Here is a 140940-nt window from a genome sequence, read left to right as displayed (position 1 = left end):
CCTGGTCTCCCTGTGCCTCGCACCCGGTCCCCGCAGCGCCGGCAGGACCCGCAGACTCTTCCATCGCTAAAGAAACGATGCCCCCAGCACGCCGAGGAAGCCCCTGGGCGAAGAGGCAGGAACCTCGGGCCGCAGCGTCCTGTTGCTCCACGTGTCCTGCGACACATGCCAGCGCCTCAGAAAACTAAGGGAGAGGCCACAGAAAACAGGGACAGGTGGCCGACACACAGGCCGCCCTCTCTGAGCGCCTCCCTCTAAGTCCGAGTCCAGTCAAACGTGAGATTTTGTAAGAGTAACAAGTAAGTAAGAACAGACATCAAACAAAAGTGAGAGTGCTTCGGGGAGACCAATGGGGCTGCGAGGCCCGGCGCTCAGGACGGTGGTCACCAGCCTGCAGGAGCCTGCGGGCGAAGGGGAGCTTGCTGGACTGAGCGCCCGTCAGGGCTTGAACAGCAGCCTCAAGACCCAGGCGATTCGGGCGGAACCCCTTCTCTGCCTCTCACTCTGTGACCTCCCATTTTTCCATCCACGATGAGTTGGGAGGGATGGGAAGGTGCCCGGCCCCCCGGAAAAAGTGATGGTTGTGCTCTGGACCGGCCCCAGGGTCCCGACCTGGGTAGCCAGCGGTGTTGCCCACCAGGCCCTGGAGAAGGGTAGCTTTGGACGGGAGGGTGGAGGTTTGGATTGTTGAGGCTGAGGGAGCGACATGGGCAACTGGACATGAGCCTCCGGAGCGCAGCAGGAGGCGTAACTGAGCCGCCGCAGACAGAAAGTGGTGGTTGTCTGGGGTCAGCCGAGTGGAAGAGCCCAGGCTCCTCTGCAGCGAGCGCGCTCCTCAGCGTTCTCTACTTAGCGGTAGGAACCAGGGCCCGGGCGCCCCTGGGGGCTGGCGGGGAAAGTGACAGTTCCCTGCACCCACTGCCCTCAGTCCCCTGGGCCCACTAACAGGCTGGCGGGCACCTGCAGCCTTCTGGGCGCCGCGCTCCGTCAGGCACTTTGTACAGAGTGAGGGATAAGCGTAGATACTTTCTGCAATTTGCTTTTTTCACTTAAAAATGTATCATCCTCTCTGTCGTTATATAAAGCCGCCTCATCTCTTTTCATTCCTCACCTGAGGGCGTGTTTATTGATTTTTAGAGAGCAAGGGAGAGAGAGCGAGGGGGAGGGAGAGGGAGGGAGGGAGGGAGAGAGAGGGAGAGAGAGGGAGGGAGAGGGAGGGAGGGAGGGAGGGGGAGGGAGGGAGGGGGAGGGAGGGAGGGAGAGAGGGAGGGGGAGGGAGGGAGGGGGAGGGAGGGAGGGAGAGGGAGGGAGGGAGGGGGAGGGAGGGAGGGGGAGGGAGGGAGGGAGAGGGAGGGAGAGGGAGGGAGGGAGAGGGAGGGAGGGAGAGGGAGGGAGGGAGGGAGAGAGGGAGAGGGAGGGAGAGAGAGGGAGGGAGAGGGAGGGAGAGGGAGGGAGAGGGAGGGAGGGAGAGGGAGGGAGGGAGAGAGAGCGAGGGAGAGAGGGGGAGAGAGGGAGGGAGAGGGAGGGAGAGGGAGGGAGAGAGGGAGGGAGAGAGGGAGGGAGAGAGAGGGAGGGAGGGAGAGAGCGAGACAGTGACGTGGGAGCATCCATCTGTTGCCTCCTGTATGCACCCGGACCGGGGATCAAACCACAGCCTAGGTAAGGACCCCGACTGGGAATCGAACCCGCAACCTTCTGGTGTACGGACGACGCTCCCGCCAGCTGAGCCACCGCCAGGGCATCCTTTTAATGATCATAGTGTTCCGTGGATGTATCAGGATTCACTCTACCATCCTCTCTAGGTGGATGTTTAGGCAATTTCCAATTTCCTGCTCCCTTGCACTTCCTCACACACGCTGCTGTGGACACATGTGTTTCCAGAGGGACAGACAGACAAGTGATGTTTAATAGGGATAAGTGACAAGTCCTGCCTGTGTTTATTGCAAAAGCAGGAGCCACAGGTAGCCAGCCCGCTGGCGGGTTTAATCCACAGGCTGGTGCAGAAAAACTGTAGGCAAATACCCCGCGTGTTTCAGTTCTTTCTAGCCCACCCACCTGGCTCAGCTGCGGCTAGGCTCCTGCACAGTTCTGAGGCACTAAGAAGGAAAATACACCCATAGATGTCTCCTCTCCCCACCCCCCAAAAGAGAAAGATGCTTCCAGTCTTCCTGCTTTGGCTCCAGCCAACCCCTCTCCTATCCAGCCCCCACTCCTTGTCCGAGAGATGTTCCTCATGAGTCTGTAACATAATAAAAAATAAATACGACTGTGCCACTTAATGACAGGGATGCCTCTGAGATATGCATTGATCGGGGATACAAAGAAGCTGTCTTTCTCTCTGTGTAACATGTCTGTTCATGTGCATGTTTTCTCTCCATAGCAACCATGTGGCCCTGGCAGCCACGCTGGCCTAGGTGGGCTCCAGGTGCAGACATGGACACTGGTCTTTGTTCTGGGCCTGATGAAGACAAGATTGAACTTTTTCCATGGTGGATGGATGGAGGTGAGACATTGGGAATCTTCACCCCAATAAACCTGAACACCAGACCTTATTCTCCTTGTGGGTCCCCAAAAATGCTTTTCTCGGGACACCGCAAGGACCCCACTTCCACTGGCAAACTATGGCACCCAACGTGGGGTCCGGGGAGGAAGCTTGGCTCGCGGTGAGGAAGCTAAGGCCTTGCCTCTTGTGTTGGAAGGGCTTTTCTTCACTCCTTTCCCTCTTCCCTTTACCGTTGCCTGTGTGGGCTCCCGGTTCCTGTTCTCTCTCCTCCGTCGCTGACGCTTCAGATCCAGATGCGGAATTCCCCTGGGCCCCAACTCCGTGGGGGTGGGCCCAGAGCCTCACCTCACCATCTAGCCACTGCCTCAGCTGCAGCCACCCCGGGCGGGCGTGCAGTGAGGGCCGGGCCACTTTCCGTTTGCCTGCCCGGGGTCCCTTCCTCCTCAGTGGCCCCCACAAGCACAGCACTCTCATGGCCACCCTCTGTCCTGGGTGCCACTGCTGCAGATGGCATGGGCTGGGCATTTCCCCTCGCTCCGTTCTGCCCACAAGTCAGCACTTGGGTCCCTGTGGGACTCTGGGTGATGGGCCCGGGGAGAAGAATGCAGGAGGTGCATGCACCCTTTGCTGCTTTGTGCTCCTAGCACGGGAAACCGGGAGCATGCCCAGCCGCCCCCATTCCCGTCTGCAGCTGCTATGCCCCCAACCTGGCAGCAGGAGGGGGAACCTCCTGCAGCTGCCGCAAACCTCAGCCAAGCTGCGCACAGTGTAGATGCACAGCTCAGCTTCCCTTTCTCTCCTCCCCACCTCCACCCTGGCAGCTTGCTCATGTCCCAGGTCCCAGGTCCCAGGAGTGGCCTGTATTGCTAACCGTGGTAGCCGCTATGCAGCCTGGAGCTGGGTCTCCTGCTACAAACGCAGCTGCTTGTCTGAGGCCCAATGGCTGCGTGGACCCCGGGCCTCAAATCACAGTCCTCTTTTATGCTCCTACAGGTATACAATAAGTGGAAAGGCTCAGATGCAAGTACTCACAAAAGTGGGAAGGTTTATATAAAACTTCTGGAGACTGACTGGTTGTTTGTTAATCTCCTTCATAACATTTGCACCCTCCCATGCCCAGGGGAACCCAGGGTATGATCTCCCTAAAGAAGGCCAACAGGATTTGCCCCAGTGCCTGCTAATATCTGTCTGGCCAGCTAATTCTCCAAATGGCTTACTAGGGATGCTCCTTCCTCTCCTAGCGGGGCTGCCCTAACCTTACTAGACCTCCTGAAGGACCAGGGCTGCTGGGAATACGAAAGACAGGAAAACAGGTTACTAGCTCCACTACTAAAGGCCAGAATAATAGACACGTTTTTCCACCGAAGGCAGCAGAGGTACTAGACACCCCTCGTACAGACAGACATAAGGGTGTAAATCTCTGGTAAGGCTAGCTAAGGCCAGAGGTCATCAAAATTGCTCATGTGGAGTTAAATAAACCCAGCTAGCAGTGCCTGATCACCACTGACTGTGGCTAAGGCTCCACAACTGGGCATATTGTATGTTGTAAATCTTCGGGAAGATCTCTGCCCACACAAGGGGAGAGGCGAGTCACGGACCCCGGGACTGACCTTACGGCCTGCAGGGGCAGAAATGGGCCTTGGGATGCCAATGGTCAGCAAAGAAAGAGTCCCACACCATCCCGGGTTTGGGTCTGTGACCGGGGCTAGAGAGCACTAAGGATGCTTATCTTCCCTCAGCTACCTAATTTCTCCCTCTTTTCTGAGGACAAAAGTTTTCTCTCCCTGAAGGAAATAGGCAGTATGTCCGTCATCCACAGTGCCTTGAGAGATCCTTTCAGGGCACATACTCACCATTGGCAGAATTTTTACTCTGGGTCCCACAGGAAAAGGGCTTATTGACTTTATGAAGCCAAAGTCTGTACCTTTGATATGCAAATACCTGGTCTACAAGAACTCTTATCAGGTCGTCTTTTGAAATGCACATTTCTGGGAGATAAATCTTATCAAAAAAGGAAAACCGTAGCCCTCTGAGCAAATTAACTTATTTCAGCTGTTCCTTCCTATAAATGTTTTTTAAAACCCTCACCTGAGGGTATGTTTATTGATTTTAGAGAAAGGAAGGGGGAGAGAGAGAGAAACATTGATGTGAGAAGGAAACACTGATCGGTTGCCTCCCGCACGTGGCCCCACCAGGTATCCAACATGCCACCTGGGTATGTGCCCTGACCTGAAAGTGAACCTGCAACCTTTCTGGTGTATGGGATCATGCTCCAGCCAACTGAGCCACCCAGCCGGGGCCCAGCTAATCCTTTCTAAATCAGCGAGTTTTATAGTATAATACCTGTCTCATGAAAGTATATCTCTTAAAAGTGTGTGTTTGTTGATTCCAAGGTGGTGGCTGACTGAGTGGGAGCTACACCGACCCTCTCCCGGGACCAAACTGGAATGACAACTAAAATAGAGAAAAGCCACCCTGAATAGTCAACTGCAATTGAAGACGAGCTGGAGGGCACCCTCACAACCAAGGAGGAGACGGGTAGGAAGTGCGGAGGCGCGAGAGGGCTGGCTGGGCCCCCACAGGCAGCAGCTGAAGGTCCGGAGGGAGAGCTCAGCTGTGGGGGTTCCCGCTGAGGACTCCAGGGCCTAAACCCCAGGCTGGGCTCCCCAGCCCAGAGCATCAGACCTGAAACAGGGGCCCACTTAATATCTGGCTGTGAAAAGCAGCCAGGTTTCTGTCTGCCAGGGAGAGACGGCTGGAAATGCAGGCACCCTCTTAAAGGGCCAATGCACAAAATTTTGTTTGTAGCCACTCACCTTGGGCTCCAGCAAAGGGAGGGCAGAGTGGATTAGAGCTGTGTGAGGACAGTCTGCGGTTCTGGATCTGGGCAGAGAGCTGAGGGGACAGCTGCCAGGATCCCTGTGCTGTCATTCTCCCAGACTGCAGAAGCCATCTTTCTCAGGCAGAGCTTTCTCAACCATGCAGCTTTAGACTGGGGGGAGAAGCAGTAGCTCCACCCATTGGAATCCCTCTCACTCCACCTTGTGGAACTTATGCCCTGCTGAGGACTACAGTCTGAGGTTCATTAAGTGACTGAGACTAACAGACAGCCTGCAGGCAGAGGCAGAACTCTGGGTGCTTTGAGTCTTTGCTTCACCAGCTCCTGGGCCAGGGGCTAGTAAAAGCAGACGTTGATGCACAGTTTGGTCATTTCCACATGCACCCAGGCCCAGCAGAGGGAGCCACAAGCTGTGGATCTCTGATAGCTCCAAAGAGGTTGCTCAGGGCCAGTCACAGACAGTGTCTGACATTGACCTGCACCAGAATCTCTCCGAAGAGGCCCAGAACCAATACACCCAGTGGCTAGCTTCAGACAGCAACAGAGCATGATCCAGTAATCTTTATAAACAGCACATCCACAGGGAGATATTGGCAGGCAAGTTCCGTTTCATGTTATCAGCACCTGCACAGTAGCCTCACTGTAAACTAGCCTGAGGGTCAAGCCCTCACATGAATGGGCCAATAGCAATCAATACTCAATTACAACAAGAAGACCCAAAAAATGTGCACAAGGGACATTCTTAGAGCACACAGTTCTGGTGATTAGGCAGATTGCACTACTGGATACCACAGGTCACCTACTACATAAGGCCACACTACCAAGACTAGGAGTCATAGCAGATCTACCTAATACATAGAAACAAACACAAACAGGCAGCCAAGACAGGGAGACAAATAAACAGGCCCCAAATGAAGGAATGAGAGAATTCTACAGAAGAAGAGCTAAATGAAGTGGAGGTAAGCAATTTGTCAGATATAGAGTTTAGAGTAATGATTATAAGGATGCTCAACAGCATGAAAAGGGATATACAAACCATAAAAAAGGACCAGTCAGAAGTGAAGAATGCCATATACGAAATAAAAAACACACAGGAAGGAATAAACAGAAGGCTCGATGAAGCAGAGGATAAAATCAGTGATTTGGAAGACAAAGTAGAAAAAATCTAATCAGAGCAGCAAAAAGAAAAATGACTTAAACAAATGAGGACAGTTTAAGGGACTTTTGGGACAACATGAAGCATAACATCTGCATCATAGGGATGCCAGAAGGAGAAGAGTGAGAGCAAGGGATCAAGAACCTATTTGAAGAAAATATCTGAAAATTTGGTGAAGGAAAAAGACATACAAGAGCAGGAAGCGCAGAGATTCCCAAAGAAGATGGACCCAAAGAGGCCCAGACCAAGACATTTCATTGCCCCGCCACCTCCAGCAGCCAGTGGAGCACAGGACATGCCCCGCTCTCTCCAGCAGCCAGTTCCTGGCCAATCGCACCCCCTCTGTGAGCAGAGTGCACAACCTGCCCCACATCCTCCACCAGGACAGGCCCTCCACCAGTGGAGCAGGTCCAAGCCCAGCCACTCAGTTAGGTGGCCCAGGGCCAGGAAGGGACAATGACTCAACTTGGCCTGTGCCAGAGAAGCCCCTGGGAGGCACAGATTAGGCACACCAAGGGACAAGATTCAACAACATCAGAACAAAATCCAGCAAGCTCCACAAATAGCAGACTCAAAGATTTTTTGTGTGTGGTTTTGTTTTTTGTGTGCATGTGTGTGTTTTGTTTTTGTTTGTTTGGTTTTTCCCGTTTTCTTTCCTTCCTTCTCTTTTTTCTTGAATATCTCTAATTTCTCTCTTCCCTTTGATTCTATTCTCTTTTTGTCTCTTCTTATGGTTACTATTAATTTTTCTTATTATACTTAATTTTTCTCTTTTCTCTTTTCTTTTTCTTTTTTTACTATCTTAATATATCCATTATTTTTACATGCTAAACTCATTATAAGTATTTCATTTATCTTATGTTTCCTTTTCTTTTTTATTCTTATTCTAGTTCTTCTAGCTTCTAGCTTCCTCCTTGCTTCCATATTGCCTATTGCCTTCTTTTTCTTTCTCCTTTTTTCTTTAAATCCCCTCTAAATCTTTGGTCTCATGTCTTTTAGTATTCTTTTTATTTTTTCTTTGCTTTGCTTTGCTTTCTCTTCTTTTTCCTTCTTAGTCTTTCCTGTTGTTGTTTTGCATAGCTTGACTTGAGTGGCGTTTTTGGTTCAGTCCTGTTGTGTCTTGCTCTGTTCCGCCAGCATCTGTATAACAGCTGACATGACAAGGTTGAGGTTGAGCCTCAGTGTCAGCAAGTTGGAGTGAGATCCCTCCGATGAATGAGACATCAACAATCAAGTCTCAGTTACAGCAGGATAGCCCAAATAACACACACAAAGGGCATTCCTAGGGCATTCAGCTTAGGAGATAACAGATACTGCACCACTGGACCCCTCAAGACACTTTCTACATAAGGCAATCCCACAAAGACTGGGAGCCCTAATAGTTCTATCTAATACATAGAAATAAATATAGAGAGGCAGCTAAAATGTGGAGACAAAGAAACAAACACCAAATGAAAGAAAAGGAGGAGTCTCCAGAAAAAGAACTAAATGAAATGGAGGCAATAAATCTATCAGACATAGAGTTCAAAGTAATGGTTATAAAATACTCAAGAAACTTAATGCACATTACAAGAAACTCAGTGGAAACTACAAAAACATGAAAAAGGAAACAGATACAATGAACAAGAACCAGACAGAAATGAAAAATAACATATCTGACATCAAGAACACTCTAGAAGGAATTAAAAGTAGATTGGATGAAGCAAAGGTTCAAATCAGTAATTTGGAAGACAAGGTATAAATAAATACCCAATTACAGCAGAAAATAGGAAAAAGAATTTAAAAGCAAGAGGATAGCTTAAGGGAGCTCTGGGACAACATGAAATGTAACCACATCTGCATCACTGAGATACCAGAAGGAGGAGAATGTGAGCAAGGAACAGAGAACCTGTTTGAAGAAATAATGACAGAAAAACTTCCTAACCTAGTGAAGAAAAAAGTCACACAAGTTCAGGAGGCACAGAGTCTCAATAAAGATGAACCCAAAGAGGCCCACACCCAGACACATCAAAATTACAATGGCAAATGTTAAAGACAAAAAAAGAATCTCAAAGGCAGCAAGAAAAAGATAGAAATTTACCTGCAAGAGAGTCTTCATTAGAATGCCAGCTGATTTCTCAATAGAAACACTTCAGGCAGAAGGGAGTGGCATGAAGTATTCAAAGTAATGAAAAGCAAGGGCCTGAGTCCAATACTGCTCTATCCAGCAAGGCTATCATTTAAAATTGAAGGTGAAATAAAGAGCTTTCCAGACAAAAAAAACTAAAGGAGTACATTATCCCAAACAAGCATTACAGAAAATGTTAAACGGACTGCTTTAAGAAGAAATTGAAAAGGAGAGAGAGAGAGACTCATAGGCATAAAGAAAATAATAATGGCAATAAATAAGTACATATCAATAATAACCTTAAATGTAAATAGATTAAATGCTCCAGTCAAAAGACCTTTTCTTATCTATTTTCCATGCAAACAGAAAAGGACAAAATGCTAGAGCAGCAATACTCATATCTGACAAATAGACTTCAAAACAAGGGCCATAACAAGAGACAAAGAAGGCCACTACATAATACTAAAGGGATCAATTCAACAAGAAAATACAACCCTTGTAAACATATATGCACCCTATATAGGAGCACCCAAATATATATATATATATATATAAACTCTTGTTGGGCTTTAAGGGAGAGATTGACAGCAACACAATCATAGTGGAGGACTTTAACACCCCACTGACATCACTGGATAGATCTTCCAGAAAAAAAAAAAAATCAACAATAAAACAGTGGCCTTAAATGACACACTAAGTTAGATCTAACTGATATTTACAGAACATTTCACTCCAAAGCAGCAGAATATACATTCTTCTCAAGCACACATGGAACATTTTCAAAGATAGACCATGTGTTAGGTCACAAAACAAGTCTACACAAATTCAAGAAGATTGAAATTATACCAAGCATCTTCTCAGATCATAATGGCATGATTAGAAATAAACTACAATAAAAAACTAAAAAACACTCAAATACATGGAGACTAAATAGCATGTTATTAAACAATGAATGGGTTACCAATGAGATCAAGCAGGAAATAAAAATAAACTTCCTGGAAACAAATGAAAATGACCACACAACAACCTAAAACCTATGGGACACAGTGAAACCAGTCCTGGGAGGGTAATTCATAGCACTCCTGGCTTACCTTAAGAAACAAGAAAAGTTTCTAATCAACTATCTAACCCTAAAACTAAAGGAATTAGAAAGAGAACAGTAAGAAAAGTACAGAGGAAGTAGAAGGAAGGCAATGATAAAGATCAGAGCAGAAATAAATGACATAGAGACTAAAAAAGCAATATAAAAGGTCAATGAATCCAAGAGCCAGTTTTTTGGAAAGATAAACAAGATCAATGAACCCTTCACCAGACTCATCAAGGAATAAAGAGAGAGGACCCAAATAAATAAAATCAGAAATGAAAGTGGCAAAGTAACAACTGACATCACAGAAATACAAGGAATGAAAAAAATACTATGAACAACTAGATGCCAACAAACTGGACAACCTGGGTGAAATGGACAAATTCCTAGAAACATACAATCTTCCAAAACTCAATCAAGAAGAATCAGAAAACCTGAATAGGCCAATAATAACTGATGAAATTGAAGCAGTAATCAATAAACTCCCAGCAAACAAATGTCCTGAACTGGATGGCTTCACAGGTGAGTTTTACCAAACATTTAAAGAAGAACTAACACCTATCCTCCTCAAACTATTCCAAAAAATTCAAAAGGAGGGAACACTTTTAAGCTCTTTTCCCAAGGCCACCATCATCCTAGTTCTAAAACCAGATAAAGAACTACACAGAAAGAAAATTATAGGCCAATATCCCTGATGAACACAGATGCTAAAATGCTCAACAATATGTTAGCAAACCAGATCCAGCAATACATTAAAAAGATCATGCACCATGACCAAGTGGAATTTATTCTGGGGATGCAAGGCTGGTACAATATTCAGAAATTAATAAATGTGATATATCACATAAAATGAAAGTTAAAAATCACATGGTCATATCAACAGATGCAGAAAAAGCATTCAACAAAATCCAACACCCTTTTTTGATAAAAGCTCAGCAAAGTGGGAATAGAGAGATCATACTCAACATAATAGAGGCCATATATGACAAACCTACAGCCAAGATCATACTCAATGGGTAAAAACTAAAAGTCTTTCCCTTAAGAACAGGAACAAAACAAGGACTTCTGCTCTCACCACTCTTATTCAACATAGTATTGGAAGTCTTACCCACAGTGATCAAACAAGAAGAAAAAATAAAAGGCATCCAAATGGAAAAGGAGGAAGTAAAACTGTCATTATTTACAGATGACATGATATTGTACATAGAAAACCCTAAAGATTCTACCAGGAAACTACTAAACTTATTAAATGAATTCTGCAAGGTAGCAGGATACAAAATCAGCATCAAGAAATCAATGGGGAAGAAGAGATGGCGGCCCTGTGAGAAGCAGCAGAGCGCCCCTGCTCCCAGCCACGGACTCAATTTACTCCTAAAATCCTACGTAACCAGCTTGAAAAAACCAGAGAAACACACCTGAGTGGACGGAGTGAGAGTGGGGAGCACTGAAGAAACATCATGGAGTCCGGTAAGGGGGGGGCGTAGAAAGGGGGAGTCCCCCTGAAGCCTGTGCTGGGTTCCAAGCCCTGAGGCTTGGAGGCTGCACAGTTCCCTCCCCTTGGGAGTGCGGATGGCATCCAAAAGCGGGGATCCCACACCCGGAGCAGAGAGGGGAAGGAGCGCTCCGCGCACAGGGCAGAGGAACCCAGGGGAGCGGTGAGTCCCGGAGGGGACGGCGCCTTCCTAGGAAACAAAGCCTCTAATGGTGGACGGCGCCTTCCTAGGAAACAAAGCCTTTTGTGGCGGCTGTGACTGGCGTCTGGCGCTCGGGGTGCTGACCATAGGAAAGGCTGTCCCAAGGTCTGTGGCACCTGAGTGGTAAGGGCCCAGAGGACTGCGCTGAGCAGCTGCACACGAGGACCCTCTGCCTCCCTGTGGGGCACTGTGCTGAGCCCCAGAAAGCTCTGAGTCTGCATGGCATGGGGGAGGGGAGGAGCCCTCCCGCCCTGAGCTCCCGGTGCCCAGAGGCTGGGATCTGTGACCAGCACTGAGGGGTGCCATGATGGTGCATGAAGCCGCCCCAGCTTTGCTGAGACCAGCGCTGCGGGGAGCTGACTTTGGGTCCCCTCCTGCTGGCTGCCTTGGTGCACAGGCAGTGGGACCTTGCAGGGCGGACCCTCTGCCTGTGTGTTGCTTTGTGCATTTGTGAGTCTGATTGTGGAACTGGCTCCCACCTTCCCGGCCTGCACTGCCGGGACAGACCAGCGGAGGCTGGGGTTGGGGGCTGCACAGTGGACTGTCTGAGGGGCCGGCCTGGTGCGACAGCCAACCAGAGCTGGGCAGGGAGGGGCGGAGCCCGCCGGCCTCCCCTGCAGCCGGGAGCACTGCCCCCAACGGGAAAGGGGTGGGTCCCGCTCACTGAGCCCCAGACACCCCGCAGGGCACAGTCCTGAGGGGGAAGGGAGAGCAGCTCACAGGACAACTGAACAAGAATAACACTCTCAGGGATTGTTGTTTGGGAGCTGGAAGAAAAGTTGAAAATCCCTGCTGGGGGCAGGGCAGGCAAAGGGCTCACCAGAATGTTCTTAATCGAGCCCACTGGGCCCAGGCTGCTGAAACGGCCCAGACAAAAGGCAACAGGCTGAAATCAATCTGAAGCTGCAGCAGGACAGAGCCTGGGGAACTAGAATCAGAGGACAGGGTAGGGACTGAGGAGCTGGCAGTGGAGCAGAGACTAACTCCCTCAGAGTGAGTGCCTGACAGCGACACCTCTAAGGGGAGTGACACCCTGGGCTACACTTGCCACCCTGCACCCTAAAGACTCTACAGGAGACTCTGGAGCAAGACCAGGCAACTACAAGGTTGCAAAATATCTGACAAATGGAGGTGGCCCACAGAGAGCCTCAGATCAACCATCTACCGAAGGACACCAGAGCCAAGCCTAGATGCTCCTCACATTGGCTGATACACAAGAACCTCCCAGGAGAATGGAAATCAGCACAAAAGACAGTGACCCTCAGACAACATAAGTTGCCCAGAAAAGACTCACCTGATTGACTGTCTTTTTTTCTTCTGTTTTTTTGTTTTGTTTTGTTTGGTTCTGGTTTTTTTGGTCTTTGGGTTTTTTTGTTTGTTTTTTGTTTGTGGGTTTGTTTTTTCTCTTTTTTCCTTAGGAAGAAGAGAAAGGGGAGAAAACTTGTTTTTTCTTCTGTTTTAAATTTTATAATAATTAAAAAAATTTTTTTTAAGTTTTATTATTGTTTAAAATATTACAGATGTCCCTTTTTCTCCCCAATGACCCATTCCACCCCGTTCCTTCCCCCTCCCCAGTACCTCTCCCCACCATTGTCCATGTAAAATTTTTTTTTTTTTTAACAATTTTTAACTAAATTTCCCCCTTTTTTTATAAAAGAATTTTGTCTTGCTTAGCTTGTTTTTAGTTCTGTTTTGGTTATTTGCTTTGTTTTGTTTTATCCTTGCTTCTAATATCAAGACTTTCTTGATATCCCTGCTTAACGATTGGGACTTTATCATTATAACCAAGTTTACTGCTTTCCTCTATAGTTTCCCCCAAATCTCTTACAGGACTCCCTCCCTGCCTGGGCTTTATCTCTCTCTCCTCTCAATCCATTGGCATAACTTTTTTTTCTTTTTCTTTTTTCTTTTTCTACTTTTCTTTCATTCTTTCATTATCCTCCCTTCTGTCTTCCTGTCCGATTGTTAGTTTCTCTTATTCTCTTTATTGTATTTTTGTTTTCTCATTTTCAACTATTATCCTATTCCTATTCTCTCCCTTAATTTTTTGCTGGCCCTTTATTCAGAATCTTTTCTCTGCTTCTGTTATCTCCCAGTAGCTTCTCTATTTTTTACATTTTAGTTTTTTATTATTTTCTAAATTTTCACGAGTATTAACAACAATATACATCTCTCTCTCTAAGCATTACTTTTCTTTCTCTCTCTCTTTTTAAGCTTTGTGTGTGTGTGCGTGTGTTCTCCCTTCATTCTCCCAGTTCTATTTTCATGCGGGTTGTTTTCATTGTGACTATCAAGATATTTTGTAAGATACCTCTTGTTTCCTGGAAGTTTAGTTGTGTAGTGTCCTGCCTTGCCAACATCCATAAAAGAGCTTACACGATGAGGTTGGGGCTATGACACAGTTAGCCAACCTGAGAGAACAGTCCTCCGAAGGACTGATTAACGACAATCTAGAGCCAACCACAACAGGAGAACATAAAGAAACCACAAAACGGACACCCACAAGAGGGACACACCTAGAGCAAAGAGCTCAGAAGTATAAGGAAAACACAACTATGAGCTCCACTGGACCCCAAAGACAAAATTCCATCCCACATGACTGGGAGAAAGCAAATATATCTAATATATAGATACAAACACTAAGACCTACCAAAATGGGAAGACAAAGAAACAACCCCCAAATTAAAGAAAAGGAAAAATCGCCAGAAAAAAGACTTTGATGAGATGGAATTAAGCAAGTTATTAGAAACAGAGTTCAGAATATTGATTGTGAAGATGTTCAAGGAACTTAAGGCGACACTAGGTGATAAGATCGAGGACCTTAGTGAAAACATGAAAAAAGAGATACATACCATGAACAAAACTCAGACACAGATGAAGAATGCTGTATCTGATATCAAGAATGCACTGGAAGGAATTAAAAGCAGGCTCAATGAAGCAGATGATAGAATAAGTGACTTAGAAGACAAGGTAGAAAAAATCACACAATCAGAGCTGCAAAAAGAAAAAACACTTAAAAAGCATGAGAACAGTCTAAGGGAGCTTTGGGACAACATGAAGCGAAACAGCATTTGCATTATAGAACTGCCAGAGGGAGTGGAAAGAGAGCAAGGGATAGAGAACTTGGTGGAGGAAATAATGATAGAAAACTTCCCTAGACTGGTGAAGGAGAAAGCCACACAAGTTCAGGAAGCACAGAGGGTTCCAAACAAGAGACACCCAAAGAGACCGTCTCCAAGACACATCATAATTAAAATGGGAAATGGCAAGGACAAAGAGAAAATATTAAGGGCTGCAAGAGAGAGACCAGCAGTGACCTACAAGGGAACCCCCATAAGGTTGACAGCTGATTTCTCAACAGAGACTCTTCAGGCCAGAAGGGAGTGGCATGAAGTTCTCCAAGTAATGAAAAGCAAGAACAAGCAACCAAGATTGCTTTATCCAGTAAGGCTTCATTTAAAATTGAAGGTGAAATAAAAAGCTTCCCAGATAAAAAAAGCCTAAGGAGTTCAGTACCACTAAACCAGCATTGCAAGAAATGCTAAAAGGACTGCTTTAAGAAAAAGAAGGAATAGTGAGAGAAAGGTACATCAGCATAAGGGGAAAAATGGAATTAAACAAGTTGATATCACTAGTAACCTTAAATGTAAACAGAATAAATGGTCCAATCAAAAGACAAAGGGTAGCTGAATGGATAAGAAAACAGGACCCAAATATATGCTGTCTACAAGAGACACACATGAGAGCAAAAGACTCACACAGGCTAAAAGTGAAGGGATGGAGTAAAATAATCCATGCAAATGGAAAGGGAATAAAAGCTGGAGTAGCAATTCTTATTTCTGACAAAACAGACTTCAAAATAAAGACCATAACAAGAGACAAAGATGGTCACTACATATCACTAAAGGGATCAATCCAACAGGAGGAAATAACCCTTATAAACATTTATGCACCCAATAAAGGAGCACCTTAAATATATAAAAAATTTCTTGTGGGACTTTAAAGGGGAGATTGACAGCAACACAATCATAGTGGGGGACTTTAACACCCCACTGTCAGCATTGGATAGATCATCAAGACAAAAAATCAACAGGGAAACACAGACCTAATGGATTTAACTGACATTTACAGGACATTTCACCCCAAAGCAGTAGAATACACATTCTTCTCAAGTGCACATGGAACATTCTCAAAAACAGAACACATGTTAGGGCACAAGGCAAGTCTCTACAAATATAAGAAGATTGAAATCATATCAAGCATCTTCTCGGATCACAATGCCATGAAACTGGAAATCAACCACTATAAAAAAACCTCAAAAATATTCAAACACATGGAGGCTAAATAGCTTGTTATTAAACAATGAATGGGTTACCAATGAGATCAAGGAAGAAATAAAAAACTTCATGGAAAGTAACAAAAATGAACAGACAACAACCCAAAACCTATGGGACATGGCAAAAGCAGTCCTGAGAGGAAAATTCATAGCATTACAGGCCTATCTCAAGAAACAAGAAAAGGATCTAATGAACCATCTAGTACAACAACTAAAAGAACTAGAACGAGAACAGCAAGAAAAAACCCAAGGAAGTAGAAGGAAAGAAATAATAAAGATCAGAGCAGAAATTAATGACACAGAGACTGAAAAACAATACAAAAAATCAATGAAACCAAGAGCTGGTTCTTTGAAAAGGTAAATAAGATTGATGCACCTTTAGCCAGACTCACTAAGAAACAAAGAGAGAGGACCCAAATAAATAAAATCAGAAATGAAAGAGGCTATATAACAATGGACCCAACAGAAATACAAAGGATTGTAAGAAAATATTATGAGCAACTATATGCCAACAAACTGGACAACATGGGTGAAATGGACAAATTCCTAGAAGCATACAACCTTCCAAAGGTGAATCAAGAATAGGCAGAAAACCTGAATAGGCTGATAACAACTAATGAAATTGAAGCAGTAATCAAAAAACTCCCAGCAAACAAAAGTCCTCCATCAGATGGATTTACAGGCGAGGTTTACCAAACATTCAAAGAAGAATTAACACCTATTCTATTCAAACTATTCCAGAAAATTCAAGAAGAGGAAAAACTCTTTTTCCCTCATAAACTCTTTTTATGAGGCCAGCATCATCCTAATCCCAAAACCAGATAAAGACACTACAAAGAAAGAAAATTACAGGCCAATATCCCTGATGAACATAGATGTTAAAATACTCACTAAAATACTAGCAAACCAGATCCAGCAAAACATTAAAAAGATCATACATCATGACCAAGTGGGATTTATTCCAGGGATGCAAGGCTAGTACAACATCCGCAAATCAATAAACGTGATACATCACATAAACAAAATGAAGGACAAAAATCATATGATCATATCAATAGACGCAGAAAAAGCATTCGACAAAATCCAGCACCCATTTCTGATAAAAACTCTCAGCAAAGTGGGAATAGAGGGATCATACCTCAACATAATAAAGGCCATATATGACAGACCTACAGCCAACATCATACTCAATGGGCAGAAACTAAAACCATTTCCATTAAAAACAGGAACAAGACAGGGATGTCCACTTTCACCCTCTTATTCAACATAGTACTGGAAGTCCTAGCCACAGCCATCAGACAAGAAGAAAACATAAAAGGTATCCAAACTGGAAAGGAGGAAGTAAAACTGTCATTATTTGCAGATGACATGATACTGTACATAGAAAACCCTAAAGACTCCATTAAAGTACTAGTAGATTTGATAAATGAATTTGGCAAGGTAGCCGGATAAAAAATTAACATCCGAAAATCAATGGCATTCTTATACACCAACAATGAACTTTCAGAGAGCGAAACTAAAAAAGCAATACCATTTACCATTGCAACTAAAAAAATAAGATACCTAGGAATAAATGTAACCAAGGATGTAAAAGACCTGTACTCGGAAAACTACATGACACTGAAAAAAGAAATAGAAGATTTAAACAAGTGGAAAAATATACCATGCTCATGGATTGGAAGAATTAATATCATTAAAATGCCCATACTACCCAAAGCAATTTATAAATTCAATGCAATTCCTATTAAAATACCAACAGCATATTTCACAGACCTAGAACAAACATTTCAAAAATTTATATGGAACCAAAAAAGACCCTGAATAGCTGTAACCATCTTGAGAAAAAAGAACAGAGTGGGAGGGATCACTTTACCAGACTTCAAACTGTATTACAAAGCCACTGTAATCAAAATGCCCTGGTATTGGTACAACAACAGGCTCATAGATCAATGAAACAGAACAGAGACCCCAGAAATAGAACCACGCCATTATGGTCAGTTAATATTTGACAAAGGAGGCAAGAACATACAATGGAGTAAAGACAGTCTCTTCAATAAGTGGTGCTGGGAAAATTGGACAGATACATGCAAAAGAATGAAACTAGACCACCAAATTTCACCGTACACAAAAATAAACTCAAAATGGATAAAAGACTTAAATGTAAGTCACAAAACCCATAAAAATCCTGGAAGAAAACATAGGCAGTAAAGTCACAGACATCCCACGTAGTGGACTTTTCACTGATACATCTCCTAGGGCAAGAGAAACAAAAGAAAAAATAAACATATGGGACTACATCAAACTAAAAAGCTTCTGTACAGCAAAAGAAAACCGCCTCAAAATACAAAGGAACCCCACGGTCTGGGAAAACATATTTGCCAAGGATGCATCTGATAAGGGGCTAATTTCCAAAGTGTACAAAGAACTCATAGCACTCAGCAAGAGGAAGACAAACAACCCAATTAAGAATTGGGCAGAGGACCTGAATAGACACTTCTCCAGAGAGGACATACGGATGGCCAAGAGACACGTGAGAAAATGCTCAATGTCGCTAATCATCAGAGAGATGCAGATTAAAACCACAATGAGGTGTCACCTCACACCTGTCAGAATGGCTCCATCAACAAATCAACAAACGACAGGTGCTGGCAAGGATGTGGAGAAAAGGGAACCCTAGTGCACTGCTGGTGGGAACGCAGACTGGTGCAACCACTATGGAAAACAGTATGGAGGTTCCTCAAAACATTAGAAATGGAGCTGCCTTTTGACCCAGTGATTCCATTCCTAGGAATGTATCCTAAGAATCCTGAAACATTCATCAGAAAGAGTATATGCACCCCTATGTTCATAGCAGCGCAGTTTACAATAGCTAAGATCTGGAAACAGCCCAAGTGCCCATCAGGAGATGAGTGGATAAAAAAGCTGAGGGACATTCACACCATGGAATACTACGCTGCTGTAAAGAAGAAGGATCTCATACCCTTTGCAACAGTGTGGATGGACCTGGAGAATATTATGCTGAGTGAAATAAGCCAGGCAGAGAAAGACAAACATCACATGATCTTGCTTATACATGGAATCTAAAGAACTTAATAAACTGATGAACAGAATAGATTCAATGACATGGAAGCATAGATGAGACTGACGAATGTCAGAGGGATGGAGGGGGGCAGGTGGGTGGAGGGGGAGAGAGTAACTAAAGAATTTATATGCATATATACACAACCCAAGGACACAGACAATGGTGGGGAGAGGGACTGGGGAGGGGGATGGGATGGGGTGGAACAGGTCATTGGGGAGAAAAAGGGACATCTGTAATATTTTAAAGAAAAATAAAATTTAAAAAAAGAAATCAATGGCATTTTTATACAACAATAGTGAACACTCAGAAAGAGAAATTAAAAAACAATCCCATTTACCATTGCAACAAAAAACATAAGATACCTGGGAATAAACTTAACCAAGGAGGTAAAAGACCTGTACATGGAAAACTACAGGATATTGAAAAATAAATAGAGGAAGATATAAACAAGTGGAAGCATATATCGTGTTCATGGATTGAAAGAATTAACATCATTAAAATGTCCATACTACCCAAAGCAATCTATAGATTCGATGCAATCCCTATTAAAATACCAATGGCATACTTCACAGATCTGGAACAAATACTCCAAAAATTTATATGGAACAAAAAAAGACCCCAAATAGCTGCAGGAATCTTGAGAAGAACAAAGTTAGAGGGATCACAATACTAGCATGAATGGTCTTATTATGTGAAGTGAAATAAGCCAATCAGAGAAAGACAAATATCACATGATCTCACTTATTCCATTTGTGGAATTTAATGAAAAAAATGAATTGACCGACAAAATAAGACCCGAGGCACGGAGGCATGCAACAGACTGACATATCTCAGTATGTGTGTGTGTGTGCGTGTGTGGCGTGGAGGGACAAGAAGAGATAAAACAAAGAACTTATATCAAACTATACTACAAAGCCATTGTCATCAAAACAGCCTGGTACTGGCACAAGAACAGGCATAGAGATCAATGGAACAGAACAGAGATTCCAGAAATTAACCCACACCATTATGGTCAATTAATATTTGACAGAAGAAGCAAGAACATACAATGGAGTAAAGACAGTCTTTTCTCCCCGCTGGGCGTGGCCCAGCATTTGAGCATGGGCCTAGGATACTGGAGATTGTGGTTCAGTTCCCGGTGAGGGCACATGCCCGGGGTTGTGGGCTCAATCCACAGTCGGGGGTGTGCAGGAGGCAGCCGATCAGTAACAACTCTCTCATCATTGATGTTTCTATCTCTCTCTCTCTCTCTCCCTTCCTCTCTCTGAAATCAGTAAAGATATATAAAAAAAAAAAAAAAAAAAGTCTTTTCAACAAATGGTGTTGGGAAAACTGGACAGGTACATGCAAAAAGATGAAACTGGACCAACAACTTACAGCATACACAAGAATAAACTCAGAATGGATAAAAGAATTAAATGTAAGCCATGAAAACATAAAAATTCTAGACGAAAACAGGCAATAAAATAGCAGACACCTCATGTAGCAGAATTTTCACTGATACATCTCCTAGGGCAACAGAAACAAAGGGAAAAATAAACCAATGGGACTATATCAAACTTAAAAGCTTCTGCACAGCAAAAGAAACTATCATCAAAATGAAAAGGAGCCCACTGTGTGGGAGAACATATTTGCCAATGATACATCTGATAAGGGGTTAATCTTCAAAAAATATAAAGAACTCTTACAACTCAACAAAAGGAAGAAAAATAATCCAATTGAAAAATGGGCAAAGGAACTAAATAGACACTTCTCCAAAGAGGACATACAGATGGCCAAGAGACATGAAAAAATGCTCAATGTCGCTAATCATCAGAGATGCAGATTAAAACCACAATGAGGTGTCACCTCACACCTGTCAGAATCGCTCCGTCAACAAGTCAACGAACTACAAGTGCTGGCGAGGGTGTGGAGAAAGGGGAACCCTACTGCACTGCTGGTGGGAATGCAGACGGGTGCAGACGGGTGCAGCCACTATGGAACTCACTGTATGGAATTTACTGAAAAAATTAAAAATGGAGCTGCCGTTTGACCCAGTGATCCCACTTCTGGGAATATATCCTAAAGAACCTGAAACACATAGCCTGGCCACACGTGGCTCAGCGATTGTCTACCTAGGATCCAGGTGTCAGGGTTCGATTCCCGGTCAGGGCACATGCCCGAGTTGGGGGCTCAATCCCCAGTCGGGGGCATGCAGGAGGCAGCCGATCAATGACTCTCTCATCATTGATGTTTCTATCTTTCTCTCTTTTTCTTTCCTCTCTCTGGAATCAATAAAGATATTTAAAAAATGAAAAGAACCTGAAACATCAATCAGAAAGAATATATGCACCCCTATGTACATAGCAGCGCAGTTTACAATAGCTAAGATCTGGAAACTGCCCAAGGGCCCGTCAGTAGATGAGTGGACAAAAAGCTGTGGGACATTCACACCATGGAATACTATGCAGCTGTGAAGAAGAAGGATCTCGACCCCTTTGCAACAGCATGGAGGGACCCTGAGATTATTGTGCTGAGTGAAATAAGCCAGTCAGAGAAAGACAAATATCACATGATCTCACTTATTCATGGAAACTAATGAACAAAATGAGTTGACTAAGAAAATAGGACCCAAGGCCCAGAGGCATGGAACAGACTGACATATCTCAGTGTGTGTGTGATGAGAAAAGAAAACCAAAGAACTTATATACTATATGCACAGTCCATGGACACAGACAATAGGGTGCTGAAGGCCTCGGGCAGGTAGGGGCTAGGCAGAGGGGGTAAAGGGGAGGAAAATGGGGGACATCTGTAATACTATCAACAATAAAAATGTATTTTAAAAATATCTTACAGCGTCAGAAAAATTTCTTTCCTGGGGGGAGGAGGCTGCGCATTTTGACAAGCTAGTAGAAAGAGTGTCAGAAATATGAGAAAGACAATTATATTAATGCCCGGTCATTACATTACTTATCTGTAACAGGTTTTTGTTTATTGAAGAGGAGCTTGAGGTCCTCAATGGGTTCACAGGAGTAGGTCTCAGGTTGTGGTACCTGTGGGGACTCACAAGAAACAGGTTTAATTCGAGATAAGTGAACCCAACTGGGTTTCCCTGTGAGCTTATTTGCAGCTGGGGTGCTTAGTAGGACCTGATGTGGGCCTTTCCAGCTGGGTTGCAGTTGGGACTCAGGACAGTTTTCCCTCCAGGTTTTTAAATAGGCCATGTCTCCTGGTTTAACTTGCTCGTGTTGGTAGTCTTTACTGGGGCAGGTAGAATTTTGTTTTCATGTTCCTGCAATGCCTTTTGTACCTGTCCTGGATTAAGGGCGTAAGACAACAGCTGGAGGGCTTCCTCATCTATTAGCAGGTCCGATCTGAGGGAGGACCGGCCATAGGTGAGTTCAAAGGGGCCCACCTGTAACTTTTCTTCAGGTGCAGCTGTAATTCTCATGAGGCCTACGCGTAACACAGACACCCAGGACTCTGAGGCCCTTGGCATAGCTTGGCTAGAGTCCTTTTTAGGGTTTGATTAGTTCCTAAGGCTTGAGCCAGCTGTGTGTGATCTTGGCTACAAAAGAGGGTCTATTGTCAAGTAAGCTTCTTGGTCGACCAAACCAAGTAAGTACTTGGCTGCCTCAGTAGCTTTTTTTCTGTTATAGTAGGAAAGGCTTCAATCCATCCCTTGAAACTATCTATAAATACCAGCAAATATTCAAATCCAGGAGAGTCTAGGAGGAGAACCTGGCCTTTACTTAGCCTTCTCCCTGTGAGCCATGGATGCTCCTTTATTTCTAACACGGCTTGTACTTAATGGAGGGCTTGCACTTCTAGTGGCTGCCCTAGGGAAAATTCATTGTCCTCTCCTACTAGGGGAGCAGTGACATCTACAGCTGGCAAACAATGTGGCCAGCCAGCTGCTACAGGATCTAATTGTTTTGAAAAGTGAGCTACTGGCCTTGGAGTCAGGTCTAATTTCTGGGTGAGGACTCCAAGGGCTATGCCTTCTCTGCTATATATAGGGTAAGTGGTTTTTCTACATTTGGCAGCCCTAAGGCGGGTGCACTGCCTAGTTTGATTTTTAACTTCTCAAAGGCATGGTGGCATTCAGGGGTCCAGTCCATAGGCCCTCTGTCGTCTCCCTTTAAAGCCTCATGTAGAAGTTTAGCATTAGCCTGGTATCCATCCACAGGTGGCAGAAACCAGCTATTCCTAAAAAGCCTCAAAGGTGTTGATTACTCTGTGGGACCCCGAGAGCCAGTATGGCCTGTTTTCTTTGGGGTGACAGGGGCCGGGTTCCTGGTGTGAGTAAGTACCCTAGGTATTGGACCTGCTGGGAGGTTATTTGGGCCTTTTGGGGGGAGACTTTATATCTTCTATCTGTGAGGAAGTTTATTATCAGAATGAATTTTTCTGAGTCTTCTGTTAGTGTTACTAATGAATAAGTCATTAACACATTGTAGGAGGGCCCCTTGGCTCATTGGAGTTTTCTTAATTCCTTGGCTAAAGCATTTTCAAACAAATGGGGACTGTCCCTAAAGCCCCGAGGGAGCACAGTCCGCATACATTGGTAGGTTTTCCCAGTTTGGGTTGCCCATTCGAAGGCAAACAAGTACCGCCAGTCAGGATGGAGGGGGGTGCAGAAAAGGCACACCTTACATCTCACACAGGAAAACACCGGCTTCTCCTGAGATGTAAGATCGCGTCGGGGTCTGGAACTATAGGAGGTGCCAGAAGTACACCTCATTCGCTGCCCTCAGGCCCTGCACAGCCGGTCCTCTCCGTCGGGCTTCTGGGCTGGGAGAACAGGGCATTGCCTGGGGACGGCCGGGCCTGAGGAGCCCGTGCTTTAAATACTTCCCAATGAGAGGTTTGACCCTTTTTATGGCCTCAGGTTTTAGAGGGTCTGTCTCTTGTTAGGGTAGGGCACCCCAGGTTTTAGAGGTGTCTTGCCCAATATTCTAGGTTCCCACACCTCGGGGCTGACTTGGACGAGGGCAGATTCTGGAATATTTTTAGTCTCTGGTCCAGGGCAAGAAGTCAGACTGGCCATCAGGCACAGCAACGAGGGTTCCTTATCTCCTCTGGCTAGTGCTCCTCGAGTTATGGTAGTTCCTAGACCTGACAAGGTGTCCCTCCCTAATGAGGGAATGGGGCACCAGAAATACAAGAAAGGCATCACTACAGTGAGGTTCCCTAGGCTGTAGCCAAGGGGGTGAGTGACATGAGGACGCCCGTTCACCCCAGTGATCCAACAGGTTTGGAAGAAAGAGGCCCTGGCGAGTGAGCCAGAGCAGAGTAAGCAGCCCCGTGTCTAATAAACATGTGATGGGCTTACTTGCCAGGTCCAGGGTTAACTGAGGCTGCTTTGGGATGATGGTCAGATGGTTGGTGGGGGCGGTGGGAGGCCTCAGGCACCGTCAATTCTTGGGGAGTTTGGCCGTCATTGGTTTGGAGGCACTAGGTTTCTTTTGGAACCTGGGACACTGGCTTTTCCCATGCCTCCCTCTCGCAGAGAGGGCCTGGTCCTGGAGGCAGCTGAGCCTGAGCTGGTTGTGGACGCTTCTTTATGTACCTCTCTTGTCTGCAGGAACAGCACTGCCCCTTTGATGTCTGTTGTAGTCCAGGGGCTGGCCGACCCTGAGGTGGGTGTAGGACTTAAAGCTGCTCTAACAAGTGAGCCTTTTGTTTCTATCTGGTGGTTTTTTGCTTTACTTCTGCCCTGTCTCGGTTGTTACAAACACTGACAGCTATTTCTACCAGTTGCTCAGTGGGGTTCTGGTGTCCCAAGGCTTCTCAAGTGAGACCTATACAGTGTAAACAAGCAATTAGGTAAGTAAGGTCATAAGAATATATCCTATGAAAACAGACGGGGAAAAAACATAAAAGTTAATGAGCACAGCAAATCATAAACCATTTTCTGAGTCTGCAAGACTGTCAGTTGAGAAGACTTTCAGATGCAAGGCTTTTGCTGGAATGAAACCAAGCAGGACAATCTGCTAGATCCTCTTTGTCTGCAGTTTGAACATCTCTGGTGATGTCATCAGGTGCTGAGTAAATTCTGTATGGTGTATACAGTTGCAGCCTTAGAAAAAAGTTTTAGTTCTCAATAATTCCTAGTCCAAAGATGGGAGGAAAATGAAACATTAATTTGGAGGGTTAAAGAAAACTAGAAGAATTCAGGAATCAATTCAGTTCGTAGGTAAAAAATAAAACTTTAAAGACAGTTAACTGCACTAGAGCTCAATGTCCACAACTGGGGATTGTGATTTCTTTTTTTGAAAAAATATATTTTTTTATTGATTTCAGAGAGGAAGGGAGAGGGAGAGAGAGATAGAAGCATCAATGATGAGAGAAAGTCATTGATCGGCTGCCTCCTGCATAGCCCCTGCTGGGGATCGAGCCAGCAACCCAGGCATGTGACCTGACTGAGAATTGAACTGTGATCTCCTGGTTCATGGGTCAATGCTCAACCACTGAGCCACGCTGGCAGGGCGGGCATTGTGATTTCTATTGAAACACAATTTCTCTCCCTAAAATTACCCTTATTTTCATTAAAGAGACTGTATTGAGTTCAGGTTCAATTTGGCCTGATTATTTTCATATACACAAGAACAGCAATTGATTACATGGACTCTTTTAAATCTGCTTTGCTGAACTCTCATAAGGAATCTCCAGCTTGAGGTTTAATCAGGCCCTCGGGTCAAATAAGCCAAGCCACACAGTTGATATCAGGCTTTGGCTGCAATACCAATAGGTTTGGGAAAATTCCTCAAGTTCTTGAGGTCCCCCAAAGTGTCTAGAGGTTCCTTCCTTGCCATCTCTCAGAAAAGCAACCTTCATTCCTTACCTGAAAAGACTGCCATGAACCATGTTGAGAAATGATAGTAAGAAGCTAGAGGAATTCCTTGACAGGTGGAATAAGGGAAACTGAGACAAAATAATTATACAAGGCCAAACAATTTGAGCAATTTACAGCCAGCTAATGAATCACAGTGTTTTATCTTCCCTAACCAAGGACACTTAGGAGCAAATGGTTTACACATTCCATATCATCCAGGACAGAATGGCGTAGGTCCTGGTTCCTCTTCAATGATGTTCTTTGAATATAAAACTAGCTAGAAAATAACCCCTGACTCCTCTATATGCAAATTTTGATGAATTAACATATTGAAGGACACACCTGAAAAGCTAATGAATATCCTGTTAAGATCTGCCCTGAGACCTCCCCTAGGATTCCCATGGCCAAGGAAAAATAAAAAGCCTTAAGACAAAGGACCCATGGCACGATCTTGGTAGAGAACACCCATGCCTTGTATATTTTCTCCTAACCTCTAAGGATCCCCATGATACTTGCAACCAGGGGAGCAGCGGGCAGTGGCAGCTCATCCCAGGCTTATCCCCTGAAGCTGTCTCCAAAGCGCCCTTTTTCTCTGACTTTCGCTTTTCTGTTGCTTCTTCTACCTTAAGCCTTTCCTTTGTTTCACTGTCCCCAGCTTTAATAAACATACTCTCAAAATTACCTGGACTTGTGTTGTGAAATCTTTCTCACAGAAAGTCAGGGACCTACACACTACCACCTGGCCTGAGGCAGATCCACTCTGGGCCTAGACCCCATTTGGTAACAGTTCGGCACCCCAGATGGGAATTAGACGTGTTTTCTCTTCTCTACTGTCCTAATTCATCTTTCCTGTTACTTCTCATTGTTGGTGTGTGGGAAACCTACCTGTCAGCTGTGGAGTAAATCCTTAGTCAAAATGTACCTCGTCAATGCTGAGATGGAAGGTAAGCCTGCCCTCTGGACACAAAGTCACCAAACACACAACCATCCCCAAGTGACACCTGGGTGGCTGGGTGAATCCATCCTCAGGGCATCTGTTGCCCTGATTGTTGGTAAGGCCACCCTCAGGAGATGGGGTAAAAACATCCACAGCACATTTCTCTACTCACACTGTAACTCCTGGTCCTCTATCTACAGCATTTATTACACCATTTTTAAAAACTTTATTCTTGTCATGCCACACCTTATCTTCTGTCACTGGGTTTCTCTTTCTCCTGTTTAAATAATTATTTGGGACACTACATATATAATTCCTTGAATTGGGGCTGTGAATTTTTTTGTTTCCACAGCTCATTCACAGCCTTTTAAGCTTTCATTGAGAGCCTTAATGAGTCTTCCTACTGGGTAATTAGAGATGGAGAATTGGTGGGTATAGAAAACCCCACACATTAGGTGTTGGAGTGGTGTTTAAAAACACAACATAGGTGCTTTCTCTTGGGATGGAGGCAGCTCACAGGGTGTGACATGGTTGGCTTCTTGGCTGGGCAGATCCCTGGCATTACTGTTCTGGGTGAGTTGGGCCAGAAGAGTTGGATCTGTGAGTGTGGTCATGTTGGGTCGGGTGGGGTGGGAATGTAGAATATGACTGGGCTTGAATGTGGAATTTCTCCCTCGTGTCTTCCGCTGCCACTCTGGACCTGGCTCCATGCATCAGTTCCTCCTGACCCTCTGTCTAGGACTTTTGATCAGAAGGGGGTGGGCATGTTGTCTCTAAATGGTTTACTTCCTTCTGAGAGACAGGCTGAGGAAAGGGGATCGAATACTGTTTAATTATTTATGTATTATTTTAGAGAGGGAGGGGGGTGCAGGGGGAGAGAGAGAGAGAAACATTGATGCCAGAGTGATACATTGGGCAGTTGCCTCCTGTATGCATCTGACCGAGGATCAAACCTGCAACCTAGGTATGTGCCCCAGGAATCAAACCTGTGATTTTCTGGCTCATAGGACAGTGCTACAACCAACTGAGCCACACTGGTCAGGGCACTATTTTTTTCAATTGCTTTATTTTCAAGAGACAGGTTTAATAAATCTGAATCATCCTGATAGGTACTAAGTGGCCTCTTGATTTATGATACACTTCTAGCAATGGCTCAGGCAGCAAATGCCACCTGAGGGAGAGGTTAGTGCGTTGAAGGCAAAGGGAGTTGGGGAGGGAGCAGTCTGAGCCTTCCTGAGTTTACTATAAGCAGTGACTTAATTTTTTCTCCTCTGTCTAGTCCTACACGCGAGGGGATTAATTTTAAACCCTCTACCCCGTTACTAAATAACAGGCACAGTGGGTTTGCCTGCCAGCGTGTTCCCAGCAGCAGCTGCTCACCCATGAACACTTCTGGAAGGGCTAAGTGTCCTGGTTAAACTCCAAATGCATTGCAAATCCACAGGCCATGTCACTGAGATACCTGCTCGGCTGCACACTGATTTAATCAGTGACCGAATATCAAGGCGGAAGGACCCGATGGCATCTGATGGAACCCAAGCCATCGCTGCCACCGACAAGGGGGACCTGGGGTCAGATCTGGAACTAAATCCCAGCCTTGTCTCTTACGTGGCAGTGAATGACAGGTGGCTCAGCCCCCTGGCCTCTGTTCCTGACTGTGATGTGACATCACCTGCGTGGGCTGCCGAGCACAAAAAGGAACAGTGTACAGAAATCTAAGCACTGTCCGCAGCCTCAGGCGGGTGCTTGTTAGACATCAGATGGTCCCTCCACAGTCCTAAGAAGACCACGGGGACCCAAAAGATGGTCAAAAGTCTCACTGGTCTAGAAAGAGAATATTTGGTGACGGATCTTTATTGCCCAACATGGGGCCAGGACTGTGTGGCTGGAAGTCCCAGGTCCTTCTTGCTGCACTCACAGCCCATTGGCTGCAAAAGGATGCAGCTGCTTGTCCAGGTGGTGTGCTCAGAGGTGAGGCATCTGTCCCCAACTCTCCATGCTCCTTTTTTTTAAAAAAATCCTCACCTGAAGACTTTTTTCCCATTGCTTTTTAGAGAGAGTGGGGGAGGGGGAGAGAAGGAAACATCAATGTGAGAAACACATCAAATGGTTGCCGCCACATGAGCCCTGACTGGGGCCAGGGATCAAACCTGCAACTGACGTACGTGCCCTTGACTGGGAATCGAACCTGCAACCCTTCAGTGCGCTCGCCGGTGCTCTAACCACTGAGCCACACCGGCCAGGGCCCTTCATGCTTCTTACAGGAACTGAATATAAGTTGAGCTACCCATTAGGTAACTAAATCCTTTCTGGGGCTATTCTGGTTGCCTTTGGATCCATTAAACCTTCTTTATTTTTCCAAAACCTCCCTCTGAATTTAAGGAGGCTCCTTCCTCCTCCCTCCCTCTCAGTTCTCCCCAAGGGGGAGGGGTGGGGGCGGGGGAGCCGGGCCGCACTTTGAAGCAGTTTCCCTGCACAGCCACACCCCACCCATGGGCTAGAGATGCCATGGGCTTGCTCGGTTTAATGATCAATTTATCCCTGCCTGGAAGTCCTATTTGATCCAGTTTGGCCCCCATTCCCTTCGGCCCGGAGAAGGCAGCTGCTGCGGGATGGCAGTGGACAACTCCACCAGCGACCCCCACACCCCGAGCTCGCAGCTGAGCTTGGCTGACATCGTCGTCATCGCCGTGTACTTCACCTTGAATGTGGCCGTGGGCATATGGGTGAGAGGACTGCGCCGGGCTGTGGGAACTGGGAGGCAAGTCCCTGGGGCACTGGCCCCCCGGGGTCCTGCTCCCAGTCCTGGGGTAGATTCTTCAGAGACCTTGACCAACTTCCTTTCTCTCTTTGGGCAATGGATCCTCAAACCACAAAGTGAGGAAGAGGAAGGTCCCTAAGGGACAGGGTTATGGGAAGCTCATCGGGCTTTTATAGGGCCAGGGGCCAGCATGTCATCTTCGGGCCTCCGTCTCCTCCACGTTGGTTGGGCTCGTGGGGCGAACATCTACCTGAACAACAGAATCACAGGGGTTCCCGTCTATATGCCAGACCTGCTGTGTCAGAATCCAGAGGTGGGGAGGGGCACTTGGGGCCTGGGTATCTTTGATTTTTAACAAGCTCCCCAGGGCATCTGTGTTTGCTTCTTGGCCCAATTTGTGAGCCAGTTTCTCTTGCCCTTGATAAAAAAGAGACCTGATCAGAGCCCATCACAGAATCCAGTGGAGTGGAGGCCCCTGGAGTGGAGGGCCGTGCAAGTCACCCATGTTTCCACAGCTTCAGGCAAAGGCCAGCCTCACTGCAGGTGAACTGGGGGCTTGGGGATCCGGATTTCACAGTAAGCCCCAGGACCCTGCGAACAAGGGTGGGCTCCTGTTTACTTGTGATGCTGATCTCTGAGGCTTGCCTGACAAGGAGGTGCATACAGCAGGCCAGCCAGCTTTGGGTCTCCAGAGGCTGAGCTGCCCTCCGTGTAGCAAGAGTCCCAGGCCAGTGTCTTTGAGCCCTGACATGTGTGGTCTTCATCTCCTGGGGAGAAAGAACACCCCTTCTTATCTTCTCGGGTCCTGGCGTGACTCTGGGGAGGGGAGAATGGTGTGTCCCCTGCTCTGGCATCCTAGGAAGTTGCTTGGCTTTCTGGGCCTCGGGGTCTTGATCTATAAGATGGACACACCACCTACCTTGTCCTTAGTCCCCAGTCCCTGACGTGGGGGGAGGTCTACCTAAGAGATTCACATGGGACTGGCCCCTGCTGCTGATGCTTCCATAGTAGTAGTGGGGGGTGGAGTGGTGGCAGCTATGGTGGTGGTCATAGTAGCCATTTGGTAGCAGTAGTGGTGGTGGTAGTGATAGCTGTGGTGGTAATTGTGGTGTTAGTTATGGTGGTAGTAGTGTTGGTGTTGGTAGTGGTTGTGGTGGTAGCTGTGGTGGTGGTTGTCGTGGTGGTGGTTGTGGTTGTGGTGGTGGTTGTCGTGGTAGTTGTCGTGGTGGTAGTTGTGGTTGTCGTGGTGGTTGTCGTGGTGGTTGTCGTGGTGGTAGTTGTGGTTGTCGTGGTGGTTGTCGTGGTGGTAGTTGTGGTTGTCGTGGTGGTTGTCGTGGTGGTTGTCGTGGTGGTAGTTGTGGTTGTCGTGGTGGTTGTCGTGGTGGTAGTTGTGGTTGTCGTGGTGGTTGTCGTGGTGGTAGTTGTGGTTGTCGTGGCAGCCGTGGTGGTGGTGGTGGTGGTGGCAGTGGTGGGGTGGTTGTGGCGGTGGTGGTGAGTGGTGGTTAGAATAACGGTGGTGATAGTTGTGGCAGTAGTAATAGCAACAACAACAGGAGCAGCAGTTAAAGTTGATTCTTTTGTTATTAAATTTTAAATCACAGTGGTGGCCGTCTTGAAAGCTGGTCGCTAATCCTGACTGTCTCTAGGTACTTGGTGCTTGTTATTTAACCTCCTTAGCCTCAGTTTCCTCAAACACACCAAGGGGAAGTCTGTGCAGACCACCTCCCTGGGCTGTCGCAAGGAGAACAGGGGCCAGCGGGTGTGAGTACCTGGTGCCAGCCGCAGCGGGCAGCGCTCCTGGGAGAGCTGGGGACTCGGGAGGAGGCGTGCGCCTGGCGCAGAATGGCCCACAGAGGCTTTCTGGGCGAGAGGAGGTGAGAGCGAGGCTGAGAGATCATCAAGGTCTCATGAAGGAAAAGGAGAGGGGAGACTGCTGTCCCGGCCAGCACCGGGGAGATTTAGTTGGAAGTGCACGCCTAAGGAAGGTGTTTTTGCCCTGGCCTGTTTGGCTCAATGGTTGGAGCATTGGCCCGTGAACTGAAGGGTCTCATGTTCGATTCCAGTCAAGGGCACGTAGTTCAGTTGCAGGCTTGATCCCTGGCCCTGGTCAGGGTTCGTGCAGGAAGCAACCAATTGATGTGTCTCTCTCACATCGATGTTTTTCCTCTCTCTCCCTTCCACTCTCTCTGGAAAGCAATGGAAAAAATATCCTCTGGTGAGGATTAAAAAAAAGAAAAAGAAAGTTATTTTGGGCATCTGAGGCCAGACCCTATGCTGCCCAGGGACGTGGGCCCATCAGCCCTTGCTGCGCAGGATCCACCTCTCCCAGCTCAGCCTGGCTATTGCCCAGGCAGTGTGGGCTTGTGAGAGTTCCCAGAGGCCATGCCAGCCCAGCTGGGTGCAACTGGCAGAGGGGTGTGAGCATATGCAGAAAAGAACAGGGCAGGGTGAGGAGGGTGCAGGAGCCAGATCCTACAGTGTTGTAGGTGCTCATGGCCCAGAGGCAGACGGAGCAAGCTGAGCAGGCACAGCTCTGCAAAGATGCTCTGATGGTGAGGTTAGAAGGGCCAGGGAGGGCCTTCAAGAATGTATTCCTGGAGGAGAGGACCCTGAGCTAAACCTTTGCATCCATTAGGGTATCTGTTGCCAATGACAAAAAATCTATTTCAAATGAGCTAAAACGCTGAAGAATATGTAATGGCATCCATACTGGAAAGTCCAGCAATAGTAAAGGCTTCAAGTACAGTGTGATCCAGGGGTTCACAGTATCATCAAGCTATGGCTGCATTTCAACGTGGTTTTCTTAAGCCTCCGCCTGTGTGTGCCTTTGTCCTGAGCCCAGTTTCCCTGAAGGAGGCTAAATGTCCAGCCTAGTGTTTGAGCCTGGGTTTAAATTCTGACTCTGCCACTTACTAACCAGGTGTCCTTTCACCTTGGTTTCCTTGTTGGTAATATGGGGATGATCATGGTACCTACCTCATATAGGTCAAGCACTTGGAACCAACTCTGCCACCGAGGGGCTCTCAGTGGACATAAACTAGGTGTACATGGCTGCTGGCAGCCCCAGAGCCGCAGCTTCCTCACCCACCTCCCAGGAGGCCAGGAGCAATCCCCGCTACACTCTGACTACAGCCTCTTAAGTCAGCGACTGCCCCTGAACCAGGGGTGACAGCCAAGGAGTGTGAGAGGCTTAGGGCCCCAGAAGCTGGAGATTAGGTTGGGACTACTCAAGCCAATTGCTGGGAAACGCTACACCCCTTTAGGAATGGAAAGGGGAGTAAGGAGGCAATTGGCAATGCCCACTATATCCTTGAAAGGTGAGAAGACATGTCAGGGAAAAGCATGGGTTAAGGCCAGAGCTGCGCTGGAGTTGTGCAGGGCACAGCCATCCTTGCTGAGACTGAGTCTCCCGGCTGCACTGCATTCAGTACAGCTGGATCACAGGACAGAGGGGAAATAGCAAAAGTCGAGGCTGGAAAAAAGCATGAAGGAGCCACATCAAAAGCTTTGAATAGCAGGTCCAGAAATTTTGGCTTAATCATCTTGAACATGGGATGTGGGACAATTTAAGTCAGGAAGAAAGCAGCCGATAGAGTGATTGATATTTTCTGATCTAGTCTTATGTTATGATATGTATGCTGTGAAGAAGGAATGCAGGATATGTATCTAAATACCCCTCCTGTGTCCCTCTTTTCAAATTTCTCCTGTTTTCAATTTTATATCTTTTCAATGTCTCTCATCCAGATAGTACTGAATGTGGGCTTGAAAAAGCTGCCTAATCACTGACCCTTATGAACACTATCAGATCCCAGGTGCCACTGTTAGAGTGTTACACGTATCAACTCACTAACCTCAGAAAAACCCTATGAGGAAAGAACTTTTATTAGGCCCATTGTTCAGAAGAGGAAACTGAGGCACATGGTTAAGTCACTTGCCCAGGCATTCTGATTTCAAATTTTTAAAATTCCATACCCATAGAGCACAAAATCTATACTCCCCTGAACAAAAGGCACGCAGGAACACTCGAGTGATAATTTGTTGAAATATATTGGAAATATAAACATTAGAAGCAAGAATCAAGGCCAAAGGGCTTTCAGATTCCTTGGCTCAAAGTCCTCATCAAGAGGCAAAAAAAGAAAGTCCAGCGTAGCTGCTCACTGAGGAATGATTTCAGGGAAGTCAGAACTTGAACTTGACCCTCATGGCCACAGTAACTTTCCTGAGGCTGTTTGGCCAGGAATAAGAAGCATGGAGGAGCCTGGCTCAGCCAGACACGTGACGCTGTAGTCAATGGTGGTCAGTGGGACACATGACACCCTAGTCAATGGTGGTCAATGGTGCTCATGGTCACCAGCTCCCTGTTGTGTCGGTGTCTATCTCTCACCCAGGGGGACTGGGCAATGGCCTGATTAATAGTTGTATTCATTTCATGGATGGGGCAAATATGCAAGATTTGGGGTGAGAGCAGGGTTAGAAATGATGAGTGAAAACATCTTGTGTTACTTGCTCACCAGCACCTCACACTCAGTTGACTACATTCATCATCCTACCTAAAATCCTTGGAGGAAACTTGCAGGGCATAATTTAAAAACCAATGCAATTCTTTAGTGTCTTTCCAAACCAAACCCCAGCAACTTCTCTTTTTTTTTCTTCTTTTTTAAAAAAGTTATATGTTATTGTTGACAGTCTTACAATGTCCCCCATTTTCTCCCCCTTTGCCCCGCTCCACCCCGCCCCCGCCCCACCCAGGCCTTCACCTCACTGTTGTCTGTGTCCCTGGGCTATGCATATGTGCATATGAGTTCTTTGGTTAATCTCTTCCTACCCCCTTCCCTCTGAGATCTGTTAGTCTGTTCCACGCTTCTATGTCTCTGGATCTATTTTGTTCATCAGTTTATTTTCTTTATTAGATTCCACATATAAGTGAGATCATGTGGTACTTGTCTTTTTCTCAATGGCTTATCCTCACTTAGCATAATACTCTCCAGGTCCATCCATGCTGTCCCAAAGGGTACGTGATCCTTCTTCTTTACAGCTGCGTGTATCCCATGGTGTGAATGTCCCACAGCTTTTTTTTTTTAACCCTCACCCGAGGGGTGGGGGGGGAGAGAAATCAATGTGAGAGACATTGATTGGTTACCTCCTGCTGGCTCCCTGACCAGGGCCGGGGATGGAGCCTACAACTGAGGTATGTGCATCTATGTTCATCAGGAATATTGGCCTGTAGTTTTCTTTCTTTGTAGTGTCATCTGGTTTAGGATAAGGGGGGCAACAGAAAAAGAGCTTGAAAGTCTTCCCTCCTCTTGAATTTTCTGGAATAGTTTGAGGAGGATAGGTGTTAGTTCTTCTTTGAATGTTTGGTAAAGCTCATCTATGAAGCCATCCAGTCCAGAACATTTGTTTGCTGGGAGTTTGTTGATTACTGCTTCAGTTTCATCAATTATTGGCCTATTCAGGTTTTCTGATTCTTCCTGATTGAGTTTTGGAAGATTGTATGCTTCTAGGAATTTGTCCATTTCACCCAGGTTGTCCAGTTTGTTGGCATCTAGTTGTTCATAGAATTTTTTTTTACAATCCTTTGTATTTCTGTGATGTCAGTTGTTACTTTGCCTCTTTCATTTCTGGTTTTATTTATTTGGGTCCTTTCTCTTTGTTTCTTGATGAGTCTGCCTAAAGGTCCATCAATCTTGTTTATATTTTCAAAGAACCAACTCTTGGTTTCATTGATCTTTATATTGTTTTTTTATTCTTTAAGTCATTTATTTCTGCTCTGATCTTTATTATTTCCTTCCTTCTCCTTTCTCTGTGGGCTTTTCTTGTTGTCCTTTTTCTAATATTTTTGTTGTGGGTTTAGATCTTTTATTTGAGCTTTTTCTTGTTTCTTGAGATAGCCCTGCAAGGCTATGAATTTCCCTCTTGAGACTGCTTTCACTGTGTCCCATAGGTTTTAGGTTGTTGCATGTTCATTTTCATTTGTTTCCAGGAAGTTTTTTATTTCTTCCTTAATATCATTGTTAACTCATTCATTGTTTAATAACATGCTATTAAGCCTCCATGTGTTTGAATGTTTTGAGATTTTTTATTGTATTTGATTTCTAGTTTCATGCTATTGTGATATGAAAAGATACTTGATCTGATTTCAATTTTCTTTTACTTATAAAGACTTATTTTGTGTCCTAACATGTGGTCTATCTTTGAGAATGTTCCGCATGCACCTGAGAAGAGTGTATATTCTGCAGCTTTGGGATGATATGTTCTGTAAACATCAATTAAATCCATCTGATACAGTGTGTCATTTAAGGTCGCTATTTCCTTGTTGATTTTTTGTCTGGAAGATCTATCCAGTGATGTCAGTGGGGTGTTAAGATCCCTTACTATTACTGTATTGCTGTCTACCTCTCCCTTAAAGTCCTCCAGTGGTATTTAAGTGCTCCTGTATTGGGTGCATATATTTTTTATCAGGGTTATACCCTCTTGTTGGATTGATCCCTTTAGTATTATGCAGTGACTTTCTTTGTCTCTTTTATGGCCTTTGTTTTGAAGTCTAATTTGTGAGATATAAGTATTGCTACCCCTACTTTTTTCATTTCCATTGGCATGAAAAATTTTTTCCCCATCCCTTAACTTTCATGCTGTGTGAGTCTTTTGTTCTGAGGTGGGTCTCTTGAAGACAGCACATATATGGGCCATGTTTTCTTATCCATTCAGCTACCCTATGTCTTTTGATTGGAGCATTTAATTAATTTACATTTAAGACTATTATTTTTTAAAAATATATATATTCATGTAGAATGAACATGGGAGAGAAACAAGATGGTGGTGTAGGTAACAGCTGCACCCGCCGCCTCCCGCAACCACATCAAAATTACAACTAAAATACAGAACCACCAGCACTCAGAGCCTCCTGAAATCTGGCTGAACAGAAGCCCCACAACCAGGGAGCTGAAGAAGCACCGAGAGCGGTAGGAGGGGCGCAGACGTGGGCGGGGCCCACACCCGGTGCCACGGGTAAACCCGGAAAGGCATCTCGGTGGAGGAGGTTTCCTGGAGGAGGGGGGGTCCCAGCCCCACAGCAGGCCCTCAGCCCAGGGCTCCAGGCCAGGAAGAGACGTCCATACAACTTCGAGCTGTGAAACCAGCGGGGACTGTCGCTGAGGGTCGTGGAGGCTGCAGGAGCCCCAGCAGCTCCTCTCAAAGGGCCCGGCACGGACTCACTCGGACGCTCCCTCTGAGCCCAGCGCTGGGCAGCAGTCTGAAAGGACCTGGGACACCCGGGGAGGAACTAACCTGACTGAAATCCGGGCGAGAGGTGGAGGGGCGGCTTCCTCCAGGCAGAAGGGCTGGCAGAGGCCATTGCTCCTGTGGCGAGTCCTCCCCACACAGCCCGCAGGCGCCATGTTTGAATCGCAGCACCTGACTCACACCTTTGGCCCCGCCCCGTGTTTCCCGGAGGCCCCTCCCCTCCCCACCTGCAGCTCATCCAGGCCATTTCCAGGGGCTTTTCTGTGCAAGTGGCCTCTCGAGCTTCATGCTTAGGACTTTCCTAAAATCTCTCAAACAAGCAGCAGCTGTCCCATACGGCTTGATAAGTGGCCCCAGGCCTGGCACTAGCGGCAGCTGCATTGGCTCATAACTTGGCCTCTCCTGGACAACGCCAAGCCCAGCACAAGTAGCAGCCAACTACAGTTTGCTGAGTAGCTCATGCTGGGTGGCCCTGGGCAAGGCACTGGCACAGGCTGACTCTGCACCTCCCGGGAGGCCCCAGAGACAGTGCACCTGGTGGTCAGACCCGACCACGCTGGATTACAACCCTACCACATCCACAAGTGACACTCAAGGGGCGCACTTGGTGAACACCAAAGCTCCACTGAAGTAAATCCTGCTCCATAGGGGTCTCTCCAGCACAGCAGCTCTCTGGCTGTAGTTGCAGCTGGTCCTCACAGCTGATTGGCCTGGGGGTCAGTTCCTCCCAGGAACGCCAATAGCAACCAAGGCTCAACTACAACAGGACAATGCACACAGCCCACACAGGGGAGCACCTAGAAGGCCCAGCTCAGGTGACTGGGGAGGCTGAGCCACTGGACCCTACAGGACATCTACTACACAAAGCCACTCTACATATTCCAGGAGACATAGCAGCTCTACCTAATACATAGAAACAAACACCTGGAAGCAGCCAAAATGTGGAGGCAAAGAAACATGTCACAAAGGAAAGAACAGAAGAAATCTCCAGAAAAGGAACTAAATTAAATAGATCCAAGCAAGCTAACAGATACAGAGTTCAGAATAATGGTTATAAGGATGTTTAAGCAGATGGTTAGGGAAATAACTGAGAAAATCGATAACATAATAAAGTACCAATTTGAAAGGAAGGCTACAGGAACTGAAATGAAGAATAATTTACATGGAATCAACAGTAGAGTAGAGGACGCTGAGAATCAAGTGAGCAATTTGGAACATGAGGAAACAAAAAACACCCAACCAGAAGAGCAAAAAGAAAAAAGAATCCAGAAATATGAAGATAGTATAAGGAGCCTCTGGGACAACTTCAAGAGGCCCAACATTCATATTATTGGGGTGCCAGAAGGGGAAGAAAGAGACCAAGGAATTGAAAACCTATTTGAAAAAATAATTACAGAAAACTTCCCCCACCTGGGGAAAGAAATCAACTTACAAGTCCAGGAAGCACAGAGGGTCCCAAAGAAGAGGAACCCAAAGAGGCCCACAGCAAGACACATCATAATTAAAATGCCAAAGGTTAAAGACAAAGAGAGAACCTTAAAAGCAGCAAGAGAAAAGCAGTTAGTTCCCTACAAGGGAGCACCCATATGACTGTCAGCTGATTTCTCAACAGAAACTTTGCAGGCCAGAGGGAGTGGCAAGAAATATTCAAAGTGATGAAAAACATGGAACTACAATGAAGATTGCTCTACCCAGCAAAGCTATCATTTAGAATTGAAGGTCAGATAAAGAGCTTCTCAGACAAGGAAAAGCTGAAGGAGTTCATCACCACCAGACCAGCACTACAGGAAAAGTTGAAGGGTCTTCTTTAAGAAGAAGCTAATGAAAAAAAGAATCTGATGAACTAAATATATCCAGAGACATTGATGCAGGGAACAGAACGATCATATTTCAGAGGAAAGGGGGAAGAGGGGTGGAGTGAGAAAAGAGATTAACCAAAGAAGTTATATGCATAACCCATAGACACAGTTAATAACGGGGTGAAGGCCTGGGAAGGGGTTGGGAGGGAAGTGGAGGGGATCAATTGGGGGGGAAAATAAGATACCTGTAATACTCTCAACAATAAAGATAAATTTAAAAAGTAAAAAATAAAATAAAATAAAATAAAATATATTCATGTATATTTCTCTGTATGTTGTTCTTTTCAAATAACTTTTTTTAAAAAAAATATTTTTATTGATTTCAGAGAGAGGAAAGCAGAGGGAGAGAGAGAGATAGAAACATCAATGATGAGAGAGTTATTGATCGAACCCACAACCCGGGCATGTGCCCTGACTGGGAATCGAACCCCGATCACCTGGATCCTAGGTCGACGCTCAACCGCTGAGCCATGCCTGGCAGGGCAAGACTATTATTGAGAGGTACTTATTTATTCCCATTTTTATTCTTTATGCCTGTATTCCACTCTCTCTATTTCTTCTTCTTATAACAGTCCCTTTAACGTTTCCTGCCATGGTGGTTTGGTGATAATAAACTCCTTTAGCCTTTTTTTGTTGTTGTTCTGGAAGGCTCTTTATTTTACCTTCAATTTTGAATGAGAGCCTTACTGGATAGTAGTCTTGGTTTCAGATCCTTGTTTTGCATTATCTTGAATACTTCATGCCATCCCCTTCTGGCCTGTAGAGTTTCTGTTGAGAAATCAGTTGACAGCTTTATGGGAGCTCCCATGTAGGTAACTGACTGCTTCTATTTTGCTACCCTCAAGAGTCTTTTGCTGTCTTTAACTTTTGCTATTTTAATTACGATGTGTCTTTGTGTGGGTCTCTTTGTGTTCATCTTGATTGGAACTCTCTGTTTCCTGAACTTGTGTGACTTTTTCCTTCACCAGCTTAGGGGATTTTTCTGTCACTATTTCTTCAAATAGGTTCTCTTTCCCTTGCTTACTTTCTTTCCCCTCTTGTACTCCTACAATGCAGATGTTGTTGCATTTCCTGTTGTCCCAAAGTTCTCTTAAACTGTCCTCTTTTTTTTTTTTAATCCTCACCTGAGGATATTTTTTTCATTGCTTTTCAGAGAGTGGAAGAGAGAGTGAGGGGGAGAGATAGATAGAGAGAGAGAGAGACATCGATGTCAGAGAGACACAGCAATTGGTTGCCTCCCCCACACCCCACCCAGGGCCAGGGATTGAGCCTGCAACCAAGGTACATGCATGCCCTTGACCAGAATTGAACCAAGACCCTTCAGGCCATGGGCCAATACTTTAACCACTGAGCCAAACTGAATAGGGAAAACATTTTCATCACCTGTCCTCCTACTTTTTAAGTGTTCTTTTCTTTTTTGCTGCTCTGAGTGTTTTTTCCTACCTTGTCTTCCAAATTGCTAATTCGATCCTCTGCTTCTTCCAGCCTACTTTAAATCCCTTCCAGTGTGTTCTTGATGTCAGATATAGTATTTTTCATTTCTGACTGGTTCTTATTCATGGTTCCTATGTTCCTTTTCATGCTGATGTTGTTCCCACTAAGTTTCTTGAAGTTCCTATTAACTTTCTTGTAGTTCTCACTAAGTTTTGTGATCATTCTTATAACCATTAATCTGAACTCTGTCCAATAAATTGCTTACCTGCATTGCATTTAGCTCTTTTTCTGGAGAGCCCTCCTTTTCTTTCATCTGGGAGTCGTTTCTTTGTCTCCCCATTTTAGCTGTCTCTTTGTGTTTGTTTCTATGTATTAGTTAGAACTGCTAGAACTCCCTGTCTCCATGGGGTGGTCTATTGTAGTAAATGTCCTGTGGGACCCAGTGGTGCAGTCTCCTTGACCTCCTGAGCTGGATGCTCTAGGAGTGTCCCTTTTGTGGGGTATTTGGGTTCTCTTGTTGTAATTGGGTCTTGACTGTTGTTGTCCCTTTTGTGGGTGGGAACTCCTCTCAGCCTGGCTGACTGTGAGGCTCAGCCCCAACCACATTGTGTGAGCTGTTTTACAGGTGCAGTTGTTCTAATGCTTCACCCAGAAGTTAGTGCCCCCACTTGTACAATTGGTATGACTCTGTTGATTGCTTTGATTAAAAGATATAGTCTAGCCCTGGCCAGGTAGTTCAGTTGGTTGGAGCATCATCCCAATATCCCAAGGTCGTGGGTTTGATCCCAGCGATACTGGAGATGAGTAAAGCTGCAGGAGACCATGAGCCAGGCGTCAGAATGCAGAAATCAGGATTGGAGCAAGAACAGAGAAGAAGCTGTGTCGCCTTGGAAAATTAGTTTAAAGCTCTAAGCATCAACTCCATCAGTTAATTTTCTGTGAAGAGAGAAGCTACTGTGATCCATTTTAACCACGTTAAAGTGTACAATTTAGTAGTATTTAGTACATTCACAGTGTTGTGCAACCACCACCTCTATCTAGTTCCAAAACACTTTCATCAGCCCAAAGGAACCTCCACACTTATTAGCAGTCACTCCTTCTTGGCCCCTCTCCACAGCCACCGGCAACCACTAATCTACTTTTTGTCTTTATGAATTTACCTATTCCGGACATTGGTATGAACAGAACCATACCACATGTAGCCTGCTGTGTTTGACTTCTTTCCCTTTACAGAATGTTTTCAAGGGTTCCCCTGTTGTAGCATGTATTCGTATTTCATTCCTTTATGTGACTGGGAATATTCCACTGTGTGGAGAAACCACAGTTTGTTATCCACTCATCAGTTGATGGACGTTGGGTGGTTCCTAACTTTTGGCTATTGTGAATACTGCTGCTATGAGCATTCATGTGTATGAGTTTTGTTTGAACAGTTTTCTGTTCTCTTAAATATGCACTGAGGAGTGGAATTGCTGGGCCATAGAGTATTTGTACGTTTAACTCTTTGAGGAATGGCCAGATTATTTTCCCCAGCAATGCACAAGGATTCCAATTTCTGCTCTATTCTTGCAGTCCTCCTGTCGAGCCAGCAGGAACACAGTGAGCGGCTACTTCCTGGCAGGCAGGGACATGACGTGGTGGCCGGTGAGTGCACCCTGACTCCTCTTATCTCTCCTTCCAGTGAGGCTACATCTGACCTCCAGGTCAACCAGCATCTGCATCTTTGAGGTCACTGCCCAGGCCATTTCAAGCAGGTGGTGATGGGGCAGGCTGAGGCTGTGAGGGGGTGCCCAGGATGGAGGTGTAGGGGTGGGGTGCTGGAAATTGTTTGAAGGGCAGGGACTTTAGGGTCTGGGTGACCCACAGCTGATTCCTTTTTCTCTCTCCCTTCCAGATCGGTGCCTCCCTCTTTGCCAGCAGCGAGGGTTCGGGCCTCTTCATTGGACTGGCAGGCTCAGGCGCAGCTGGAGGCGTGGCTGTGGCAGGCTTTGAGTGGAATGTGAGCTCCTGGAGGGTGGACGCAGGCTGTGGGAGGGTGCAACCGTCTTGCAAAGCCCTAGATAGGGCTCCATTGGAATCCATCCCTCGATGGCCAGAGGTGCACCTCCCAGCAACTTAGGTCATCCAATGTCCAGATGTGTTCTATGCAGCAGTGTTCCTGGGGAAGTCTGGTCTTCAGAACGCCAAAATGTTGGACAGACCAGCAGGAAGGGAGCTGCTAACCTTGGCCCAGGCCATCTGTTTAGAAAGGTGCAAGAAGGGGAAGGGCCTGGGTTCTCATGGCAAGTCAGGCCTCCAGACCACTGGTCCCAGTTTCACCTCTGGAGCAGGGCTTATGGGAGCTGTGCCCACTGTCCTCACCCTGCCTCTGTCACCCTCAGGCCACATATGTGCTGCTGGCTCTGGCGTGGGTTTTTGTGCCTATCTACATCTCCTCAGAGGTAAGTCTGCTCCTGGAGCCTCAGGGCAGCCTCCCTTGGGTCTGGCCCTTGGTCTTAATTGGTGGTAGTGATGGGCAAGGCGCTCTAGCTTCACTCACAAGTTGGTGAACTCCCCAAGCTCTGTTTATTATTAGTCCAATTAACATTCCTATCAACCCACTAAGGCAGGTCCCCTGGGGTGTCAGCCCAGGTACCTTGTCTGCTGGTTCCCACTGCCCTTGCATGCTGCCTCTTGGGGATGATGCTCTACCTGGGCACACAAACTACACACCTGGGCAGCACACCTGGGCGGCACACCAATGTGGCACACCTGGGCTGCACACCTGGGCAGCACACCTGGGTTGCACACCAATGTGGCACACCTGGGCTGCACACCGGGGCAGCACACCTGGGTTGCACACCAATGTGGCACACCTGGGCTGCACACCTGGGCAGCACACCTGGGTTGCACACCAATGTGGCACACCGGGGCAGCACACCTGGGCTGCACACCAATGTGGCACACCTGGGCTGCACACCGGGGCAGCACACCTGGGCTGCACTGTCTTTGACTCTGCCCCCTGCTTTAGCCCCAGCTGAGCAGTCACTAAGTCTAGGGGATTCCATTTCCTGGGTCTCACTCAGTCTGTCCTCTGCTCTGCCGCTCACAGCTCCATCAAGCCTCAACTTAAGCCATCTGGGTTTGTCATAACAGCTTCCAAGCCTGTCCCTCTGTCCTCAGCGGCAGCCCCTCCAATCCATTCCTTATATCAGCCTTGAAGAGCCAACATAAGCCTGCCAGTCCCCTGCCTAAAACCCTTACAGGGGTGGGGAGCCTTTTTCTGCCAAGGGCCATCTAGATATTTATAACATCATTCTCGGGCCATATGAAATTATCAACTTAAAAATTAGCTATGATAAAAGCTCCTAGATTTATTGAATTTCAAGTCCAGCCTGTGGTTGCCTTGGCAGGGCCAGGCCAAATGATTCTGTGGGCTGTATACAGCCTGCGGGCTGTACCTTCCCCACCGCTGCCTTAAGATATAGGCCGAACCCTTAGCCTGGAATTCAGGGCTCAGTGTGGGCCTGGGCCTGGGCCTTGCCCTTGAGAAGAAGCCTCCAGCCCTGAATGCTGGGATGGTCTCAGGGGAGTGCTTAACCCTGCCCCCTGCCTCCCCCAGATCGTCACCATGCCTGAATACATTCAGAAGCGCTATGGAGGCCAGAGGATACGCATGTACCTGTCTGTCCTGTCCCTGCTCCTGTCCGTCTTCACCAAGATATCGGTGAGCTTCCCCTACCTTCAGCTTCTAGCCAGCGTAGCCTGGAAACATCCCACTCTGGAGGCCCCAAAACAGACCTGACATCCTCTCATCCATTTCTGCATGTTTAACATCTGGGGAAACAGGTCCAAAGAGGGACAGTGATGCCTAGGGTCACACAGTGAGTTTGTGACAGCTGGTCCAGGACCCCCAGAGTGTAGGCTCAGCACCCAGCACAGCTGGGGGAAGAGTGTAAGTTCTGTGATCCTGATTCACCCCCAGTTCTAGATGTGGGGGCGCCAGGAGGGTACTCAGTGTCAGGTGGGTGTCTGGTCAGCCTCTGGTCTTCCCTGGACCTGCACCGAGGTGAGCCAGGACTGCCCACTAGGGGGTGCTAAGAGCCCATGTGGTCTGGGCTGAGGTTCAGAGGCTGCATGGAGCTGACCTGCCTCTCACCTGTGGCTGGTCAGCTCTATCACAAACTGACCCCCCAGCAGCCCCTTCCTGGCATTGGGGTGCCATCTGGGGGCCTGGACACCAGAATATCAGTCAGCACTGGCTAATGGCTTGTCTTGTCCAAGCCCCTGATTTTACAGATAGGGAAACCAAGGCCCAGGGAGGGCATGCAACTTGTTTCAAGCCTACCAGGGACTTCCTGGCATTGCCAGGCCTGCTTCTAACTCCCCTGGGCCATCAAGCCTCCTGCTCCACCTTCTGATGGGGCTCAGGAGGCAGAGGCCCTGGCTTGAGCTCTGGGTCAACTTGCTTTTGGCTGAGTGCACCTGGACGAGGCCCTGTGCCTGGTGACCAAGGGTGGCGGAGCACTGGTGTGCCTGCCTCTCGTGGCTTCTGTGGAGGGTGGTGAGGGCTGGTATATGCGGAGGGGAGGTGCTCAATGAGCCTGGGCTTTCTCCTCAGTGGTGAAGTCACCTCCTGGACCCTCTTCAGGTCAGCTCTGGGACTAGAAAACCCAGACATGCCATCGACTTTGTGGAGGGAAGGGAGGCCTCTGTGGTTACCCAGGAGCTGCGGGCAGGGCTCCCTGGAAATGTGGCCCTATGAGGGCGACTGCTCTTCAGAGGCCCTGGGCAGGCCTAGGGTGGGCCTGGGGTTCACCTGGACCCCCTGGACCCTGACAGGGGGGCCTGATCTGGCATCTGACCTGACTGTCTCCCCACCTTGGGCATGGGGACAGTGGTTGGTGGCCCCTCTGCATACCCTGGCGCCTTGTCTGGGCCTTGCCTGTACTGTGCACTCACAGACAACTTCTGGGGGCCCCAGAGCATCTCGTTCTTGTGAGCAGATTTCCAGGAATAGTTAACAAGCATGTGTGGCTCTGCCTTCCATACTAGATGCTCTGAGAGCATCACTAGAGGTCTTCTTCCCCAGGGTTTCCCTTTAGAGATCTGAGGGACCTGGCTCTGCCCTGTTCTTAAGGTCCAGTTTAGAATTTCTCACTCATGCTCTTCCTCCCTCTCCCACATTTCCTAGCCCCCTGTATCAGCCATCTCCCTTGAATGCAGAGATAGAGAAACAAGTAAGGTTTGGCTCCTGCTCTCCAGGGTCTGGCACTGCAGTGGGAGGCAGATGTATACGCAGGGAAAACAAGCATGGGCCTCAGAAACGGTGGCAGAGCCTGCTGGGGTGGCATCTGATTTGGATGTTAATGGAGAAAAAGACAGTGATGAGATTGGGGAACAAGGGATAGGAGAGAGGTGGGGTGTGCAGGATGTGTCTGGGGGTGGTCAGGTCAGGAGCCTAGATTCTAAGGGTCTCTAAGTCAGGCACTTCTGGGGCCAGACGGAAAGCTTTGAGGAGGAGTGGAGTGAGGTGATAGGGAGTGGTGGGGACTGAGGTGCACCAGAGACCATCCTCCAGCATTCACACAAAACAGACCTGTGTACCCATCTGGCTCTTGGGCTGCCAGTGTCCCGCCCTGGCCTTGAGCACTACAGTGAAGGGTGAGGCTAGGAGTTCTGATTGTAAGGGGTCCAAGTACCCAAGCGGCACTGGGGGTTTAGGCAGGGAAGTGACAGTCAGGTTTGAGTTAGTGCCTCTGGCACCTCCCAGAGGACAGGCTGGAGGGGAGACCCCACTGGGGTCTGGAGGGGCTGAGTCATGGGCCTAAGGGGCCCTTTCATCTCCATCTTCAGCCAGTTGATACCCTGCTCAGAGCAACCTAAAATGGGGGGCTTGGTGGGACTTCCAGAATGATAGAGGGTTAAGTGGGAGGGTCCTTAGAGACTATCTTGTCCTGCAACCCCAATTTATAGATGAGACAGTTGAGACCTAGAGAGTGGCTGTCACTTGCTGAAGGTCATGCTGAGTCAGGCAGAGGTCACAGCAAGAACCTAGGCCTCTGCCTCCCTGGTCAAGGGCCTGACCACTGCCCTGAGCTAATGCAGCCAGGATGTGATACTTCAAACTCCACTTTGTGGTGAGGGTGACTCTGTTTACCCATCTATAAAATGGGAAGCAACCCATTGGTGACAAAGTTGAGGCTTCAGCACCAATGGTGGGGCTGCCCAGGTGAAGCAGAGAGGGAGCACTAGATGCCAGGCTTGATTTGGGAGGGACTGGGGTCACCCTGGCTGATGGCCCTAGTGGAAGCTATTTGAAGTGCCCGTGCCCAGTTGGCCTCCAGAGACCCTGACCTCCCTGGGCTCAGCCCTGGGAATGTCGCATGTGTCTGCACTTCTAGGACCCATCCCTGATGCAGCCCATCTGGACAGAGACCACAGGGCCTGCCTGCTGCCATCCCTCAGGTGGGGACCCTGGTCTCAGAGAGAACGTGTGATGTCAGGATGCAGAGATGCCACACTGACCCTCAGATGGGGTTGGGGGAACCAAGGTCCAGTTCCATCATTGTGTGTCTCTGGGCCAATCTAATCTCAGGAGAGTAAGGAAACCTGGCACCGCACCTCAGGCCACTTGAAATGAAGGCCAACTGCGGTCTACAAGGTCCTTCAAGGCGCAGCCCCTGCTACGTCACTGGCCTTACCTCTCCCTCTTCCTGTCGCACACAGCGTTCCAGCATGGCTGCCTTGCAATCCCTTGAACATACCGCGCATGATCCTGCCCCAGGGCCTTTGCACTTGCTATGGTCGCTGCCTGGAACCTTCTTTCCCTGGATAGCCACATGGCTCACTCCTTCACCTCTCTCAAGTCTTTCAAATCTCACCTTTGCAATGAGGCCTCCTTGTGCCCCAGCAGATCCGATTCCCTTACCTGCTCCCTCTTTTTAATATCTTCCAGTGTGCTGAATTGTTTACTTAGAATGTCTATTGTCTGTCTCACCCATTTTTCCTCTTCATTCATCGATGTATCTCCACCACTTTATGAGAATGAATGAGATAATATACGCCAGGAATCAGGTAATTTTTTTTTAAAGGGCCAGTAGTAAATATCTGTGGCTTTGCAGGCTACATGCAAACTACAGTTGACCCTTCTGTTACAGGTTTGAACTGCACAGGTCCACTTATACATAGATTTTTTTCAGTAAATAAATACACAGTTGGCCCTCCATATCCCTAGGTTTTTCATCCATGATTGGGAGTCCACAGATGCGAAAGGCCAACTGTATGTGTTGTTCTTACTCCACTTTATGAAAGGGACTTGAGTACCGGCAGATTTTGGTATCTGTGGGGATCCTGGAATCAATCCCCCACACATACAGAGGGACTGTAGTTAAGTCTCTGGGGAGTCAAAAGTTATTCTTGGATTTTCAACTGCGTGGGAGTCTGGGCCCCTAACCCCCATGTTGTTCAAGGGTCAGCTGCTCTCAACTTTGCCCCTGGAGTGGGAAAGACAATGCCAGTGGGCGTGACTGACTGGTCTGTGGGCCCTAGTGTGCCAGCCCCTGACAGGGCACGGAGGGGTGCCTGTTTCCTGAGCACCTGCGGCGTCCAGGCCCCGGCTGAGCTGGGAAATGGACATGTTTGTTGCTCCCGGGGAGCTTATGTTCCAGATGAGGTAAGTGAACAGACCAATACTATCACAACAAGCAGTAAAAGTGTGGTACAGGAAGCAGACGCTGGGCTGAAACCTGGGAGAGGACAGGAATGACCAGGTTCGCTTTGGAGAGAGGCCTGGGATGAAAACGCGGGGCTTGCGGCAGCTAAAGGAAGCTGGGGGTGCCGTGTGTGGAGCAGGAGCTGGGGGAGGGCCGGCAGGTGGCTCTTAGTCTGCCTGCAGTGGACAGGCAGACCTCCGATTTTCTTCTACCGAGCCAAGCGCAGGAGGGGCTGGTTAGGGGACAGTGGACCTGGGGAGGACTATTTTCAGCTGTGGCTGGTGGGTCTGGTGCAGGGAGTGTGGCAAAGGAGAGAAGTTTCTGTAATCTTGAAGGGATGGTTATGGCCTTTGTGGAGATGGGCAAGTTTTGGGAGCAGGGGACACTGAGGATAATTTGGGGAGAATCACATGGTAAACTTGTGGACCACCCCAGCTTCTCTGCTACCACATGTGTAGGGAGGTGGCCAGTGTGGGGTGCAGGTTCAGGCAAGGAAGCACATGGTCATGGGGAGCTTGGGGCTCAGCAAGTCAGCCCCGCCTGCAGGTCAACTCAGCAGGCAGCTCCCCTCCTTCTCAGTCCTAGGCTCGCGGTTTTTTTCAAGCTCCATGAGATGGTGCCAAAATGGGGTCCGCTCTCTCCAGGGGCCTGGGAGCTCACAGTCCCAGGGCCAGCCTAGCGGGAAGGCTGCGGCCTTGGGGCCCTCCTCACGCCTGCAGGGCTTTGGGATTTGCTTCGCCCCAGTGGGGCCTCCTCTCCGAAGGAGACTAGATCATGACACCCACCTGGTAGGACGGCCAAGCATTAGGGGAAATACTCAAACAAATCACTCAGGCTGCATGTGGCACACGTGCAGGCTTCCTAGGCACCTGGCGGGGACTTCCTGGGATAAGGGCTCTTCCCAAGATGGCAGGGTTTCTCGTACGAGATGAGAGGGGAAGCCCCTGTGGGTAGAAGGCACGGTGTGGGCAGAGCCTGGGCCTCACGCTTGGGGAAGAGGTAACAAGAGGCAGTAAAGACAGCTGGTGAGGAATGAGTTCGGGGTCAGATCACAGGAGTAAACATCATCCTGTAAGCAGTGGGGAGCCACAGCAGGTTTCTGAGTGAGGGTGGATCAGTGGCTCCTGCCCAGCAAAGCCCTGGCTAGTTGTGCCCTTGAGAGTGGGCCTTCCTTTGAGACTCAAGTTCCCTGCTGCTGTCCTTTTGATTTTCTCCCCAAGGTTTTGCCACCAGGTGAAGTCCCTCTGGCTTCACCTCTCTGTGTCCACACAGAATTAGAGTAGACCCTGCAGCCGCTCCTCGGCCACCGGGGAGGGGAGCACAGAGGAAAGTTGCCAGCAGGGGTTCTCCAGAGGCCAGAAGGGATGAAGGGGGCTGAGTGCTCTTGCCACTTGCACAAGTGCCTGCGTTCCTTCCACACCTGCTCCCCCATTTTACAGATAAGAGCCACTGAGGCTCAGGAGGCGAAGCAACCTTTAGCTGGGACACAGTTGACGCAGACCCAGGCCCCTGCAGCTCTGGGTTTAGGGCTCTTAGCTTCTACCAGGTTGTAGCTTGCCTGGTCTACAGGGGAGAGTTGTCTGCAGAGAGGTCAGCTCAGACCCAGTGATAGACCGGCTGTCACCTGAAATTCTTCATCTGGGGACTCCTTTGGAGCTTGCACACTGGCCCTGTGTCTCCAGTGGCAGCAGCAAGCCTTTGCCGGACGCTAGGCAGGATCCCGGAGGGAAGACACCAGTTGATGTCTCGCCTCCACACCTTTGCGGGTGCTGCTCCTGCTGCCTGTCAAACTCCTCGTGACTCTTGGGGCATAAGGAACAGGGCACCTGGGGAGACTGACTTCCAACGGGTGAGAGGCAGAGACGGGTGCGCCAAGGCCTGGAGGCAGCAAAGTGCTGGGCGTTGCACGGAGGCCAGTGTGGTGTGACCAATTGACTGTGCTTAAAGGGGTATGTGGCCAGTCTGAAGGTCAGGCACACAGACCAGGGCTTTGCTCTGAGGGCAGCTGGGGTCCAGGGAGGGGTCTTCAGTGGTGGCCGGAGGATGACCAGGTGGAAGGAAGGGCTGCTTTTTAGAGCCCTCCCATATCTACCGCCCTTGGCCCTCTCCCTGGCATCTCCAATCTATTTTCCTGGGCCTGACCTCGGCGAAGTCCATGTCCCTCCCTGTGCCTGTTTCTCCTCTGGCTTCATGGGAGCTGAAGGCAGACGCCCCTCAAAACACACACGTGCACGCGCGCGCAGGGACTGCCTAGGCCAGGGCCTGCCACCACCTTGTCAGTCTCCGCACTGGCAGGTCTCCTCTCCAAAGGAAGGTGGAGGAGCCTGGAGGGAGAGGTGCAGGAACATGGGCTTTGGGTGAGCTTGTTTCCACCTGGGCTCTGCATCCCTGTGGTTGGGGAAGCAGGGGGTCTGTCTGCAAGCCTCACTCCCAGCAGTGCTGGCAGCTCCAAGCTGGGCCAAGCGCTGGGCTAGCTCAAAGGAGCTGGTGCCCCTGACCTTGCAGATTGGCCCCACAGCCTGTCCCAGCCTCCTCAGGAAGCTCTTTCAAAGGTTATTTCAGGTTGTCTCCCCTCAACTTAGCCAGCACAGACTGGCAGGTCTGGAAACTTGGGGTGTGGAGCCCTGTGCCCAGCCTCCAGGCCCACAGGGCAGGGTCCTGCCCCCCCACTCTCTGGGTGCCCATGCACAGTGGGGAGGAGCATGCTCTGGAAGGCCAGATCCAGCGCTCACCCTGGAGCTCGATTCTTGCTCCAAATGTGTCCTGGGATGGCAGGGACTGTGTCTAGTCTAGCCCCTAGGACTAGCCTCAGCCTAACACATAGTCCTGGACTTCAGTTCCAGTCCCACCAGGCATTAAGCAAGACTGCCCATTTTCCCAGCCCACCCCTCGCACAGGTCTGGTCTCTTCTTGGAGAGCCCCATCTAACAGGGAACAGAGAACAGGAGGTGTACCCAGACTTGGGCCTGGAGACTGAGGCATGTGCTCCTGTTTGCTGAGGCCTACTAGTCTTTGTGGGCCTCTCCCAGAAAGCCCTCCTGGACTCCTCCTCCTCAAGCACCCCCCCCCTCCAGGAAACAAGGGGCCAGGGGTCAGATTCGACAGCAGTACTCTTCCCTGGTGGATACCAGTCCCTCAGGACTCTGCAGACAGCATGAACGTCCCTGCACACAGCTGTCCACAGCCAGGACTCCTCAGCCAGCCCCTGGCAGTTTGGGGGGCCTCGCCCTCCTCATCCACTGTGCATTGAGGCCACTTGGTCAATGAGCAGCAAAGTGGGGGCTCACTCATGCTCCAGATCCTGTGGTCACCTCGGGCCTCAACACAAGATGCCTTTCCCATCCCAGATCGACCTGTATGCGGGGGCTCTCTTTGTGCACATCTGCCTGGGCTGGAACTTCTACTTGTCCACCATCCTCATGCTCGCCATCACAGCGCTGTACACCATCGCAGGTATGCGCCCAGGCCCGGCCGGGTGGGGTTCCTGACCACTGGGCCACGCGGACATGTGCCAGCATCTGAGAGGCCAGCAGGAGCCAAGGGCCGTAAGCGGGAGGCAGAGGGCCACCTCCTCCAACAGCCCAGGACATGGCCGGTTTTGAGTCAGATTTGTAGTCCGGCTCTGCTGGCCCAGCTTCTTGGTCCCACACCTCACCCACCTGTGAAAGGGCAGGGGACATGGATGTGGGACAGCAGTCCCTCCCGGAGCTCTGGAGTTGCTTCCCTGTCCCTCCTCCCTCGAGACTAGGGCTCCTCCAGCTCTCTTGTTTTCTCCCACAGGGGGGCTGGCCGCTGTGATCTACACAGATGCCCTGCAAACGCTCATCATGGTGGTGGGGGCTGTCATTCTGACTGTCAAAGGTGAGGGCCATGGGCTGTGGTGGGACTGACCCCAGCAGCAAGCCCTTTGAGGTCTGGGTGTCAGAGCTGGGGCAAGGGGTTGGCTCATGAGGTCAAGCCAGGAGGCAATCAGCCCCTGTTGGCCTTCTCTGAAGGATGGAGGCCATCTGCTCCTCTCCAGTCCATACCGCCCAGCTGCATTTCTGTCACCAGCTCCTGGATGGCTCAGGTCTGGTGCAGAGCTGACTCAGCAACACAGGGCCAGCTGCACCTGCCCTGGCTCAGGGCTTGAGGGTGAGGTTGGATCCAGGGTGGACGTGCAGACACACAATTAGGAGACCACACAACTGTCTGGGTGTCTGCTTGACTTGTTTAGATCCCAAGAAGTGCTGCTACAGCCTGCTGGACAAAGCAGGGGAGGAGAGCCATGGTTTAGACAGATCTATGACATTGGAACAGGAAGGAAGCTCAGAGAGCTGTCCCATGGGCCTCCAGGGAAGTACACAAACAGAGCCAAGGACCCCACAGAGGGTGAACAGAGGCCTTTAAAGTCCCTTCTAGACTCAGACTCCAGATCCTACGGCAATTTCTGCCCCTTGTGTAGTGTCTGTACCTTTGTTCTGAGCACTCACCCCAGCCTGGCCTGGGCTCCAGGCAGGATGCTGGGGGTCCAGAGTCTGGGCAACAGGCTTCCTGCTTGGGGAATGAAAGGTGGGGGAGCAGGGCCTGGGCTGAGACTGGGGTTTCCCTGTGTCCAGGCCTCTGTGTATCTGCTTCCTCTCAGACCAGAGGCCTGTGTCCCTAGAACCCACTGCAGAAGAGAGACCTAGGCAGCCAGGCCATCTGGACAGAGGGGAGTGATTGTAGACACAACAAAAGCCATAGATGAGCCAGGGCTTGGCTGCGAAGGGCTGACGTCGAGGTAGACAGAAACAGTGAGGGGGTGAATGTGGTCTGGGCTTGAGAGAAAAGACCCCTGGCTTGAGGCCCAGCTGGCTGTCCCTGTGGCCTTGGTCATGCCCCTGTCCATCTCTATCCCCTGGGACCTGTTTCCTCTCTCAGTGCTGCATCACTGCCAGACATTCTCAGCTCTGCCAAAAATCATGTCCTTCAGAAGCCCTGGGTCAGGACTTTAACACTTTAAATGCCAAGGAAAAGTAGTTTTGCTTCCTTAAATGACAGTTTGAAGCCTGGCACAGAAACCCCTTGTCTAAGGCCAACCGGCATCCAGAGGCCAACAGGACACTGGGCTGCCCACATGCAAAATGCTCATTTAATAGTATTATTTTAAATACATATAAAACAGTTATTTGAATTCACCTTTTAAAAAAACCCTCTACCCTCCCACACTCTTCCAGGCACTGGGAAAGGTGACGTGGGGAAGGTCCCGTTTGACACAGCAGGAAGTTCCTGCAGGAGGAGGGCAGTGGGGGTCTGGGAGTCAGGGCCACAGCCACTGACTGGTCCCTGTACTGCCTTGACCCCCCCAGCTTTCGACCAGATTGGGGGGTATGAGCAGCTGGCAGCAGCCTACGCCCGGGCTATACCATCTAAGACTGTTGCCAACACCACCTGCCACCTGCCACGCGCAGATGCCATGCACATGTTCAGAGACCCCTACACAGGGGACCTCCCGTGGACCGGGATGACCTTCGGCCTGACCATCATGGCCACCTGGTACTGGTGCACTGACCAGGTGAGAGTCCACATCATCACCTGCTCCCTTCCTGCTTTCCGGGGTGGGCTCTGGAGGGTCCGGTGGCCATCTGCCAATCTGAGGTGCGGCCCTGGGAACACCTGCATGGTGGGTCTGGGCCTGGGTGCAGGCGTGGACCACCTTGCTAGAGGTCCTTGTGGTCCTGAGGGGTCTGGACCCTCCGTTTAGAATCGGATAAGGCCCACTGGCTGCCGCCCGTCCTGGCCTTCAAGTGCTTCGACTGGGACAGTTTGGAGTACGGGATTCCCAAAGGACTTGGGTGCGCTTCGGTGGCCCGGCCGTCGGTCAGGAGGCTGGCGTTTCGGGCCGGCCTCGGGCTCCCGGGATCTGGCAGTGTGTGGGGCACGAGGCTACCTTTGGCCTGCCAGTAATAGGAACCCACCTTCCTGGTAGAGCTCTGGGCACCCTCTGGGCAGTACCGCGGGGGTCCTGCGGTCCTCAGTGGCCGCGGGAAGCCATCTTTATCCCTGGTCCCCAAGGCAGGGACTCCATAATGGTTGTCCTGGGAGAGAGAAAAAAAACAGAGTGACATCCCATCACTCTGGAGCATCCCACCCCAAGAAGCATCTCCTTCCTGCGGGTTCTTGCCAGGCAGGCTGCAGCCTGCGCAGCTGGGCTTGCCTCCTGGTCCCGCCACTCACCAGCAGGTGAGCCTGGACAGGTTTGTTTTGTTATACTTTGTGCCTCAGTTTCCCCATGTGTTATACGGGAATAATTCCGCCTCTCGTGGTTGTGATAAGGCAAGTGCCCACTGGTCCTTGGTACCCCCGGTCCAGCCTCCTCCACCTGTAAGTGAGGCCGGACCAGGCTGTTGGAGGCAGAGCTCGATTTGGGCCGAGCTTCTGGTGGGCGCAGGGGGCGGGTCTTCTCTGGGAGTCTGACTCCAGTCCTCTCTTGAGTTGTGACTGCACCAGGTGACCTCAGACAGCCTACTCTCCTCTCTGCGTAGAAGCAGATAATGCCCTCTGCTGTGCTTGCCCTGGAAGGCCACGGCAGCTCCAGGCGGCACTCTGGTGGGCAAAGGCCTCATGAAGCAGCAGAGCCTTAGCAGGCACAGACCTGATGACCGTGCCTCTGGACCTGAGCCCTGAGGGCCCCATCATGGGAGTGAGGCAGTCAGGCCCAAGGGCCAGCCTAGCCATGCCAGTCGCTGTGGGGTCAATGGGGACAGCCCTCCTGTGGGGTAGGTTCAGTGATCTCCACTCACAGCTGGAACACTGAGGCCGGAGGGCAGGAGGGGGGATGCTGCAGGACACCTGGAGGGCTACTCAGTCCCAGGCCAGGATGCCCCTATTTAAGATGCCCTGTCTGAGGGCAGCTCTGTGTGATGGGACCAAGGATACTTCTCATTTTCTTCTCTAGACTTTTTTTCACTATCTCCTAGCTCATCCACATCACAGGCTACACTCTTGTAACTAGAAACTAACAAAACCAATAAAGCAGGAGGCCTGATGGGGCACTGAGCCTCAGCTTCTCCACCTGCAGAATGGGGCAGCAAAACCGGTCCTGCCTGCCTGCCTTCAGGGCCAGTCGCCCAGATAACAGAATGAGATAATAGCAGGGCTTTCGGGTTTGTTCCTCTCCTTCCATAAAGAGTGGCTCTGGGCTCTTGTAATCACAGAACATCAGTAGGGAAGGGTCTACAGAGAACTGTATCTAGCTTCCTCAGTGTCCAGACAGGGAAACTGAGGCCCCAAGTGAGGCAAGGAATTGTCCCCAAGTCGAAGGAAGCTGGCAGAGAAGCAGGACTGGCATCAGGTTGGCCCACATACCAGTGCTGCCACTCCTGTGTCACCGGGAGTCATGCATCAGAGGGAAGTGCTGGGAGCTGTCTGTTAGACCAGCATGCGTGGACCACAGTTAAAATCACAGCTAATACCCACTCCTGAATTGCTGGTAGTGATTACGATGCAGACTAGCAAAGGAAAATGCTAATATTTAAAAGTTACAGGTTGCACAGCATGTGAACACACTGGAAAGCACTGCAATGCACAGTTTCTGTGGCTGAACCACGGGTGACTTTACGTCTCGATAGAGCTGTTTTAGAAAAAAAAAAGGCTTTATGCCCTGGCCGGTTTGGCTCAGTGGCTAGAGCACTGGCCCATGGACTGAAGGGTCTTGGGTTTGATTCCTGGTCAAGGTCACGCACCTCGGTTGTGCCCTCAATCCCCTGCCCCAGTCTGGGTGCATGTGGAGGTAACCCATCGATGCGTCTCTCACACATCGATGTCTTTCTCTCTCCCCCTCCCTCTCTCTCTGAAAAGCAATGAGAAATATATCCTCAGGTAAGGCTAACAAAACAAAAACGAAATTTAAAAAAAGTTTTTTTAAAATGTAGAATCGTAATGAGAGTTGGCAGGGATCTCAGATGCCATCAGTTCCCCTTACCCCGCCCCCCTCCTCCCATTCTGCAGACCTGGACACTGAGGCTCAGCTAGGATGCCCTCAGGCAGTTCTAGAACTGTAAGCTTCCCCACATCCCAGGTCTGAAAGCTCCTGACCTCTGCCAGGGACACAAAACGGTTGGTACCAGTGCCTCCTCCTGGCACGTGCAGGAACATGCCAGCCACTCTCATGAGGGTACAGGAGATGGGGGAGTCCTGATACCATTCCACCCAGGGTCTCTCCAGCCCTGCCAACTGCTGGGTGGCAGGCTGGGCAGGATCCACACCTTCCCTACTCAACAGGTGGGGAGACTGAGTCCCTGGAATGAAAGTACCTTGGCCCCAGTTGCTCTGCCAATTGGGGTGAGCTCTGCTTCTGGGGAACCCGTCAGGTAACAGGTTTGGGCTTTGGTTGTCTCGGGCAGGTCCGGCACTAGTGGGACAGCATCTCATGCCTCTTCCTGAGGCTCACCAGGAAGAGGTCCTGCCACAGGTACTCTGAGGGGACCTGGGACTCACTGCTCCATGTGCCCCCAGGTCATCGTGCAGCGGTCGCTGTCTGCCCGGGACCTGAACCACGCCAAAGCAGGCTCCATCCTGGCCAGCTACCTCAAGATGCTGCCCATGGGCCTGATGGTGATGCCAGGCATGATCAGCCGCGCACTGTTCCCAGGTAGGGCAGGCGCCTGGGGCTGGGCCGGGCCGGGCCGCGGCGGTTTCCAGGAAGAGGCACGGCATAGATATGAGCTGTTTCCTGGCCTGGGAGCAGGGAGGTGAGTGGTCCCCAGGACCACAAAGGGACTGACACAGAGGTGGCTTGAAGGCCAACAAGGACCACTTACCGCTGTGCATCTCGGGCTGTAAACTACTATCTTTGCCACCGCCGTTTCCTTGTCCGAAACTAGGCACTCACTTCCTAGAGCACCGAGCGCCTGCGACCTCTGCGTGTGTTAAACGCATTTCCCCTCAGCTCCCAGCACTGACAGAGGCTGCCTTCAGGGGCGCGCCTAAGGTCTCTAGCACCGCCCCTCGTGTGGTCCCGGGTGGTTCCTACCCACCCCCACCCCCGTTCACCAGGGAGCGCAGCACTCTGGGTGCTCAGGCCTAGGGAAAGGGGCTCCCAGACCCCTGGTGCTAAGGGACCCCAACCCACCTGTGCCTCCTTGTCCATGGAGCGTGAGGCCCGCATCGTCCTCAGAGTGCCCCCTTCTTCTCTCTCCTGACCCGGGGCCCATGGTGAACCACACAGGGGCTCACCAAAGGTCCCGCGGGTCATGTGGGGGGCACTCAGCTGTCGGCGGGGGGGCTGGGCTGGCCCATTGGCTACCTTCTCTGAGTGGCGCCTCCGGAGAAGGGGTGAGTGTCCCCTCACCTCAAAATACTCATCTGACACAGAAGAGGCCACTGAGGGCCGCCGGGGGCCACGCCCAAGGCCAGAGCTGCCCGAGAGGCTGTCCTGGTCACTGAGGGTCACGTAGTCATCGTCGTCTTCCTCCTCCTCCTGGCCTAGCCCGTTGGGGGTCATCACCCCCTCGCTGTCAGGGTCATCCTGGGGCACAGACCGCTGCCGCTGGAGCAGAGCACGGCCTGGTGCCCTGGGCAGCCCATGGTCTGTCCTGCTCTGGGGCACCTCCTCTTCTGGGCTCTCTAGGGCCCATCCAACACCACTGACATCCTGGGCAAGCACGTCTGCCACAGGAACTGTCCGGGGCTTGGGCACGGGAGGCTGTGGCTTGGGGTCCTCTGGGGGGAGGCCGTTCTTGGCTGGGACCCCGTCCTGGGAGGTGCTGGGCTCTGGACTAGGGCTGCAGTCCTGGTTCTGCCTCCACAGCTGGGCCCCGGTCTGGGATGTGTCTCGGATCTTGATGCGGTTTATCTGGCTGGGCTGGGGGTTCCAGATGTTGGGGTCAATGATATTGATGTAGCCCAGGATGTCACTGCCTGGCTCTGGGTCCGGCTCCACCCACGTGGGCAGGTATTCAAACATGTTGGCCCGCTCCAGGTTGAGCAGCCCCGGGTGGATAGGCAGGGGTGGCTCAGGGATATCTCCTGGCTGCTCGGCCAGCCCCGGGCCCCGCAGCCCCGGGGACCTCTTCACCTCCTGCTTCTCAGAGGAGACCTTAGCGATCTCTTCAGCACTCTTAGCCTTGACTAGCGCATACTTGGGGTTGACAAGCTTCTTGGCCACAGTGCCGGAGGGTGCCAGAGGGACCACAGAGGGCAGAACAATGGGCTCGGGCTCGGGCTCCTTCTCCATGGGGATCCCCTTGAGGCTGACGCCATGCGACAGGAGGTACAGCTCCTGGAACTGCCGGTCGAACGTCTCCACCACCTGGCCTGACAGCACAGAGATCACGTTCCGGTCTGTCCTCGCAGCTGACCACGTGAAGCTGCAACACAGGGAAGGGGCTGCCTGGTCAGGCACGTGGGCCTGTTTCCTCCCTTAGGCCCCCAGTCCCCCGACAGTGGGCATCCAAGACAGCCACCACACCCCCCACAGGCTGCTGCTCACTGTGGCTAAGGGGCCCTGGATGGGACTGATAAGTGAGGGGGACAGAGGATAGGGCACAAGCCTCGGGGCCAGACCTGAGTCTGGGTCCTCAGGTGAGTCACTGACACTATGCCCTCTCCCGCCCACATAAAACAGCACAGGGCTGCGCTCCTCTGGGGGTCCAGCACCCTTAAGGCCACTCACTGAATGCCCAGAGTAGCCCTGGACACCTGGTATCTTTGTCACCACCAATAATCTGAGTGGCAGTGAGTAGCACCCACCTTGCTGCCCCCTGCATGGTGGGCTCGCAGAGCTGAGCCATGGTTGCCTCATCTTGGCCTTGTCCCTGAGGGTGGCTTTCAGAGTGACCACCTTGTGGGCCTGGGAAGACACAGCCTGGCCTGGCCTGGCCCACACCCTACCTCCAGGCTGGTGACACCTCTAGGCTGGAACAATTCTCACAGACAAAAGCCCTCCTCTGCTTGTTTCTGGAGACAGGTGGCTGGTGTGTGGGCGTGCCCCAGCCCAGCTCACACCTCAGCAGTTTGGGGACCAATGAACTGGAATAACCAGGGTGTCATAAGGCAGGATTAAGGGCAGAACCCAGCTGGGATCCAGAGCTGCCTCTTCCCCCAGCTCCCAGAAAGCCAGGAGTCACCTGTAGGAGCCACAGATGGCTCGGTCTCCGTCCACGAACATGAACTTCTGGGCCAGGGCGCCCTTGAACTTGGTGGCCGACCGTGTGAAGAACTCGGTTCCCCCACTGCTCCGCACCCTGAGATTCTGTGTAGGGGACAGGAGACAGAATTACATGACCACAGCACTCACCACACTGAGGGAGGCCCCGCAACCTCTGCCCGGGGCTTCAGGGGGCATTGGGGGAGCTTGGGTGGGGAAGGATGAGGTGGCGAGGCCTGGAGAAAGGAGGTGGTGTATGTGGGGACTGCAGGGTCAAGGCCCAGGTGAGAAGTGCCGGGATGTGAGGCTGGAGAGGAGGGTGGGGCATGGCTGAAGGTGTCCGCAGAGCAAGCCCAGGCAGGACAAGACCTGAGTAGCCAGGCCAGTTTGGGAAAATGCTGCTACAGGGGGTGGGAGCTATTGCAGGAGGCAGGTATGGACACATTTTAGAAAGGTCTGATGATGACAGGGCTGGCAGCAGGGCAGATGGGGGCCTGCCGTGCGGGCTCTGGGTCTCTCACTCTGGCAGAACTGTGGCCTTCCCTGGATGGTGACTGGTGGGCCTCTCCCTGGGCCTGCTTCGCATGGCTGTCTCATTGTTGCTGCTGATCGCTGCTCACTGAGGGCAGGGCTCCCAGCGAACTACTACTTCTATGGAGCCAGCCCACTGCCTGACACCCAGGAGCAGTTCGATAAATGGTCTCGTTCCACCCCTCACTGGGTCTGCACTGTCTGGCAAGCCAGAGGCCCCAAGAGACAATGGGAAGGGGAGCTGGACCCAGACATAGGAGAGGGGGCCTCCCAGGAGTCATGAGCAGTGCCTACAGTCCAAGCCCAGGCACCCCTGCCCTTCTCTGGATTCTGGCCGTGAAGAGCCCGCTCCCCCTGGTGCGAAGTCTACGGATATCTGTGGGCTGGACACTGAAGGGCCCCAGTGCTGGCTCCCCTCCTCTCCTAACAAGAGGCTCTAGCTCTGAGGGAGGGGCAGGTATGAAAAGCTAGTGGTGGGCACAGCAGGCCCCAAGAGGGGCAGGATGAGCCCCTCTGAGAACTAAGAGTTGAGGGAATGGCTGGGGCGCCCTGAACCTCAAGCCTGGAAGGAGACTTGGGTTCCTCTGCAAGTGTTGCCAGGACGGTGTGTCAGAGACCCCAGCTCCTGGGGCCTCCGGAGAGTTGACTCAGGAGGCCCGTGGTCAGGTTGGGAATTCCACCTTTAACACAAGCCCTAGTAAATCCAACACCTGCCTAGGGCAGGCGCTCCCTTGAGAGTGTCCTGACGGTCTGCTTGACCGCCCCGCGATGAGAGCCTCACTCTCTCCCAAGGGGCACTGGGCTATTACAGCGTCTGTGACTTCTGTCACCCTCACCCACTCACTGGCCTCAGTCTGATGCCTGCCCACTCGTCCTCTCACCAACCCCTGCCCAGGTCCCTAGATGCTGCCATAGAGATGACTGTGACCAGAGCCCCAGGTGGCCAGCTGTGAGGGGCAGGAGAGGCTGGCATGGGAAGGCAGGAGGAAGGGCAGGGGCAGGGTTAGCACTCCAGATGGGAGCACAGGGGCCTGCTGACAAGAGCAGCAAGCAGTCTGTTTTGAGACACATGAGGACTCCAGGGGAGGAGGGTGGGCAGTGGAGGCTGCAGAGCAGGCTCAACAGGGGGCTGATGGCAGACCCTACACCTGCCTAAGGTCCCGACTCAGCCCTGGGGGCAGCAGGAAGACTCAGAGCAGGGAACCCTGAGTTGGAGCTGGGTCTCAAGAAGAGGCACCCAGCAGAGGACACATGACATGAATGGGGAGCCAGAGGCAGAAGACAGGTAGGGGCTGTGGGCAAGGCAGGGGACCTGGGTCAGGGCAAGGGCAACAAGGTGAAGGGGGTCTGAGAGCCAGAGTTTGCACTCCACTCTGCCCACGGCCTCTGGGGAGGTGACAGCTCTTAGGCCCTTCTGCTCAGAGGTTGAGGGACAGATCTCCATCGATGCCCACCCGGCCATGGGTGAACAGTTGTCTTGTTGTTGGGCCCAGTCCAGAAGGCAGATAAGCCTTCACTCCCAGGGCCAGCAACCTCTGCCCCCCAGGCTCCTTGTCTGCACACAGCCAGCTCAGCAGGAAGCTGGCCGCAGCCCAGGACAATTAGTGCTCGTGACTTTGTACCCAGCACAGAGCACGCTCAGGACGAGAAGTAGGAGCAAAGATCCCGGAGGCAGTACAAGGCCATCCTTGTCAGCTGGGCCCAACCACAGCCAGCTCTACAGCTTCTGTGGGCTCCTGGCCCAGCGCTCTATGTGCCGGGGCCACAGGCCCTTCCTTGGCCTGGAAGACAGCCACGGACTCAATTCCCCTCTCCCCAGTGTCCACCCCCACCCACCCCACACCTTGTACTGAGGGAGGGCTCAGAAGGTCATCACCTACATCTCAGAGTTACTCAACTCCGTGTGAGAGGCCCAGATTTGCTGTGACTCTCCTCAAGTCTCTGGCACTCTCTGGGCCTTAGTTTCCCTGTCTGCATGCTGGGGGCTGGCCTCGCATCTAAGGCCTATTAGCCCTGGGGCTCAGCAACAGGTGGGGCTTCGTGGCAGCTGCCACGCCCCCTCCCCCAGCTCATATCAGCTCCCAGGCCTGTTTTCCTGGGTGGGCCCCACCCCATGGGGCCTGGCCCAGATGAGGTAATGTCTCAGCAGTCAGGGCCTGGGTGAGCAGGAGAAGCTCCCACAAAGCCGCATTGTCTCTGAGCCCCATGGCACCCTTGGAGAGGACACAGCAGGCAAGGGGAAGACACTTGGAAGAACTGCCACTGGGCTGGCCCAAGCGGTACCCTGGGCTGGCCCTTGGGCTCCACGGAGCCTGTTTCCTCACACCTGAAAAGGGGCAGCGATGGCGCCTGAGAGGATGTCAGGGGAGGATGGTCGGTCAGCACATTACCGAAGGCGGCCTCCGCCCCAAGCATGTGTGGGGCAGGGTGAGGTAGGCACTAGTGACAGGGCAAAACTGCCACACCCCATCAGGCCTCCTGTGCTCATGCAGAGACAGGACTTGACCATGTACTAAGTCTGCCGAAGACCAGGCCTGGGCTGGTGGAAGGCAGAGGGGACAAGCCCAGGGCGCCTGGACCCAGGTGGGTCTGCGGCATTCTTGAGCTCCAGTCAAACAGGGTTCCAGTCCTGGTGCCAACCAAACACTAATTTGGCATCTCCATGCCTCAGTGAGGACTGAATGAAACCACATGCATGCAGGTGGGGGTCCGGAAGGTGCCTGGCACTCAGTGGGCCCGAGATAAATGCAAGGTGACAAGGTGGGCTGTGACTGCACATGCTAGGGTGTGATCCCTTCCACTGGCAGGGGGGCAACACAAAGGACCAGAAAATATCTAGAATGGCACGGACTCGGGTCCAGGGAAGCCAGGACTACCAGCTGTACATGACGGCCATGTGGCCTCAGAGAGGAGTTGCTTCCCCAGTCTCCCAGGGGCGGGGTCCAGGCCCCTAGACTGAGGACAGCCTCCAGCTCTATACTGTGGTGGCTCTTTCGTCCCCACTCTGCAGGGGCCTGCTGGCGGCTCCGGGGCCTGTGGAGGAGTGGGAGGCCCACAGGTGCATCCTGACCAGGCCGGGCCGGTGACAGTAGAGATCAGGGCAGGTGTGCGGAGCACAGGAGACAGAGGGCCCATGTCCCCAAGTGCTGGGTGTCAGACCAGCCTCTACTCTCTTCTAAAGGGCCTGTTTCACTCTGCAATGGGGGAGGGGCCCAATGCTCGCCTTGGCCTTTATCTGGCTGTCGTGAAGCTGGAATGGGAAGTACCTTTGTGAAACACCTTTGGGGATGGCGACTGGGCAGTGCTGAGCCAGCCCAGCTCCAAGACCTTGCTGGAGGGACTCCTAGCTCTTCGCTAGGCTGGGTAGCTCAGCCTGAGCACTGCTGATATTCTGGGCAAGGTGATTCTTGGTTGTGGGGCTGTCCTGTGCACCATAGGGTACTTAACAGCACCCCTGGCCTCTACCCACCAGATGCCAGTAGTACTGTCCCAGTCATGACCATTAAAAATGTCTCCGGACACTGCCAAATGTTCAAGCCAGGCACACCCTCTGAGAAGCACTGCCCTGCACCCTGGGTCCATTACAGACCCAGGCCAGGATCAGAGAAGCGAGGTGGGGAAGGAAGGGAACCCTGGACACCAGTGTGGAACCTGAGATGCAGGCCAAGTCCTTGTATCCCCACCAAGCCCCTTCCCACAGCCACCCTGGCTGCGATTTCTTCGTTAATCAGAAATGGGTCCAGCCTTTGCCCAAGTGGCTACTGGTTTTTCCAGTTTGACTGCACAAAGCCGACCAGCTTTTCAGATCAGCCGGGCATCTCACAGTTCCCATCGTGTCGCAAGCTCTGAGCCTCGAGGCCCAGCCTGGCTCCCACTGGCTCTGGGGCATCCCTTGGTACCCAGTCTCACCCCAAAATGTGGTTTGCCCACGTGGCCTGGCACTGGGCCCTGGGGAGGGTGAGAGGGCTGGGTCTTCTTCTGAAAGCCTATTGCCATTAGTAATATGGGGCCATCATTCCCACACTCTCCACCTGATAGGCCGTCAGGGGCCAGGCGCTTGGGGAAGGCTGTGAACCTCATACCTGGGGAGGTGCTGCCATATGTCCTCTTACCTCATCTGGAAACCAGGAGAGCAGCTGTTTCCAGAATGTGTTGGTGTGAGTTCAAAGCTCAGGAGGCAGGTAGCTGGGGAGGCGCTGCCTGGAGCAGGCACATGAGGGTGGTCTCCAGCCAGATTATGGCTCAAAGGGGGAAGGGAAGCCCCTTGGCCCTCAGACCAGAGCTGGGGTCTCATGGGAGGAACTGTGCCTGTCTCCAACCAAAGACAGGATGGGAAGGGAGCTCATTACTGAGTGTCCTGCCCGGACACGGTCTCCTTTACTCTTCATAGCAGCCCTGCCAAGTAAATCACAATATTCCCATTTTTTCAGACAAGACTGAGGCCCAGAAAGATTCAATGTCTCTGTCCAGTACAGGTGGCAGAGCTGGGTCTCAGGTCTGGTTCCTATTGTTGCCCCCAGACTGGCACCTGACACTGCTGTGGTGACAAGAATGAGCCCACCGTGTGCATCCTGTCCCTAGGCCTGTAGGATCTGAGGGCAGGTTGAAGCAGAGCCAGCCAAGGACGGCAGGCGGCCGAGGGCGAACCCAGCATTACCAGCAAAGGAAGTACTCCCAAGACAGGTCTGGGCCCAGCCGGCCCGCGGGCAGGGAGGTGGGCCGTGTGGGCAGGCCCTAGACAAGGTGACACTTGGCCAGGGCTGGGCCCACAGGAGCCTCTAGCCACCCGCCCAGGCTGTAGGGGGGGTGGGCTCCGAAGCGAGAATGAGGAAGCCAGGGTCACACTTTCTTTCCCATGAAGGCACTCGGCTCCTGAGCAGATCACCCTGCAGACACTGCCACCTTCCCTAGTGCAGGGTGGTGGCTAGGGGGGCAGGCTGGGCCAGGGACCCCCAGTGCGAGCTGCCTCTCCTGTACCCTCAGCTGTAGCTTCATTTTCAAGCAGGGGCGGGGGGAGAAGGCCTCACACCCATACTCCCTCCCCAGCCCCAGGCCTGGAGTTTATAATGTCTTGTTATTACCAGGAGCTGCACAACTCGCCTTAGCTCACAGAACACTTTTATAACCATCGTCTCCTCTGATTTCATCCTCAAACAACTCTATGAGGCATCATTATAGTCATGAGGCGCTGGAGGCTCAGAGAGGTAGAACCACGCGCCCAAGCCCCATGGTGGCCCCTCGGCCAGGTGCAGCCTCAGTCAAGGACATCGAGCACCAAGGGTCTGTGCGCCCTCCTGTCCATGCTGATTTCTCGCTGCTGGCTTTTAGGTTCAGCCTGAGGTAGGGGAATGTGAGGAAAGGAGGCAGGCCATAGCCTCCCTCAGGCCTCGGTCTCCCCTCTGCCCTGTGGAAGCCTGGCATAGACGGCCTCGAGGCTGCTCTGGCTCGGGCATCCCAGGTTCCCACCAAGCTATGGGGCTGCAGTGATCCTAAGGCCCCCAACTGCACTGGGGCTCCCCAGGACAGGGTGGTGCAGGGCCAGCCTTACAGGGAGGGAGCTGCGCAGCCTACTGGTCGAGTTCCCAGCCCAGCCCCACCTGCCTCCCACTTCTAGGAGCTCCAAACACTCCAAGGAGACTGATTTTGGGATTTCCCTACTGAGAAGAGCCTTGGAGCACTGAATAGGGGGTGAGCCCTCGGGAGCAGCCAGCCCCAGGTTTGGGTCCCTGCTCAGCACAAACAAGCACACTCCGCCTAATTACCCCACCCTGGGAATGCAAGGGGGCTAAGGGAGGTGACATGTGGAAAGCACCCACTGGGCACGTGGCAGGGGCGCAGTGGAGGTGGGCCTGTCTGGTCTCCTCTGGGGCACGGGGAGGGGGCTGGACAGAGAACCCTGAGGTTCTTTGATCTGCTCACCACAAGCCCAGGGCCTCTAGAGTGACCTTTCAGAGACACCTTCTCCAGGCTCTGGACCTCTCCAGCATGAGCTGTCTGCCCTGGGACTCGGTCCTCAGTGCTAATTACACGGCAGGCAGTGCGGCGGGTTAGCGTGTGGTTTGGGGTCAACCTACTAAAGAGACCACATAAAACTGTCCCAACAGCTAGAGACTCACCATTTGGAGAGCTCACACACACTTGAAAAGGCTCAGTTGGGATTGGGGGGCATACTTGACAAATGCCAACAAATTACAGACACAGGTGCCCAGCCCCTTGTTAACCACCCTGGCGTCTACCCTTCTCCTGGGACTTTGTTCAGGTCACAGGCCTAAAGTCCAAGGAATCCTGACCTGTCGGAGGCTATCTCAGCCAGAGGGCTCTGGTGCTGGCCCCTATTCCCCTTCGCTAATGTTCAAGCATGAGTGACACCTGGGCAAGTGCCTCCATTTCCTCATCTGTAGAATGGGAACAACTGGGTTGTCATGTGGAGTAAGTTAACCATGCAAAGTGCCAGGCCAGGACCGTGGAAGAATTAGCTGTCGTTATGTATACTGATCTGTACTCTCCAGGGTATGTTACATACAGTAAGTGCCAGGTGATGTCAGGGTGGAAGGAGGGCTCCCTTTACCCCCAAGCAAAGTACCAAATGCCAGGGTGTCTGTGCAGAAGAGGCCAGCCACACTGGCCCACGTGCCCTCTGTCTGACCAATGAGATCCTAGAGCCCAGAGAGGGGAGGTAATGTGCTCAAGGACACACAGCAAAGCAGTGCTGAGAACCCAGGCCGGTCATGACCCCTCATCTCTGCTCCATGTTGTCCCCCATAAGGCCCTTTCTACTCTGCTCTCAGCCTCAAATCCACTTTAACTCTGCAGCTATCAGGGAAGCCTTCCCTGACCTCAGCTGAGGGAGCTTTCTCTGTGGGAGCCAGAGCCTGTGGGTGGATGTTAGAGGGACAGATTTGGTTTAAACTTAAGGAAGAACTTCCTGGGAGTCAGAGGTCTCCAGATAAGACATGAGCTGCTGGAGCCAGGGTAGTGAGCACCAGTCACCGGAGGTGTGTAAGGAAAGACAGTTAACCAACGTGGCATGGGCCACCGTGAAAGAACAGGTGAGGCAGCACCTTGCGTGGGTTCTGGCACCTGGCCAGCAGGCCCTTAATCAGTGTCTGCCTTATCTCTGACGGTTGGAAGGAGTCAGTGCCCCGTCCCTTGGGGTATTCAGCAGAGGCCAGGTGACCACCTGGCAGGAGGCTCTAGGACTACTGAACTCTGTGCCCAGAACAGGACTCATGTACAGAAGGCAGGTGCACAAAGTGCTTGTTGAAGGACGAGTGGGTCATTCACGACCAGCCGGCTCACCTTGAGGTGCCCCAGGTGCATGCGGGCCCGCTCGCACATGTGCAGGAAGTACTTGACGTTACTCTCGTCCAAGATGATGTACACGGCCACCTTCCTTTTGAAGCCGGCGTCCAGCAGGTCCTTAAAGATATCTACATCGGTGAACATGTCCATGACCACGGCTATCACCTGGGAACAGGAAGACACCGGGCTGTCAGGCCGTGCGACAGCAGGGCCAGGTGCCTCGCAAGACACACCGCCCTCCCATGCCCGCCACCTCTCTGGGTGCCGCTCCAGCCTGCTCCCCAAAGCCTCAGGACTGGAACTGGGAAGTGACAAGCTGGGAGCCTTTCCTGCCCCAAAATTCTAGGCTCAGAATCCACACTTAAGACACAAGATTCACTCGCAGAGCACGGACTGGGCTCTGCGAAGGCGGGAATAGAGGAGAAGCACCTTCGACATGCCTGCTTTTCCCTAACACGAGACTCAGGAAACCAAGCTCCGCAACCCGGCAGGCGGAGTGTGGAAAGGGCAGGGTGAGAAGCCTGGGAGGACTTAGCTCTCAGGGCCTTGGAGTCAACAGGGGTCCGTGTCCTGAGGGTCTCCTTCCTTGCGATTGTCAGGGCTCAGCCCGGGGCCTGTTTCAGTCCACTCCTGGGTTGCAGGTCCGCCACTGCCCTCTGCCCACTGCCACGGGATGCTGAGCTGAACCACACGTGTCAACAGGCAGGAGCCAGGGCAGCAGCTGGCATGGCCGCTCACTGAGCTCACCCCTCGTCCCTGGGGTGGGGCACTTTGGCAAGCCCCCTTGCTGCCCACACCAGCACACGTGCTCTTCCTGTCATCTGACGACCTCTACCCACAACAGCTGACCTCCAGCTCCCTGGACCTGGCTCAAGGCAGAGGTCAAGGTGCACCTACCCCACCCCAGCCCAGCCATAGCCCGATGTAGTCACTGACACACCCAAGGCCTGAGGAGAGATGTGCAAGGAAAGGACAGGTGGTATGGACAAGCCCGCTGGCCTCAGGGTGGTTACCAGGCGCTTGGGCCTGATGGGGCTCAGTGCCCACCAGGCACTGGCTTTCAGTCTCTCTCATCCCCCCTTCCCTGTCCCACTGGGCAGCAAAGGGGAGCATGTCAGACACGGCTCCATACTGCTGGCCCAGAAAGACGTCCAGCCCCTCCCACCCTCCAAGGCCAGAGCCACTGTCTGTCTGGGTGTGAGACCCTCCTAGAGGAGCCTTACGCAGAGAGGTGGGGGACATGCTCTGGGTCACACATTGAGCTGGTGACACTCAGGCTAGAACCTGGCCAGGCCTGTCAGGGAGCCAAGCTCACCCCCAACCCCCACAAGAGGGCGGCCTGGCAGGCTCCCCTTGCTGGGGTCTGCAGACACAGGGTGACAGGGAGGCAGCCTGGGCCTGCTGGCAATGAATCTGCACACTCCAGTGAGCGTACCAGGCTGGCCCGCGGGCCATCTAAGCTCCTCTGGGACCTCAGGCCCCTGCCCTGCCATGGACAGGATCTCTGTGTGACCCTGAGCAAGAACGACATCGAGAGTCTCTCATCAGCCTGAGAAGGGCCCAGCGTTCTCAACTGCACAGCGGGCACAGGGGGGCCGAGACCCAGCCAGGGCTCCCAGTGCCAGGCCCAGGGTCCTCTCTATTTCTGAGTCGCTCCTACAGGCACCAGCCTGGTGCGCTACCCTGAGAAGGGCGCTGCCTCTCCCGGGGCAGCCCCCCACCCTTTGCTCCCCTCACTGGATTGGTTCCCGGCCCTGCCCACTGTGGCAGATGGGGGCCTGCCCGGTGTCTGGGCTGAGGGACATGCCGCAGCAGGACTGGCTCCGTGTTCATCCTTCCCCATGTCACCCTCTGGCAGGCGGGGTGTCCGATCCAGGGACCGTATGCTGCAGGGCCGGGTCTGTTGGGGCCTGCTCCTCACGATGGATCCCTCAGGGGGTCCCGGGGCCGAGCACTGGCTCTCCAGGCACTGAGCTTGGTACCGGCGGTGGTCAAAGGAGGGAGTGTAACAGGAGCCAGCTAAAGCTGGGGGTGGGGAGAGGGTGCTTGGCGCTCCCCACAGAGGCCCCCACAGCTTGCTCACCATCAGCCCCAAGGCTTTCCGGCAGCCCTCGAGTCCTGCACCCCCTTCCCCATCTTGCACATGGGGAAGCTGGGGCCAGAGACTTGAGATTAGAACCCAGGCACCTCTGCCAAGAAAGCACAGCTAAATCCAACCCTGTGCTGAGGGTTTGTAAGGACCCCAAGGACCGACTGCCACCTGTCCAAGCCTCACGAACACCTCACAGATGAGGACACTGAGGCACAGAGGGGCTCACTCCCTTGCCTAATTATCTATCTAGGTGGCCCAGCTGGCCTGTGACAGTGTTAGCTCATCAAGGACAGAGTCCTGGTCTGCGCCCAGCATGGGGCCTGGACTAAGGAAGGCCTCTGGGAGCTATTGTCAACTGAGAATGGATCTAATGGCTTGGGTTACAGGAATGACGGCAGCCAGGGACAAGTCACAGCCCCTCCTGAACCCTCAGTTTGCCATCTGCCAATGGGGGTGTTGGCCTGGCTTACTCGGTCTATCCAGCTCTCACACCCAAGGTTGAGCACAAAGCTGCTAGCCCTGCCTGGAAGGACACACCAGCCGTTCCTGTAGCCCCAGCGCATGTGTTCCCCATGGAGTCCTGGGCAAGGCCAGGGTCAGTGCCATGGAGAAGACAGAGGAGAGGCTGGAATCTGGAGACACCTCTGCCTCGATGTCTGTCAGGAGAACACACAGTACAAGGGCAGGCAGCCTGGGTCCCAGCTCTGAAGCTCATTCCTTGTGACCACAGGGACCGGCTGCATCCATGTGAGCACTGGACCAACTGCCTAGTCCCTAGGGGGTGGGGACGGCAGGCATGTGTGTGTCCCATGTGCTAGGCCTGGCATCGCTGTGGAGCTGACGGGGCAGCCTGGGCCCCACAGCCCAGAACCTGTACAGACTGCACAGGCCAATTCACGAAGGAAGGAGGGAGCCTGGTGGTCCCTGAGTCTTACTGACAGGAAAGATGCAGCCACAGAACAGGGAGGGGCCAAACAGCATGAAAATCATGCTGGTTTGAGCCCTAGAGAGCAGCAGGGTAGGGGCTGGATGATGTCTGGGGGGTGTGGGATGGTTGTGCCAGGGATGGAGTGGGGTCGGACATCAGTAGGAACTGGTATCAGCACTGGGCTTGAGTGAGTCTTGTACCCAAATGCCTCCCCACGTCTCTCAGGGGTGGGGGTGGGGTTGCAATATGTGCAGGCTCCCAAAGTGTGTTCTTCCAGCAGCTACCATGCCTCCCTTTCCCTGCCACACACTCCAACAGGTCTGCATCCTGCCTCCTACTGGGTCCGAATCCCCTACCACTCTCCACGTGGCTAGGACTGCTCTCAGGTCTCCTCTAATCCTCCACCAATCTGCTGACAGATTCAGAGTCCCTAAAATGTCCTTGGAATAGGTGAACACCCATCTCCACTTGAGACTTGCTGACACTGGCCCAGAAAGGGGAATGGACCCCCAGGTCTCACCTCAAGCCAACAGGATATTGGACATGGGTAGGGCACAGGCCCTGATGCCCCACCACAAGCATCTCCATCGCCCAGGTGGTTATTGGAGGGGGAGGTGGGAGGGAACCTGAGGGGGGGTGTCCTGAGCCACAATGGAGCAGCAACCCTTTACCTGTGGCCACCACCCCAACAGACATGGCCTGAAGCCTGTAATGCCTACTGCTGGCATTGATGGCATGGCCCAGGGGCACTGGAGTGAGTGCCCCCCATCCTCTCGGGCCCTAGCAGCAGTCTGAGGCCCTGGACAAAGACAGAGCAGGACCAGGGTTGGAGCCCTGGGCTCCAGGCCATGGTATGGCATTGGGTGAGCCGTGTCCCTCTCTGGGTCTCAGTTCCTCATCTATAAAATGGGAAAGGTGGATGTGCCACCCAAGGCAGACCCTGCCAGGGGATCCCCAACTCCCTATGCCCTTCCTGGGTGGCAGCATGGGCTCTAGACTGTCCTTCTGAGAAGATATGTGGCCTTGGGCAAGTGATTTAGTTCCCTCACTGGGTGATAACAATGCCTACCCTGTACAGCTGTCGGAGTGTAAAGTGAATTAATGCAGATGCACAGCTAGCACAGGACCTGGAGCTCAGCAGACAGCAGCTGCCACTTTCCCGCACCCTCCTCATCATCCCAACCTGAGAACTATTCCACCAGACGCACAGCACCCTCTAGGGTGGACAGACCAGAAATCACCACCTCCCGGTTCTCATGGGACAAGGGACTGTTCACATCCTCTCAGCCAGGGTGCAGACCCCTCTAACACTCAGGGTTTGCAGGACAGTCCGGCACATGAGCCCTAGATGGGTTGCCAGACTTTTTCTGTAAAGGTCAGATAGTTAATATTTCAGGCTTTACAAGTCACATGGTCTCTGATACCTCTCAGCTCTGCTGTTATAGTGGAAAACAGCTGTAGACAGCACAAAAGCAAATGTATATGTCCGTGTTCCACTATTTACACAACCAGGCAACAGGCCAGACCTGATCCATAGTTTACCAACTCCTACCCTGGACTAAATCTGCTCTGGTCCGTTAAGCAAGCCTCAAAAGCATTAAATTGTTTTCAAGCAAGTTCACTGCATCCTAGAACAAAGCTCCAAAATACTTAAAGGAAAAAAACCAAACTTCAGCACCCCACAACATAAAACTGTCCGCTATCCAATAAGAAATTACCAGACACACAAATGAACAGAAAAATAATGACCTTTGTGAGAAAAAAAATCTCTCAAAACTAACCCAGCATAGCACAGATGTTAGAACTGGCAGCTACAACATGAAAACAGTGGTAGCTGTATTCTATATGTTCAAAAAGTTATCTACAGACAGGGAAGATATGTTTTAAAAACACCAAATTGAGCCTCAAGAGGTGAAACGAGTCGATGTTAAAGATGAAAAATACATGGGATGGGATTAATAGCAGAGCAGACACTATGGAGAAAAGATAGTGAACTTGAAGACATGTTAATAGAATGATCTAAAGTCACACACATAGAAAGAGACCGAAAAACAGGGTCAGGGCTTCAGTGAGCTGTGGGTCAACTGCAAAGGTGTAACAGAAGCTGAAGTAAAGTCACAGAAGGAGCCGAGGCAGAGGGTGGACGGGGGCAAGAGAGCAAAACACGCCAAAAATGATGGCCATAACATTTCCACATTTGATGAGAACTACACATCCACAAGTTTAAGAAGTTCAATGAATTCCAAGCAGAAGAGACATAAAGAAAACTACACCAAAGCACAGCATAACCACATCACTTAAAATCAGTGACAGAGAAAATCTTAAAAATAGCCAGAGGGGAAAAGACCTTATACAACGAAGAACAAGGTAAGCAGGTTTGTCCTCAGAATTGAGGCAAGCCAGAGGACACGGGGCAACACCTTAAAGGTCCTAAATGGAAAACTTAACCTAGATTCCATACCCAGTGAAAATAGCTTTCAAAATCAAAGATGAAATAAGGACCTTTTCAGACATACAAATACCGAGACTTCATCTCCAGCAGACCTGCACTACAGTTGTTGTACAGATGGAGGGGCTGAGACTCCAGGGGGGCTGCTGCCGCCTCCATAATGTCCAGTCCTCACCCCCTCACAGGGATCTGAAACAGACAGGTATTGCTGCTATCCAGCCCCTCACCCCTCTCTAGCAGGAAGGCTGGGCAGACCTGGCTGCAGGGCCAGGTCTATTTCCCACGTTTTTGACATGGACATGCTCTCCTCCCTGGGTGCTTGCAGGATTAGTGAGGTACCATATGAAAGACCAGGAAGGTTCTCCAAGAATTGAGGATGCTTCCTGGGTGCCCCTGGCCCTACCGTGGGCAGTGTTCCCCCTGACTCTTGGTGCTCTCCAAACCAGTTTGCCCATCCTCTGGCTCTAAAGGTCACCGAGTTTGGACCTACTTCTCTGTAGACAGGGAGCAAGGCTGTGACTATAGTAACACATGCTGACCCAAGCCAGGGCCAGCTTGCTGCCGCTTGCACAGAACCAAGAGGGGCAGTGATGGCCACTCATGTTTTCAGGATGGAGAGCCAGTCAGCTGACAGCAGGGGACTTCCCTTCCCAGGCTCCTCTCTCAGTGGGGGATCCTGCATGTATTCTAACCATGGCTCTACCCACCGCCTCCCAGAGCCACCCTAGGTCCTGATATAAATCCCTGACCATCAGCACTGCCCAGAGGGTAAATGCTTCAGGGCCTCCCATCTCTGCCACTCCTTCCCTGGCTGGCCTATAGCTGGGCACTTCCCCATTTGAAGCCTCAGTTTCTCTTCTTGGGAACATTGGGAGTTGGATTGGATGATCTGAGGTCTCTCTCCTCTAATATTTACCAGCTCTGGTACCTTCCCCACTCTCCAGAATATTAAGATAGAAGCCTCATTAGGGCCAATTAAAGAAGGCTCAGGCCTCCTGAGCACCAAGTGGCCAAAGCAAGATGGGGTCAAGAACATAATGGTCGCGCCCAAGAGCTCTGCGACTCGGTGGCCTGGCTCAGCCGAGCGGTGTGGGGCCCTGCCCTTGTCTCCAGCCTTCCACGTAGACACCTGTGCCTCCTCACCACGGCTCAGGAAGGTAGCAGAGATAGGAGCTGGCAGCACAGGGAAGGCCATCAGGTGACCAGGGCTGTGCCCTGTGGAGAAGATAAGAGGACAAGGTGCTCCCTCTTCCTGCTAGCCTCAAGGGGCCTCATAGTCCTCCAAGCTTCCAGGCCTGCAGGTGCAGGATCCAGCTAGCCAGACCACCCCACAGTTGTCAGTGAACGGCATAAAGTGAGGATTTTCAAACTGGAAAATGTGAGAATCATAAGTTCAAAAGCCTTTAAAAACCTTAGCTTCTCCAGGGTCCAAGAGCGACAGACACTGTGGAGCCATTGAGCATCCCGAGCCCCCGAGACTAGCCTAGAAAAGACTTGCCCAAGGTCACACAGAAAGCCAGGGGAGGGCTGTGGCCCCGAGCCACCTGATGTCCACATCCTCTCTGCTGCATTCCACCAAGCCCCTGCTTGAACTCCTCTGGGATGGGGAGCTCACCACTTCTCAACCCAGACTTCTCACAGAGAGAGGCTGTCAGGAGAGGTGTGAGGAAAAAGGTAGAGGGAAGGCAGGAAGAGAGCTGGCATTTACTAAATGCCATGCCAGCTCCTTGCCAGATACCACACCAAGTGCTTTGCATGCCCCTTGAAATCTCACCACAACTTTGGCACTGAAGAGGAAGGAATGGAGGGTCAGAGAGGCTAAGCAACTATCTCAGGGTGCATAGCAAGACAACTATCTCTGGGGCTCGAGCCTGGATCTGCGTGATACTGAAGCCTGTCTTTCCTCTGCCCCTCATGGCATTTAAGCTGGGAAGGTGCCTGAGCCTGGGGATCATTCGGACCCCACTAAGGAGGCTGCTGCAGCCCACCCAGGCCAGGGCCTGCTGAGTGTGGTCCTGGTGCACTCATCATCCTGTGGGTGCTTATGACTGTTACTACCTCGAGACAAGTGTCCAATTCCTATTTTATAGATGAAGAAACTGAGGCCCAAGATCATGCAGCAAGGAAGTGGCTGAGCTGGGCAGGTGAGCCAGAGGCCTCTGAGAGGACCAGCTCCCCTCTGCTGGCCTAGGGGGAGGACCCTGGGCTTCAGGGTGAGCCTGTCAGACCAGGGAGACTGGGGTTCTGTGGAGCCAGTGCAGGCTGGCCACACCAAAGAGTCTGGCACGACCTTCGGCAGGCCTCGGCCTGCTCTGAGCCTCCATAGCCTCATCCGTGACAGGACTATGACGACAGGCCCGCCTCACAGGGTCGAGGGAGGGCAGGGCCTGAAGGTGTGGGGCTGCCTGCGGCGTGCTTGGGGAGCCAGGTGTGCACCCAGCCCAGAGGTGCCGGCCCTCCTTCCTGGCAGAGCCACTCCTGGCTCTCCCCAAACTCAAGTAAGATGCAATTGCCGTTGGGTAGGAAGCCTTTGCAGAAGACAGGAGCCAGCACCAGGATTATGTTATCAGATGAGGGCCTTGAGCCCTGGGATGGGAATTGCCATAGGAGGCAGGAGGCAGCTCCCTAGACCTACTAAGTGCCCTGGGATAGCTGACTGGGCTACCCTGGGGCCTCCTGAGGTGTTGAAGCTGTCCTGGTGCTGCCTAGCTCAGGGACAGTGAGAGCCTTCCCTTCTGGTCCACAGGGATCCACAGTGGTCTTGGCTCCCCGCCACCCTGTCCTCACCAGTCCCCATGTGGTCAGATTGTTGGTCCCTCAAGGGGAGCCCAGTGTTTGGGAGCCTAGTGGGGACAAGAAGAATGATGAAAATACTTTACTGTCCTGAGTCAAGCTGGGGAAAAGCAGCGAGGCTCCAAGGTTCCCATGAGGGCCTGGCTCAGAAAGAATAGCCAAGATGCCGCTTCTCCTGGGAAAGGGGGCTCAGAGCCTGCAGACCTGGGTTCTGGGCCCATCTCCTTCAGTTATCAGCTCTGTGACCTTAGGCAAGTTATTTGAGAGGTCAGCCCCACCAGGCCTCAGTGTCCTCATCTGCATACCTACTTTATGGAATTGCTAAGAGGATTACAGTGTAGGTCATGTGCCCACTCAGCACCTGGCATACACCTGGTGTTTAATAAATGCCTCGTTAAAGTGTTTTCATTCTCCTGGAGTTAAGCCATCAGCCAGGACTCAGTGTGTGACAGCAGGGGCCTGAGAGGAAAGATGTGGGCTTAATGAGGCATTGGTGAGACCAGCCTCCTGCCCTTCCTGCTGGGTGGCTCTAGGCAAGATACATAACTTCTCTGGTTCTCTGTTCCCAAGCCCTGGACTAGCTGGCATGAAGTCACTTTCTAGTCTAGCCTTGGCCACTCATTCTGCCTCAGTTTCCTCATCTGTGTGTGACTGGCCCCTGCCCCTAGGGGCCTCCCCCTGGGCTGGCAGGCTGGTGAAGGGATCCTACTAGGGGCTCTGGTCCTGTGTTGTGTTTGGGGGGCGAGTGCCCCTCCTCCCCTCCTGACCCAGTCCAGCCTCTCCCCTTCTCTCAGAGGCTGTAGCCAAGCGAGGCTGGGGCTCGTCCCTCCTAGGCGTGACGCTACAGGCCCGGCCTCTGGTATGCAGCTGAAACCCCATAGCAGTTTTCCCCCCCAGATAAATCACTGGCTTCTGGGGGCAGGAGGATGGGCAGGATGGCCTTCTATCTTGGAAAGCTGGAGCCCAGTGGGGCTGGAAGATGTCTCAGAGAGCACAAGCTCAGAGTGACAGCCAGTGGAGTCCTCTGAGACCCAGGACTCACCCATCTCTGCCCAGCCTGGCTTCAGGTGCCCTAGAGGAGTCTAGACTCAAGGGGCAGTAAGGTGTCAGAGCTGACGGGACGTTAACAGTGTTCAATGACTGTATCCACTTTATAGATGGGATGACTGGGGCTCAGAGAGAAGCTTGGGCTTGTGCCAGGTCACACAGTGGTGGAGGCAGAGCAGGGACCTGACCCAGCACTCTTGGCTTCTTATACTGTGGCCTATTAGTTCTGTTCTAGTTTTTTGGGAAAGGGGGGACCTGATGGTAGCCCTGACAGGAACAGTTTCCCAGGTCCTTGCCCACAGTCTGCCTGCCATGCTGATGACAGGCCAGGCTGAGGAGGTGGTGGCCTGGGTTTCCCTGCCTCAGTGCCAGCAGCCCCAGCTCAGGTGCCACGGTGGGAAGGGGTCCAGTGTTCCAGCCAGGTGGGTGGACAGTGGGATCCCCATTCTTGGACTGAGAAGGGGGGCATTCTTCCTGGTACCAGGAGTGAGAGGAGGCTTTGGGGGTGAGGGAGAAAGAAGTGATTCATGGGAAAAGAGAAGGCAGGAAGAGCTCCAAGGCGGGAGGCCAGGCAAAGGGCTCCGTCAGCATTTGTCAGCATCCGTCTGCCACGGCCCAGCCCCTTGGAGCCTGGGAAGCAGCCAGAGCACGAGCAGGGGAAATGGGAGGATTGCAGGAGCTTGGGTGAGCTGCCCCTCCCTGTCCTGCCAGGGCCAGACAGGATGGGCAGGAGACCTGTCCTAGAGCCTGGAGGACAACACAGGCCTGGTCCCCTCCCCTTCACAAGAACTAGCTAGGTAACCTTGGAGGGACTAACCAGTCAGGCCTAGGTTTCTACATCTGAAAAATGGGGCAGATAACACTACCGGAGATTATAAAGTGCCTCGCACTCAATAAACAGTAGCTATTGTTATTACAGATGGCTTACCCACATTGACCTCAGGTGCCAGGATGGATGCTACAGGGAAGCAGAAGGGCTGGAAAGCAGAGGCTTGGTACAGCACGGTGCTGTGGGTGGGAGCAAATCCCTGTCTTCCCTGTGCCTCAGCATCCCATCTGAGGGATGAGGCGCTTGGCCTCCATTGCCTCTGAGACCCCTGTTGTTGGGCCTGCAAGGCTCCCTGCTGTCTGAGGGTGTCAGTCTCAGCAATGAGCCCCCTTCTTAGAGGGATGAAAGTGGTGGCGATGCCTAACTGTCGGGGAGCTGCAGGAGGTTAAACCTGAGATGGACTTCTTCCTGGTTATGTCACCTTAGACAGGTGACTCCCATAACCTTGTGGGGTTTTGCGGGGGTCAAATAAAGTTACGGGAGGGCCCATAGGACTACACGGAGTGGCTGGGTCTCAGCCTGGCCATAGAGACATGGGGAGGCCGCCCTGAGTGCCCAGCCTGGCCCCAGGCACTCCTATCTGGCCTCATCACTGAGCCAGGCCGTCTGTCTTTCTGTCTGGGGGAGATTAGACTCGGCTGTTCCCATGCCAAGCTGGGATCTGGTGTCAGCCTACTTCCTACTCCCGGTGGGGAGGAGAGGGTAACACGAAGGGGAACCCTGACACAGCAGGTCAAGTTTCCTTGGCCTCAGTTTCCCCAATTTTATGAGGGGGGGGTGGAGGCTAGGTAATGGATCCCAATAGGCCCTCCCAGGGGACTGGGTTTCACGACCTCAAGCGACACCTGTGTCAGCAGCACCTTTGTCTCCCACGGCAGGTGTGGGACAGGTTATTCAGGCTGAAGGCCCCTTCCTGCTCCCCCTCCTCCTCTCCTTCCAACTCCTCCTCACTCCGTCGCCCGCTTCCATCTTCACAACAGCCGAGGATGCAGCCTTAAACTCGCCACCTCCACTTTGCAGACCAGGAGCGCGCAGCTCCAGCGCTGCCTGGGCAGCCGAGAGCCGGGCTCCCTGACAGGCTGTCTGGCTCGGCAGCTCCCTCAGGAGACAGAAACTCCACGTTTCTGGAAACCTAAGCTGTGCTACCTCCTCAGCTCCTGATCCACTTCTGGATTCTTGGCTGAAGAGCTCCCCCAGCCTGTCTGTCAGCCAGGATGGTCCCCAAAGCCAACGTTCAGTGCAATTCGCTGCCCCCTCTGGGCCTGGAACAGTGAAGGGGTTAGATTCCACCAGAAATACCTTGCCCACAACCCAAGGCCAGGCCAGACATTGCTAATCACTCACTGCTCTCTACTGAGCCACGACCCGGCCTCAGAATCCTTCTCAACACAGCTAGCTAGGCAGCCTCTGCTGGTGACGTCAGGATGTGCTCTGCAACCATGAAAAAGGCACTTCCATCAGCAGGAAGAAGCATCGCTCAAGGTCACGGCTGTCCAGCAAAGGCCTGGCTGTCTCTGCAAGCAGCGAGCTCCTCTTTTCAGAATATGAGTCAGTGTGTCAACTAAGTACCCATGCCAGGGACACTGTGCAGCTCAGCAAGGGTCTGGAAGGGGAGGTCAGACAATGCCCTTCCAGTGGAGAAATTCAACCCAGGTGGACAACCCTCACCTGAACTCACTCCGCTCCCACCCCTGAGGAGGCTCCGAGAGGACGAGCAACTGGCTCTCAGTTGCTCAGCACACCCAGGAAACAGGCACATTTGAACTCAGACCTCCAGGCTAGCCTCAGATGGACTTGGCAACTTTTCAGTCTCCATGACTATCTCCCCAACCAACAAAAGCAACGCTAGAGAGCTTGAGGTGTGTATGAGAGCCTGCACTTCTCAGGGCTGAATCAGAGCTACCTCCAGTGACAGTGAGAGAAAGCCACATAATTCCTTCCCACCCCACCCCACTGTAGCACCTTCTTCTGGGAAACCTGCTCACCAGGCCTCTGGAAGTCAGAACTACCCCAACAACGCAAGAAGGCCCTTTGAGATGCAGCGCCCGCTGTTACCTGCCAGGGACCCCGGCACCCTACCCCTTTGTGAAGAATGAGGGATCCCACGAAAGCAGGAGGGCAGCCCGGAGACCCGGGGGGCTATGGTGGACTCTCCACATGAGCTCGGGGGGAGCGTGGGCTGCGGTGGGGAGGTGCTGGGGGGTGGGCCAGCCCCTGGGCCAGCTTCCTCCCTGGGGACTCCCACCAGTGGCGCTCACCTTCTGGGCCTGGCTGATCATCTTGCGCACCACCTCTTTGATGTGGGCCTGCCCGTCCAGGGGGGGCTGCATGTAGACGCTAGCCCGGGTCACACCGCGGTAGGCGATGGTGTCGGGCCAGCCCAGGTCCAGCTGTGGGATGGAGCGGTCCGACTTCTGTGGCCAGTACTCCAGTGAGGGGGGTGGCTCCGCCTCAGTTAGGGCTCCACCTGCCCCACTGGCCTCCTCCCGGTCCCCGACTCCACTGTCCTCGGGCCCCTGTGGGCAGCCTGAGTCCCGAGGGTCCTGCGAGCCTGGGTCGTACACCTCAATGGTCTCGAGGATGCGCTTGAGCTCCAGCTCCGAGAGGAAGTCGCGGATGTTCTCCTGGCTCAGAACCTCGTAGAAGGCGGCGGGGCCGCGGGCCACCAGGGCCTCCAGCGCCAGGCGCTGCTCCTCGCTGTAGAAGAACTCGGGCTTGGACTCGCTGGAGCGCCAGTTGACGTGGCTGTTGTCCAGACACTGCACCTGGGAGAAGGCCATGGCGCCACCTGTCCAGCGCTTCTGCCGGGGCAGGGCCGGGGGCAGGAGGCTGCGATCCTCGCCTGGCGGCCGGGCTCGGGCGTCTCTGCTCCTCTCTGCCAGCGGGGCCGGAGGAGAGAGGGGCGAAGGCAGGGGGCAGGTCAGAGAGACGGGCGAACGCAGGGGGCAGGTCAGAGTGCGGGCGGGGGCAGGGGGCAGGTCAGAGTGCGGGCGGGGGCAGGGCCGAGGGCGGGCGGAGCGCGGGGCTGCCGTCGGTGCGCCAAGGGGACGGGCGCTCAGGCCCCACAGGCCTGCCAGAGCCGCCGGCGGTGCCAGGCTACGGCTGGGGGATCCCGGGCGGGCAGGGACTTCCCAGGACTTTCCGGGAGCGGGAGGCAGGGGACGGCCATCGGACGGGCGCTGGCCCTGCTCGGGGACGCGGGCGTTCCGAGGGCTTCCGGGAAGGAAGCGGGTCTTACGATTCCTTGGGCGCCGGGGCGGGCAACCCAAGAGGCCTGCCCGGAGGTGGCTGGGGGAGCGCGGCGGGCAGGCGGCGGCGCCGGGAGGAAGGGGCCGGGGGCCGGGGGCCGGGGCGCGGGCAGGGCTCGCTTACCAGGAGATCCGGCGAGGAAGCCGCGAGGGCGGAGCGGTGCGCGCGGGGCTGGAGAGCTGGTGACTAAGTGCCACCCCGCCCACCCCGCCGCCACCTGAGGTCACGTGGGGCCGGGGGCGGGGCCGGAAACTGATTCACGCCGCCGACGGGCACAGACCCACCTCCTCCGCGGCCCCAGTCCCGGGTGAAAAGCTCGGGGACCAAGTCCGAGAGCTCCTGGAACATTGCACGCGGCCCAGAGAGGGACACTGTTTTTCCCGAGGTCACACAGCGAGTGAACAACCTTGGCAGCCCCCCTACCCCTAGGGCCTCTTGGTAACCCTGGTGCACCCCTACATATGCCGCTTCCCAGGTGGGATGGGAAGTCCATGGAGATGTCCAGCTGTCCAGTTGTGGAAGCAGAGTTGGGGTACTAGGCTGGGAGCTCTGAAGGCAGGGACAGAGCACCATCTTATCCAACCTTAGGAGCCTTCACAGAGCTTGGTGTGGACAGGGCAGGTACCCGGTTCTTAGTGAGGAACCCTGCTCCCTGCTGGGAGGGGTGCCCCTCCCCCAGGGCTGGCCCTGCGTGATGAGCAGCACCCCACCTGAGGTGAGCACCCCACCCGGGAGAGCCAGAAAGGACTGCTGTGGGCTGGGGTCAGGCCCAGGTCTCTGCATGGCGTCCCTGGGTCTTGGGACCCTGGTTATGGGAGGTGTGGGGACCACATCTGAAAGCAGGCTGCCAGGGCAGGGACAACAAAGCCCATTAAACCTGGCCAAACAGCCCACACCCCATTTTTGGGCCACAGCCAGTCAGCCAGGCACCTGGCCCAGACCTTCCCTTCTGTCCCTGGTCACCTGCCACTTGCCGTGGATAGGGCTGCTCTGTGTGCTGGTTGGGATACTGCTCTGTGTTGCTGAGCGCTAGAACCCCTGCTCCCTCGGACCCTCACTCCTTCTCTCCCTTAGTCTGCCTGTCAGGGCTCACCTGAGGGCACTGCCCTGAGCTGTGACTGCTTTTCCCAACCCCAGGACCCCTGTGGTCCCCATCACTAACCCATCAAGCCGCAAGTCCTGCACTCCACCCTGGCCCTGGGGGCATCCCATTGTGTTTGAACACCCTGGCCCCAAAGATCAGGCCCCTGCGCCTCCCTGAACACAGTCCCACAAGTTCCCCAGCTCCTTCCGAGTGTGTGAACACACACCTGCACCCTCCTCACCAGGCAGTCCCAGTGGACCGGCACTGCTCTGGGAGCTCTGAAGCCTGATTTAGAGCTTCTTGGCCACTGGGGACCCAGGACATGGCTCTCTCTGGGCCCCTGTCCCTCCTTAGTTTGTACCCCAGCACAAATGCCCTGGGCTCATAACGGAGTTCTGGCTGGCAGGGGTGAAAGGATCTAGCCCTCCAACTTCTGCAGTAACCTGCCCATAATGACAGATTCACAGGAAGTTGTTTAAAAAAACAAAAACAAAAACAAACAAAGTTTGCATGCAGCCTTCCTCATTTCCCCCAATGAACACTACAGAAAGAAAGCTGACGGTGCAATGCAGAGCTTCTTCAATGTCAGTTTACCTGTGCTCGCGTGTGTGTGTGTGTGTGTGTGTGCGTGTGCGCGCACACGCCTGTGCAGATGTGTGCTACCGTCACAATCAAGATGCAGAACTGTTCTGTCGCCCAAGCTCTCCCTTTTTTCAGCCGCACCTCACCCCCAACCCCAGGCGCCGTAGCCACTGGTCTGCTTTCAGTCTCTGGATTCATCCAGGTTGGTGTGTGGTTTGGCAGCTTGTTCTTTTCTGTGGCTGACTAGTGCTCCATGGTGCGGATGGACCACAGTTTATTTAACCATTTCATCTGCTGAAGGACATCTGGGTTGTTTCCATTTTGGGGCTATTATGAATAAAGCTGCTATGAATGTTCATATACATAGTAAATTATGTATATTTTACATTCCTTCCAACAATGTATGAGTGATTCCATTTCTCCACATCCTTGCCAACATGTTATGTGGCCACTATTATTTTATTTTAGCCATCCCGATGGACGTGTAATAGTCTCTTATTGTGGTGTTAATTTGCATTTTCTCAGTGACTGCTGATATTGAACCTATTTTTATGTGCTTATTTGCCATCTGCCTATACTCTTCAATGAAATGTCTGTTCATGTGTTTTGCCCATTTTCTAATTAGATTGTTTGGTGTTTACTGTTGAGTTTTGAGAGAACTTTATATAGTCTCCATTCAAGGCCTTTGTCGGGTATGTGGTTTGCAGCTATTTTCTCCTGGTTTGTAGCCCCCTTTTTTTCAAGTATATAATACAGTTGACTCTTGAACAATGAGGGGTTGGGGGGCTGACCCCCACCCTGTGGAGTCGAAAATCTGCATATAATGTTTTTTAATCCTCACGAGGAGTGAGGATATTTTTCCCATTGATTTTTAGAGAGTGGAAGGGAGGGAGAAGGGGGGGAGGAGAGAGAAACATCAATGTGACAGAGACACATCAACTGATTGCCTCCCACACAAGCCTCAGGTCGGGGCACGATCGGACCTGCAACTAGGTACGTGCCCTTGACCAGGAATCGAACCCGCAACCTTCTGGTGCATAGGCCGACACTCTAACCACTGAGCAACACTGGCCAGGGCTGCATATAATTTTTGATTCTCCCAAAACTTAACTACTAATAGCCTACTGTTGACCAGAAGCCTTACTGGTAACATAAATAGTCGATTAACACATATTTTGTATGTTATATGGATTATATTTGTTATTCTTACAATAAAGTAAGCTAGAGGGAATAAAATGTTATTAAGAACATCATAAGGAAGAGAAAATACATTTAAAGTATTTATTGAAAACATTCATCTATAATTTCAAAGCCATGTTTAGACCCATGTTGTTCAAGGGTCAACTGTATAATATTATTAACTATAATCACTGTGGTGTAATTAGACCCCTAGGACTTACTCATCTTATGACTGAAAGTTTGTACCCTTTGACCAACATCTCCTCTTTCCCCCTGACTCCCTAGGCCCCGGTAACCACCATTCTAATCTGTTTCTACAAGTTCGGCACTTTTAAATTCCAAGTATAAGTGAGATCATATAGTATTTGCCTTTCTCTGACTTATTTCACTCAGGATAATACCCTCTAGGTCCATCTATGTTGTTGCAAATGGCAGGACGTCTGTCTTTTTCATGGCTGAATAATATTCTGTTATATATATATATATATACACACACACACACACATATATATAATATGTTTATATACACATATATACACACATATTTGTGTATTACATATACACATATACCTATATAATATACATGTTATGTGTGTATAATATGCACACACGTGTAAAATCTTTATGCATTTATCTGTTGATGGACAGTTAGGTTGTCTCGGGTGCTGGCTGTTGTGAGTAATGAGCAAGGGAGCGCAGATAGCTCTCAGAGGCAGTGATTTCATTTCCTAAAGATATGTAACCTAGAGGTGGGCTTGCTGGATTAAACGAGAGTTCTATTTATTTATCATGTTTTAGGAGCCTCCCCGTTTTCCTCAGCGCTGCCCGATTTACACTGTCCCCGGCAGTGCACAGGGTTTCCCTTTGTCTGCGGCATCGCCGAGGCGCCGTAGGTCTCTTTGAGCACGGCCGTTCTAAGAGGTGCAAGATGATAGCTTTTGTGGTTTTCATTTGCATTTCCTTGCTGATTAGCACTTTTTCATGTACCTGTTGGTCATTTGCATGTTTCCTTTGGAAAAACGTCTACTCAGTTCTTCTGCTCATTTTTAAATCAGACTGTTTTGTGGGTTGTTTTTTATGTTTGTTTGTTTGCTTGTTTTGCTATTGAGTTATATAAGTTCTTTACGTATTTTTGGATATTAACCCTTTATCAAATACATGGTTTCCAAATGTTTTTTCCCAATCTGTAGGTTGCCATTTCATTTTATTGATGGTTTCCTTTGCTATGCAGAAGCTTTTTAATTTGATGTAGTCCCACTTGTTTTGTTTTGTTTTTGTTTTTTTGCCTTTGCTTTTGGTATCAAACCCAAAAAATCATTGCCAAAACTGATGTCAAAGGGCTTAGTCCCATATTTTCTTCTAGGAGTTTTATGGTTTCAGGTCTTATAGTCAAATCTTTCATCTATTTTGAGTTGATGTTTGTGTGTGGTGTAAGATATGGGTCTAGTTTCATTCTTCTGCATGTGTCTGTCCAGTTTTCCCAACATCATTTATCAAAGAGATTGTCTTTTCCCCACTGTACTGTATATTCTTGGCTCCTTTGTTGTAAAGTAATAGCCTATATATGCATGAGTTTATTTCTGGGCTCTATTCTATTCCACTTGTCTGTGTACCTGCTTTTGTGCCATGACTGTACTGTTTTGATTACTGTAGCTTTGTGATACAGTTTGAAGTCAGGAAATGTGATGTCTCCAGCTTTGTTTATCTTTCTTAAGATTGCATTGGCTATTTGGGGTATTTTATTGTTCCATACAAATATTTTAGAATTGTTTTTTCTGTTTTTGTGAAAAATAACATCGGAGCTTTTTTTTAGTATATCTTTATTGATTTCGGAGAGAGGAAGGGAGAGGGGAAAAAGAGTTGAAACATCAATGATGAGAGAGTCATTGATCGGCTGCCTCCTGCAAGCCCCCGACTGGGGTTCAAGCCTGAAACCTAGGCATGTGCCCTGACGGGGAATCGAACGTGATCTCCTGGGTCCCAGGTGGACGCTCAACCGCTGAGCCACACCTGGCCGGGCCATTGGAGCTTTGATAGTGATGCAATGAATCTGTAGATCGCCTTAGGTAGCATTGACATTTTAACAATAGGAATCCTTCTAATCCCTGAGTAGGGAAAATCTTTCCATTTATTTCTGTCTTCTTCAATTGTTTTCATCAGTGGCTATTAAATTTCAGCACACAGATGTTTCACTTCCTTGGTTAGATTTCTTTCTAGGTATCTATTCCTTTTTGACGCAGTTGTAAATGGGATAGTTTCCTTAATTTCTCTTTCTGACAGCTCATTGCTAATGTATAGACACACAGTGACTTTTGTACATTGATTTTGTCTCCTGCAACTTTACTAAGGTCATTTCTGTAGCTTTTCTTCCGTCCTTTTCACAGGCAAAAGCTTTTCATTTCGACGAGGTCTAATTTATCATTTTTTCTTCTATGGATCTTGCTTTTAACGTCCAGTCTAAAGACTCTTCGCCTTGTTCTGCGTCTCAAAGATTTTCTCCTATCTTTTTTCCCTAAAAGTTTGACCGTTTTACATTTGAATCTGTGATCTGTTTTGAGTTAATTTTTGAGTAAGGGGTGAAGTTTAGGGTGAAGTTGAGTCTTTGACCCATGGATGTCCCCAGAAAGATTTCACAGAGGAGAAAACAGTCTCTCAGAGAATAATCTCACCCAGGATCGCAGAGTAAAGGGTTGGAGAGCTGGACTCAAACCTGGCTGTGTGCTTTTCTTCTGCTCCAAACTGTGACACTGACGTCTGGACTGGCTCCCAAGGATGAGCCAGGCCTGGCCGGGGAGTGGGGAGCATCTTGATTAGCCCTCAGGGTGGTATTTCCAGTGGCCAGCTTGGTACAGGGTCATTCAATCAGTAAACAAACACTAGCCTGCCAAACAGAGCCTGCCATGCATTTGCTTGAGCTGGGCACTGCTAGGCCCCAGGCTCCCCTGGGCCCATGGTCATAAACTATAGGGAGGCAGGTTTTAGAAGTTCCCTCCGCTGCTCACAGGGAGGGTGGGTTAGAGGGGCAAGGTGGTGCAGCGATGAGGTGGTGCAGTTCCCCTGGTCACCAAGCCCAGTGGCCGGACTTGGCATTGGCTGCAGGGAGGCAGGACTTGGGGGAAAGGAGAGGAGCAACTCCCAGGCTTCTTATGTGGGCCCTTGGCTGGATGCAGGTGCTGATGCAAACGTGGAGCCCCGTGGGGCAGCTCCTACATCCCCAGAAGCCCGTGCTCTGGCAAACCCGGAGCCCCTGCCCAGGTCCCTGGCCCTCACTGTCTGGGGACTGTTCCCTCCTGAGTTGGCACATTCAGGGGACTGTGCTTAAGTGGTGACACCTCTGTTGCTGTCATAAAGGAGGGGTTGTTCTTTCTTGAAGTTCAGCATAAACATTTGGGTTGGTGAACTGAGCCAGCTGTGCTCAGAGGCTGTGCCCATGCCCGGAGCCTGGAGTAGGCTGAGTACATTCAGTCAGAATCTCCTGACTCAGGCTTTCTGAGCTATTATGTGGCTGTGACTCCTCATCTGTCCCTCCCAGGAGGGCTGGGTCCTCAGGCACCAGACAGCCAGTCCAGGAGGGGCCCATCACCTACCCTCTGAATGCTGGACACGAGTGGCCCCAGAGTCCTGCCATGGGGCCCTGGGCTATGTCCCTTGGTCTGACTGTTCCAGGAAAGTTATGCTCTCTCTGTGCCTGAGTTCTCCCATCTGCACAACCGGTGGGGGTGCACGTGTTGGGTGGGGAAGCTGGATGAAACACTGCCTGACCTCCTTCGCGGGGCTTTCTGGGACCCTTTCTCTCGTCCTTTCATCCTGTGCCTTTCCTCCTTCCTCTCTCTCATATTCACTCGTTCATTCATGCACAAATGCTCACAGAATATCTCTTCTGGGCCCAGCCCTGAATTAGGTGATACCTGGGACTGGGAAATGACTCAGTCCCATTGTCAATCCTTGGGGAGCTCCCGGTCTGGTAGGGAAGGTAAAATATACTAGCAAACAATTGTGATTCAACCCTGGAGCCCTTAGGAGGAAGCTACTGTGCCCTGGGGGCGAGTGGGGTGGGCGTCAGGGAAGCCTCTGAGGACCAGCTCTTTGCAGTGGGCCGTGAAGCAGGAGATAAACAAGGGTAGGGGTGGAGACCCAGAGGAGACGTCTGCAAGAGCTTGGAGGAGTCTAAGTGCTGGGTGTGTGTGAGAAAATACAAACAGGTCAGGGTGGCTGGTGCATGGGCACCGATGGGAGGACCTGGGACCAAGGGCTCGAAAGCTGTGGAAAGGATCTTTCCCTGGGAAGCCATGGGCTCCAGGGCTGGGGGCTGGGGAGGGGGAGGGGTTCCTGAGAAGTAAGCGATACGAGCAAAGCTGGGATTTTGAAAGGATGGAGAGGAGGGGAGGGCGGCAGTGAGGAGCTGGTATTATGGAGAGGAGATGGAGCCAGGGTGGTCCAGAGTGAACTGGGCAGGGCGTTGGGAAGAGAAGCCATGGGGCTGGAGGCTGGGGGCTGGGGGAGGAGGGAGGGGGGGAGGGAGGGAGCATGGGGGACTATCACTGGGACAGGAGGGGGAAGGGGATGAATCTGATTGGACACACTGAGTGGGAGGTGCCTGAGAGACAGCAGGGAGCAGGTACCCAGCCTGGCCTGGCCTGGGATGTAGGGTCATGGGGTAGGGATGACTGCTCCAGCTCTTCTGACCTAGAGGAAGGGATCTGAGACACCCCTGCCCCTGAGGCTGGGCATCTATAGAGGGGCCTTTCAGTAGGGGCATTTGGACGAGGTAGTGCTTAACGCAGGAGTGCCCTGTCTGCACAGGGAGCACAAGGCCTGGGAACAGTGATGCCTGCGGTATGGGAACTGTACCCACCTACTCACTCAGCCCCGAGCAGGCTTCCGTGGCCCAGAAGCTCCATTCCCATCCCTCCTGGTCACCACGGGTCAGCTTCTGCTCTCAGCTCTCCTGTGATGGCCATTTCCCTCCTCTGTTCCACATTCCATGGGCCTCCACTGAAAATCCCAGAGGAATGGAGCCAAAGGGGTTTTAAAAAGTGTTTCCTGGAGGAACACGTGAACATGGGGTTGGTGCTACTTGTCACACTGTGCTTGTGAGCCAGGCAGAGCTGGACGCCCCCATGGCATCAGAGCCAGAGCGAGGCTCCCAGGGGACTCCCTGCTCTGGCGGCTTGCTGGGAAGCCTGAATTTAGGTCCAGTGCAGGTCTGGGCTGAGGCCAGACACCCACTAACTCCTTCATTCACTCACCAGGTGAGCTGTGTGGCTGTCCCAGCTGCTGGGGAGACAGCCACAGCGGGCCCGAGTCCTCAACCTTACTGGACTCCCCGCCACGGGAGAGGGAAGAAACAAACATGCCCAAGTCATCCAGGGCGAAGAAGAGCCGTGGGAGAGGAGGTGGCAGGAGAGCAGGGGGGATTTCAGCACAGCAGCCATGCTGGGAAGGCCTGGGAGAGCCACCCGGCCAGAGGGGCCGAGAGGCCTGAGCTGGGAGGGAGGCCGGTGGAGACAGGGCAGGGAGGCCAGCTGCTGGCACCTGGCCAGAGGGGAGCAAGGGAGGAGAGGAGCCCTGAGGGCCGGGGCTAGGCAGCCACCGGAGAAAGCGGGGCAGGAGTGATGGGCGCCCCCACCCCTCGTGCAGTGAGAGCCCTCCATCTGTCTGAAGGGGCAGTGTGACGGGTGTGGAACCCAGGCACCTCTCTCACACAGATGACGTGGGCTGCGTGACGCCGGCCGAGTGCCTGCGGGCCTGCGGGGCCGAGATTGGCTGCTCCAACATTGCCTACCCCAAGCTGGTCATGGAACTGATGCCCATCGGTGAGGCTCTGGGGGGCCTGGGGGGACCAATGAGGGGCTGTGGGGGCCCTTCTGGATCCACTGTGATGCTGTGTGACCTCCAGGTGGGAAGAGAGGAAGGTAATGGTAGAAAACAGACACCTGGCGCTCACCGCACGCCAGGCACTGCTCCAAGGGCATCCATGCGAGTAGCCTGCGTCCTTCCCTCAGGACCCCCACGTGCCATTGTTATCCCCATTTTAGAGATGGGGGAACTAAGGCCCAGAGAAGTTGAGTGACATGGTCAAGGTCGCATGGCAAGTGAGCTGCAAAGCTGGGACCTGAGCCTGGCTACTCTGCCTGCAGTGCTCGTCCTCTCAACCCGTGTTGTCTGTCCCGAGAAAGGGTACCAACCGCTGTTACAAACTCTTCCTCTCCTTTAAGGCTGTGAGGTAGAGTTATTAGCTGCATCTTACAGATACGGAAACTGAGGCACAGGGTGAGGAGTGCTCATCCAAGGCTACAGAGTGGCTGAGGCACAAACCCAGTCTGTCCCCAAGGCCACTGCTTACTCTGCCGGGACCGGGAGCCCCAGCCTCCCCGACACTCTGTGGGCCAGCGGGGACTCTAGGGGCCAGGTTTTGGCTTTTTCCATGTTTCTCATGTCAGCTTGGTCCTGCCAGTGTGATGCTGGGTTATGAGGTCCCAGTCACAGGAAAGGTGCAACAAAGCAACAGCAAGGGTGTGGGAGGTTCCACCTAAGCAAAGGGATGAGACAGCTTTCTGACACCGGCGTCGTTTCTGCATTCTCAGACCCTGGAGTCTGCACCTCCCTCCCTCGGCCTCCCTGGAAGCTACTGGCCTGCCCGCTCTTCCTCCCGCCCAGGGAGCCCGGGCCCAGGGGATGTGAGTGCACAGAGCTGGGATCAGATCTTGGCTCTGCCACTTGTTGGCTGAGATATGTGGGGCATGTCATTTCCCTGCTCAGAGCTTCAGTGTCCTCATTTGTAAATTGGAGATAATGACACATACCCACCCCTCAGCGTTGTGGCTGGGATTAACCACAGTAATTCGGGGAAACTGCCTGGTGCAGGCCTTGGCTGCAGTGAGGGTTTCCACCTTTGGGCCTTGCCTTCTCCTTCTGTTAAGGGGACCTCCTAACCCCCCAGCACTGACACCCAACTGTTATTGCGCCACAACCCCTGTCTAGGTCTTGATCTCCTGCCTGAAAAGTGGGCGGAAAATATGCCCTGAGTTAACTCCCCTCTCTGAGCAAGAAAAAGAGGGCGGAGAAATGTTTTCTGAACTCACTTTCCTTCGAGCCCCATCCCAGTCAGCCTGACACACGAACAGCGAGGACCCTGGGTGCCTGGACATCACGCAGCTGGTTAGGTGCAGAACCCGTGCCAGGCAACAAATGTACCTGTAAGGCTGAGCCCTCTGGAAGGGGCCCTGTCAGATTTATCCTAGGGCAGGGGTGGAGGGCAGACAGGGAAACTGTGGGCATGGCAGTGCGGGTGGGAGGGTGTTTAGATACTTGAAGGAAAAGCACAAGACCCAGCACGAGGAGGTGACCAGCCCGAAGCCACCGAGCCCTGAGTCTTCCCCCTCCCAGCCCCTCTCGGGCCCAAGACTCCTGGAAGGCTTTGCACTGCAGTGCCTCGCCCACCTCAAGGGGGACCCCCCACTCGTCTTCAGCCAATCAGCAGGTGGATATTTCTATTCCCCATGGGGAGCTGCATCTCGTCTTCCACAGAGCCAAGAAAGGGAACCCCCTGTGCCTGCTAGGGCCTGCCACACATAGGAAGGCCCAAAGGCTGCCCACGGCGCCCTGCCCGGGGTGTGACCTCCAAGCCGAGGGTCCCACCCCAGGCCTTCCTCATTCCCCCCACTCCCCAGAGTTCTGCCTCTGGCCTGCTGCGGTCCCTGGGCACCTGTCTTCCCCTCTCTGAACATTCACTTTCTCATCCGGCAAATGGGTGAATAATCCTCATCAGATGAAGCCCTGGGTGGGACGGTGCTTTGTCAGCTATGGGGCTCTGTAGAAAGGAAGGCTGATGACAGCACCAGCGACAATGGAGAAGTCACGGTGTGACCATCTTTACCAGCAAGCCACAGGCTCAAGAAGCATTCAGAGGTCCTCACAGCTTGTCCTTGGTCTCTCCAGCCTCCTGACTTTGGGTCTCTCTCCCACCACCTCAAACACCTGGCCCCGTGCTGGCAGGGACTTGTGGGTGGCACTCAGCCACGAGGTGCTGAGATGGGCCTCGCACAGAGGACACAGGCAGGAGGGGTACGGGGTGGGGGCAGTGTTGGGGCGCGGGCCAGGCAGGGGCCCAGCAGTGTCTCTGACCTGCAGGTCTGCGGGGCCTGATGGTCGCAGTGATGATGGCTGCTCTCATGTCCTCGCTGACCTCCATCTTCAACAGCAGCAGCACCCTCTTCACCATGGACATCTGGAGGCGGCTGCGGCCTCGTGTTGGCGAGCGGGAGCTGCTGCTGGTGGGACGGTATGTTGGGTGGGTGCTGGCACCAGGCAGGGCTGAGAAGTGGGCTTCCCCACCCGCATGACCAGCCCGTGAGGCCCCACCAGTTGTGGGCTTTAAGGGATGAATAGGAGTTTGTCAGTTGGAGAAAGGAGGGTGCCAGTAAGGAGAGAAGAGGCCAGAATATTTTGTCCATCCCACCTCCCACACTGCTCTCCAGGCCACCCTTCACAGTCCTCCCCTCATCCTGGATGCATCCCCTGCCCTGAGCCACATCTCTGAAGGAAGGCGCCCTCCCCCAACCATCCCAGAGATCTTTCTTTCTTCCCCAGACCTGAGCCCCTAGCACTGCTGCTGATTCCCACTGCTCCAGAGGCCCCAAGCCAAAGCTGTCCCTCTGGCCCCTGTGCCCCTGGCCCAACTGAGCTTCTACCTTTCTCCTAGCCCTTTGTCCCCTCATTACCTCGATGACTCACCCCAAGGGTCCCCTCATCAGCCCTCCCTGATACCGTTGACAGGGAATGAGCCCCTCTCCCCTCAACGCCTCCTACAGGGGACTATTGCTAGATTCTGTCACAGAACACGTGGCCCCTTAATAGGTCCAACTTGTCTCCCCGTGCCCTTCCCCATGGGGGCAGCGGGGGCTGTGTCTGGCCCAGCCCTCCGTCCCCATGCTTGGCCAGTACTGGGAGTCCTTTGGCGTTAACTCAGCATGGATGAGGAGCTGGCCCCCAAGTGTGCATATGTCTAACTGTTTCCCCCTCTCCTGGGTACCCCTTCCTGCCTCCCACTGAGCCTCCCACTCTGCAGGTTGAGGGCCCAGCCTTCTGGTGCTTAGCTTGGCTGACAGTGCAACCTCTGTCCAGGAGCCCATGGCGCGCATGGCGCCCATGGCAGGGTGGGGTCTCCCCGGGAGCTGCAGGCAGTTGTTCCGGTGATGCAAAGCAGCCAGCTTCTGTACAAGGGCCCTGTTGGGACATGCCTGGCAGCAGGCAGGTGTGAGCTCATCTGCAGGCTCAGAGCCTCCAAAACAGGAGCCTCTCCCTCCTGCCTCCAGGATGCTTCAGTGTCAGCGCTCCTGCCCTGACCACCTCTCCCCTCTGCCACGTGGTTCCCTGCCCGCCTCGGCTCTGTCCTGGAGCCCACCCCAACTGACAATCTTCTCTCTAAGCCTTTCCATGCTTGGCCGTCCCGTTGCCCAGTGCGTGCCTCAGCCCCCTGGCTTGGGACACTGGTAGCCTCGGTGTCTGCCTGGTGGCCCTCATGTCCCCCCCTGCTAATTTCCAGCCTCCTCAAAAGCAGCCTTCTCTCCTGCTCCCCTCTGAAGCCAAAGTCATGAACCAGTCTCCCCTCTGTGCCAGCTCACCCCCAGCCACGGTGCCCTTGACCCTCATTCCCACCTCTTCTACCCAGTCAAGCCCCACCCTACCCCTCCTCAGGCCCTGCCAGCCTCCTCCTGGCACAAGGCTGTGTGGGGCAGATTGCTCACCCTCTCCAGGTCCCAGTTTTCTCACTGCCAGTTTGGTCGAGTGGAAAGGGCCCATTGCCAGGGTTCAGCTCTACCAACACTTCCAACCTCCTCTTGCCGAAAACAACACTGGTCGAGCTGTGCTCCCTGGGCCAGGTGGGGTATTGGATCTTTGGAGCCTTAATTCAAGGAGCTACGGGACTTACAAAGGGGCTGCAGAGCTCTCCCAGAAACCTGGACAGGGACCGCAGGGGCGTGCTGGTGACCCCTCTCACCGGGTTGGGATGGTGGCCAGAGGAGGTGTCACAGGCCTGGGGGCAGTGACAAGTCTACCTCTAGGGCCCTGACCTTTGCCAGCCCCAGGCCCCTCTCCATCCTTTGCCTCCCCTGCTACCCTGTCTTCCCCTCTCTTATTCACAAATAGTGCCCGAGGCCTTCCTTGTACCCTGCCTGGATGGGGCCAGTATGAGAATCCAGAGAGATCTTAGAACTGCCCACCCCACCTCAGGCCCAGGGGCTCCCTACAACTACAGCTACAGCCCAGGCACACAGAGGGGCAGTCATCTTGTCAGCAGTGGGGGGGGGGGCTTCCTAGAGGAGGAAGGTCTTCAGCTGGGCCTTGGAAGGTGGGGGTGGGGGGTGCTGGGGAGGAGTTGAGAAGAGCATTCTACGCAGAAGGAAAAGCCTCTGGGTTGGGTCCTTCTGGCAGCTGGGTGGTGGCTGAATCAGAAGAAACCCTGGCCCTGGACACCCAAAGGGGGCAGATTCGATTCCTGGTCAGGATACATACCCAGGTTGCATTTGATCCCCAGTCAGTCTCTCTCTCTCTCTCTCTCTCTCTCTCTCTCTCTCTCTCTCTCTCTCTCCCCCTTCCTCTCAATAAACAAAGTAATAAAAAAGAAGAAACCCTAGAGGGCAGGGAGGGCAGGGCCCCACTCCAGGCTGGACAGAGGCTGGGCCTGGGGTTGGACTTCAGGAGCCTGTGAGGGGCCGGTGGGACGTGTTCATGGAGCCTGCCAGTGCCTTTGCAGAGGGTAGTGCCTGTGCCTGCCAGGCTTAGGGTTAATCAGCCTTAATCAAGGCGGCGCCTCCTTCCTCCACCCTCTGCCTGAGGCCTAGAAAGGAAAACAGGGAGGCAGGGAGGCAGGACCCACCTCAGCTACACACATAGCCTCGTTCACCCATGTTGTTCAGGGTTCCAGTGAGTCTCATCTACCACCCACTTTAGGGATGAGGGGCACCCAACTGACACAGGGGCAAAGGGTGCTCAGCCAGGGAGGAGTAGATGCAACACCTAGCCCAGCCTCCATCCCTTTAGCTGAGTCGCACACTCCTTCAAGGCCCAGGGCTCCCTCCTTCTGGAAGCCCTCCTGGCTTGATGCTTCCTCTGGGCTCCCTGGGCCCAGCCCTGAGCACAGAGTGACAGGCTCATCTGCTTTCTTTGCTCAACTGAGCGTTGGGCAGTGAGCAGGGCCCACATTGCCGAGCCTGGGCTCCTGCACAGCCCTCCACGCGCTCCTGTTGAGTGGTTTGTTGAATGAACAAGTGAAGCCTCTGCTGTGGAGGTGCCCTCGCCTAGAGGGAGGCAGGCAAGAGTGGATGCAGGGTGGGCAGCGGGAGGGGCTCATTTCCACTGGTGGAGGTCTCACGGAAGGGCTTGGAGTGGGCGGGACTGGCCATGTCCCTGGAGGAGGCTGGAGCTGAGGCAGCGGGCACAGATGGAGAGCAAGCATTAGTGCGCAGGGGTGGGCAGGGTAAAGGAAGGGTCCCGTGACAAGCACACCTGCTGTCTGCCCACAGGCTGGTCATCGTCGTGCTCATCGGTGTGAGCGTGGCCTGGATCCCTGTCCTGCAGGGCTCCAACAGTGGGCAGCTCTTCATCTACATGCAGTCAGTGACCAGCTCCCTGGCGCCCCCGGTGACTGCCGTCTTCATCCTGGGCATCTTCTGGCGGCGTGCCAACGAGCAGGTGGGGTAGGGAGGGGAGCTGGGGCGAAGATGGGACACGGGGGCCGAGTCCCTCAGTCCCCTCCTGGGGACAGGCTGCCGCCTGTGTGTGGCTGGGAGAACCGTGGCCTTCCTCCAGTGGCCCCAGCTGCCCTGCCTCCTCCCCAGGGGGCCTTCTGGGGCCTGATGGTGGGGCTGGCGGTGGGCGCCACAAGGCTGGTCCTGGAATTCCTCTACCCGGCCCTGCCCTGCGGGGCCGTGGACACTCGGCCTGCCATCCTGGGCAGCATCCACTACCTGCACTTCGCCGTTGCCCTCTTTGCACTCAGCGGAGCTGTGGTGGTGGCCGGAAGCCTGCTGACGCCCCCGCCCTCCGCGGCTCAGGTAAGCCTGCCCTGACCCCGAGCACTGACCCTTACCAATTTCTGACTCAGGTCCCATTCCGACCCCTAACTCTCTCTGACTCAAGAATATTCTAACTCTTGACCTCTAACCCTGTCTGGCCCTGGCCTCTGGCTCTTTTTGAACTCAACTGCCCTCTTTCATCACTGACCCCTGGTCCTGTTTGGATCCACCCCCCACCCCTCTCCCCCATCCTGCCACCCCCCCATCCCTATGTATTCCCTGCAGATCCAAAACCTTACCTGGTGGACTCTAGCAAAGGACCTGCCCCCAGGAGCCAAAACAGGTATGCATGTGATCCTAGGCACTCCCTCTGTCATCCCTGGGGCTGGGCTTTGGAGGACCAGGGCACTGGGTGTGGCCCTGTGGTCCTCATCTGTTCCTCTCTTCCCATCCCTCCAGGTGACACCCAGAAACACGCTTTCTGGGCCCGTGTCTGTGGCATCAATGCCATCCTTCTCATGTGTGTCAACGTCTTTTTCTATGCCTACTTCGCCTAATGCTGCCCCTGGACAGGAAGGCTGGGGCCCTCAGAACCTTGGGGCCCACCCCCTTTCCCTCATGAGGACACCAGGACCCAAAGAAGGGTGACCCCCTCACGGCTATATGGCGGGTCAGTGCCCAGGGACTGGCCCAGCCAGCAAAGCAGGAGCCCTGAAAAATTAGCAAGGAAATGGGGAAAAAGAATGTGATGGTGGAAAGAATGGCTTCAAAAATGGTGGAAAGAAAAGTGGATTTCAGTGGACATCCTTACACTGTATTACTGTTTTTATTTTGAGTGCGTGGGTCCAGGTCAGGAGCAGCACAATCTGCCAGAGCTCAGGGTCCGAAGGGTCTCAGGCCACCCCTGGACGGAGGGAGAGCCCCCCATAGTTCAGGCTTGCAGCCCCCTCCCTGGGCTCCTCCACTCTCCCATGTGCTCCTGGCTCCACAGGCGCCTCCTGCTCACTGCCCTCCCTGTTCACTGCCCTCCACCACCAGCCTGGCATTCAAAGCTGTTTTCCAGTTCCCCTCACTCTTCCAGCTCCCAAAGTTGCCCAGACTCTGGGCAGGTGTTACTTAGGAACCCCCTGCTGGGTGCACATTCCATGTGGACACCCTATCTTTTCTCAAGCTGGGGCCCCGCCCAGACTCCCCACCCCATTCTGGATGCTCCTGTACTTGAGTCCAGCACAGGCCCCATCTTCCCACTTGGCCTGTAGTTAGGACCCCCAGGCTCCCGGGGTCTGGGCAGAACCTGGGCCTGAACCGAGCCTCTTAGGTGGCTGTGTCCAGAGCTTGCCCTCTGGAGTTAGTCCATTTCAAGAAGCAGCTGCGTCCATTTCTTCCACCACCACAGCCCCTTTCCTCAGGGCCTCCAGCCCTTCCCCAAAGTACCTGTAGTGGGGTGAGGGTGTTGGATGTCCAAGTGGAGCCTGAAGTTATTGTGGGGCTATGGAAAAGTTGTCTCCACCTGGAGTCTGTCCAGTGAATCCAGGTCAACAGGTATTCTGAGCCCTTGCCTGTCCCTTACACCGAAGCCACCTCCCCAATAGCCAGAGCATCTCAAAGGCCCTTTTGAGGGAGGGGGCAGGCAGGCCCAGTGGGTGGTCAACCCAAGGTGAACCCACCCAAGCCCATGGATCTTAGGTTGAGCCCCTAATGGGTGGAACCTTCTCTGAGGATGGGGTCACTGATGGTTGGAGTGGGCTGGGTCTCTGCCAGCCCACCCTCTGATGTCACAAAGCTGGTGACCGACGGAAGGAGGCAGCAGGAAACCGCGGGAGCTCCCCCTGCCTGGCAGGCACTGGACATCATGCTGGCTGTGGGCACCTGGGGCAGTCCCAGTTCATGTGGAGCAGTGGGGGCTGGGTTGGGCATCCAGAGGCCATGCGCCTGTCCAAGGCCCTTGGCTGAGCCCCATGGGACCCAGAGGGGTGTCCATGGTCTCTCTCTGGACTGCAGTGTCCAGTGGACAGATGGTCTGCCAACTCTGGCCCCGGCCTTGCTCTGGTCAGAGGTGCACAGGCTGCACGTAGCTCCGCGGGAAGAAACCAATGTGCCCGCAGAACCGGCCTCGCCACCAGTGGGGGTCCAGGCGCTCGAGGACTTCGATGATGTCACCGCGGCGGAAGCTGAGCTGTGAGGGGTCCTGGGCCGAGAAGTCAAACTGGGCCTGGGCATAGCAGGCCCCATGTGACTGCAAGCGAAGGAAGTCGTTAGTGGCCCCAGGGGGGCCCTGACAAGAGAAGCGACCTACTGCCAGCTGGGAAGGGCACTTGTGCCTCAAGGCCAAGGTGAATGGCCACCCCCATGGGCCTAAGCTGCCTACCCTGGGCATCTGCCATACAAACACTGCACCTTCACAGAACAACACGACTATCCTGGGGCTGAGGTGCGCCCCCAGCCCCGGTTGTCCCTGAGGGGCTGTTCTTAAGTCCATGCCCCTCTTGGAGTCTCATCACTCTGGCTCTGCAACAGCCTTGATAACTTGTGACGCCAGGCCCTGTAGCCGCAAGAGCCACAGGGTCTTATAAACTGCAAAGTGATATGTAGCTAAGAACACAGTTGCCCTTGGCCAGGCTTTGAGAGGGAAGATGTCACCTCGAGCTGGTCCCAGCTCTCCTGGGTTCCAGTCCTATCTATGCCCCAAAGTGACCTTGGTTAAGGCCCTGCCCTCCGTGGGACTCAGTTTCCCCACCCTCAAATGGCATCTCGACGAGAGCGCTCTGCAGGCTCAGCCTGACGCATGACCGCTGTGCCCAGCACCCAGTGCCCGGCGCCCAGCACCCAGCGCTGCCTGCCCCGCCAGGGTCTCTGCTCCGGGCCTTTGGAATCTCATCCAGGACAGGCGATAGGATCAGCAGACAGGCTGTAATTAGCAGTGCTCTGCCCAGGAAGGAGGAGGCGGCATGGGTCCCGAGAGACTGAGCCAGCTCTGGAATCTCCCCACAGGACAGGCGATCCCAGGGCTGGGCCAGTGAGGTGGCAGGTGAGGGGGAGCTCTCAGCTGGCCCCCAGTTCCACCCTGGATCCCTCACGCTCTCCAAGGTCCGAGCTGGCCCAGGCAGCGAGGGGGAGGAGATGGAGGTCTGGGACACACAGGCCCAGAGGAGAGCTCACAGACGATCTGACCCCAGGGTCAGGTTGAGGAGGCTGAGCCTCCTGGTGGGACTGAGGGGGCACTATGGGGGTCTCCCGAGGCACTGCTTGACTCCCCTGGAGTATCAGACCCCAGGGCTCATCCTACTGGACAGAGAGGAAACTGAGGCCCAGTTGAGGGATGAACTGGCCCTGAGGTCACACCTGGCGAGGCAGCTGGGGCCCAGGAGCAGGGCAGGATGGGGCTGCTCCAGAGAAGTCCGTCAGCCCTCCTCAGGCCTCCACTATGGCCATGCTCCCTGTACCCTGTGCAGAGCCAAGTTCAACTGGGCTGTTGCAGGGCCTGACCTCCAGCCCCAGGCCTTGCTGACACCCCCCCTTCCAGGGAAAATAGCACACTGGGGTTAATAACCCCATTAGCTGGTGTTGTCATCCTAATGAGAGCTGTTCCTCGGGTCCCCTGATGAAAGGGCTGGCTGGCAAATTGCTGTTATTGTGAGGACAAGGGGTGGCCAACTCTCCCCCCCCACACACCCTGTGTCTGACCAGAACCTCACCCATACTTCCCACACCCCACCTAAGGCCAGCATCTCCAGAGCAGAAACCAGGACTGAGCCTACCCAGTTGGTAGCCTTCAATGAGTCACATCACTCTTCAAGCCTCAGCGTCCTCACCTGTACAATGGGGGCAATAAAGCTTCCAGTGCAAAGCCCAGTTCAGTATGCAGCACTCAGTAGGCTCAGTAGGTGCCAGTACATTCAGTAATTCAACAAACATTTATTGAGCACCTACTGTGTGCCATGCACTACTGAGAACAAGTTGCCCCATGGAACTTCCAGTCTGCTCCTTCCTTTATTCCCTTCTTGTCCCCAATGTTGCTTGTTTCACTGCCGTGCCCAGAACAGAACTGCACACTCTGGCCTGTCCCTCCTCCCGTGACATGGGGCTGCTAGGCAGGGAAGGGAGGCCAGGCGCCAGCTGGCCCTAGCAGGTGTCGTGGCCCAGGCTTTGCCCACCTACCTTGAGCAGGGGCTCTTCATCCCGCAGGAAGACCTGGCGCTTCTTGGCGATCGTGGTTGTGTGGTAGAAGTCGACCAGCTCATTGAGGGAGTTGAACTTCTCCTCCCACAGGAAGTACTTCCCCGAGGCCTCACGTAGCACCTTGAAATGCTGCACCTGGTCCCCATAGCTGGGGGAGAGGACCCATGGTCACCTGAGACAGGCCCACAGCAGCCAGGGACCACTCCCAGCCCACACAGCCCTGGGTCTTACCTTCTCCCCACCGTCTGGAACCCAGCCTTTCTTTTTCTTGGTGAGACCTGGACTCAGGAGAAGGTTCAGGTGGGGAGGGTAGTCCCAGGCCCCACTATCTGGCTTGATGTGAGACCTGGTGAGTACCCCTAGCAGTGGAGTATGGACTGAAGGGTGTGGACCCTGGACCAGGCCACTTTCTTGCTGTGTGACTTTAGGCAAATCACTTCTCTGAACCTCAGTTTCCTCATAATAATACCTCCCTCTGGGTAAGTGCTCGGAAAATGCTGACTGTGGCTCATCATTAAATGGGTTTCTCTGAGAGGTGATCAGACAGCATTTTCTCTCTTTAATGTCCCTGTCAGCCCTTGCAGTCACATTCTCCCTCCTGTCCCCTCCCAGCCCTTGCAGTCACTTGAGGAGTGAATTCTAAGGCCACCCTGACTCAGACCAAAGCCACTCAGTCTGAGAGGAGCTTAGGCATGTTGGATGCTTTGTGTCCTTCCCACCCACACCCACCTCAAGAACCGTCTATGGCTCCCCATTGCCCTTGAGATAAAATCTTAACACCTCAGACTCAAGATTTGACTCTGATTACATGTCCAGCCTCATTTCCTTAATATAATTTCTGAGGCCCTAGCCTTCGACCAGTCTTCCAGCCCACGACCACAAAATCCTCTCACATGCCTCTAGCCCAGCTAAGGACACAGCCTGCCTCTCCCAAACTGGCCAGGGGTGGAGCCTGCTCTGGCTTGGGCTGGCCGGAGGGACCTGCCCAGTGCCTTCCCACACAATGCATACTTCACACCAGGACAGGCCACACGGGATTGAGGCCAGAGGTGGTGCTGGTTTGGGTCAGGACAATGGGTAGCTCGACCCTTTGTGATTTCCTCCCTGCTTGGGGGTGGCCAGAAGGAACAAATAGGGCCCTTTTTACAATGGGGAAACTGAGGCCCTGAGTGCAGTCTTGACCTGCCCAGAGTCACACAGCAACAAAGTCTAGAGCTGGGCTATAGCTGAGCTCCTACATGCCAAGTGTCACTAAAGTGCTCCCTGACTGGCAGTCGTTGTATAACAGCACCAATGATACTGATTCCACTTGTGATGTCGATACCATCCCAGACCTTTCATTCCAAGTCCAGCCCTACTCCTCTGTGTTGCTACCTGGGCTGTGATTCCCCAGGCCTCCCTCTCCTGGCCTCTCTGCCTGGCCAAATCAAAGGCACCCTTCCCAGCTCTACAGTCAGCTCACTTCTCTGGGCCTCGGGGTCCTCACCTGCCCAATGGCGGGGCGGGGGCGCTGATGCACTCCCCACAGGGAGGTGAAGGAGGCTGTGCAGGTGCCACCAACATGGCTGCCCAGAGCCCACCTGGCCAGCCTGGCAGCCACAGGGGAGCACCAAAGAGCCCCAGGTCCCCACCAGGAAGAAGCCAGGTTAGGAAGTTGCCACAGGAGGGTGCGCTGTGTAGGGGGCTGGTGGGACTGACAGCTGGGAAAGCCTGGGGGCCTCTGGGCATGGTCAGGTGTGTGCACTGGGACAGAGGGTGGCCACTGGGGGGGAGATGGCCCCTGGGCCTCCTCAGCTATAGGCTGTGTTCTCATTTTGTTTGGGACTAAATGAGAAAGAAATACTGATCTGGAAATTCAATAGTAAAAAGGAAAAAAGTCTCAGGTTCTAAATTTAAATTTTGTTAAACAATTTTGGACACAGTGCATTTATAAGCCAGGGTTAGCCCACGGCCCAGTTCTGCTGGGCAGGTCATAATCCAAGCGTTTCCGGGGCCTGAGCAGGAGTGCGGTGTCTGTCACCCCAGCTGCCAAGGCCTGCTACTTTCTGCCCCATCCCTGCACCTATCATCCTGGGGCTGGTGTACTGCTCTGTTAAAAGTTTAAAATTAAAGATTTAAGATAAAGAATTGTTTAAGGTAAATACTGTGTGGTCTGGGGGGCAGAGGGCAAAGTAGGATTCCCCCATCCTGACCAAGTCAAGGGGTCCAAACCACACAGAACCTCTCTCTCCACCTTTAAACACACCTCCAGGCCTTTGCATATACTATTCCCTCTAAATGCTGCTTCAGTCAAACTTCTACTCAGATGTCAAGGCCCAGGTAAAATGGCCCAACCTCTGAGAGCTGCTTCAGACCTCCCAGCTGCAGTCAGAGACTTTGTGGGCTTCTCAGCCCTTGTACAGCCTTGTAACCAACTGCTCATAATGGCCTACATACTAGATACCGAAAGGGCAGGGAGGCAGGAGCAGTCCCCGAGGGTCTAGCCAGTTGGGAGAGGCTGGACTCGGGTCATGGAGTCTCATAACCCAAGGCTTAAGTGCTCATTGGGTGCTCTGAGCTGCGGTTTCAGCCCTCCCAAGAGTCTGGACCCTGAAGCAGGCCCAGTACCCGCTCTAGGATGTGTCCAGCTCTCAGGGTGACTCAGCTTCACACCGAGTCAGTTCCCACCACAGGACTGAGGTTACAAATGCCCAAGGCTCTGTGACCAGGTGGAGCAATGACCCCTGAATCCAAGACAAGGCCACTTGTGTGCCATCAGCAAGCATTGTTCTCAGGTGACCAGCTGTTTGTGTTGGCTGTGGACACACCTGTTCATGTCCCTGGGATGGAAAAGAGGGAGGGCACGTGGACAGTGCTCCTTCCCTGTCTGGCTTGAGGCTCCCAGAGGCCACAGACTTCCCTTGAAGCAGTCTCTGAGCCCAGTGAGTTTCTAGTGCCCTGTCCCTCCAAGTGACAGGTTTCTGGCTTTGGCTGTCGTGCGTCAGAGAAGTGTCAACCAGGCAGCAGTGAGGAGACCAACAGCCAGGCAGGCAAGAAGCCAGGAAATAGGTACCCCAGTGACTCCCTGCTGGGAAGGCAGGAGGCCCTGACTTGGTGCTGCCCCGAGGAGGAGCCTGGGGAGTGGGTGGCTCCTCTCCTCTGGGTAAGAGGGCAGACAAGGGTGTGGTAGGTTGAAAAAAGATCTCAACCTCAAATGACCACAACTTTGAACATTTTGGTGTTTGAAGGTTATCCTCAGGTACTTGGAAAGTTATTCAAAACAAAGCATTCTTGCCTCGGCCCATGTGGCTCAGAAAGGCTCCTGGTTAGATGCCCGGTCAGGGCACATGCCAGGGTTGCGGGCTCAATCCTGTGTAGAGGGTGTGCAGGAAGCAGCCAATTAATGTCTCGCTCCCACATCGATGTTTCTCTCTCCCTCTCCCTTCCTCTCTTGCTAAAAACAAAATCAACAAAACTGTTTTAAAAAAACAACAGAAAAGCATTCTCTGAGCATATAGGAGGGCCAGGGAGTAGAGAACAGGCGATGAGACGTGGGAAAGGGGCAAGAGACCCAGGAATTCTATAGCCTTCCAACCTGAGAATTCAAGAACTCTCAAGTCTGGGGAGCTTGCATGTTCCGGCCCCAGGTCTATGCATAGTATTCAGTAAAGGGAAGGTCTTGTCCCTTCTCCCACCTGGTACAAACTTCCTGTTCTGCAGTGAGGAGAGCAGGGCGGAGAGGAGAGGGGCCTGCCTGGAGCCAGGGGCAGCTGTGCTGGAAATGCCACGGCTGTGTGACTCCAGTGGGCCTCTGTTGCTGTGCCAGTCTCTGGTCTGATCAGTGACCACACCTGTCTGAGGCCAGGCAGGGCCACATACATCTGATGACCCCAAGGACTCCGTACCTGGGGCAGTCTCTCTCCCCAGCCACACTGTCTCCCAGACTACCCAGGCCCTCACCTGGGACTCTCACCAGGAACTTTTTTCCCTTTTTTCTGCCTGGTCTTGGCCTTAGCATTCCTTCAAGGAGTCTGAGAGCCCCTTAACCAGGGGTTGCCCTCTGTGGACTCCCCAGACCTCCCTCCCTCAGGCCCAGGGAAGCTGCAAGTAGGGGGAACTGAGTCTGAGTACAGATGACCCCTGAATGGGAGGGACGGCTTCAGTGCAGAAGCCCTGCTGGGTGAGCCACCCTGAGCCCCAAGAGGGAAGTGCAGCCAGAGGGGGTCTGAGCCTGGGCATGGAGCTGGTCCAGGACAGTGGACAGCGCCTAGGGCATGTGTGCATGTCCTGGCCTGTGTGTCCAGGTATCTGTCTCTGTTGTGTCGGGGCATGTGTGTGACTGTATGTGTGCATCCCTCTTTGAGCAGCCATGGCTGTATTTGTCTCTGTGTGTGACCCCCACACCCACCTACCCAGGAGGATGAGGGGCTGGGCTGGCTCCTGGGCTGTCCAGAAAGCCCCAAGGATGAAGTCAGGCCTGATGCTAGAAGCATCCAGTCCTGCCCAGCAGGACTTTCTGGCTTGGTGGCAGCTGCAGCAAAGGTGACAGTGGCAGCCCAGAGGATAAAAGACTGGGGTAACATCAGGAGCACCAGGACGGCCCTGGGCAGAGGCCTGGGTGCTAACTGCCCACGGGGTGGTCTCTGTTAGGCTTGGCCCTTCTCTAGATTGTTTTCCCATCTGTGTAAAGGGAGGGGTGGTACTTGTACTGCCGCAGGCTTCACGCCCAGGCTCAGACCCCCTCGGGCTGCACTTCCCTCTTGGGGCTCAGGGTGGCTTACCCAGCAGGGCTTCTGCAGTGAAGCTGTCCCTCCCCATTCAGGGGTCATCTGTACTCAGACTCAGTTCCCCCTACTTGCAGCTCCCCTGGGCCTGGGGGAGGGAGGTCTGGGGAGTCCACAGAGGGCAATCCCTGGAAATGGAATCAAACTGACCTTGGGAGGGGGCAGGTGGGGACAGACCCCTGCTGGGCCTTTGGGTCTTTGGGTCTCAGGGAAGGTGGGTGGAAGCGTGGAACAAGTCTGACAGGGCACAGGCAGACAATGGTCACCAGCTCTGCTATTCCTTACTATGTGATCTTGGGCAAGTTACGGCACCTCTCTGATCTTCAGTTGTTGTTTTTTACCTGAAAACTGTTTCTGGGATCAATTCCTCCCTGCCTTTGCATGTCTAAAACTGTGTCCCCCACTTCTTTCCTGCTTCATTTTCCCAAGAGTCTTTATCATCTTCCAAGATTTAGTATGGTTTACTAACCATTTATTGTCTGTCACCCCGGTAGAACATGAGAGCCTAAAGAACAGGAGCTTTGTTCTATTTTGTTTGTGGCTTAATCCCCAGCAGCTGGGCCAGGCCTGGTACACAGTAGGTGCTTGGTGTCCAGAGGAGCAGAGCAAATATGCGCATTGACTCCAGGCACCTCTAGCCTGACAGGAAGCAAAACACTTCACTTGGGGACAAATTGTCATTTGCAACAGAGGTGTCCACAGCAGCCTGGACTGAAGGGTGTGGCAAAAGTTACACAGTCCAGGCCTGGCACCCCAGCCAGCTCCGATGTGCTTCTGGAGGTGGCGGGGGGTAGCCCTTTGTAAACTCATAAAGGCCAGCCAGCCGTGGCCACTGTTGCTTCATGAGGCCCATAAACCCCACTTCTGACAGCTTTATGGGGCTTGGCCTGAGTGTACAGGAGATACCACGCACAGTGGGGTGAGAGTCCCCAAGAGCCACACCAGTGAGGACAGAAATGCCCTCACTCACAAGTCTGCACAGCCATCACTTTCCTGGACGGCCTTCGGGTGATTGTCTCCATGTTATAGATGAGGACTTTACTGCTGAGAGAGTGGGGTCTGCCAGGGATTACATAGCAGGTCCCAAGCAAAGCCAGAACAACAACTCGGCTCCCGCCTCCCCACACCACCCCCTTCTCTAATAGCCCTGGAGTCATGGGAAAGGGCCAGGAAGCACTGTGTGGACCTTGGAGGGTTACTATAATGACAATTGCTATAACTGGCATTTATTAAGCACTTACCATGTGCTAGGCGGCACACTTCACATAAATGTTCATTTTACAGAAGAGAAACTGAAGCTCAGGGGGTAACCTGCCCAGAGTTATACAGTCAGTAGGTACCAGAGCTGAGATTCTTGCTCAGAAGCCCACCCCTCACGGCCCACCTTCGTGTCTCTGCACACGCTCTTCCCTGTGCCTGGCACATCCTCTCCCCCTCTGTGCACCAAACTCCTACTCATGTTTCAGGTTCCATCCAGATGTCACCTCCTTCGCCATGCGGGATGGGTCTGCCGTCAGCGAGCTTCCCTCATTCACTCACTTATCGCGAACACCCCTAGGCCAGGCTGCGCCTGTTCCCCTCCACACTCCTTGGGTGTGACTCCTCTCCCTGCCAGGCCCCTCCTTGGTTGACGCAGGGCGACTAGGCTGAGGCGTCTGGGTGTGAACCCTGTCCGAGCCCTGCTGAGAGATGCCAGCAGAGGGCAGTGCAGGAGGCACTGCAGGGAAGTCCAGGCACCCTGATTTGTTAGCAGAGCAGGGAGAGTCCAGTGGGGGAGTTGGAGGGCCACCACCTCCTCTCAGCTCAGGCTTCAGAGGCTGTCCCAGTGAGTTCCCCGTGCCCCTGCTCTGCTGGGTGATCTTGGGCTTTGGAGCTAATTCCAGGTGCCATTCAAAGCCAGCCCAGCCCACCTGGTGGGCGCGATTCCCAGGAGATGACCTGGCCAGCCAGCACGTGGAAAAGAACCACTTCCTGCTTTTGCAGGAAACTGCGTGGGAGGTGACGGCAGGGTTTGGGAGGTGGGGAGGTGAGATGGGGGTACTCCAGAAGCTCACAACCATCCTGAGAGGGAGTCAGGGCCAGGAACTCACACTATCCCTCCCACCCCCACACCTACAGTTCTCCCATTTTTAATATGGAGAAGTAGAGGCTCGAAGAGGGTAAGAGCCGTTCCTGTCCCTCGGGATAACCAGGCTGTTCCCAGGGGAAAAGGGAAGTGAAGAAAGCAATGGCTGGTGACATAGTGTGGAGGTGATCAAGTTGAGCATAGCAATCCCCCAACGCAGGTGCCTCCAGGCCCAGACAGGGAGATCACCACCTCACAGAGTCCCAATGTACTGGTCACAGACCATCACGAGCTCTTTATGGAAGTGACAGCGAGCATGGCAAATGTCACAGAGCTTCCCACAGGGCCTGAGGGAGCCTGGAATGGATCAACTGGGCCACCTTTCTGCAAACGGGAGCCCTTGTATGGGTCACTTATTTGGAGCTGCCAAGGACACCATGAACCCTCCCTGTCCAAGTCTGTCTTTCTCTGCCTCATTGGGATTCCCTGGCCCCAGCCCCCAACCTCCCGTGTCGCGCCCCCCCCCCCCCGCCCCTACAGTCTCTGTTAACCATCAAAGGGGAAAAGGGAAGTGAAGAAAGCGATGGCTGGTGACATAGTGTGGAGGTGATCAAGTTGAGCATAGCAGTCCCCCAACGCAGGTGCCTCCAGGCCCAGACAGGGAGATCACCACCTCACAGGGTCCCAATGTACTGGTCACAGACCACCACGAGCTCTTTATGGAAGAGCTCGTTTATCCTTTGGAAAATCATCGAGCCATTGGCATGAACCAGCAATACACTGAGCAGCCACCACCGCCCAGAGGCCATGCTATGAGCTCCAGGATCTACCACTTGTCCCTTCCAACAGGCAGTTTGGCCACCCCAATACTTCCTGACAGTAAAAGCCAGCACAGTAGCACCTCCTCTATGTAGACTCTGTGCCCAGTGCCCTCAGCCACCCTAACAGTTGCTATCATTGGTGGTTCACACTTCACAGATTTATGCCACCCCCCCAACCCAGCCACTTTCCATCCCCTCAGCCCCAACCATAGTCCCACATGTCATCACCTCCCGCCTGGCTCCTCACTGGCCTCCCAGTATTCCTGCTTTTTTCTCACAGCAGCTAGAAGGATTGGCTAACAAATGGAAGCTAATACCTCCCCTGCCCAAAACCTTCCCATGGCTCCCTATCGTGCTGAGATAAAGCCGACCTCCTTGTCAGGACCGTGGGGCCCGGCTCTCTGACTGTAACCACCACCCCTGTCCCCCTTGCTCCCTTTGCTCTAGTCATGCCATCTCCTGGTGGGTTCCATGCATCCCAAGCACTTTTGCACCTCAGGGCCTCTGCATTTGCTGTCCTCTCTGACAGTTTCTCCTCCCAGGTCCTCCTTCCTGGGACGTGGACAGCCTCCACTTCCAGTTCAGAGATTTGCTCAAATGCCACCTCCTCAGAGAGGCTGTACTAGTATCCATTTGCTTTCTGTTCACTATCTCCCCTATTGAGACAGAAACCCACAAGGGCAGCAACTTTGGTTTTCTCACTGTCATTTCCCCAGTCCCTAGGATAGCCTGGCACAGGGCATGTAACTCAACGAGTATTCTAGATCCTACTGGCCCAGGTAAAGGGGAACAGAGTTTGCCACCACAAATTCTGGTTATTTTTAAGAAACAAAAGACTCAGGAGAAACCTCTGACATTTCCTCAAACTGCCTAAAAGAATTTAGATAGAGGACCTGCTCCGGGAAGTGGGCCGTCACCGTAGATAATTAGGGTTTAATATGAATGAGGTGTGAGAGACAGAGAGGAACTTGGCCAAAGCCCTCTCTGCATCCCATTGTTAAAGATGGCCCAGCAAACATTTATGTACCAGAGGTTTAGGTTTCCATTTCCATGTGAACTTCTCTCCTGCCCGTTGAAGTTCCAAACCACAACCTTCCTTTCTCTTTAGCTCAAGATGGCATGTAAGCCCTCACCGCCCCATCTGACTTCAGGTCCCATATGCTTCTGGAGCTCCCATACGTACACAGGTAATCACATTTGACTGTTTTCTCCTGTGGGCCTGTCTCATGCCATTTTAGTTATTTGACCAGCCAGAAGAACTAAGAGGGGAAAGAGGAGGAATTTTCCCCTTCTCACACAGACACCGGAGATAGGAACGACAGACCTGACCCCTTCACCCCCACTCCTGTGCCTGCTCCTAACCTCCAGGCTCAATCCCTCCATTGCCCCACGTGGCCTTTGGCACTGGGTTCTGTGCTGCCCGGAGGCTGCCACACCATGCCCGAGGAGCTGCCTTTCACAAAGCAGACACTCCTATACAGCCATCTTGCCTTAATGCCAGAGCACTATTCTTTTTTCCTTTTGTCTTTTTTAATATATCTTTATTGATTTCAGAGAGAGGAAGGGAGAGGGAGAGAGAGAGTTGAAACATCATTGATGAGAGAGTCATCATTGATTGGCTGCAAGCCCGCAACCCGGGCAAGTGTCCTGACCGGGAATCAAACCATGATCTCCTGTATCCTAGGTTGATGCTCAACCGCTGAGCCACGCCCGGCAGGCACCAGGCACTATTCTAATTGCTCTCAATATATTGACTCATTTATTCCTTAAAATAACTCATTTTACATGTGAGGAAACAAGCACAGAGAGGTTAAGTGGCTTGTCCAAGGTTAGGAAGTGGCAGAGCCAGAATCTGAACCCAAGCAGCCTGGCCCCAGGGTCCATCCCCTCAACTATGTCACAATATAGTTGAGAGGCAGGATAGTAAGAAGCTAGAAAAATTTCTTGGCAAGTGGAATGAGGAAACTGAGACAGACAGCTGAACAAACTGGCCCAGCAATTTACAGCAGATACAGAAGGTCACCTCCCCAGAGATAACATCTAGGCCTCGGTTATCTTTCAGCTCCAGGCCCAGAAAGCAGCAAAACCAGGTAGGAGAGACCACGACCAGCTGCACTGACTAATGACCCCCTGCCCTGGCGCCCACCAATCAGTGGAGACCACGACCCACCCAGAAAGAGGGCACCTAGAAAACTGATGAATATTCTATTAGATCCTCCCCTGGGACCGCCCCTAAACTCCCAGCCTTTAAAAACCCTCAAAACAGAGGCCCCAGCATGGGCTCTCTCTCCTGGGAGCAAGTCCATGCCTTTCCTTTCCCCCTCTACTTCTGCCACAGGCGTGCATCCCCTAAACCCTGAGGGGCCCCACAAGACTTGCAGTCAGGGAGCAATGGGCCGCAGCAGCTTGTCCCACGCTAACTGCCTGACCTGTCCTGTCTCTGAGGCCCCCTTTTCTCTGACTTCCCAGTGAGCCAAAGCAGCCCCACCTTGGTTCATTTCTTTCCTGTAACATTTCTAGGGAACCAAAGCAGCCCCACCTAGGCTGTCCTGTTGCTGCTTCTATCCTAGGCCCTTCCTGATTTCACTGTCCCCAGATTTAATAAACACACTCTCAAAATCACCTGGACTGCCCTAGCCGGTTTGGCTCAGTGGTCAGAGCATTGGCCCTCAGATTGAAGGGTCCCGGGTTTGATTCCAGCCAAGGGCACGTACCTCGGGTGCAGGTTTGATCCCTGGCCCTGGTAGGGGCACATGTGGGAGGCAACCAATTGATGTGTCTCTTTCACATCGATGTCTCCCCCCCCCTCTTCCCCCTCCTCCCCTTCCACTCTCACTGAAAAGCAATGGAAAATATATCCTTGGGTGAGGATTTAAAAAAAAAATCACCTGGGCTTGTTTTGTGAAATCTTTCCTGCAGGAAGCCCAGAACCCGCCCGCCGCCAGCCTTAGGCAGACCTGCTAAGGGCCAGGTCCCCTCTCCGGTAACAGCAGGACCCTGTCAGAAGTATACCCTGAAAACCTGCCCTAGTGCCTTGATGTCTCCTGTCCCCAGTCTTTCCCACACGTAAGCCACCGGCATCGTTCTTCCTCCCCTGATGAAAAGCCTTTGATGGTTCCTTACTAGCCATAGAATAATGTCCACACACCCCCCAGCCTGGCACTTGAGGCCTTGCAGTCAGCCCAAGACTGCTTTCCAAGCACATCCTTACTGCTCCCGGCCACACCCGGGGGGTGGTCCTTCCCTACCCCGCCGGTCGCTGCCGCCTCGGCCTGAGGCTGTTCGCGCTCGGACACAGCCCAGATGCTGCCTGCTGCCTGCCGCCCTGCCCCTGCCGAGGGTCACAACTCACTTCACCGAGATGGAGAACTCGCCTGGGGAGCTCTCGCTCTCCCTGATGAGGAAGGCGCCCAGGTAGTTGCGCTTCAGCAGAATCTCTTCGGCCAGCTGCCGGGAAATCCTGCCCGAGTACCACCTGCAGAGAGAGGGCACAGGCTGAAGGCAGTGACGAGGCCAGGCTGCATTCTCGGTGCCAGGTGCTCAACATCGCTGATCCTCATAGCGGGCCCAAAATGCATGAGATATGATTGCCCACATTTTACAGATGAGGAACCTGAGGCACAGAGCGGCGAAGGTTATGTGCTGTGGCAGGCAGGAGCTGGGAACCAATCCCAGCATTTTGGCTCCCAGGCCCAATCCCTTCCCACCATGCCGGGAAACACATACCACTAGGAAAACAGAAATATTAAAACTCAGTGAGCCTCCACCCAGCCAACCCCAGTTGAGCTTTTCCATTTTAGATGGTAGGGTCTTAAAAGTGAAAAAATAAATAAAATAAAATAAAAACGATGACAAAAACAAGAGCAGCTCTGATCTAGTGAGGAAGGATCTCATCCTATACCCATTTCACAGATGCACAGACTGAGGCCACCTGGACTTTTTCTCACAGGTACAAGTCCCTTGTCCTGCTAACCAAACAGAACTGGGCATACAGAAAGTGCCTGATAAATGCTTAGAGTCTTGCAAGGTTCCCACCGTCCCCAGGGTCTGAGAGTAAAAGGCTGGGGTCCAGCTTCTCTTTCAGCCTTGCCTGTCTGCCGCATGGCTCCGGGCAGTTCCTGCCCGTGCCCCAACCCCTGCCTACTTGGCCTCCTACCCTCGAAGGGTCCAGGTGGTCACTGACTGGCTTCCCAGCCCCAGGGTTTTAGCCTAGCCCCTTTATTGCCTGGGGAGGGGGTGGGAACTAAGGCCCAGAGCAGCCAAAGTCTCCCGGTGAGACCGCGGTGACCAAGGGCAGTGCCTGTACCCTCCATTTCCTTTAAAGCTTCCGTTCCCTCTTTCAGGGGATGCTTATGACTCTGAGCTTGGCCTGGGGCAGATGTGAGGCAGGACTTTTTCTGCTGTCTCAGGATGTTGATGAGCCCTCGAGCTGAGAGCAGAGGACGGCAGGTGCAGCCGCAGATGCTGGCGGTGTCCTGTCCATCTCCCCATTCCCCACTCGTGTCCCATGAGCCCTGTCGAATGCAAACACTGGGGCTTCTGCCCCAGGGCTTTTTCTGGTGACTAGCATACTTGGCCTGTGTGCTGAGCCCCTGGAACACTCTCAAGGGATGACTGAGGGAGCAGGTGGATACACAGCCAACCCTACCCCTGCCCTAAATACCCCGGGTGCTGGGCCATCCCCAGCCTGATGCGTGGGCAGCAATGTGGCACTAACACCCTAGTGGCTCCTTCCCTGCCCACTTCCCAACCAAAATAAAGCCCTGTCCTCACTTAACTTCAGGCACTGCTTCGGTGGGAGCTCACACCCTCAGGAGTGAGGTTCCAACCAAAGGCTGCCCCCAGGCTGCTGGAGCCTGGGCCCTCTCGCGGCGGGCGTCCCCAGGAGGGGAGGCGGCAAGTGGGAAGCTGAGCTGGAAGGCCCAGGAGACCACCTGGAGAGCTCAGCCTGGGTCTCTGGGGTTTGGGAGGCTCCTCGGCCAGAGGCTGAGCTGCCATGGAGGCCCTGGCTCTGGGGGCAGGGCAGGAGCTCCTCTGCCCGGAAGCCCCAGAAGCCCCGGCAGGACACAGGTGCAGGCCCTGCTGCGGGAGCAGGGCCCCAGCAGGCTCCAAGTGGGCGTTTCCTGAGGGCCTGGGTGTCTCCAAATAACCCACAAAACCCCACAGGAGGCATCAGTGTGTGGGTGGCTGTCACCCTCAAAAGGTGTTGCAACCGCACCCTCCAGGGAGGCTGGCCCTGCCCCCTCCAGGGGAGACGGGCTGGTCGTCTGATGGCACCTCCCTGGGTGTGGGGAAGCCAGCATTTCCCGCTGCCCCAGGGCCCAGCTCTCTCCACTGCCAGCTACTCCACTCCAGGCCACCTAGCCTAGTCCCCCATTTTACTGATGTGGAAACTAAGGCCCAGAGGTCAGGGATTCTCTGAAAGGTTGCACGGCAAGTCCCTGACCTTGGACTCTCCCCCAACCCCAGCTGCTCTCAAGGGCTCCCCCACCTCCCTTCCTGGTGAGCGTAGCCTGGGGCCCACAGCACCCCGCTGCAAATCCCACTCTGCTTCCTGCCAGCCATGCGACCCTAAACAAGCTACTCGACCTCTCTGTGCCTCTGTCCCTGTCCCAGCTCCCTGGCCCTCAGGAGAATGAGGGTGCTGCCACATGCCCTGTTGCCTGCGGCTGCGCTAGGAGCTGGCTCCCAGCCCTCCCCTGTACATCTCTCGGTCGGTCAGGCCCGCCTGCTGCCCTCCCTGGCAAACGTCTGCTCTAACTTCCAGGCCCAGAACACCATGCCCTTCCTCTGGGCAGTTCTCTTGACCCCCATTAGCCATGCAGCTGGGTCAGGTGCCTTTATGGCTGCTGCTCTGGGTACCTGGTCTGCATCATGCCTCCCCCAGGGGCTCCCTGGGCAGGCGGGGGTGATAGTGGGTTCTCAGGGAAAGAGTGGGCCTGGTGTAGGAACAAGGCTTTTGGGGAACCCAGCCCTCCCCCACCCCTGACTCCCCACTCCACACCCTGGGGCTTGATAGGCTGAGTCAGGCACTGAGCTGGAGTTTCCCCACTGCTATTTTGGGACCAGGGCAAGTACTGAGGTTAGCCAAGGACAAAACTGGGCATGGACTCAGGTGGGTAGGTTGGGGGCCTGACCCCCATTCCCACTCTGTCCCAGACCCAAGTGGCCAGAGCTGGCCCCAGGGGCATTGCGGACTGGACCCCTCCATGGCCCCCAGCTGGCCCGGTGTAATCCTGCCTCAACACCAGCATTGCCCAATAGGCCTGGCCCAGCTTTCTCCCCTCTGCTCAGGGCCTCTCAGCAGCCGTGGGCCCTGCAGGCCCGGTCTTTGCCAGGCACCTGGAGACCTCTCCCTGACTGGCAACCCACAGTGATGGCTCCCGCCTGTCCTCTGCTGGCCTGTAGATGCCTGGGGAGCTTGGCTTGTGGCCCTGGGCTGCATTCTCACCACCTCTCTCCCCTCATGCCCTTTACTGACAGAAAAAATTTAAGGCCAGAGGGGCAGACACCTGCCCAATCTCACACAGCCCTGGAACCAAGGGCTGCAGCCCAAGATGTCAGCTGGAGGCTGTAGCCTCTATGAGGGAGGCTGGGGGGCCTGGAGCTTAGGTGGAGTGCCCGGGGACTTGGGTGGAATGGGGCCTTCCCCAGCACATGAAGTTAGAGGTTGTGGCAGTTTTGGAAATAACTCATAGAAGACAAAGAGAAAATACTCTCAGGCCCCACCCTGGCCCGGCAGCTCCCTCCCCTTTCATCCCATAGCCACACAGACGTCATGACTCCCCGTCTGCCCCCTCCAGCCTGCCTGGCCTTGTCACTTGCCTCCATATCTGACCCAGTCCCCACCCCCCACCCCCCGCTCAAAGGCCTCCAGGGCTCCCCTCCACCCTGGGCCTGGCATTTGAGGCTCTCCTGCCAGTCCCACTGGCATGGGTTCTCCCTCATTGCTTTCCCTGTCCCCTCCTCCAGGAATGTCTTTCTCTTTTTCTACTTAGCTAACTCCTACACATCCTTCAAAACCTCACTCATTGCTACCTCTTCTGAGAAACCTGCCTTGGTTGGTTGCCTCAGTGCTGACTGCCTTCTCGTGTTGCACTTTCTGTTTTGTCCCTCCCACAGGACTGGGCTGCTCTGACCCCAACATCTCGTCATGTGTCTCCTGCACCATCCAGGCGAGGCCCCTGGGCTATGGCTAGTGTTTGGTGAATGACTGAATAAAAAGCTATATTTTGGAGCTAGCTTGGCCATCATTTCATGCATATATAGTTGGTTTTCCATAGATTCTTGGCCACTAAGGCCTATTCTGGGGCTGAGCCCTGCCCCTGCCATTCTCAGGGCAGCGGCTTTGGATGGCACCTGCTGAAAGCCTGACTCGGAGCTTCCCTAGGCCCCACACGTAAGTCCCATTTGGCCCTGATCTCAGGTTCTGCTTGGTCAATGTCCAGCTCTCCCATGCACCCAAAGGCAGAGCCCACAGTGTCTGCTCCCTGCACACCCCTCCACCCTTCCACTGCCACCCTGACTCCCCACCCTCACACAGGGCTGAGATGGCCTCTTAGAGAAAGCTCTAGAATCATGCATGGATTGGAGCCTCAGCCCTCCTTGTGCTATGGATAGGAGAGCTGAGGTACAGAGAGAGCAGAGACCTGCCCAAAGCCACACAGCAGCCAGTGGCCCAGCCAGCCGAGAGCCAAGGGCCCTCCTGTCCAGGGCTTTCCTGGACACTGTCTGGTGTCCCATGTCCTCAGTCTGTGGCCTGGGCTAGCTCTGACATGGTCACCACTCTGGGCAGGTCCTCACATTCCCATCCCCTGTCCCTGTTGGAACAGAGCCTGGGGGCCCCAGACAGATGGACAGAGGCTGGGAATGAGGAGGCTTCGTGCCGAGGGACACACCAGGCAGCGCAGCCACCTGGGTGGGCACATTCAGCTACAGGGGTGGGGGAGGGGGTGCCTTGAAGTCGCAGGGCTGGGGTGATGGCCACTCACGGGTGGGGCTTGACTCGGATGTAGTTCTTAGGAATAAAGCCCTCGGCGCCCCTGAGCTCAGCCTTGTACCAGTTCTGGTCGTCTTCCATGTTCAGGATCTGCAGACAGGAGAGACACGGCCACTCAGTCACCCAGGAGAGACGGCTATCACCTGCTGAGGGCCCAGTGCTTAAGTACCCTGAAGACTTCACCTGTTATCCCTGGGGCCCATTTCACAGTGGGGGGGGGGCTGCCCAAGGTCACAAAGACCCTGTCCAATTCCATAGTCCTGCTCGCTCCCTAGTCCCAGGATAGCCTGTCCCCAGGAGGGTCACAGCTCCCCTGGTGGGACTGGAGCTGGACTCTCAGGCTCTGCCACCAGATCCCCAAGAGACTGTGGGGTCTTTGGGGGCAAATCTGGGGTGCTTCTGTTCCTGGGTTGTGCCCCCAGGCATGGGGGTCCCACAGCATTCGTGCCCTGGGCACTAAGCCATGGGGTGCCGGTCAGAAGTCCCAAGGAGGTCAGGGAGCCTCAGCCTGAGCTCAGTGCCCAGTGGTGGTCACCTCGAGTCATTTGCATTTAAACAGCCCTTACAGTCTGAATTCAGGGGGGACGATTCAGTAGGAGGTGGTGGCAATCAGGCACTGGGAGCAGATAAGGAAGACCTCTGGGCTGGGCTGAGGCTGAGGCCTGGCCTGCTCAGGTCACGGGGCTCCCCATCCCTGGCATGAGGCCTCTGTAGCCCCACAGGTGGGCTGAGAGGAACCGAAACAGCCAGAGCTGGGGTGGGAGTGGCTGTGGGACAAGCGGGCCAGGCCTGCAGAATGGGTGCAGCATGAAGCTTGGGGCTCCCTCCTCCCTTCTCTGGGCAAGATTTCCACGCATCAGCCTGATTTTCATGCAGCCGTCTGAGGCCGTCACCACCCAAGGCTGTTTCACAGATGAGGAAACGGACCCGGAGAGGGGAAGCGAGCCGGGCCAACAGCGGGCGAGGCAGGGCCCTTACGGCCGGTGGGCGCCGGGCCGGTCTAAGGGAGACCCTGACCCGCCAGGTTTCACTCTCACGCTGCCTCCCCCTTGATCGCGGGACCCAAGCCTGGGAGGGCCTCTCTCCTGTTAGCCCTGCAGTGGGTCCCAACATTGGCTCAATCTTAGCGAGATATTTGCTGAGAGAAAATATTGGACAGAGGACAGCATCCCAAGTAGGGGCGCCGCGAGAGCAAAGGCTGGGGCAGGCGTGCGCGAAGGCGTCGCTCAGACAGCTGGGACTGGCTTCCGCGGGCGCAGGCCCGAGCCCGGCCCACACCAGCAGGCACCCCCTTGTCTGCCCGCCCAGCTCTGTTGAGTCCCTTCCTTCCTGCCCTGTCGCCAGGACAAGGTCAGCAGCCCCAGGGACGGACGGAAGCAGGTGGCTGACTCAGGAAAACTTTTGCTGAAAACAAAACGAAACAAAACAATTCTCCCAATTTATTAGAAAATGAAAGCCACAGATTCGAAGAAGAAGCCCTGAGCCTGGGGCTCCCTCCCTCTGCCTGGCCCTGGCTCTCCATGGCCGTGGCCTGTTTCCTCGCCGGTGCCGCGGGCATGTCTGCGGCCGCACTGAGAGCAGCGTGCCCCACGAGCTCAGGTCCAGTGCCGTGGGATGGAATCGATGGAATCTAATTGCTGCCTTGTTTCATGCCTTCCTACTGCCTCCTTCTGAGGGCCCAGAAATGTTCTCATTGTTTATATGAGCTGAATTCTTACTGTGAAAGTGGCTCAAAAGCCCAGGCCTCTGAGACTTGGGACTTCCCACGAGAGAGCGAGCTGCCCCACCCTGGCCTTCCCCTGAGCCTCTGCCCCCAGTGCCCTCCACCCAGGACGCTGTCCTACTCCACCGCGCCCTGAGCACCTGCTCTGTACTGCTCACCTGCTATCTACCCGGGCTGGGTTCTCACCATCTCTCTCCCCTCATGCTCTCCCTTTACTGACAGAAAGACTGCTATCTGCTCATCTGCTATTTACTGAGCACCTACTGTGTGCCAGGCACCATGCTAAGCTCTAGCAGTACAGCAGGGAACAAGGAGCTTACATTCTGGTGGGCAAAGGTGATAATACAAACAGGAGGACACCGGGGTTGGGGGTGGGGGCGGAGGAGGGTGCAGGAGGGATAAATGGTGACGGACGGAGGCTTGACTTGGGGTGGTGAACACACAATACAGCGTACAGATGATGTGAAATTGTGCACCTGAAACCTGTATAATTTTGTTAACCAGTGTCACCCCAATAAATTCAATAAAAAGGAAAAAACTTTTAAAAAAAGGAAAGAAACAATTCAACAAGGCAACAATGTAGTGGCCGGTGATCTGGAAAATATAACAGGGTACCATAGATGAAGGATCTCTGGTTGGGGGCAGGGAGATTTACAACAGGGGTCAGACACACCTCTCTGAGGAGGCAACACATGAGCTGAGATCCAAATTATAGGAGCCAGACATGAAAAGATGTGGAGGACAGTGTGCAAGGCAGAGGAAACAACCAGCAGTGCAAAGGCCCTGAGGTGGGTAGATATGAGATGCTGACAGGGAATGGCTGTGGGGCAGCAGGTAGGCGGAGCTCAGGGTTGCCTGTATGAGGTCTGAGGTGCCATTGGCCTTCCCCGTGGAGATGCCAAGATAGCCGTAGGCTTGTCGAGTCTGGGTCTTGGGGACCAGGTTATCTTTGGAGGGATGGTAGTGAAGCTACCACCCACTTCCCTCCTCCAGCCAGGAGCAGCAAGGTACTGTGCCTCTGGGAATGCCTGGCCCATCAGGGAGAGGGCTCTTGTTCCAGGGAAATGATGTTTGAGACCATTTGTCCAGAGCGAGTCAATATGCCACAGAGCTTTTCTCCAAGACTAGGGCTCAGATTTGTTCACTGTGGGCTCCCAGAGGCTGGGGGGGGGGGGGGGAGAGGTGTCTGGTGGGCACTGCTGTGGCAGGGCCTGGTCCACAGCCAGCGTTCAGGAAAGCTCACGGAATGAGTGAAAGGGTCAGGTCGTGGAGATCAGACTCCAGCTCAGCACTGCTCAGAAAGGGCTGGCCACCAGGCCCACACACTGTGGCCCTGACCAGGAGAGGAAGAGGGGACATAGTCACATTTTTATTGTTACAGGAAGCAGGCCCTGGACTAGTGCGGGGTGGGTAAGGCACCTCAGGAACAAAATTTAAGGGAGCTACAAAAAACTCAGGAGTCAAGATAAATAGTATTTTAAGACAATATGTTATAAAAATAAGAATTAATGCACAAACTCTGAGTATGATCTTATTAAGTATGATCTTATTAATAATAATGTATCAGTATTGATGTTCAATGTAATGAATGCACCATGCTAACAGTGCAAGATGTTCCCAACAGGGGAACCAGGTGCAGGGCAGATGGGTAGCCCTCTGTACTATCTTCTTGATTTTCTGTAAATCTAAAACTGCTCTAAAAAATAAAGCATATTTTTAAATGAATGCAAAAAAGATATCCATCCAAACCTGAAATAAAGGCAGGATTTGGCCTGTGCAACCTTGAGAGTGAGAGCCCACCTCCTCACGGCCACCTCCTGGCATCCGCAATTGTTCGCTCATCAGGACATTTCTTTCTAGTCTTTTTTCCAGGCACAAACCCAGTGTGTGAATGTCAGTTTTCCCTCCACAAAATTAATATTTATTGATTACTTGTCTAGAGTTGACTCTGTATACAAACATTTGCATTCTGCTTTTTTGCCACTTAACATTGCCTCATGAGCACGCTTATGTCATTAAACACTCTCCACTAGCACCTCTAGGGCTGTATGACGTTTTGTGCCGTCACCGAGCAGGTAGTCTGGGTTGACTCCGCATAGCACTGCCCCTCCCCGCTTGTCCACTGTCCTCCCGGCACTGTCTCCACCTGGCAAGCTCTCCATCTCCCTTACTTACCTGGCCTGTGCCCCTGTCCGGCCCAGCATACCAGCTGCACGAGCACTGGCTGGGTCTGCTTTCGCCCTGCTGAGTCTCGGAGGCCAGGCCTAGGCACGCTGCGCGCTCCAGGAGCCCTTCGTGGGTGAACTCACGGGCCTCTCGGATTACATCTCAGTTTCCCAGAAGCAGAATTCTGGGCCCCAGGGCATGAGATTTTTATATGGTTCCCAAATACCCTTCAAAATGATTGTGTCACTTTACCTGTCCACCACCCACATGGAAAAGTGCCCATCTTCCCACACCCTCAACAATCTTGGAGATACTTTTTAAGATAGAGTTTTGCTGATCTGGCTAATGGAAACTGGCTTGCTTTAAATTGTACATCTTTTGTTATTGGTGAGACTGGGCACATGCCTGAATTGCTTCTTTGGCAATGTTCCTCCTTTTTTTTGGCCCATTTTTTTATTATGCTGTTTGATTTATAAGAGCTCTCATATAAAGAACATTAATATTTTGACATATTTTCTTAGTTTAAGCCACCTCTATTTCTTACCCAGTCGACTGCAACAGCTCCTTGCTGCTTCTGTTCCTGCCCCTTTGTTATCTTTTTAAAACATCACTGGTGAAACCCCTCAGTGAGCACGCCTCATACTCACAACGCCATCCAGACCCTTCACAGGTCCTGCCTCCCGCCTGCCTCCCAGCCTCGCCCTCACCACCTCCTTCCCGCTCACTGCTCTTCAGTCACAGACTGGTCTTTCAGTTCCTCACACATACTAGCAGGGTCCTGCCTCAGGGACTTTGTACCAGAGGTTCCCCGGCCCAGAGCTCTCAGTTATTTGCATGACTGCTTCCTGCTCATCCTCAGGGTCTCAGCTCAGACGTCATGTCTTTTGAGAGACTGTCCTGACAACCCACGGCCACTGTGCATTCCCACCCCCTATGTGGATTTCTTCAGTCCACTTAGCACCTCCAGGTGTCACGTACCCTCCGGAATGAGCCCCAGGAGGGCAAGGACTTTGCTTTTTTATTGCTGCATCCTGCACACTTGGAACCATGCCTGGTACAGAGCAGGGGCTCAGCAGCTCAACAGAGAAGAATGCGGTTGCCAGAGGCAGAGTGTAGGGCGGGGGAAATGGGCGAAGGGGTCAAAAGGTACAAATTCCGGTTATAAGATAAATAAGTTCTGGAGATGTGATGTGCAGCATGGTGACTACACTTAATAACACTGTACCACATATTTGAAAGTTGCTAAGAGAGTAGATCTTAAGTTCTCATCAAGGCCCGGCCGGCGTGGCTCAGCGGTTGAGCGTCGACCTAGGATGCAGGAGATGAGGTTCGATTCCCGGTCAGGGCACATGCCCGGGTTGTGGGCTCCGTCCCTGGTTGGGGGCGTGCAGGAGGCAGCAGATCAATGACTCTCTCATCACTGATGTTTCTCTCTCTCCCTCGCCCTGTCTCTCTGAAATCAATAAAATACTTAAAAAAAAGCTCTCATCAAGAGACAAAAATGTAACTGTGTGAGGTGATGGATGTTAATTTAACTAAACTCATTGTGGCAATCATTTCGTAATACAGACTCTATCAAATGATTATGTTGTACTCCTTAAATAAATGCCATCTTATATGTCAATTATATCTCAATAAAACCAGAAAAAATAGCTCAACAAGTGTTTGTGGAACAAATAAAGGAAAAGACAGCCCCTCCTACTGCCTTCACTCCTCCATCGTTTTCTGAGCTTGAAAGTCCCTTCCTCGGCCTCCCCCACAGGAGGTGCAAGTCCCACTGGAAGGGTGCCCCGTTTCTGCTAACAGTTTAGTCCGTCTTCCCTTCCTTCCTTTCTTCCTTCGACATTTCCCTTGTCTTACTGGAAGCCTACTATGCGCCAGGCACCGCCCTGTGTCCTGCGGCTCCAGCGTGATTCCCTGCCCTCATGGGCTCACTCCTTCCTTAGCAGCCAGAACCTGTTAGAAGCAAATGCACCAGGCTGGCTAACAGCAAAGGTTAGTGGAAAATGACTAACCCTGGGGTAGGAAAGGTGGGCACAGGAGTCTGGGGAGCAGTGGGATGTTACAGTCTTTACAGTGGCCTTGGGAACCCCCCTGATCCACCCTCTCCACTGCTGGCCAATCACTCTGAGCCTCGGTTGGAGCCCATCGCCCGCCCCACTTCTATTTCCTGGCTGTTCCACTCCCTCTCAAGCCTCAAATCTGGGTTTAGAGACCTCAGGCTGCTCTCAGATTGATAAACAAGGCCTCTGCACTAGACTGGTGCTCACAGACAGTGCCTAGACCACCCTGAGACTAGGCCTGCTTTTGTCCCCATCTGGCCACATGTCCTTGGGGCCACCACCCAGCAGCCCAGGTGTACACAGGTACCGGCATCCTGGAATAGAAAAGGGGGGAGGGATCCCTCAAGGGGACATGGTTCCTTCTGGGAAACATGGTTCCTTTTGAGTCTCCCCTTGAGGGACCTCCCAGCCCAGTCCATTCAGTCTCACAGGGGACAGACAGTTTCAGAGTCAAAGGACATATGTTCAAATTGGACCCCATACTAAGCAAGTCATGTCACCTCCCTGTGCCTCAGTTTAGTCACCTGTGAAATGGGAGCACCGATCCTCCCACTTCAGCAGCTTTAATGGATCCCAGGTACATGGCTAAGCTTGGGATTGGCTATAGCAGGGTGGCAGCAAATGGGAGTTCCAGTCCCTTCTTGTGCTTGAAGCTTTGGTCCAAGAGTAGGACCCAGGGCTCAAAGTGGAGGGACATCTAGTCAAATGCCCACTGCTCCGGTGCAAAGACCCAGGCCCAGGGAGGGCAGTGACTTTCTCAACTAGTGGCAGCTCCCATGCCTAAGTCTTCACGTGGCCACTCCTGAACCAGCCCCCAAGCAATGTTGCAAGTGAAGACATTTCCAGAGAGCGACCCCGCAGGCCCTTCTGCCTAGACCACCCTGGGAAAGCAGACGTCCACTAAAAAGGCCTAGACAAGAAGACGTGAGCTGTGGTCAGACCTTTTTCCCTTTCTCCATGCTGCTGGGAAGCTCATTCTTAACACTTAAATCAGAGCTATTTTCACCCCAGTAGGTTAATGTGTGTACTTATTACTTTTCTAAGAACTTCCTCCTTTCCTTCTTGTGCCCCCCCCCCCGCGCCCCCTCTTGTTTCAGCAACTGTTTGCGCAAATTCTTCCCTGGGAAATTGGGTGTTGAACCAACTTCTGCCAGGCACTGTGCTAATGACTCCTTGAATCCTCACAATGGCCCCCAAAGGAAGGATCATTAATGACCTCCCCATCTCTTAGATGGGGAGACTGAGGCTCAGAGGGAAGGGACGGCTTGTCCTGACCCACCGAGCTGATAACTGGAGAAGCTGGGCCTGTCCTCCTCCCAAAACTGACCTCTTTTGGGGGGGCTGTCCTCGGCGCCTGGTTCTTAACCTCCCCATCCCATGGGAGGCCCACTCAGCCCACTCTGGCCATCCTACCTTGAGTGTGTCCCCCTTGTTGAAGGCCAGTTCGTCACTCTCTGTGGCTTGGAAACTGTACAGGGCCACGGACTCCATCCTGCTGTCCCTGAGCCCCGCAGCTGGGCTCCGAGTGGGGCTGGCAGCTTCCTGCTTCCTCTGCAGTCGAGGACTGTCTTCCTTTGTTTTGAGAGCGGGTTTTCTTTTGAAGCCGAGACTGAAACTGCCCCTGACAGGGAGAAACAGGAAGCAGAGACATGTCAGGGAGTGGGGGGGTTGCGGGGAGGGGCAGGCCCGGCCCACCTTCCACCCCAGAGGCCAGGCACAGCCCTTGGGGAGTCTCCAGGCAGCCCTGGGGGTGGGTCTCTCTCTTTGTACCCATGTTACAGATGATAAAACTGAGGTCTCCAGTGGCCATCCTGCCAGCTCAGGCCTGCATCTTGTGGTTCCAACCACTCCCTCTACTTTGCCAATCTGTCTGCCACATTTTCTAAACTCCAATGCTCCCATGATTCCCCAATGCCCATTACATCAACCCCAAGCTCTTTTCCTGGCATTCAAGGCCCTTCCAAGTCCTGCTCCCGTGCACCACCACACACCTCTCCAGACTTGTACTTTGCTATTCACTCTCCCTTTAAACAGACACCGGGCTCAGCCCCACTGGGGGACACACCGGCACACTCCATCGCATTGCCCAGGCGTCTGCGCATGCATGTCCCTCTCCTGCTGCTCTCTCCTCCTTCTCCTCCCAGGAGGCTCCATTCATCTATCCAAGCCCCGCTCAGGAACACGGGGCACCTTCAGTGGCACAGAGAGCCTATGGTGAAAAAGAACCGGGGGGAAAAATAGACATAGTTATTAAAAACAACAACAAAAAACCAAGAACCGCAAGTAAACCTTGACCCTTGCTCCGAGGTCTGTTCTAACAGTGGTGTGGGTGTAGCGATTCTGACACGCTTGGGTGGGGGCCGTGGGAGAGCGCAGCGCTGCTGTCTCCGGGAGGGGCAGGAGACACCGGCCTGCGGGGGGACCCGGGGTGGTGGGTGGGAATTAGGTGGATTGGTGAGAAGACTGGTTTTTTTCTGTAAAAAAGAGCTTTTCCTCCTTCATTTATGTCAATGTGGTTATACCATGCTTTCATATTTAAGTCCATGGATAGTAATCCATTACTGTTGTTGTGCGCGTGCGTGCGTGTGTGTGCGTGTGTGCATGTGTGCGCGTGTGTGTGCGTGTGTGTATGTGTGCGTGCGTGTGCGCGTGTGTGTGCATGCATGTGTGCATGTGTGTGCGTGTGTATGTGTGCGTGTGTGCATGTGCGTGCGCGTATGTGTGCGTGTGTGTATGTGTGCATGTGCGTGCGTGTGTGTGTGTTTGATGCCTAAGTTGTCCCAGTTTTGGCAGCGGTACTCCCTCCAAGCTGTCTCCTTGTCATTTTGACAAGTCCACATTGTCCCCCGAGCTCTTCCTCATATCCTGATGGTATGTTCCAGGCTCATGCAGGACTTTTCCTGCCCCCGGCCTGGAATCAGCCATCTTTCCAAAGAGACGGAGAATGGTCTTTTAGGCGGAGGGAGGATGGTGCTTAGAAACCAGGATGGAGCCGGTGTCAGGTATGCTGATTACTGTGGAGGTGCCATTGTTTCTAAAATTTTTTAAAATATGTGTTTATTGATTTCAAGGGAGAGGGAGAGAGAGATAGAAATATCAATGATGAGAGTCATTGATCAGCTGCCTCCTGCATGCCCCCTGCTGGGGATCGAGCCCGCAACCAGGGCCTGTGCCCTGACCGGGAATCGAACCGTGACCTCCTGGTTCATGGGTCGACGCTCAACCACTGAGCCACACCGGCTGGGCTGCTATTGCTTCTAGACCCTCTGCAGACAAAGGTGGGGGGAGGGGAGAATACACACATACACACACATATACATGTGTACACTCAATTTATGTAAATATACTCATTTTATATATAAACTCATTGTATATATTGTACAGGGTGTCTCCAAAAAAATGTATAAATACTTTAACAGCTGACAGCTCAATTTTGAAAAACAGTGTTTATTTTAATAAACACTGCCTTTATAATTATTCAAAGTGTGTGTATACATTTTTTTGGACACCCTATATATATAAAGAGTTTTTAGAAATATGTTTCCTAGGGGCTAGAGTATGTTCATACTTCCATACTTCTTTCTGTGTGTGTCTCTATAGTTATGAATAATAGAGTAAAGACCATGAACTCAGTCAGGTATGAATGAGTAGTGCAGGTGAGGGGTGTGTGGGTGTCACTGTATCATTCCTACAGACTTTCTGAAGGTCTGAAATTTTTCTATATAAAAAGTTGAGAAGACATGTGAATCTGCAGTTACCTCAAAATAAAAGGTTTAGTTAAAAAACAAGTTGAAGAGGAAGAGGGCAGAAGCTTGTCACCAGCTCCAGCCCCAAGATGTCCGGACAGATGGAGTTGCCCTGGCCTTGGCGGCCCATCCTGGAGCTCCTACATGGTCTCTCCTCCCACCCCTCCCTGTCTTCCGCAGGCCCCAGACCCCAGAGTGACAGGATGTGATAACGGGGCTCTTTCCGGCTCAGTTTCAGCTAAGGTTTCAAAGCCTCAGAATGGTACAGTTGGGGGGTTGGAATACACTCCACCCCAAATCTGAGGTGCCTGGAGGCAAAAGTGTGGAGGGCTCCCTTATATAGCTGAGCACATGTCCTCTGGGGTTTGTGGACCAAGTGGCCAGTTTCTCCTATGTTTTTCAAAGTACTTATTCTGTGCCAAGTCATGCACGAAAGGGTGAGTAGCTCTCTCAAGGGCATATGACTAGGAAGTGCAGAACTGGAGTTCAAATCCAGGCCGATCTGAGTCCTGCCTCAGCCATAGCCCCTGAGCCACATGGCCTCAGCCTGGGTGGCCTGTTGCCAAGTGAGGCAAGAGAGCCGGCCAGTGAGGTTCAGGGGATAGAGCATAGAGCGTTGGCCCGCGCACCAAAGGGTATTGGGTTTGATTCCTGATCAAGGGCACAGACCCGACTGCAGACTTGATCCCCGGCCCTGGTTGGGGTGCATGCGGAAGGCCACTGATCAATGTGTCTCTCTCACAGCCATCTCTCTCTCTCTTTCTTTTTCTCTCTCTCTCTCCCATTCCCTCCCTCCCTTCCACTCTCTCTAAAAATCAATGGAAAAAATATCCTCCGGTGAAGATTAACAAAAAAAGGGGGTAGTGTAGGGGGTGAGCAGCAAATCTTTGTTGGAGAGCAATCAGCCCAATTCCAGGACCAAAAAGGACCCTACAAATAGGACTTGATTGAGAGGACCCTTGAGGGGTTCTGGCACCCAAACCAAGGGTGGATGCTGGGGCCTGGAATGGGGGGCATCAGGGCCGGCACCTGGGAGAGCCTCAAGCCTCACCACAGGAGCTACCGGTGGGGTCCCCATGGAAGATCCTGCAAAAACTGCCACAGGAGAAGGTCAGCATTGGCCACTGGCCACAGCAGAACCAGCTACTTAAGACTCTCTCAGTCCTAATGAGGCAGGACAGTAAGAAGCTAGGAAAGTTCTTTGGCAAGTGGAACTGGGAAACTGAGTCAGGTAGCTGAACAAACTGGCCCAGCAACTCATAGCAGATGCAGAAGGTCACCAGGGTGGAAAGATCCGGGTGCCTAGCAGGACAAACTGGCATCAGACCTCACCCCCAGGGTGGCCTTTCCTCTCCTAGCATATTGCTGCTCTTGGGTTTGGACCCCCTGACCTTTCCTCCCCAGAGATAACATCTAGGCCTCAGTTATATTTCTGTTCCAGGCCCAGAAAAGCAGCAAAACCAGGCAGGCGATGACAGGACCAGCTGTGATGACTAATGACCCCCTGCCCTGGTGCCGACCAATCAGGGGAGACCAAGACCCTGAAAGGACACACATGGAAAAGCTGATGAATATTCTATTGAGATCCTTCCCTAAGATCTCACCTAAACTCCCAGGCTTTAAAGCCCTCAAGACAAGGACCCAGTGGAGCACACCCATGCCTTTCCCTTCCCCCTCCCCTTCCCCCACAGGCTTGCATCTCCTAAACTCTACGAAACCCCATGAGACTTGCAACCAGGGGAGCAATGGGTGGCAGCAGCTCGTCCCCAGCAAGCCCTTGAACCTGTCTCCAAGGCCCACTTTTCTCTAACTCTCCAATGAGCTAAAGCAGCCCGCCCAGACTCTCTCCTGCCTCTTCTTCTATCCTAGGCCCTTCCTTGTCTCACTGTCACTGGCTTTAATAAACGTGAAATCTTTCCTGCAAGAAATCAGGCCAGCCTGAGGCAGACCGTTCCGGCCAGGTCCCTTTCTGGTAACACTTAGACGCTACCCACCACCTACCCTCTCCCCCGCTAGCAGGCTGACAAATCCTAATCCCTGGGACCTGAGAACATTCCCTTAGATATGTGGGGGTTCAGAACGGCCCATCCCAAGATATGCCTCTGTGGTGTGCAGATTACTTGGAGCCAAAGGCCATTCAAGAGAAACGTCTGCCCTCCACCCTTGACTACCTAGAAGAACTTGAAATAGGGGCATTGCCCATAATTAGAGATTATTGGGGATAATCTCTCTCTTTCTGTCCCACCTACCTGGAAGCACAAACTTCTATTTACTTAACATCTGCTCTTCTTACCATCCTGCAATGAAGCCCCCAAGGGGCACTAGCTCACCCCTAGCCCAGGGTGTCTCACACCCGTGTTCCCTTTTATCCCCGAACCTCTTGTTCATGTGAGGTCTCTGCCTCTCTTGTGTATCCAGGGTTCACATCTATTTTGATTATTAGACCAGCCAAAAGAACCACGAGGGTGTAACCACAAAGAAACCTCATTTCTTTAACATGACCGTTTCTCATTCCTTTCCTTTTGATTCAAACTGGCCTCGTCCAGCACCTGACCCACCTGCCTCCTTCTCCTTGCACACTCACTCCCTTAATCATTAAGCCCCAGGACACTGAGGTTCTGATCAGCATTAAGTAATCTTAGGAATAAAGCCTTGGGCCTTTTGACCACAGAGACAGAGTTTTGGTCAAACTAGAGATGACATCGAGGCCTCAGCTGTGTTTCAGCTCCAGCCCCAGAACAGCTGTGAAACCAGATGAAGTGATGCCATGAGGACCAGATGCCCTGATCAGCCACCCCCCACCCTGGTGCAAACCAATCAGCAGAGACTACGACCCTGACCAGGGCCCTAACTCTCTTAGTCACCATCATTAATGATTTTCCCCTGTATAACCCATCCCTGGAAGCCAGTGGGCAACCAGGTCTTTGAGTCCCCTGTCTCCTGTGTGGACCACTTCCTAAAATAAACGCTGACTTTCTTGGCTGCAAGCTCCTGTTCGTGTCTTATTGGGCTCTGGTGCACTCAGGCAAACGGACCCCTTTAGTCCGGCCACAAGGGTAGAGGAAAGTTTGTTCCTCCCCCTCAATAAGGAAAGGATCTTGAGATGGAGAGATGGCTCTGGATTACCCAAGAGGGCCCTAAAGGTCATTTCGTGTCCTCACGAGGAGGAGGCAGAAGTAAGACAGGCCAGTCAGCCAAGACAAGCCGAATAGGGAAACTGAGACAGCAGTTTGCAGCCATCTAGTGAATCCTGTTTTCCCTAAACCAGGGACACTTAAGAGTAAATGGCTTGCTTAAATCACACCACTCAGGGAGACGTAGAAATCCAATTACTGCCATTTGCCAACCAGACCCAAGGAAAGATGAAGTTAAGGGAACAAACTTCATTTTGGTCCATCTGCATAAATCTGATAAATATTCTATTGAAATCCTCCCCTAAGACTTCCCCTAAATGCCCAGCCTTTAAAACCCCTCAAAATAAAGGTCCCAGCATGTGCTCTCCCTCCCAGGAGCACTCCCGAGCCTCCCTCCCCCTTCTCCCCCCACAGGCACACATCGTCTAAACTCTAAGGGACCCCACAAGGCTTGTGACCAGGGCAGCAACAGTTTGTCCCAGATAACCCCCAAACCTGTCCCCAAGACCCCCTTTTCTCTGACTTCTTAGTGAGCCAAAGCAGCCCAGCCTAGACCCATTCCCTCAGCCCTTCCTTGTTTCACTGTCCCAGCTTTAATAAACGTCCTTTAAGATTCACCTGCACTCGTGTTGTGAAATTTTTCCTGCATGAAGTCAAGAACCCACACACTACCGGCTGGCCCTAAGAAGACCCTCTCAGCGCCGGGTCCCCATTCCCGTAACATCCCCCCAGACCAAAAGCATATGGCTTCTCTCCCCACACCCCCATACCAAGAACATAGGGCCTCTCTATCCCAGACAAGAACACAGGGCCCTCCCCCCAAACCAAGTAAACAGGGTCCCTTCCCTCAGGTCAAAATCATAGAGCCCCTCCCCAGACCAAAAACACAGATCCCCCCAGACCAACATAACAGGGCCCCTCCCCAAGACCAAAAACGCAGGGCTCCCTCTCCCCCTATGCCCCATGGAAAGGGCTTTCTCCCTGGGAAGTGCAGGAGCCAGTGTTTCTCATCCTGCCCAACTACCTGTTGACGGGCTAAGTCCAGGTGACTGTGGTTGAGAGGTGGGGGACCCCTTCCTCTGCCAGCTCCCATTTGTGGCCTAGAGGCTCTGCCTTGGGTACAGCGTGTTGAGGATCCTGGGGCCCTCCCTGATCACTCCTGCACTGGCTCATGAGGCAGTGGGGAGGCAAGCCGAGGAACCCCAGGCTGTTCCTCACCCCTCGCTTCACCAGAACTCAGCCCCTAAAGGAAGGATATTGTTACCAGAAAGAAAACCTGGCCCTGGTGGGCCTGCCTAGGGCCGGCCAGTAGGGTGTGGGTTCTTCACTTCCTGCAGGAAAGGTTTCACAGTACGAGTCCAGGTGATTTTTAGAGGATGTTTACTAAAGGTGGGGACAGTGAAACAAGAAAGAGCCTAGGATAGAAGAAGCTACAGGAGCGCCTAGGTGGGGAGAGACGCCTGGGCTGGGCTGCTTTGGCTCATCAAGAAGCCAGAGAAAAGGGGGCCTCGGGGCCAGGTTCGGGAGCTTAGCCCTGGGTGAGCTGCTGCTGCCCACTGCTCCCTGGTGGCAAGCCTCACGGGGTCTCTTAGAGTTGAAGAACCCACACCCTACTGGCTGCCCTAGGCAGGCCCACCAGGGCCAGGTTTTCTCTCTGGTAACAGTATCCTTGCTTTAGGAGCCGAGTTCTGGTGAGGCGAGGGGCAAGGAACCTGTGGGGGCAGGAGGGGGAAGGTAAAGGTGCAGGCATGCTCCTGGGAGGCGTGCTCCTGGCCCTTTGTCCTGAGCTTTCCCTCTCCTGCAGGCGGGAATCTTAGGGGAGGCCTCGGGAGGGCTTCAGCAGAACGGTCACCGGCTTTCCTTTGGGGTCATGGCCCCTACCGATTGGTCAGCGCCAGGGCAGGGGCTTGTTCGTCAGGGCTGCTGGTCCTGGCGTCACCTACCTGGTTTTGCTGCTTTTCTGGGCCAGGCCCGAAGCTAAAATACAACTGCGGCCGAGATGTTATCTCTGGGGAGGTGACCTGCATCTGCTGTGAATTGCTGGGCCAGTTTGTTCAGCTGTCGTCTCAGTTTTCCTAATCCACCTGTCTCGGCTTATTGGCCTGTCCCATGCCCTCCTCAGGGACTGCCAGCCCTAAAATCTTTTAGGGGTTATGAGATGGAAGGGTCTGTCTCGGTAACTGCTTCCGGCTGACAAGGGTTGCAGTCTCCACCTGCACAGGGTGTGGAAGCCTCTCCCCGCCCGGTCTGAGGGGCATGAGGAAATGGCATCAGCCGCTGCTTCCAAGTGGGCAGGGGTTGGACTCCCCGGAGCATTGTTACCTTCATGTGGAATTGTTGTGCCCTGGACGTGCAAATTTGACAAGAAGGTTAAAAAAGGCATGGCCTGAAAATGAGAATTATAGTAATTAAAGGTCTGAGGAGAGTTAAGAACCAGGTGACAGAGAACTTTACAGTGGCCCAGATTAAGTGGGCAGAGGGGCTGCCTTGGATGAAGGCGTGTCACCTGTCTGAAGCCCTTCTGTTTATTGTACTTAATTCACATCGGCTAAGGGGCACATTCTAGGATCTCCTTTTTGAAGCAGCTCCTTTCTGCCTGAATTTCTTGGGCTGGAAAGGGAAAGCAGTTTCAAGGTGGTAGAGCTTTGGTCCCTTCAGTCCCACCCTTTAAATAATAAAGGTTTAGCCCGGCCGGGCGTGGCTCAGAGGCTGAGCCTCGACCTAGGATCCAGGAGATCGAGATTTGATTCCAGGTCAGGGCACATGCCGGGGTATCGGCTCGATCCCCGGGGGGGGGTGGCGTGCAGGAGGCAGCCAGTCAATGACTCTCTCATCACTGTTTCTATCTCTCCCTCTCCCTTCCTCTCTCTGAAATCAATAAAAATATATTAAAATAATAATAATAAAAGTGTGCATTCCAGAAGCAAAGTTGGTAGATGGCTCCATATTTCAGTTTTGTAGTCCTGAAAATAATTCTGTTCAGTTAAAGTGCTGAGTCACATCAGGAGGCGGTGATGCAAATGGGCTTCCAGAGTGAGACTTACATTGTGTAAATAAGCAATCAGGTATTTAATAGGAGTATGTCTATGAAAATAGAAGAAAAAAACACAAAAGTTAATGATCAGAACAAATTATAAACTAGTTCCTCGGTCTGTAAGGCTCTCAGATGAGATTTCCAGACGTAAGGCTTTTGCTGGAATGAGAGAAATGATGACAATGTGCTGAACCCTCCTTATCTGCAGTTTAAGCATCTCTGGTGAGGCCAACGTGTTCTCAGGTAAATTCTGTATGGCTTATGCAACGTCAGTCACTCTGAATAATTCCAAGTTAAAGAATGGGAGAAAAGTGAAATATTAGTTGGCAGAAAACTAGAAAAATTTGGGACCAAATTCAGTTTGTAGGTGAAAAAAGCAACAACACTTTAAGTAGAGTCTAATAGCCACAGCTGTGTATTACAGATTCTGTTGAAACATAATTTCCTCCTAAAGTCACCCTAACTTTTATCAAAGATAGCCAAATCACGACTCTTTACTGCATTAAGTCCAGTTTCAATTTGGCCTGGTTATTTGCATAACACAACAAGAATATCAATTGATCACATGGGCTTTCTTAAATCTGCTTTGCTGGAATCTCATAAGAAATCCCCAGACTGATCTTTATTGAGCTCTGAGGTCAAAGAGGCAAGGCCTCACAGTTGCCATCTGGTTTTGCCTGCAATACCTATAGGTTTGGGTGAATCCCTTAAGTTCTTGAGGCCCCCCAAATGTCTTGAGGTTCTTTCTTTGCCAACTCCCAGGAAGCCTTCGTCCCTTACCTGGAAAGACTGCCATGAACCATGTGAATAAGCCAGGTACCAGGCCATTTCTCCAAAGGGCTTTCCTCTGCTTCAGAGTAAAAGCAGGTGTCACTTCTGATGATATCCAGAGTCCATTCATGTGTCCTTTCATCATGACATTCCAGTCAAAGTCTTGGTTAATAAAACCACAATTGGAAACTGGTTTTATGTGTCCTGTTATAAAGAGAACAGACTCTTATTGGATTTATGCAAACAAACATATCGCCATGAAATAATAATACCCACTCGTTAAGAGTTGCCAAATTCTGGAGGGATCAGGTAGGGAGAAAAGTATAAATGCCTCAGTATTGCTCATGAGGGTATAACTTTCCAATTGTTCTAGGGCAAAAACAAGTTTTCTTATGTCAGGAAAACAAAAAGATTTAAAAACAGCAATATCCCCTTGGCCAATGTGCTCAGTGGTTAGAGCATTGGCCCACACGCCAAAGGGTCGCCGGTTGGATTTTCGGCCAAGGGCACGTACCTCGGTTACAGGCTTGGGCCCCAGCCCTGGTCGGGGCACGTGTGGGAGGCAAACAATCAGTGCGTCTCTCCGTCCCTCCTTCCCTCCCTTCCATGCTCCCTAAAAAAAAATCAATGGAAAAAAATCCTTAGGTGAGGATTAACAATAAAAAAAATCAATATTTGGAACAAAGTCATAAGAATAATAATTGTCCTCAGTTTATTCAGCCTCACATAACCAATTTTTGTTTATCCCGATTATTTGCCAGTATTCCCATGAATCCAGTTATTCCTTAGAGTTCTATAAATTTTCATTTACTTCAAAGATATGACCTGCTTAGAAACCTATAATTAGAGTAAGTCAGAGTCTTTTTTATGGATCTTTCTAAAGATGTAACATATTTGCAAATGCTTCAAAGTAAACAGTGACTGTCTATAAATGACAAAACTTAAAATGACATGATTATAGATGTGATTACAGTGCAATTGATAAAGAACTTTGCTTTTCTGTAAGATATAACATTCTAAGATAACAGTTTCTCGGTAAATAACAATTACTATGAAATGACATGAGAACAATCACAAAGCCCACATTTTTAAGATTCAACACACAATTTCAGTACATAAAGAACAAGTAATATGTGAGATTTTAAAACACTGCAAATGGCTCATTTGAAGTGTGTACTGAGCACTGGAGACAATTCATAAATGCCCCAATGGGTGGACCACAAACACCCGGACACCCACTGCTGGACACCCCCACAAGGACCCTTTGCTCTTGGCTTGCCCGGTGTCACTGACAGGACACCTGCTACCCCTGGCAGCTCCCTGTTTGAACTTGGCTCTGAATCTTTGCAAGTTCCTTCCTAAGACGGGCTGAAATCTCTAGAACATCCATTTAAATAAAAATAGATGTATACAAATAGGACATAATTATTATTTTGGCAAAACTCCCCAAGTAACTTCAAGCATATCAAAATATGACTTACTAGTTTAAAATTCCTCATTTTTAAGGAGAAAGAACAAGTCCTTGAGGTAGCCCATTGGAATAACTTAAAGTTATTTCTAGGTTTAAGAAAAAGTCTCTTAAAATGTAAACCTGGGGAAGGTTGTCAAACATACTTAACCAAAAGATCGTAACATAAACTTATTGTAAACCTGGGTAAAACAAACACATATTTTATGGTAATAACCCTAAAAGATATCAATCAAACTTAAACTTGTTTGAGTACCAAATATTTTGTCCAGACCACAGGATCCTGCTTAATCTATATGAGCATTTAATCTCTTTAGGCCAATTAAATATTACACCCTGGCTATGCCATCCAGGGGCAGAAAACACACTGCGTATAACACACAAACATCTATCACATAAAGACCATACACATGAAGATCATACACATAATCCAAATTACTAATTTTTGTAGAGAAGATGCAAGGTTTTCCTCATTTGCTTTTGGTAACCTTTAAGAAGACTGGGAGCCCAGCCAGCATGGCTCAGCCATTGAGCATGGACCCAGGACCCAGGAGATCGGGGTTCGATTCCCGGTCAGGGCCATGCCCGGGTTGGGGCTCCATCCCCAGGAGGGCCGTGGAGGAGGCGGCCGATCCATGACTCTCATCATTGCTGTTTCTGTCTGTCTCTCCTCCCTTCCTCTCTGAAATCAATAAAGATGTATTTAAAAAGAAGAAGGCTGGGAAGAGGGAGGAAGGTCCTAAATACCGAGCGGGAAGATCTGCTGACACTGTCGATGAAAGCTTCAAGGGCTGAGGGGTGGAAATAAGGTCTCGGCTCCGATTAAAGGATTAAGCTTGGGTGGAGAGCGCTTGGGCGGCGCCGTCTCTCAAGAAATGACACAGGAAAGGAATGAGCCTGGGTGGGGCTGCCTGGGCTCACTGAAAAGTCAGAAACCCCAGGGACATACGATGGGATGTGACAAGAATGGGTTGTCAAAACTGATACAATAAATGCTCCAGATAGAGGCGGGACTAATAGTATGAGTAGAAAGTGCTTTTGCCCATGGGTGTGCTTATGCCCTGCCCTAGGGCGGCCTTACCAAGGACCAGGGCTGGGGGCCCCCGGGATGAATTTACCTCACTCGGGACTCAGCTCCACACTGGCCAAACAAGGAGGGAAGGGTCCCTTAGGACATCAGGGGTGATCAAATCTTGACTCAGCAGACCCCAGCGCCCAGGAGTGGTGTCACTGTGGGCAGGTGACTCCACGTCCGGAGGACAGGCTTACCTTCCGTCTCAGCCTTGACGAGCCACGTTTTGATGAAGGATTTACTCTGCAGCTGACAGGTAGGTTTCCCCCCACTGACAAGGGCAACAGAGAGTATAATGAAGACAACTCCGGGTCCCACCAGAGCCATCAAAGAATGTCACCAGAGAGAAATTAGGTGGGTGAAGGAGCCCCGGTGGGTTTTTTCTTTACAAACCTAAAACTTCCACAAAGTTCTACTATCTTCACAACCTTCGATAAGCCTTTCTACAACTTTCACAAACCTCCTTACCCATTCCGAAATAACCATCGGTAGAACAACTCACTTTCTTGTCCTTCAAAAATGTATCTTCATATTTTATATGTTCTGTTACCAAAACCATATAATTTCTTCCACATTTAATTAGAATTTCTAACTCTTAAAAACCTCAATTTTCAATAATAACCAAAAAACAAGCAAGTAGCATTCCTTAGACTGACTTTTAAAAACATATTTTATAACTTTTAGAAACCTCTACTGGCAAACACACTCCCTTTTAAGAAACACGCCTCCAGCAAAGCACAAGACATTCACCAACAGCTCCAAACCCACTTTACATTTCAGTATTTCTTGTTATTTCAAAATATTTAGATACTCAATAACTTTTATTAAAATTCACTAATTTAGAAAAGAATAGCCAGAATAAGTTAAGTAGTTTTGCTCAGATATGGCTAAGGTTTCTCAACCCTTTTGATAAGATTTACCTCCCCCTTGCCTACATTTTAAGAGATGGCCCAGATAAGAGTTCCTGCAGAAGACCAGGCCTTTCCCTTCCAAAGGTACAGGGAAAAAGAAGCTAGCTTCTCCCAGGAGGACTTCAGTTTCATAAAGCCAAGTCTCTGTCTATAAGCCTTTTTGAGACGAAGGGGGGAGGTTGGGGAAGGTAAAGGGTTTTGGTGAGCTTTGAATTGTTTCTGGAGCCACAGCTCTGGCCCTGTAAAGACTTCATTCATAAAATGAAGACAGCTTTCAATACCTCAGCAATCAGGCCACCGCCCAAATGCTGGCAAAGGACCGACGACCCACTCGCCCACATTTGGAATGTTTCTTTCCATCTGGGTACATTTTCCTAGTTTACAGAGAGCACATAGCTTAGGGTCGCCCCTGAGAGTATAAGGCATAGACTGTGCAACCTCTGCCGGTTTCCCTCAGGAACCCCAAAGCAGGTCCAGCTGCGAGATAGTATTACTATTAGCGGTGCCATTAACTGGCCAGACCTCTCTGTTTCCCACTTTATATTGGGACCAGGCTGTGTTTTTTCATGGGGGTTCAGGGTTAAATTTCTTACAGTTGGTGCCTATGCACCCCAAAAGGGGACCCAAGGCACTGTGGGCTGGCTCCCCACCTACAGAGAGGCAGACATGTAGCAGGCTGAGAGTTAGAGGCGTCCCTGTAAATCCCTGGGTTGTTTTGGGCTCTTCCGAGTAGGGCGGGCGCCCTGTTAAGCCATCTCTCGGGCCCTCATGAAACTCCTTGACAGGAGTTTTCCGCTTTTCTGATAATTTCTCCTTCTCCCAAACTGTTAGTCAGGAGAAGGGGAGACACCCTCAGAGGCCCTACGCCTGCTTACTCATCAGGGTCCCGGGGAAAGTCGGGGATGTCAAGGCAAACTCCTTAACTCTGCTCTAGTCCAAGCGCCGGCAAAGGCAGGCACTGGGGGAGCGGGCGGCAGGCGGGCTCAGGTGAGCGCCAACTGGAGCTGACCAGCGCCGGGCGCTTCCTGGGGAAGGCGGGCTCGCAGCAGCTCGGCCCTCGGCACACCCGAGAGGCCGCCCGTCCTGTCCTGCGCCTCAGGACTCAGCCCTCCGGGTGGGCAGGCACAGCCAAGGCCCGGAGCAGGGCCTTCGGGAAAGGAGGAGGGGAACCCTCCACTGGGCACAGGCGCCGCAGAAAACAGGGTGCAGCAGGAGCCCAGGTGGGCACAGCTGACGCCCAAACAGGAAAACCTGGGGAAAGAACCAGGCCCGACGGGAACGCACACCCCGCAGGTTCAGAAAACTGACCGGCCAGGGGAGGCCCAGCCCAACCCTCATCTGCAGCTCGGTTCTCTCAACCCTTAACCTTTAGCTCCACCTCGAGGACTTCAAGAAAATAGCTCAAAAAAGTCAACCTGAATTCAACGACATAGAGGAAAGAGCAAGGCCACCTCCTTCTCCACCAGAACCACTGACCTGACGGGAAGAGCCCTGAGGGAGGGCCACTGAGAATTAAGAAAACAGCAGCAGAACACACACTCTTCTCAAGTGAACGTGGAACATTCTCCAGGGTAGGCCGTATGCTAGGCCATAAGACAAACCTTAACAAATTTCAAAGGATAGAAACAATACGAAGTATGTTTTCTAAACACAGTGGGATGGCCCAGCTGGGCGTGGCTCAGCAGTTGAGCGTCGACCTAGGATCCAGGAGATCGGGGTTCGATTCCCGGTCAGGGCACATGCCCGGGTTGCGGGCTGCAGCCATTCAATGACTCTCTCATCATTGATGTTTCTATCTCTGTCTCTTCCTCTCCCTTCCTCTCTCTGAAATCAATAAAGATATATTTTAAAAAATAAAAAATAAAAATAAACACAGTGGGATGAAATAAGAGATCAATAGCAGGGGAAAAAATTGGGAAACTCACAAATATGTGGTATTAATAGCATACTCTTAATCAATGATCATAGAAGAGATTAACAGGAAAATAAAAAAATACTTAGAGATGAATGAAAATGAAGACACAAAATACCAAAATTTACAGCTAAAGAAATGCTTAGAGGGAAACTTACAGCTGTAAATGCCTATATTAAGAAAGAAAGATATCAAATCAATAACCTAACCTTCCACCTTAAGACACTGGAAGGAGAAAAGCAAACTAAACCTAAAGTGGGCAGAAGCAAGGAAATATCAAGGGTTAGATCATAAATTAAAGAAGTAGAGACTAGAAAGAGAATTGAAACAAAATCTGCTTTTTGAAAAAAGATCAACAAAGGAATTTTTGCCCAGCTGGGCATGGCTCAGCGGTTGAGCGTTGACCTAGGATCCAGGCAATTGGGGTTCGATTCCTGGTCAGGGCATATGTCTGGGTTGTGCGCCTGATCCCCAGTAGGGGGCGTGCAGGAGGCAGCCGACTGATGACTCTCTCATCATTGATGTTTCTATCTCTCTCTCCCTCTCTCTTCCTCTCTCTGAAATCAATAAAGACATTAAAAAAAAAAAGAAATGAAATGAAAGAGGAGACATTACTATTGACCTTACAGAAACAAAACATATAATAAAGGACTACTATAAACAATTGTACATCAACAAATTAGGTAACTTAGTTGAAACAGACAAATTCCTAGAAAAGCATGAACTACCAAAACTGAATCAAGAAGAAGTAGACAATCTGAAAGACCTATAACAAATGACATGTTTGAAATAGTAATTAAAAATTATATATATATACACAAAGAAAAATCCAGGCCCAGATGTTTTTGTCACTGAATTCTTTCAAATATTTAAGGTGAATTAATACCAATTTTCCACAAATTCTTCCAAAAAATAGAACAGGAAAAAATTCTTTTTGTGTTGTTTTTTTTTAATTTTATTTTTCAATTACAGTTTACATTCAATATTATTTTGTATTTTGTTCTTTAGATTAGTATGTGGATATCTGTAAGGTGCATTATTCTGCTTATCAAACTCCCAAGTGGGTTTTATTCCAGGTATGGCAGTGATTGTCATCCACTGTATCAACAGGCTAAAGTAAAAAAAATTATATGATTATACCAATTGATACAGAAAGAGTATGGGACAAAATTCAATACCCATTCATGATTTTTAAAAAATCTTAGTTTCTTAGTCTGTTCTAGCTGCTATAATACCACAGACTGGGTAGCTTATAAACAACAGAAATTTCTTCTTATATTTCTGAAGGCTGTGAAGTCTAAGATCAAAGTACTGGCATGGTTGATAGGTACTCATCCTGGTTCATAGCTGGTACCTTCTCACTGTGTTCTCACATGGTGGAAGGGCAGAACAGGAATAAACTGTTGATTGATCTCTCTCCCCCGAGCTCCAGCTGCCTCCTGCTCCTCAGGTGCAGCACAGCCTGCTAGAATGCATCACTCTCCCTTCCTCCCTCCACTCCCCACCAAGGTCTCCAGCCTTGAAGGCTCCTCACCCACCCAGTTGCTCAAATAGGGTCTTATACCTACCCTTGCAGGCTCCCTTATTCCTCCATCAAGTAATCACTATTCCTGAAATCTCACTAATTGTACATGATTTGGGTCTTGTTTTGTTCTCAGCACCCCACCCCCCTTCTTTCCAAGAAGGGTGCCAGGCCCTTCAGCTACCTCAGGGTAGTTTTTGAGGCTCAAAGCTAGATGATGGTCTCTCTTTCTGACGTTTGGGTCCATGCAGGAGCTTATGATAGGCATCTACAGAAGAGGAAAGAGGTCAGTGCATTTAGGAGTACAGGCAGGCCCATCAGGGTGGGAGAAAGAAGTCTTCCTATGCTAGGGAAGGAGGCAGAGGGAGATCAAGTAACTGGGATTTACAGCTGTCCATCTCAGGCTCAAGAGGGTGGGAGGGTCTCTCTCTGCCTCAGAGTGGAGGGAAGAAGGGTGTAGCGGGAGGCCCAGGAGCAGATCAGATGGAAGGTTTGGGCAGTGATGCCCAAGGCACTTATGAGCAAGATCAAAACAAATGAAATGGCATAGTTTCACATCCAGACAGCCTATAGGCTGCCCAAACCAAAAATTAAAAGAAAAGAAACAAGCACAAAACCTAGTCAGTCCGAGAGAAAACAACCAATGAAAAGCAGAAGAAGATTCCCTCCCTGCCTGGGCTATATCCCTCTCTCTCCTCTCGATCCATTGGCATCACTTTTTTTCTTTTTCTTTTTTTACTTTTCTTTCGTTCTTTTGTTACCCTCCCTTCTGTCTTCCTGTCTTTTTGTTTGATTGTTAGTTTCTCTTATTCTCTTTATTGTATTTTTTTTCTCATTTTCAACTATTATCCTATTCCTATTCTCTCCCTTAATTTTTTGCTGGCCCTTTATTCAGAATCTTTTCTCTGCTTCTGTTATCTCCCAGTAGCTTCTCTATTTTTTACCTTTTAGTTTGTTATTATTTTCTAAATTTTCATCACTATTAACAACAATATACATCTCTCTCTCTAAGCGTCACTTTTCTTCCTCTTTTTCTTTTTTTTAAGCTTTGTGTGCGTGTGTGTGTGTGTGTGTGTGTGTTCTCCCTTCACTCTCCTGGTTCTATTTTCACGTGGGTTGTTTTCATTGTGACTGTCAAGATATTTTGTAAGATACCTCTTGTTTCCTGGAAATTTAGTTGGGTATTGTCCTGCCTTGCCAGCACCCATACAACGGCTTACACGACAAGGTTGGGGCTAAGACACACAGTTAGCCAACCTAAGAGGAGGGTCCTCCCAAGGACTGATCAATGACAACCTAGACCCAACCACAACAGGAGAACATAAAGAAACCACAAAAGGGGCACTCACAAGAGGGACATGCTGAGAGCAAAGAGCTCAGAAGTATAAGGAAACACACCTCTGGGCTCTACTGAACCCACAAGACAAAATCCCACCCCACAAGACTGAGAGACAGCAAATATATCTAATATATAGATACAAACACTAAGACCTACCAAAATGGGAAGACAAAGAAAGAACCTCCAAATTAAAACCAAAAAAAAAAATCACCAGAAAAATACTTTGATGAGACGGAGTTAAGCAAGTTATCAGAAACAGAGTTCAGAGTATTGATTATGAAGATGTTCAAGGAACTTAAGAAGACACTAGATGATAAGATCGAGGACCGTAGTGAAAACACGAAAAAAAGAGATACATACCATAAATAAAACTCAGACAGAGATAAAGAATGCTGTATCTGATATCAAGAATGCACTGGAAGGAATTAAAAGCAGGCTCAATGAAGCAGAGGATAGAATAAGTGACTTAGAAGACAAGGTAGAAAAAAATCACTCAATCAGAGCAGGAAAAAGAAAAAACACTTAATAAGCATGAGGACAGCCTAAGGGAGCTTTGGGACAACATGAAGCGAAACAACATTCGCATTATAGGAGTGCCAGAGAGGGAGGAAAGAGAACAAGGGATAGAGGAACTGGTGGAGGAAATAATGACAGAAAACTTCCCTAGGCTGGCGAAGGAGAAAGCCACACAAGTTCAGGAAGCACAGAGGGTTCCAAACAAGAGGAACCCAAAGAGACCCACTCCAAGACACATCATAATTAAAATGGCAAATGGCAAGGACAAAGAGAAAATATTAAGGGCTACAAGAGAGAGACAAGCAGTGACCTACAAGGGAACCCCCATAAGGCTGACAGCTGATTTCTCAACAGAAACTCTTCAGGCCAGAAGGGACTGGCATGAAGTTCTCCAAGTAATGAAAAGCAAGAACATGCAACCAAGATTGCTTTATCCAGCAAGGCTATCATTTAAATTTGAAGGTGAAATAAAGAGCTTCCCGGACAGAAAAAGGCTAAAGGAGTTCACTACCACCAAACCAGCATTGCAAGAAATGCTAAAAGCACTGCTTTAAGAAAAAGAAGGAATAGTGAGAGAAAGGTACATCAGCATAAAGGGGGAAAATGGCATTAAATAAGTTGATAGCAATAGTAACCTTAAATGTAAACAGAATAAATGGTCCAATCAAAAGACATAGGGTAGCTGAATGGATAAGAAAAGAGGACCCAAATATATGCTGTCTACAAGAGACCCACCTGAGAGCAAAAGACTCACACAGGCTAAAAGTGAAGGGATGGAGCAAAATATTCCATGCAAATGGAAAGGGAATAAAAGCTGGAGTAGCAATTCTTATTTCTGACAAAACAGACTTCAAAATAAAGACCATAACAAGAGACAAAGATGGTCACTACATATCACTAAAGGGATCAATCCAACAGGAGGAAATAACCCTTATAAACATTTATGCACCCAATAAAGGAGCACCTAAATATGTAAAAAATTTCTTGTGGGACTTTAAA

At 52.0% G+C, this 140940-nt stretch overlaps 3 protein-coding genes across 10 annotated transcripts; 1 reads left to right on the top strand and 2 right to left on the bottom strand.

Annotated features, from left to right (window-relative positions):
• Positions 1 to 29009: 29009 nt before the first annotated feature.
• Positions 29010 to 95547, top strand: SLC5A10 (solute carrier family 5 member 10). Of its 7 annotated transcripts, XM_081162915.1 has the most exons (16): positions 29148 to 29281; positions 41421 to 41492; positions 41743 to 41847; positions 42230 to 42289; positions 43450 to 43554; positions 50890 to 50995; positions 51323 to 51403; positions 52873 to 53078; positions 56021 to 56156; positions 88426 to 88533; positions 89305 to 89397; positions 90851 to 91001; positions 94246 to 94414; positions 94561 to 94776; positions 95023 to 95080; positions 95197 to 95546. In XM_081162915.1, exons 1-16 carry the CDS (start codon positions 29168 to 29170, stop codon positions 95292 to 95294), a joined length of 1878 nt encoding a protein of 625 aa, XP_081019041.1. In that variant the 5' UTR covers positions 29148 to 29167; the 3' UTR covers positions 95295 to 95546. The 7 variants fall into 7 exon arrangements, with proteins under 7 accessions (XP_081019044.1, XP_081019042.1, XP_081019041.1 ...); XM_081162916.1 differs by lacking the exon at positions 89305 to 89397 and having other exon boundaries at positions 29018 to 29281; XM_081162920.1 differs by lacking the exon at positions 89305 to 89397 and having other exon boundaries at positions 90921 to 90973.
• Positions 52635 to 80079, bottom strand: FAM83G (family with sequence similarity 83 member G). Of its 2 annotated transcripts, XM_081162914.1 has the most exons (6): positions 79996 to 80079; positions 78882 to 79498; positions 66483 to 66650; positions 58633 to 58757; positions 56637 to 57873; positions 52635 to 53601 (listed from the first exon to the last, which is right to left on the bottom strand). In XM_081162914.1, exons 2-6 carry the CDS (start codon positions 79401 to 79403, stop codon positions 53224 to 53226), a joined length of 2430 nt encoding a protein of 809 aa, XP_081019040.1. In that variant the 5' UTR covers positions 79404 to 79498; positions 79996 to 80079; the 3' UTR covers positions 52635 to 53223. The 2 variants fall into 2 exon arrangements, with proteins under 2 accessions (XP_081019040.1, XP_081019039.1); XM_081162913.1 differs by lacking the exon at positions 79996 to 80079 and having other exon boundaries at positions 56856 to 57873; positions 78882 to 79483.
• GRAP (GRB2 related adaptor protein) lies at positions 95547 to 122142 on the bottom strand. The gene is made up of 5 exons (XM_081162922.1): positions 121930 to 122142; positions 114557 to 114654; positions 109918 to 110040; positions 98896 to 99064; positions 95547 to 96973 (listed from the first exon to the last, which is right to left on the bottom strand). The coding sequence occupies exons 1-5, from the start codon at positions 122005 to 122007 to the stop codon at positions 96788 to 96790; spliced, it is 654 nt and encodes a 217-aa protein (XP_081019048.1). The 5' UTR covers positions 122008 to 122142; the 3' UTR covers positions 95547 to 96787.
• Positions 122143 to 140940: the final 18798 nt, after the last annotated feature.

Source organism: Miniopterus schreibersii (genome assembly GCF_964146895.1).
Source record: "Miniopterus schreibersii genome assembly, chromosome: 16".
Lineage (NCBI taxonomy): Eukaryota > Metazoa > Chordata > Mammalia > Chiroptera > Miniopteridae > Miniopterus > Miniopterus schreibersii.
This window is presented reverse-complemented; position numbering and strand designations above follow the sequence as displayed.

Bases quoted from the DNA above. Each gene is read 5' to 3' on its own strand.
- GRAP (XM_081162922.1), bottom strand. From the start codon at position 122,007: ATGGAGTCCGTGGCCCTGTACAGTTTCCAAGCCACAGAGAGTGACGAA. The intron at 114,655-121,929 runs GTAGGATGGCCA...TCCTGTCTGCAG, and splicing joins ACAAGGGGGACACACTCAAG to ATCCTGAACATGGAAGACGA. The intron at 99,065-109,917 runs GTGAGTTGTGAC...CCTCTCCCCCAG, and splicing joins GAGTTCTCCATCTCGGTGAA to CTATGGGGACCAGGTGCAGC.
- FAM83G (XM_081162914.1), bottom strand. From the start codon at position 79,403: ATGGCCTTCTCCCAGGTGCAGTGTCTGGACAACAGCCACGTCAACTGG. The intron at 57,874-58,632 runs GTGACTCCTGGC...CCTGTGTTGCAG, and splicing joins GCCATCTGTGGCTCCTACAG to CTTCACGTGGTCAGCTGCGA. The intron at 53,602-56,636 runs GTGGGTTGGGGT...TCTCTCTCCCAG, and splicing joins CCATGGACAAGGAGGCACAG to GACAACCATTATGGAGTCCC.
- SLC5A10 (XM_081162915.1), top strand. From the start codon at position 29,168: ATGGCAGTGGACAACTCCACCAGCGACCCCCACACCCCGAGCTCGCAG. The intron at 43,555-50,889 runs GTGAGCTTCCCC...TTCCCATCCCAG, and splicing joins CCGTCTTCACCAAGATATCG to ATCGACCTGTATGCGGGGGC. The intron at 95,081-95,196 runs GTATGCATGTGA...CCATCCCTCCAG, and splicing joins GCCCCCAGGAGCCAAAACAG to GTGACACCCAGAAACACGCT.